The 130,224-nt window shown below is 44.8% G+C and overlaps 3 protein-coding genes across 6 annotated transcripts; 2 read left to right on the forward strand and 1 right to left on the reverse strand.

Annotated features, from left to right (window-relative positions):
* Positions 1 to 52,492: 52,492 nt before the first annotated feature.
* SLC6A8 (solute carrier family 6 member 8) lies at positions 52,493 to 62,188 on the forward strand. 2 transcript variants are annotated; one of them, XM_074278649.1, is made up of 13 exons: positions 52,569 to 52,971; positions 56,490 to 56,621; positions 56,834 to 57,083; positions 57,209 to 57,341; positions 58,337 to 58,471; positions 58,928 to 59,031; positions 59,107 to 59,231; positions 60,202 to 60,314; positions 60,404 to 60,541; positions 60,629 to 60,731; positions 60,876 to 60,976; positions 61,090 to 61,260; positions 61,751 to 62,188. In XM_074278649.1, the coding sequence occupies exons 1-13, from the start codon at positions 52,698 to 52,700 to the stop codon at positions 61,889 to 61,891; spliced, it is 1,920 nt and encodes a 639-aa protein (XP_074134750.1). In that variant the 5' UTR covers positions 52,569 to 52,697; the 3' UTR covers positions 61,892 to 62,188. The 2 variants fall into 2 exon arrangements, with proteins under 2 accessions (XP_074134751.1, XP_074134750.1); XM_074278650.1 differs by having other exon boundaries at positions 52,493 to 52,971; positions 60,404 to 60,731; positions 61,751 to 62,024.
* A 3,586-nt stretch (positions 62,189 to 65,774) lies between these two features.
* On the reverse strand, positions 65,775 to 95,555 carry BCAP31 (B cell receptor associated protein 31). Of its 3 annotated transcripts, XM_074277923.1 has the most exons (9): positions 95,309 to 95,555; positions 94,622 to 94,796; positions 93,482 to 93,597; positions 92,779 to 92,879; positions 89,935 to 90,082; positions 70,528 to 70,663; positions 68,305 to 68,407; positions 67,206 to 67,306; positions 65,775 to 66,038 (listed from the first exon to the last, which is right to left on the reverse strand). In XM_074277923.1, the coding sequence occupies exons 3-9, from the start codon at positions 93,571 to 93,573 to the stop codon at positions 66,000 to 66,002; spliced, it is 720 nt and encodes a 239-aa protein (XP_074134024.1). In that variant the 5' UTR covers positions 93,574 to 93,597; positions 94,622 to 94,796; positions 95,309 to 95,555; the 3' UTR covers positions 65,775 to 65,999. The 3 variants fall into 3 exon arrangements, with proteins under 3 accessions (XP_074134024.1, XP_074134025.1, XP_074134026.1); XM_074277924.1 differs by lacking the exon at positions 95,309 to 95,555 and having other exon boundaries at positions 93,482 to 93,657; positions 94,622 to 94,709; XM_074277925.1 differs by lacking the exon at positions 95,309 to 95,555 and having other exon boundaries at positions 93,482 to 93,629; positions 94,622 to 94,699.
* Positions 95,516 to 113,515, forward strand: ABCD1 (ATP binding cassette subfamily D member 1). Its single transcript, XM_074277922.1, has 10 exons — positions 95,516 to 96,615; positions 101,017 to 101,197; positions 104,744 to 104,886; positions 104,973 to 105,147; positions 107,176 to 107,270; positions 108,654 to 108,799; positions 108,927 to 109,072; positions 110,727 to 110,811; positions 112,132 to 112,257; positions 112,620 to 113,515. The coding sequence occupies exons 1-10, from the start codon at positions 95,680 to 95,682 to the stop codon at positions 112,846 to 112,848; spliced, it is 2,262 nt and encodes a 753-aa protein (XP_074134023.1). The 5' UTR covers positions 95,516 to 95,679; the 3' UTR covers positions 112,849 to 113,515.
* Positions 113,516 to 130,224: the final 16,709 nt, after the last annotated feature.

The raw sequence follows: 130,224 nt of genomic DNA on the forward strand, positions 1-130,224 counted from the left end.
AGAGAGAGACAGAGACAGAGAGACAGAGAGAGAGAGAGAGAGAAGAGAGAGAGACAGAGAGAGAGAAAGAGAGAGAGAAAGAGAAAGAGAGAGAGAGAGAAAGAGAGAGAGAGAGAGAGAGAGAGATAGGGAGACAGAGACAGAGACAGAGAGACAGAGAGAGAGAGAGAGAGAGAGAGAGAGAGGGAGAGAGAGAGAGAGAGAGAGAGAGAGAGAGAGAGAGAGAGAGAGAGAGAGAGAGAGAGAGAGAGAGAGAAGAGAAGAGAGAGAAAGAGAGAGAGAGGGAGACAGAAAGAGAGAGGCAGAAAAAGAGAGAGAGACAGAGAAACAGAGAGAGAGAGAATTTGGAGCTTGAAACTAACTAAATATTTTTTAAAGTTCTAGTACATGGATGTGACAAAATACTGCTGTGGTGTTTAAAAAAAAAAAGTGGAAGGAAAAGTTTCAGAGAAACCTGGGAAGACTTGTAGGAACTGATGCAGAGTAAGTTGAACAGAATCAGAACAATTTGTACAGTAACAAGAACAACATTATAAAGACAAATTTTAAAAAATTAAGAAGATCAGCATCATGATCAACCACTCATGATTCCAGAGGATCATGATGAAATGAGCTACCTAACTCTTGATTTTTGACATGGACACAGTGGGGGGGATTTGTTTTGCTTGACTATACATAAAATTGTTTTACAAGATCATAATATATTATCATTCCATCTTTTCCTCTGCCTTACAGACTTATTCTTTGTCCTCTGTCCTTTAATCTCTTGGTTCTTTCCCAAGCCATCACCCTCTGCACTGTCTACACTCCCCTTTTTTCCCTTCCCTATCTCAATTCTTCTAATGAACCAATTCAATCTATATTATGCTCCACAGTCGAATTTTTTGCCTCCCTATCCTTGCCTTGCTAAATATCACCTCCTAATCACTCCCACTATCCTCTGCCTTCCTGTCTATTCACCTGCTATTGAATGGGGATGGAGAAAAACCACAAAACGGGGCTTACTGGATCCCCTGGAAGTCAGTTTACATGTGAACCGTTCATCCGCTGCGGCAAGACAGTCCTTTTTATACCTGCCTAATTGAGTCACCGTTCCACACACAACAGTAGCTGTTGCAAACTCTCATTTCCAACCTCTCATGGCTTTGCCACCCCCATCCTCCCAGCTGAAAACCTTGCCACCTACTTCACTGAAAAAAAATTCAAGCCATTCCCAGAGAGCTCCCTGTTCTCTCCTCCTTCAATTTTACATCACTAAGATGCCTTCTTCCCCTTCACCAAGTGACCCTTTTCCTTGACAAGGCAAAGCCCTCCACACGTACAAGTGATCCCACTCCCCCCCCCCATCTTCTTCAGAAGATCGCTTCTTCTATCATCCCCACCTCTTCACTAATACTCACTTGCTTCTGTCTACTGACAGGTTCCATGCTGCCCACAAACATGACTATGTCTCTCCAGTCCTTTAAAAAAAAACCCTCACTTAAATAACCTAACAAAATCTCACTTGATCCATTCATCTTGTATCTCTCTTCCCTTTTCTAGTTAAAGGCCTTGAGAGACTTTTTTTCTTCTCGCTCTTAGCTCTCTGCAGTATGGCTTGTGACCTCATCATTCACCTGAAACTTCTCTCCAAAGTTGCCAGTAATCTCTTAAATGCCTAATCCAATGGTTTTTTCCTCAGTCTTCATTCTTTTCGACCTCTGTGCACAGAGAGCACTCCTACTTTCTTCTCTCTACATTTTAGTGACGCTGCTTTCTCCAGATTCGCCTCCTACCTGTCTCACTGCTCCTTCTCAGTCCTTTGCTGGATTTCTTACTGAGTCACTACCACTAATTATGGGGTACACACCAAGGGTCTGCTCTGGGCGCTCTTCTCCCTCTACTCGCTCACTTGGTCATCTTATCAGCTCCCAATGGATTCAATGAACACCTCTGCAGAGAATTCTCAGACCTATTTATCCAGCCCTTTTACAGGCCAGAACTTGAAACAAGGTGCTAAGTCGGTGGAATTGATAGAGACAATAGTTAGCTAATTTAGCAGGGTGCTTAACAGTTCTCTAGTTCAGTACATGTACTTACTACACTTCCACAAAATTCACACCTTTAAGGGAGCATATATAAGCTAGGAGCCTCAGCCAGGATCCAGTCCTGAGATTCAGAAGCCAGAGAAGGCCCTTAAGCAGGAGCTTAAACTCTCAGAACCAAGGAGAGAGATAGGCCTCTAAGAAAGCTAACCAGGCCCAGGAAAGGAGACAAGACTTGGAAAGAGACAATAAAGGATTTGGGCTTTAACCCCTGGCTGTACTTGGGGTGATTACTGAACTGAAAGGAAGGCTGCCTCCAGAGACCCCAAGAAAAGCCCATCAAGAGAACATTACAGATGGACAGAATCAGCTACACCCAGAGAAGGAACACTGGAATTGAGTGTAAATTATTAACACAACTGTCTTTCTAGCCAGGTGACTTTTACCTTCTGAATCCAATTCTTAGCGTGCAACAAGAAACTCGGTTTTACACACATATATTGTATCTAGGATATACTGTAACACATGTAACATGTATGGGATTGTCTGTCATCTAGAAGAGGGGGTAGAGGGAGGGAGGGGAAAATTCGGAAAAGAAGTGAGTACAAGGGATAATGCTGTAAAAAAATTACCCATGCATATGTACTGTCAAAAAATGATAATTATAAATATAAAATTAATTTTAAAAAAGAGAACATTACATTTTAGAGAGAATATTACACAGCCCTAATCTCCAGTCTTGTATTGCAACTCAACATTTATAATAACACTAAACTCACTAACCTTTCCCTGGCCCAACGTCCATATAACCATCTTGACCTTCCCTATTGTACCTTTTTATGGTCAGTTTCTTTTTTTTTTTTTTTTTGACTGCTCATTTTTCCAGCTTATTTCTTGATTTTGAACTTTATACTAAAGTTGGGCTCTATTTCCAAAGTTTGGGGTGGGAAGAGGCACTGTCCCTAAGCTTCAGGCTTTTTTGTATTACTATTTTTAGAGATAGTTCTGGGTACTTCCAAGATAGTATAATCTGGGAAAGTATGTTCCCTGCTTTGTTGCTCTGTGCTCCGTTCCTTACTCAGGAAAGGTCCCTGATCCTTTGGGACAGCAATTGATACTGCTCCTCAGGGTCCCTGCTCCCTCACGACCTAAAGCGCTCCTCTCCACCCTTGAATTGTAACCTGGAAGTTGGGAGAGGCAATGGAGCTGCCAAACAGCATCCTGTGACCAGTGCTGGAACAGAGGTCCCTTGTAATCTCTTCATAACCAGTTGTCAGATTCTCTTACCATCCCTGGCTTGAGAACTCCAGAGCATGCTGCTGTTTCTGTTTCTACCCCCTAGTCCTGCCATGTTGTTTCATCCATATGCACTCTAAATTAGCCTTCACTTTTTAAGTCACAGATTTTTTTCTTCCAACTTCCTAAGTTGTCTTGGGCTGAAGGAATGTGTCAGGCTGACCTTTTGTTGGCTCGGCCACTGAAAAATTCAATTTGAGAAATTATCTGGATTAATTTTTTAAAAAATAAGTGAAGTTCATGCTAATGGTACACTGTTTCAAAGTCCGATTCTTTTTGTAGAGCAAAATAACTGTTTGGACATGTGTACATATATTGCATTTAATTTATACTTTAACATATTGAACATGTTTTGGTCAATCGACCATCTGGGGGAGGGGGAGTGGGGGGAAAGAGGGGAAAAATTGGAACAAAAGGCTTGGCAATTGTCAATGCTATAAAATTACCCAGGCATATATCTGGTAAATAAACAGCTATAATAATTTAAAAAAAAAATAAGTGAAGTTGTCAGATGACCATAGTGATTTGCCTTCTGATTCCAACCTTCTGGAAGCATGTTCTAAGATGTCAAGCAAGTACCAAGTTTTATGTAAGTTTTTCCAATAAGGGAGGTCAAAATATAAATAAACAAAGAAATAAACAAAGTTATTTGGGGGGGGAAGCATTTTCATTCCATTCTTTTAATATAGCTCAGCAAAGTGGAAATTTTGAAGGGAACACTGAGCAAAGAATTTCATGTAGAGACATGAACCTTAAGGAGTTTTAGGGAGGAGAAAGACGAATACAAACATATATAAATATGTTTTTAATATGGAAAGCAAATCTGTTCATCTAAAGGCAGGGGATATATGTGAACAGGAATAACAGCACGTGAATATATCTACATGTGTACATATCGATACTATATCAAAACATACATAAATCTATGCATATGTGTGTGATTATGCAATGTATATACACGTCAAACCTATTTGAAATAAATCACCCAGAAACGCATAAACAGATACGATCATTTCTACTATTTCTATCTAATCCAAGGAGATTTTGGAACTTTCATTTATTTACTTCTTTTGAATTCACAAGAGTGTTTTATTTTTCCAAATAATGTAAAAGAGTTTCCAGCATTCATTCTTGTAAGACTGTGTGTTCCACATTTTTCTCCCTCCCTCCTTCCCTCACTGGAGCATGTTGAGGGAGTTTGAGCACTTCCCCTACCCCGCCATCTACTTCTCGGTTACAATCAAGGGCATCCTGCTCTCCCTGTTACCTAAGCTTACAATCTGGACCATCCTTGACTCCTCACTCACTTTCAGCCCACATATCCAGTCTGAGCTAAACTCTGCTCTTTCTACCTTGCCAGCACCTTCCCGACCTCCCCCCCCCGCCTCCCCCCTGACACTGCCACCACCCCGGTGCAGGCCTCCTTCCCTGCAACCCTGAATGATTGCAATGGCTGATGCCTGCTTGCCTCCAGTTTCTCCCCTGTCCAGTGGACCTTTCGTTCAGCATGCGACCTGCTCTCCCTAAAGCCCAGCTGGGACCTATCACCTCCCTCCCCGTTCACTGAGCTCCAGTGGCCCCCCAAGAAAGAATCGCAAATCGTGTTGGGCTTTTCCAGAGCTCTCTTTCTAAGCCAGCTGCTTGCTACCTTTTCAGTGTTCTTACACCTCCCCCAAGCAATTACTCTGTAATCCAGCAACACTGGTCTCCATGGTGTTCCAGGAACCTGATACTCCATCTCTCAGCTCTATTTTTCACTGGCTATCCGCCCCCCCCACCAGCTCTCCCTCCTCACCTGTACCTCCTGGTTCCCCGGCTGCCTTCAGGACTCAACGCAAAGCCCAATTTCTACAGAAGGGCTTTCCTAGTCCCCTCACCTTCCCCCTCTCTCCCTCCCCTCTGACATTCTCTACCATTTACACAATATGGTTTTTATACATACAGAGTGGTTTGCCCGTTTGGCTCCCCAGTTAGAAGGTGAGATCTTTTAGGGAAGAAACAGATGATCTTTCCCCCTTTTTCTGTATCACACACACACACACATACACACACATACACACACATGCACACACATACACACATGCACACACATACACACACGCACACACATACACACACATGCACACACATACACACACGCACACACATACACACACACATACACACATACACACACATACACACACATGCACACACATACACACACGCACACACATACACACACATACACACACGCACACACATACATACACACAGACACACACATACACGCACACACATACATACACACAGACACACACATACATACACACACATACACACACGCACACACATACACACACATACACACACATACACACAGACACACACATACACACACGCACACACATACATACACACAGACACACACATACACACATACATACACACACATACACACACGCACACACATACATACACACAGACACACACATACACACATACATACACACACATACACACACACATACATACACATACATACACACATACACACATACATACACACACACATACACACACACACTCACAAATGACCAAACACACAACACAGTGCTCAAAACAAAATAAGTTCTTAATAAACGCTCATAGGCTAGGTGGTACAATGGATAGAACTCAGACTTAAAAGTCAGAAGAGCCTGAATTCAAATCTTGCCTTAAAATTTTACTTAACTGTGTCATCCTAGGCAAGTCACTTAAACTCTCTCAAACCTCAGTTTCCTCAATTGTAAAATGGAGATAATAATAGTACCACAGGATGGTTAGGAGAATCAAGTGAGATAACATATGTAAAGTACTCTGTCAGTCTTAAAGCACCATGCAAACGCATGTCCTGGACAAGTTACTTAAACCTCTGTCTGCCTCAGTTTCCACATTTGTAAAGTGAGAGTGATAAAAGCATCTACCTCCAAGGTGGCTGTGAGGATCAAATGAGATATTTGTAAAGTAATTCACACACCTTTAAGTACTATGTAAATGGTAACTATTATTAAAAAGAGAAGTGTTTAACTGGCCTAGCTACTCCATGCCTGTCAAATATCTTTCTCTGTCCCAAGATATCTCAAATGAATTAACATTTATAGTAATCTTTTTTTTTTAAGTGACTTGCCCAGGATCACATAGCCAGGAAGTGCTAAATGTCTGAGGTGAGATTTGAACTCAGGTCCCTGACTTAAGGGCTGGTGCTCTATCCACTCACTGTGCCACCTAGCTGCCCCCATTTATAGTAATCTTAAAGAAGTCAAAAATCACAATGTTATGTAGATTGGGCTTACCATTCCAGGACAATTTTTAAAAAGCTAGCATTTATGTAACCTTTTGAGACTTACAAAGTGCTTTACAAATATTATCTCATTTGGTCCTCACAGCAACCCTGGAATATAGGTGTTTTTATCATCCCCATTTTACAGATGAGGAAACTGAGGCAGGCAGAGGTTGAAATAACTTATCTAAGGTCACACAGCTGGAAAGAACTACTCAATCCCTTCCTTGACCACACTCCTCCTTTCTGAATGGAGAAGGGTAGGTCAGAGCACTATCCCTCCAGGGATAGGGAAGAGCTAGTTCTCCTTTTGTCTTTGAATTCTTACACATTTTCCTAAAGGGAAAAGCCTAAAATGAATTTTAGACTGGGAAAAAATTGTTTCTTAATGCCTTCCGTTAAATTAAGGAGATTTGTAATATGCTTCCACAGAGTGTAAAATGGGAAAAAGAAAAAAAGAAAGAAATGCTTGCCATCATATCTCACCGATGGCCAATCTCAATGGGTCTGCAATCCACCCAAACTATGGCGGCTTTTTCAGCCAGCTGTTGCCTAGTCATGGCTCTTCCCTGGCTTCTCATGGTCATGAGTACTCCAGCTCCAAAGCTAGTCCAGCCCAGATGATGGAAACTCTACAGCGTATTCACTTCAATACCTCCGACCATCTTCATTCTCTGTAACCACATAATCAACTTCCTCCCTGCCTCCCCACCTTCTACCCACCACCAGCTCTGGGAACAGTCATCAGCTCCACATTACTTTCCTGGAAAGGATGTGACAATCAATTGTTCTACGGCTCCACTCACTGTCCTCGGGATTTCCCACACCAAAATACCCTTCCACGGCTGCCACATGCCTATATGTATTATTTCCATCTATTAATAATAATATTTAGTATTTACATAGCACATTAAGGTTTACCAAGTACTGGATTTTCTTTTTTTTTTTATCATTTGATCCTCATGACATGGGTGGGGGAGAGACTAGGTGCCATTGTTATTTCCATTTTATAGATGAGGAAACTGAGGCAGCGTCACATAAATATCTAAGACACAACTTGAACTCATATCTTCTTGACTCCAAGTGGAGTGCTCCGTGCAATACTACTATATACTAGCTGCATTCCTGGTTCTTAGCACTAAGATTGGCACTTAATAAGTACTTAAAGAGTCTTACATTCATTCCCCTAGTACCTGTTCAGTTTGGTTTTGAACAAAAAACATTTGATTTCCTATATCTAATCTAACGCTCCTAGCACAGCAGTCTGTCAACTAATGTTTGTTACACACCTACAATGTGTCTGGCATTTTGCTAAGCACTAGAAAGACAAAGGAAGACAAAATACAATTCCTGGATAAATTGATTGTAGGCTCAAAGAGAAGGCCATTGTTTGTCCTTCCTCTGTCAGAGACCTGTGGCTTCTGGGAGGTGACGCCGTGACTCACAAGTGATTTGGATTCAAGTGAGGGAAGGCCGCAAAGTCACCAGTCTCACTTTCCCCTCTGGGTCCAGGGGCCAGCTATCGATGCGGATGAGTGGAGATGGCTCTGGATGCAGGGGGAGACCTGGGCACTAAGATTAAGAAGGACTAATGGGAAAAGACAAGTTGCAAGAAGGTGAGATTTTACCTAAGACATAAAGAAGCCAGGAAAGCCCAGAGCCAGAGAGCATTTCACGCATGGGAGATAGACAGTCAGGGAAAATACTTGGAATCCAGAGATGTAGTGACTTGCTAGGAACACCGGCAGATAATTGGTACTGGGTCACAGAGCATGTGTGGGAGTAAAAGGTACAAGAAGACTAGAAAGATGGCGCTGGTTAGGAGGGGCTTTGAATACCAAATAAGACTTTATATTTGAGGGGTGTGATCAGACTTGTGCTTTGGGGAGTTCAATTTAACAGTTGAGTGGACTAGAATGGGTACAGACTTGTGGCAGGCCAATCTACCATCGGGCTACTGAGAGACTCCAGCATGAGGTGATGAGGGCCTGCATCAGGGTGGGGGCAGCGTCAGAGAAGGGGGCAATCTTATAAAGGTAAAATTAACAAACTTGACCACTGATTGGGCGTAGGGGGTTAGAGGGAGTGAGGAAGCAAGGTGACACCCAGATTGCCACCTGTGCTACTGGCAGGATGGAGGTACTTTTGGACAGATAATGAGTTTAGTCTATTAGATATCAATTCAAGATATCTAAGAAGATGTGGAGATCTGAGACCGGAAATCAGGTTAAGGCTGGACAAGTGGATTTGAAAGTCATCTGTGTAGAGAGATGTGATCATTGAAACCAAGAGAGCTGATGAGGTAAGCAAGCGAAAGAGTGTAAAGGGAAAAAACCCAGGGCAGAGCCTTAGGGAACCTTCTGGGTTAGCAGATGTGATGTAGATCAGGGCTTCTTAAACCTTTTCACTGGAGAAATTTTACATGACCCTGGCTTAAATCTGAGTAAAGAGATTTTTGACAGCATTTGTGCATGTGCACACAGCGCAAGTGCACATGTTATGTATCCAGAACCAAGATTGCAGTGAAATTGGGTAATGCAACACAAGCAAGTACTGCCAGAAACACCTCGGATTCGTTTGATTTAGAATTAATTTTTGGTTATTGTGTTCAGAAACCTTTTACTGCTGCCAAATTTTCTGCAACCCCTACATTCAATTATGCAACCCTATATGGGGTTGTGACCCACAGTTTAAGAAGCTTTAATATAGATGAAGATCTAACAATTGAGATGAAAAAGAAACAGTCAGGTAGGTAAGTGGAACCAAGAGAAAGTAGTCTCCTGAAAACCTATGGAGAAGGTTTGATGCAAAAGGTCAAGAGTTACAAAAAGGTCAAGGAGGATGAACATTGAGAACAGGACATTAGATCTGGCAATTAAGATGAGCAGTTTCTGTTGAATGATAAAATTAGAGATCTGACCCCAAAAAGGTTAAGAAGAGAGTGAGAGGAGAAGAAGAGAAGGCATCAACTGTAGATGATCTTCTCAAGAAGTTCAGCCCCAAAAGGCAAGAGAGATATAGGACAATAGCTGGAAGAAATGGATGGAAAAAGTACAGTTTATTGAGGATGGAAGACATGGCTACATCTAGATACAGTGGGCAAACAAGCCAGGAAACAGGAGTGACTGAAAATTAAGGAGGGAGGAGGGAGGACAGTGAGGCAATATTCTGGAGAAATTAGGATGGAATGGAATCATTTATGCACATGGAGGGATTTGTCTTGGCAAGAAGAGCCACCTCTTCATTTGAGACAAGGGTGAATAAGAAATTAGTGGCAGAAGGCGCTAGCAAGCAGGCAGAACCAGGAATACCTCATGCACAATAATAGCAAGAGAGTGCAATATCAACTATGAAAGACTTGGTTCTTCTTACTGCTTCACTGCACCAAGGAAATCCCAAGAAACTTTGGAGAGAAAATGCCATCTACATCAAAAAAAAAAAAGAACTATGGAGATTGAATGTGTGCTTGCATGTATAAAGTAGCTATTTACTAATAGACAACAGACAAATTGTTAAAGAATATGAACAAACAGTTCTCCAAGAACTGCAAAGTTTTCATAGCCATATGAAAACATGTTTTAAATCACTAATAATAAGAGAAATTCAAAATCAGAATAACTCGAAGGTTTTATCTCACATCCTGCACATTGGAAAAACTGACCACAATGTTGAAGAGGTTGTGAGAAAATAGCCACACTATAAAGATATTTTTTCCAATTTCTTTTTATTTTCAAAACATGTTTTTTCTTTTTTTTTTTTTTTTTTTTTTTTTTTTTTTCTCCTTCTTTTTTTTTTTTTATTTTATAATTATAACATTTTTGACAGTACATATGCATGGGTAATTTTTTACAACATTATCCCTTGCACTTACTTCTATTCAGATTTTTTCCCTTCCTCTCCCAACCCCCTCCCCCAGATGGCAAGCAGTCTTATATATGTTAAATATATTACAGTATATTCTAGATACAATATATGTGTGTAGAACCGAATTTTTTGTTGCACAGGAAGAATTGGATTCAGAAGGTAAAAATAACAGTTTACATTCATTTCCCAGTGTTCCTTTTCTGGATGTAGCTGGTTCTGTCCATCATTAATCAATTGGAATTGGATTAGCTCTTCTCTATGTTGAAGATATCCCCTTCCATCAGCATACATCCTCGTACAGTATCATTGTTGAAGTGTATAATGATCTTCTGGTTCTGCTCGTTTCACTGAGCATCAGTTGATGTAAATCTCTCCATGCCTCTCTGTATTTCTCCTGTTGGTCATTTCTTATAGAACAATAATATTCCATAACATTCATATACCATAGTTTACCCAACCATTCTCCAATTGATGGACATCCATTCATCTTCCAGCTTCTAGCCACTATGAAAAGGGCTGCCACGAACATTTTGGCACATACAGGTCCCTTTCCCTTCTTTAGTATTTCCTTGGGATATAAGCCCAGTAGTAGTATGGCTGGGTCAAAGGGTATGCACATTTTGATAACTTTTTGGGCATAATTCCAGATTGCTGTCCAGAATGGTTGGATTCTTTCACAACTCCACCAACAATGCAACAGTGTCCCAGTTTTCCCACAGCCCCTCCAACATTCATCGTTATTTGTTCCTGTCATCTTAGCCAATCTGACAGGTGTGTAATGATACCTCAGAGTTGTCTTAATTTGCATTTCTCTGATCAATAGTGATTTGGAACACTCTTTCATATGAGTGGAAATAGTTTTAATTTCATCATCTGAAAATTGTCTGTTCATATCCTTTGACCATTTATCAATTGGAGAATGGCTTGATTTCTTATAAATTAAAGTCAATTCTCTGTATATTTTGGAGATGAGGCCTTTATCAGAACCTTTAACTGTAAAAATTTTTTCCCAATTTGTTACTTCCCTTCTAATCTTGTTTGCATTAGTTTTGTTTGTGCAGAAACTTTTTAATTTGGTGTAATCAAAATGTTCTATTTTGTGATCAATAATGGTCTCTAGTTCTCCCTTGGACACAAACTCCTTCCTTCTCCACAAGTCTGAGAGGTAAACCATCCCATGTTCCTCCAATTTATTTATGATTTCGTTCTTTATGCCTAAATCTTGGACCCATTTTGATCTAATCTTAGTATGTGGTGTTAAATGTGGGTCCATACCTAGTTTCTGCCATACTAATTTCCAGTTTTCCCAGCAGTTTTTGTCAAATAATGAATTCTTATCCCAAAATTTGGGATCTTTGGGTTTGTCAAAGATTAGATTGCTATTTTTATTCACTATCTTGCCCTGTGAACCTAACCTATGCCACTGATCAACTAGTCTATTTCTTAGCCAATACCAAATGGTTTTGGTGACTGTTGCTTTATAATATAGCTTTAAATCAGGTACACTTAGACCACCTTCCTCTGACTTTTTTTCATTAGTTCCCTTGCAATTCTCGACCTTTTATTCTTCCATATGAATTTTGTTGTTATTTTTTCTAGGTCATTAAAATAGTTTCTTGGGAGTCTGATTGGTATAGCACTAAATAAATAGATTAGTTTGGGGAGTATTGTCATCTTTATTATATTCGCTCGGCCTATCCAAGAACATTGAATGTCTTTCCAATTATTTAAATCTGACTTTATTTTTGTGGCAAGTGTTTTGTAATTTTGCTCATATAATTCCTGACTCTCCTTTGGTAGATATATTCCCAAATATTTGATACTATCGACTGTTATTTTGAATGGAATTTCTCTTTGTATCTCTTGCTGTTGGATTGTGTTGGTAATGTATAAAAATCCTGAGGATTTATGTGGATTTATTTTGTATCCTGCGACTTTGCTAAAATTCTGGATTATTTCTAATAGCTTTTTAGCAGAGTCTTTGGGGTTCTCTAAGTATACCATCATGTCATCTGGGAAAAGTGACAATTTGATTTCTTCATTTCCTACTCTAATTCCTTGGATCTCTTTCTCGGCTCTTATTGCCAAGGCTAGAGTTTCTAGTACTATATTGAATAGTAATGGTGATAGTGGGCAACCTTGTTTCACTCCTGATCTTACTGGGAAAGGTTCTAGTTTATCACCATTACATATGATGTTTACTGAAGGTTTTAAATATATGCTCCTTATTATTTTAAGGAATAGTCCATTTATTCCTATACTCTCAAGCGTTTTTAGTAGGAATGGATGTTGGATTTTATCAAATGCCTTTTCTGCATCTATTGAGATGATCATATGGTTTTTATTAATTTGATTATTAATATGGTCAATTATACTAATAGTTTTCCTAATATTAAACCAGCCCTGCATTCCTGGTATAAATCCCACTTGGTCATAGTGTATTATCCTGGGGATGATTTTCTGAAGTCTATTTGCTAATATCTTATTTAAGATTTTTGCATCAATATTCATTAAGGAAATTGGTCTGTAGTTTTCTTTCTCAGTTTTCGATCTACCTGGTTTAGGTATCAGTACCATGTCTATGTCATAGAAGGAATTTGGTAGGACTCCTTCAATCCCTATTTTTTCAAATAGTTTACATAGCATTGGAGTTAGTTGTTCTTTAAATGTTTGGTAGAATTCACCTGTAAATCCATCTGGTCCTGGGGACTTTTTCTTAGGAAGTTGGTTAATAGCTTGGTCTATTTCTTTTTCTGAGATGGGACTATTTAGACTACTTACTTCTTCCTCTGTTAATCTGGGCAAGCTATATTTTTGAAGGTATTCTTCCATTTCATTTAAGTTATCGAATTTATCGGCATAAAGTTGAGCAAAGTAGCTCCTAACTATTGTTCTAATTTCCTCTTCATTAGTGGTGAGTTCACCCTTTTCATTTTCAAGACTATCAATTTGCTTTTTCTCTTTCCTTTTTTTAATCAGGTTTACTAAGGGTTTGTCTATTTTGTTGGTTTTTTCATAAAACCAACTCTTAGTTTTATTAATTAATTCAATAGTTTTTTTACTTTCAATTTTATTAATCTCACCTTTTATTTTTTGAATTTCAAGTTTTGTGTTTGTCTGGGGGTTTTTAATTTGTTCCTTTTCTAGCAATTTTAGTTGTAAACCCAATTCGTTGGCCCTCTCTTTCTCTATTTTATGCAAGTAGGCCTGTAGAGAGAGATATAAAACTTCCCCTAATTACTGCTTTGGCTGTATCCCACACATTTTGGTATGATGTCTCATTATTGTCATTTTCTTGGGTGAAGTTATTAATTATGTCTATGATTTGCTGTTTTACCCAATCATTCTTTAGTATAAGATTATTTAGTTTCCAATTATTTTTTGGTCTATTTTCCCCTGGCTTTTTATTAAATGTTATTTTGATTGCATTATGGTCTGAAAAGGATGCATTTACTATTTCTGCCTTACTGCATTTGATTTTGAGGTTTTTATGCCCTAGTATATGATCAATTTTTGTATAGGTTCCATGAACTGCTGAGAAGAAAGTATATTCCTTTCTGTCTCCATTTAGCTTTCGCCAAAGATCTATCATATCAAACTTTTCTAGTATTCTATTTACCTCTTTGACTTCTTTCTTATTTATTTTGTGGTTTGATTTATCTAATTCTGATAGTGCAAGGTTGAGATCTCCCGCTATTATAGTTTTGCTATCTATTTCCTCTTGCAGCTCTCTTAATTTCTCTTTTAAGAATTTAGATGCTGCACCACTTGGTGCATACATGTTTAATATTGATACTGCTTCACTATTGATGCTTCCCTTTAGCAGGATATAATGCCCTTCCTTATCTCTTTTAATTAGATCAATTTTTGTTTTTGCTTGATCTGAGATGAGGATGGCTACTCCTGCTTTTTTGGTTTTGCCTGAAGCATAATAGATTCTGCTCCACCCTTTTACTTTTAGTTTGAATGTCTCATCCTGTTTTAGGTGTGTTTCCTGTAAACAACTTATAGTAGGATTCTGACTTTTAATCCAGTCTGCTAACTGCTTCCTCTTTATGAGGCAGTTTGCCCCTTTCACATTTGTGGTTAGAAGGACTAATTCTATATTGCTTGCCATCCTATTAACCCCTGCTTAAGCTTTTCCCCTTTCCTTCCCTTTTACCCTCCTATCCAGTAAAAAACTTGCTTTTCACAGCCCTCCCTTTTTAGGATCCCTCCCCCACCTTAAAGATCCTCCCCTTATTTTACCCCTTTTCCTCGAAATTACTGTATTCCCTTCCCCTTAGCTTACACCTTCCCTTTCACTTTTCAATGAAGTGGAAGAAGTTTCACCATAAATCGAATATGTCTATTGATACACGCTATGTTCATCTCCCTCCTTTCTTTCTCTCAGATATAATAGGTTACCTTTGCCTCTTCATGAGATGTAGTACCACCACTTTATACTTTTTTATGATATAATCTCCTTTCCACCTCTAGTTTCTAAGACTAATTGTACATATGTTCTTTACATATTTTTTTGACAGAAGTATAGTTCTCAAGATTTCTTTTTACCTTTTTTAGAAGTCTCTTGAGTTCTGTATTTGAAGATCAAACCTTTTATGTAGGTCTGGTTTTTTCATCAAAAATAGATGGAATTCATTTATTTCGTTAAATGTCCATCTTCTTCCCTGGAAAACGATGCTCATTCTTGCTGGGTAAGTTATTCTTGGCTGCATACCAAGTTCCTTAGCCTTTCGGAATATCATGTTCCAGGCCCTGCGTTCTTTTAATGTGGACGCTGCTAGATCCTGTGTTATCCTTATTGTGGATCCTCCATATCTGAATTGTTTTTTTCTAGCAGCTTCCAATATCTTTTCCTTTGTCTGATGGTTCTTGAACTTGGCCACTATATTTCTTGGCGTTTTGATTTTAGGGTCCCTTTCAGTAGGTGATCGATGAATTTTCTCAATGTCTATTTTACCCTCTGTTTCCAAAACGTCTGGGCAGTTCTCTTTGATAATTTCCTCGAAAATGGTGTCCAAGCTCTTTTTTTCCTCCCATTTTTCAGGGAGTCCGATTATTCTCAAATTGTCTCTCCTGGATCTGTTTTCCAGGTCTGTTGTCTTTCTGGTAAGGTACTTGACAGTCTTTTCAATTGTTTCATTTCTCTGGTTTTGCTTGACTCCCTCTTGGTTTCTCCTTGAGTCATTCATTTCTACTTGTTCCAGTCTAATTTTCAATGATGTATTTTCTTCACTCACTTTTTTTATATCTCTTTGTAATTGTCCAATTGAGTTTTTATCTTCTATGGAATTTTTTTCCATTTTATCCATTTTATTTTTTAGAGAGCTGATTTCTTTTTCCAGCTCTCTAATCCTGTTTTCCTTGGAGTTGTTTACCTTTTCCAGCTCACTAATCCTGTTTTCCTTGGAGTTGTTTACCTTTTCCAGCTCACTAATCCTGTTTTCCTTGGAGTTGTTTACCTTTTCCAGCTCACTAATCTTGTTTCTCAATGATTTGGTTTCTTTATCCATTCTGTCTTTGAATGCATGGGATGACTTCTCCAGGCTCTCTTGCCAAGCTTCCCTTTCCTTTTCCCATTTCTCTTCCAGGTCTCTTGTGAGAGCCTTTTTGATTTCCTCTATGAGGTTCTTTTGTATTGAGGAGCAGCTTATATCCCTCCCAGGGTATACATCTGGGGACAGTCTGTTCCTAATCTCCTCAGCATTTGAAGTCTGCTCCCTCTCCACACAGAAGCTGTCAATGGTTAGAGCCCTTTTGAATTTTTTGTTCATTTTGTCAGAGTAGGAATCAAAGAAAACAAACTGACAAGAGAAACAATTGGTCTGTTTTGCGGGGGATAGGGCTGGATGGTATTAATGGGCTTCCTCTACAGACTGGGGGTAGGGCAGCAGAGAGCCACTAACAGAACAGCAATGACTGTACTGAGTCTGCGCTCTGAGGCTCTGAGAACGCACCGAGTCAGTCCAGGTGGGGGTTGGGGGTGGCCGGGTTCTGAGAGACGCTGGCTTTCTGGGGTTTTAATCTTCACCTCCGGTGTTTACACCCTCTCCGCTGCTCCTGGCTTGCTGCCAAGACGGAGCATCCACACTGGGGCAAAAGCCCTTTCACAGAAACGGCAGAGATCACACCCCTCCCCCTCCGGTCTGAGCTGTGCGAGCTGCCTGTCTTGCTCTGGCTGTCTGCCCTCAGTCTGCGCCCAGTCTGATTGACCCTCCCCCGAACAAACACAGACCTTTTCTGGCGACTTTCAAGGATGTCTTCTCTTGGTGATAATTTGTGGATTTCTTTCTGGGTCAAGCATTAAGTCAGAGGCTTGTCATGAAGTAAGTTCTGAGAGAAAACGAGGAGCTCAAGCAGCTGTCTGCCTCCACGCCGCCATCTTGGCCGGAAGTCTCCTAAAGTATAAATTAAATACAATATATGTATACTTGTCCATACAGTTATTTTGCTGTACAAAAAGAATCCGACTTTAAAATAGTGTACAATTAGCCTGTGAAGGAAATCAAAAATTCAGGCAGACAAGAATAAAGGGATTGGGAATTCTATGTAGGGGTTCATACTCATTTCCCAGAGTTTTTTCACTGGGTGTAGCTGCTTCAATTCATTACTGCTCTATTGGAACTGATTTGGTTCATCTCATTGTTGAAAATGGCCACATCCATCAGAATTGATCATCATGTAGTATTGTTGTTGAAGTGTATAATGATCTCCTGGTCCTGCTCATTTCACTCAGCATCAGTTCATGTAAGTCTCTCCAGGCCTTTCTGAAATCATCCTGTTGGTCATTTCTTACAGAACAATAATATTCCATAATTATATACCATAATTTATTCAGCCATTCTCCAATTGAGGGGTATCCACTCAGTTTCCAGTTTCTGGCCACTACAAAGGGGGTTGTCACAAACATTGTTGCACATCCAGGTCCCTTTCCCTTCTTTAAAATCTCTTTGGGATTTAAGCCCAGTAGTAACACTGCTGGATCAAAGGGTATACACAGTTTGATAACTTTTTGAGTAAAGCATACTCTTTTAACCTTTTGTTTGTTTGCTTTTTCTTTCTTGTAGTCTTTCCCTTTTGTTCTAATGTTCCTTTTACAACTTGACTAATATGGAAATACATTTAAAATGATTGTACATGTGTAGCCTATATCACACTGCTTGCTGTTTAGGGAGGGAGGGAGGGAAAAAATTGAAACTCAATCTTACAAAAATGAATGTTGGAAACTATCTTTACAAATCATTGGAAAATAAAATACTGAGGGAAAAAAACTCAGGAACATCAATTTAATTTTTTTTACAGAATTGCCTTGTCCTAGTGAGAGTCCAGTTGAGATTAGATAATGTAAACATGGAGTGGACCTCGACAGCACCAATTTCTTGATTTTTCTCTATTTCTGTTGAACAGCCTCTAAGTAGAAGCAGAGGCAATGTTTGTTGGGAGTAATCCAAGGCCAGGATTTAGAGGCAGGGAGCTTTAATAAGGATAAAGGGGGAAGGGACTAAAAAAAATTAGTACCAAAAAGGAGAAAATAAATTAAAAATAATAACCTTTCTATTGGACCCTCTGAGTATGATTTATCTGTGTCCTTAGTTTTTCATTCCCCAACCCCAATAGAATATAAGGCCTTTGAAGGCAAGGACAGCATTCTCCTGGATTCCCTCCTCCCTTCCCCTCCTTTCCCTCTCCCTCTCCCTCCCCCCTTCCCCTCTGGAGCCGATTTATTTCAGGGACTAGGTTACAGATAAAACCAAGGGATACCAGGAAATATGAAATCGAGTTGGGGGAGCATATCGCCAGGTCAACTGCAGTTAAACAAAACCAAGAAAAAGATGCTGGAGAAAGAGAGAGAGAGAAGGAGAGGGAGATAGAGGGAGGGAGAGGGAGGGACAGAGAGGGAGAGGGAGGGAGAGGGAGGGAGGGAGAGGGAGGGAGAGGGAGGGAGAGGGAGGGAGAGGGAGGGAGAGGGAGGGAGAGGGAGGGAGGGAGAGGGAGGCAGGGAGGGAGGGAGGCAGGGGAGGGAGGGGAGGGGAGGGAGGGAGAGGGAGAGGGAGAGGGAGGGAGAGGGAGGGAGAGGGAGGGAGAGGGAGAGGGAGAGGGAGGGAGAGGGAGGGAGAGGGAGGGAGAGGGAGAGGGAGAGGGAGGGAGAGGGAGGGAGAGGGAGGGAGAGGGAGGGAGAGGGAGAGGGAGAGGGAGGGAGAGGGAGAGGGAGAGGGAGGGAGAGGGAGAGGGAGGGAGGGAGAGGGAGAGGGAGAGGGAGGGAGAGGGAGGGAGAGGGAGGGAGAGGGAGGGAGGGAGAGGGAGGGAGAGGGAGAGGGAGAGGGAAGGAGAATAACCTCCTGATGGGCTTGGTCCCGGGAAGGATTTGGCCAAGATTTTCATCCCCACCAGCTCTTTTCCAGGGGAAGTGGGGGCTTCCTGGGCCCCAGAGGGAGGGTCGGAGAGCCACAGGGGACGCACCTGGCCGAGGGGGCCCAGACTGAGCTAAAGAAATGCTAATGGCCACTCCCAGCAGGCTTTCAGGGAGGCAGACGGGTTGCAGGGAAACACAAAAGGCTCCCAGCCCCACAATCACTCTTCAGACGGGAGAAGTGCTTCTATCTGATTTAGCCTTTTAGGCTTCTTCCTGACCCGGAAGAGACTAGGTCCAATCATTCCCCGCTCTTTGATTTGCAAAAGTCACCTTTCAGAAGTGGGGGGCTCTTTTCTTTTTTCATCTTTGGCCCGTCTGTCCCAGCCCTGTGTCTGGGGGGCCTTAAAAACCCTGTGCGATTAATAAGGGCACCCAGTGCTTCTCCTCACAACTCCGCAGCTCCCCGAGGCCTGCCGCTGTGGGAGCAGCCAAGTCTCCCCCAAGCTCCTGGTGAAAACTGGCCCCCCACTAGGAGGTTCTCAGCCCCAAGTTGCTGAGGAGACGCTAAGGGCTCGGTTACAGCTCAGGGAAAGGAAAGGATCCGCAGTGGATGCTCTCCCTGGGCCATCGTTGGCGACATCTTTTAAAAAGCACCAAGGTTAGGAGAGGGAGCTGAGGCCTGGAAGGCAGCTGAACGCGGATCTGGTTTTTAAAGGAGACACAGAGAAGCAGCAGGTGGCACAGAGGACCAAAAACCCGGCAAATCTGGTCTCAGGCTTTACTAGATTGTGACCTTGGCCAAGGCGTTTGACCCTGATTGCCTAAAAGAAAAAGGAAAAAACAAAAAAGAGAGACTGGCAGGCAGCTCTTTGACCTCAGGATCACATGCAGGAAGCAGGTAACTGTCCATTTTCAGGATTTAATGAATACTTCCTGATCTGGGTTCAGAAAAAGAAATAGAACAGAGGGAGGCTGAAACTACAGAATTCTGGGGGAAAAAGGCCCTTCTTAGGGCCCTGACTAGATATGACACTGTAAGTAAGGAAGAATTTAGGAAAATATGGAAAGACTTGTATGAGGCCGGGCTGAACAAAGCTGAGCCAGAGCAGTGACTGCAGCTTTAGCTGAAGATGTCTTGAAAATCCAAGCAGGCTCAGCTGAGAAGCACGGGGCCACTCGTCCGGACTGACTCATGCCCACCCTTGGCTCTTCTCGGAGCTGCAGAGACGCCTCGTGTGACGGGCACTGGCTTCTCTTCTCTGCTTTGGGGGAATTCATCTGGGATTGGGTTGGAGCTCTGTAGGATGTGTGAAGACAACATTAATCAATGGAAGGCAAAGAAAAATGAGAGCCCTTCCAAAAAGTCTAAGGCATCTGGTCATGGATGCGGCCTGGTACAGGGAGAGGATGCTGGGATTCCTCCGCTTCTTGCCAATTACCTCTCAGGCCCCGGGTATCTATGAGCCAGGTACTTTATCACTTTGAGTCTTTAAATTGGACTAGTTGACCTCTAAATTCCCTTCCACCTCGGAAGCGGGGATCTCACAGCTGAGCTGACCGAGACATTGATAAATTAGCCTATCTACTTCATAGGGCAAGGAAATCCCCTTACACCAGCCTAATTAATTGTTACCTGAATCCCAGCTTCTGCCATCTTTCTCCAGCGGAATGCTTCCTCTTGTCATCTCCTCTCTCTAATCTTTCTTTCCTTTTTGGGGGGAGAGATATAGGGGTTAAATGACTTGCCCAGAGTCATACAGCAAGTATCTGACGGCACATTTGAACTCAGGTCCTTCTGATTCCAGGGCCAGTGTTTTAGCCATAATATCACCTAGTGAATCTTAAAACTCTTCATCTAATTCTTTCCCTTCAGACAACTAATTAAACTTTTTAAGAGAAACCCCTCTGAACCCTCCCAAGATGTCTTGGGGTTTATGCTATAAAAACCAAAATCAATCTGATTCTCATTGACCACCAATTGGTCCCAGGCCAAGCCCCATTTGGTCATTGTTTGGCTTCAGATTAACTCAGTCATTTCTGCTTTGACCAGAAACCCAGAGCGTCATCCCTTCCCAGATTCATTCATTCATTCATTCATTCATTCATTTATCCAGATTTTTTTTCACTAAATGAAAGAGATTCTTTTCCCCAATTGCTCCCGAGCCTTACTCACTGAATGAGTGCAGCCTCAGTCAAACTGGGGCCTATTGAAGACCTTAGCTAGAACTAAGGACAAACCGTTAACAACTAACTAAACCCAAATCTCCTCCTTCCTTAAAAGTCCTTCACTAATCCCTACCCTCTCCTCAGACTATTGTCCTCACTCTCCTCTTTTTCTCTGCCAAATAGGTTAAGAAAGATATCTGCGCTCCCAGCCTCCACTTTCTCTCCTCTAAGCCACTCCTTAACCCTTTGGAATCTGGCTTTTGACCTCTTCACTGAAACTGCTGTCTCTAAAATAATCAATGATTTCTTCATTTCCAAATCTTATAATCTTTTCTCAATCCTAATGGCTATTTCTGATCATGTGATTAGCCTTTCGTCCTGGACACTTCTCTAAATTTTGTGATGTTGTCCTCTCCCGAGTTTCCTTTCATCTGCCTCATCACTTCTCACTCTCCTTCACTGATTCATCATTCAGGTCATACCTCCTAACTGTGAGGGGACTTTAAAGCTCTGTTCTAGTCCCTTTTCTCTTCTCTCTCCACCCTTTTCCTTTTAGTGACCTCACTACCTCCCTCCATCAAATGAGTTCTACATCTATATATCCAGCCCCCATTTCATACCACCTACCTATTGGATATTTCAAATTAGGTGTCCTAAAAGGTGATATCATAAGCAAATTAGTGGAACATGGAAGAAATTACCTGTCATCTATAGGTAGGAGAGGAGTTCATGGCCAAAAGAGAGATGGAGAAGTTCACAGGAGGTAGGAGCCAAGAGTTTGATTGCATAAAATTAAGAAGTTTTTGCTCAGACAAAAACAATGCAGCTACAATTAGAAGGGAAAAAAAAAGCAAGAAACTGGAGGAGAGAGGGAATCTTTTTGCAGCAAATTTTTCTGATCAATGTTCCATCCCTAAAATATAAACGGAACTGTGTCAAATTTTAGAGAGTAATAGCCATTCCTCCACTGATAAATGGTTGAGATATGAGTATGAAGTTTTCAGAGGAAGAAATCCAAGTGGCCAATACTCGTGGGATAAAATGCTCTAATTCACTAAAAATTATAGAACTGCACATTAAAACAATTCTGAGGTATCTCTCATACCCATCAGATTGATCAACATGGCAAGAAAAGAAAAGAAAAAAAAAATACTCATGGGAAAACAGGTATACTAATGCACTCTGGGTGGAGCTATAAATTAGTCCAACAATTCTGGAAAGCAATTTAGAACTGCGCTTCAAAGGCTATTAAACTGAGTATACCACAATGTTACTACTAGGGCTATATATATTTACATATACATACATATATAGTATTTGCAATATTGTAAAGATAATCAATTTTGAAAGACTTAGGAACTCATGATGAAACAAGCTATCCACTATCAGATAAGACAATTAGTGGAGTCAGAGTGAAGAGTGAAGTATATATATTTTCTCGTCTTTATTTTTTTGCTGCTGAGGCAATTGGGTTAAGTGACTTGCCCACGGTCACACCGCTAGAAAGTGTTAAGTGTCTGAGGTCAGATTTGAACTCAGGTCCTCCTGACTTCAGGGCTGGTACTCTATCCACTTCACCACCTAGTGCACCAACCCTCTCTTTTTTTCTTTTCTTTTTTTTTTTTTTTTTTGATATGGCTAATGCAGTAATTTATTTAACAAGGCTGCATATATTTGTAAGAGCATTGGTTTTTCTTGTCTTTGCAATGGGTGGCAGATAGGAGAAAGGGAGAGAATTTGGAACCGAAAGTAAATAAAACTGAATTTTAAAAAAATACCTGGATGTCTCACAAATTCCTCAAATTTAACATATCCAAAACTGAACTCATTATTTCTCCCTACCTCCTCAAACTCTCCCCTCTTCCAAGCTTCCCTATGTCTGCCAAAGTACCACTATTCTTCCCGATCTCATAATTTTGGCATCATCCCGATACTGTCACTCTCCTTTATCCCACATGTCCAAAAGTTATTGCCAACATTTGCCCTTTTGACCTTGCAACATCTCTCCCATCTGACTCCTCTCCACTCACATAGATAGCCACCACCTTAGTTCAGGTACCCATTACCTTTTCCTACCTTACTGCACCAGTCTCTTTGTGAATCTCTCTGCTTCATTTCTTCCCTCCACTCTTGAAGCCAAAGAGATTTTTCTTAGGCATAGATGCAATCATGTTATTCCCCTAGACAATCAATTCCAAATGGCTCTTTATTACTTCTAGGCCAGAGGTTCTTAACCTGGGGCCCACAAATTTACTTAAAATTTTTTTGACACTGTATTTCAATATAATTGATTTTCTTTGTAATCCTATGTATTTTATACATTTAAATTACCCTGCCAGGGGATTGTTATACAAAAAAAGTTAAAAATCCATGCTCTAGGGTAAAATATAAGCTCCCTACTTGAGCTTTTAAATCCCCATACCTATGTTTTTTTTTAATTATCAGTAGACATATTGCCCATTCCTTTCTCTGGGATCCAGCCCAAATGGCTTTCTCTCTGTTCTCAGGATGTGCCATCTCCTCAATGTCTCAGCTTTGGTCTTCCCAAGAGCTCTTTGGCTCTCTCCCCACCCCTTCATAAAGCACCTTCTTTGTTTCAAGAATTAATCGTTTAGGGGCAGTTAGGTGGCACAGTGGATAGAGCACCAGCCCTGAATTCAGGAGGACTCAAGTTCAAATCTGGTCTCAGACATTTAACACTTCCTAGCTGTGTGACCCTGGGCAAGTCACTTAATCCCAGTCTCAGAAAAAGGGGAAAAAAAAGAATCAACCCTTTCAAAGAAAAAGGACCCACACATGCAAAAATGTTTGTAGCAGCCCTTTCTGTGGTGGCAAGGAACTGGAAATTGGGTAGGTGCCCATTGGTTGAGGAATGGCTGAATAAGTTATGGTAAATGAATGTAATGGAATATTATTGTTATATAAAAAATGATAAACAGGCAGATTTCACAAAAGGCTGGAAAAACTTACATGAACTGATGCTAAGTGAAGTGAGCAGAACCAAGAGAATATTGTCTACAACGAGATCATATGATGATCAACTGTGAGAGACTTGGCTCTTTTCAACAATGAGAGGATTCAAGGCAAATCCAATAGACTTGTGATGGAAAGTGTCAGAGAGGAGAATTATGGAGACTGAATGTGAATCAACACAGTATTTTCATCTTTTTGTTGTTGCTTGTTTACTTGATTTTTTTTTCTCTTTCTTGTGTTTTTTTTTCCCTTTTGAACTGATTTTTCTTGCACAGCATGACAAATATGGAAATTTGTTTAGAAGAATTGCCCATGTTTAACTTATATATGGTTGCTTGCTGTCTAGTGAGGTGAGGAAAAGGGGAGAAAAAATTGGAACATAAGGTTTTGCAAAGGTGAATATTGAAAACTATCTTTGCATGCATTTGGAAAAGTAAAATACTATTAAGACTGTTAAAAAAAAAAAAAAAAAAAAAAAAAGAACCACCCATTCCCAGGACTTGAGAAAGAATGAAACAATGAATAAAGCAATGAGTCAGTCAACAAAGATTTATTAAGCACTGATTGTGTAGAAAGCACTGGAGAAATAAACAGAAAAGTAACGTTTTTCTAGGAGTTCACATTCTAAGGGTTTAGACAACACATGGAATAAAATGACTAGAGAACTCCTTCTCAAACAGCCTTGTACTTAAGGACTCTGTATATGTTGTATATATTAACTACCAATTGATTCAGTGAATGTCAACACCTCTAGAGTAGAGATTGTTCCCGTTCCTTGCCCAACTAGGCAGCTTTGTGGATAGAGTAAGTACTAGGCCTCCCAGAATCAGGAAGATGAGTTCAAATTGAGCTTCAAACATTCATTAACTGGGATCTTGGTCAAGTCATTTAACTGCTCTGTGTTTCAGTTTCCTGCACTGTAAAATGGAGATAATCATAGCACCTACCCTATAGGATTCTTGGGAGGATCCAATAACATCAAATTAGTAAAAAGCACTTAGTACAATGCTGGGCACATCATAGGTGCTAGATAAGTGATTCTTCCCTCCACTTCCTTTTTCTTTTCCTTTTTTAGACAATTAAGGTTAAATGACTTGCCTAGGGTCACAAAGTAAGCATCTGAGATTAGATTTGACCTCAAGTCCTCCTGACTCCAGGGCCAATGTTCCATCTAGTTCCCTTCTCTTTCTCCCTTTCCTCTGTAGGGCTCTGCTGCTTTCTCTATAAACGAATTGCTACCAGATTGTGTCCCAAGTTTCTAGGGATCCCCGGAGACTTTTCCATGGTTTCAGGCACTCCAGGTCCTTCATAAGGATTGGCAGATCCCAATAAAATTGTAAAAAGGTGTAATTTGCATACAGGATCTTGATCCCATTAGAGCCCAACAAACAGCCAGCTCCCTTACGGCAGAATAATTCCTGCTGTCACTAGGTTAGGTCTGGAAGGTTTATGACTTCTGACAGGGGATGGATAGTGGACTGGAAACTCTTTTGTTTCCTAAAATTCCCCAATTCTCCTACTGATACTGCAGTATCTTCTAGCCTGACCTCTAGGGGCTTGAAGTGTTACTGCAAGGGATCTAGACCATCTGCAAACCAGGCCCTGAGTATTCTGGTTTCCTTTTACTCAAGACTTCAAACGATTCAGTCATGGCTCAAATTAGAAAATGCATCCTCTGCAATTTGGATGAGGGTGCTGCATCATATACAAATGATAGATTTTGGTCATCTCTCCTGCCTTTTTCCAACCAAGAAAATTGTTGATGATGGTAGTGGTGGTTAGTGGTTTCAGTCATGTCCCATCCTCCATAACCCCATTTGGGGGTTTTTTTTGGCAGAGATACTATAAGGATTTTACCATTTCCTTCTCTCACTCATTTTACAGATGAGGAAACCGAGGCAGAGTAAAGTGATTTGCCCAAGGTCACACAGCTAGGAAGTATCTGAGGTCATATTGGAACTCAAGGACTCCAGTCCTGGTACCTGTCACCTAGATGCCCAGAATCAACAAATAGTTCAAATCCTGCCTAAAATACTTAGTGGTTATGAGACCTTGCACCTCTGGGTCTCAGTTTCCTCCCCTGTAAAATGAGGTAGAACTAAATGGCCTCTCATGTCCCTCCCAGTTCTAGATCTAGAGTTCTATGTCAGTCCTTTGGCAAGTCACTTCCATTCCCTGAGCCTCAATTTCCTCCTCTGGAAAATAAAAGGAGTTGGACATTTCTTCCTGTGATCCCATTTGGGAGACAGCCAAACAAAAGGGTCATTCAACTAAAAAGGGAAAGGCCCTCCTCAAAGGCACTGTACAGAGTTTCCGAATGAAAATAAAAATCTTTCTTCCTTGAAGCTAAATCAAGCAAGCCACCTCACAGCTTAAGGAGACATAAGGAAGATTAGGATATTATGGATTCTGTTTTCTTCTGGAAACCTAAGATTTCAAGGGAGACAAAATGCCTGGTAGATAGGCTGGGAAAGGGACTGGGGATAACTACTCCCTGGACTTCTGCTTTCCCACCTGTAAAACGAGTGAGTCAGATTCTGTTAGGATTACTAAGTGAGAACTCAGGTTGTCTGGACAGTAACAAGGTGAGAACTCAGGTTGACTTGATAGAGGGGGCAAGCTCATTGGCTGGGGTGGTTCTTCCCAGAAGCCCTTGCATTATCCCACGCCCATTCTCTGGGAGAATAAAAGAGGACTCTTAGAGATAGAAGAAGACTCTCTGCATTACATCAGGCTTGACGGGGCTCTCTGCAGGAAGGGAAGTCACTTCTTTGGACAAGAGTTAACAGCAACTGCCTGGAGACAACGGTTCGTTACAGGAAGAAGAATCTGTCTGAGAGATTTGAGTAGACACAGCAGATCTCTTCCCAGAGAGCGATCCAGCAGCTTCTGGAGACGATAGCTCGTTACAATTGGCGTCCACACGTGGGGCAAGGACTTTTGCTTATCCTGACAAGAGGAGCTAGACCAGACCTTCGCAATTTGGCGCCCGAACAGGGACAGACACAGTCCTGATTCCAGTGGAAAAGCTTCCAATCTAGATCTCAGTCTCTCTGACCCAGAACCGTGAGTAACGAGGAAACTTTGTTAAAGATTAAGTGAGCGTGCTAATAGATAAATAAGGAACTTAACTTGTTAAGGGCTAAACCAGGAATCTCTTATAGCTGAAATGGGGCAGATGTTAGCTATATTCAATCCCTGGACCTCAGCCGACTCAACCTCAGCCCCAGACGCAACCTCAGCTCCATTCAGGAGTGGTACTATAGAGAGTATAATCAACATAATTGAGGAGCAGAGTTTACTTGTAACCTGGGTACAGATTGCTAAACTCTTGGCTGCATTAAGACGCACATCCCCTTGGTTCTTAGAGGAAGAAAAGATAGATGTAGATAAATGGAAGCTAGTGGGATATGAAATGAAAGAATTTCAAGCAAAAAATGGGCCTCGTTCAATTTCTGCAGAAGTATTTTATATCTACAACATAGTTCAATTAGCCTTAAACTATCAAGCAAGTTGTAGGAGAAGGAAAAGTTCTAAAAATGAACAGAGGAGGAAGTGTGAGGAAAAAAGGAAAGATCAAGATCTTTCCCTAGAGCAAGAGGATTTAAATGAGGAATTATGGTATGATTCTCTTGAAGAAGCTTCAACCCTGCCTAGAGAACAGATTATTGACAGGCCCACATCAACCCCACCTTCAGAGATGGAGGAAGAAAGAGGGGAAGAGGCAGAAACACAAACAGAATTGCCTGTGAAGCAGCCTAAGCCTATGACAAGATTAGAAAAAGCATTGGTTAAAGCTAAGAGAGAAGGACAGGATATAAGTGATTTTATACATGCATATCCTGTGATTGAAGAGATTGATTCTGTAGGTAAAAAAAGGAGAAGATATGCACCTTTAGATTTGAATAAAATTAAGGATTTGAAAAAAGGTTGTACCCTTTATGGGGCTACATCAGCTTATGTCAAAATGTTACTAGATGGTTTGTCTTATGAAGTCCTAACCCCAAATGATTGGAAATCCATAGCAAGGATATGCCTGGAACCTGGAGAAAATTTATTATGGCTTTCGGAATTTCATGAATTATGTAAAATTCAAGTCAGATGCAATTTGGAAATAGGAGTTAACACACAATTCACTTTTGAGCACTTGGCTGGTGAAGGTCGGTATGGAGAGAATTCAGAACAGACTGATTATACCATGACAATATATGAACAAATTGCTAAGGCTGCAATAAAAGCTTGGGGTGTCCTTCCTGGACAGAAAGATCGTGGAGATGCTCTCACTGGTACTATAGAGAGTATAATCAAGATAATTGAGGAGCAGAGTTTACTTGTAACCTGGGTACAGATTGCTAAACTCTTGGCTGCATTAAGACGCACATCCCCTTGGTTCTTAGAGGAAGAAAAGATAGATGTAGATAAATGGAAGCTAGTGGGATATGAAATGAAAGAATTTCAAGCAAAAAATGGGCCTCGTTCAATTTCTGCAGAAGTATTTTATATCTACAACATAGTTCAATTAGCCTTAAACTATCAAGCAAGTTGTAGGAGAAGGAAAAGTTCTAAAAATGAACAGAGGAGGAAGTGTGAGGAAAAAAGGAAAGATCAAGATCTTTCCCTAGAGCAAGAGGATTTAAATGAGGAATTATGGTATGATTCTCTTGAAGAAGCTTCAACCCTGCCTAGAGAACAGATTATTGACAGGCCCACATCAACCCCACCTTCAGAGATGGAGGAAGAAAGAGGGGAAGAGGCAGAAACACAAACAGAATTGCCTGTGAAGAAGCCTAAGCCTATGACAAGATTAGAAAAAGCATTGGTTAAAGCTAAGAGAGAAGGACAGGATATAAGTGATTTTATACATGCATATCCTGTGATTGAAAATACTGACTCTGTAGGTAAAAAAAGGAGAAGATATGCACCTTTAGATTTGAATAAAATTAAGGATTTGAAAAAAGGTTGTACCCTTTATGGGGCTACATCAGCTTATGTCAAAATGTTACTAGATGGTTTGTCTTATGAAGTCCTAACCCCGAATGATTGGAAATCCATAGCAAGGACATGTCTGGAACCTGGAGAAAATTTATTATGGCTTGCGGAATTTCATGAATTATGTAAAATTCAAGTCAGATGCAATTTGGAAATAGGAGTTAACACACAATTCACTTTTGAGCACTTAGCTGGTGAAGGTCAGTATGGAGAGAATTCGGAACAGATTCATTATACCATGACAATATATGAACAAATTGCTAAGGCTGCAATAAAAGCTTGGGGTGTCCTTCCTGGACAGAAAGATCATGGAGAGGCTTTCACTAAAATACAGCAAGGTCCCAATGAACCTTTTGCAGATTTTGTGGGACGTTTGCAAACTGCTGTCAAAAGAACTATTGGAGAAAATTCAGCTACAGAAATAATGACCAGACATCTGGCTAAGGAAAATGCCAATGAGATTTGCAAAAGAATTATATGGGGATTAGACAAAGATGCTCCTTTAGAGGAGATCATAAGACGTTGTGCTACAGTGGGAACAAATGCTTTTTACACCCGGACAATGATGAATGTGGAAAGACAGGGTCCCTCCTGGCAAGGGCCTTCTAGAGAAACTCGGCGATGTTTTCAATGTGGAAAAATTGGGCATCTAAGAGCTCAGTGTAGATATGGAGATACAGTGAGAAGACAGGGTGAGAGAAGACCTAAAACTCCATGTCCAAAATGTCACAAGGGCCTCCACTGGGCCTCCGAATGTAGATTGACCCAGGGAAATGACAGATGGGGCCCAGCTTCAGCCCCCCAAGTGGGGCATGATGGCAGCCGAGGTTACATCCAGAGAATTTTAAGACATGATCAATCAGCCAAAAGGCAATCAGATGGAAGAAAGGGATTGAAATTAGGAAAAATAGAGTTGTGTGCAGTAGAGACTACCGAGATACTCCCTGGAGAAGTGAAATCTGTTCCTGTTGAGCCTATGGATCCTTTGCCTCCAGGCACAGTAGGCTTGACCATTTCACCTTCTGAGAGTGCCTACAAAACAGTGTCCATCCATACACTGATGTGGGAGACTGGAGAACGTGTATCTAATATCCCAGTCACTAACACAGGCAGACAACGTGTGATTTATCAACCAGGAGAAGTAGTAGCATCAGGCTTATTGTTACGGACCCCTAATAAGCAACCTAGTGATAGTCGCCTAGATTTTGACTCCAATGAACAAAATCCAGGAATATATTGGACAGCAGCTGTGACAGCTGACCGACCTATGCTTACTATTTATATAAACGGAATACCATTTGAAGGATTGGTAGACACGGGTGCAGATCGTACAGTTATTAGAGGTGCCAATTGGCCCGGTCACTGGCCAAAGATTAAAGCAGACACCTATATGTCTGGGGTGGGAGGATCAATAGCAGCAGAAGTTAGTGCTAGGCCTTTGAGATGGGTATTTGAAGGAGAAACAGGAGCTTTTACTCCTTTTGTGGTTGAAAAAATCCCCATCAATCTGTGGGGAAGAGACATTTTACAGCAGATAGGATTACAAATAAGCACTTCGGCTTTTTAGGCAGGGCTGCTGTTGAAGGCCTACCTGCACTTTCACCAGTTCCTATTCAGTGGAAGACTGATTCACCAGTGTGGGTAGAACAGTGGCCCTTAAGAAGTGATAAAATTCAGGCCTTATTAGACATAGTGCAAGAACAACTTGACCAAGGACACTTGCGGCCTTCTCTAAGTCCTTGGAATTCCCCAGTATTTGTGGTGAAAAAGAAATCTGGAAAATGGAGGATGATAACTGATCTAAGAAGAGTAAATGAACAGATGGAAACTATGGGAACTCTTCAGCCTGGACTTCCATCTCCTACTCAGTTGCCAAGAGAATGGCCTCTATGGGTTATAGACATTAAGGATTGTTTCTATTCTATTCCTCTAGATAAGGAGGATATGAAAAGATTTGCTTTTTCAGTGCCTAGTGTTAATTTGGCTGAGCCTTATAAAAGATATGAATGGACAGTTTTGCCACAGGGAATGAAAAACAGCCCTACTATGTGCCAAATGTATGTTGCAGCTGCTCTTGCTCCAGTAAGAAAAGCCTTTCCAAAAGTAATATTGTTACATTATATGGATGATATTTTGGGATGTGCACCTGAGGAACAAATGTTAGAGGCATGTCTACAAAGGACCATGGAAACATTAAAGTACTACAAACTGCATATAGCTACAGAAAAAATTCAAAGACATGCTCCTTTTCAATATTTAGGATATGAAGTATATCCTAAGGTGCTTACAGTACAAAAACTCTCCTTAAGAACAGAGAAGCTAAACACCTTAAATGACTTCCAGAAATTGATAGGAGATATCCAATGGATGCGTCCCGTGCTAGGCTTGACTACCTGTCAATTGCAACCACTATATGATATTTTAAGGGGAGACAGTGCTTTAAATTCACCACGCCAGCTTACAAAAAAAGCACAAAAGGCTTTGAGAGAAGTTGAACTGGCTTTATCCAATGTGGTTGAAAGAGTCACTCAAAAACCCTTGGAAATATCAGTTTTTGCTACAAAAGAGGCACCCACAGCAGTCCTTCATCAAGGAGACAGAGTGATTGAGTGGGTGAACCTCCCAGCACAACCAGAACAAAGCCTTACACCTTACCCAGTGCTTGTGGCTAGGATTTTATTAAAGGCTATTAAGAGAGTAACACAATTATCTGGGATAAGTCCTGAAAAAATATACACATTCTATACTAACGCACAGATTAATGTATGCTGTGAGAACATCCCAGAATGGCAAATTTTATTGGCCACCGCTCCAAATTTTGCACATGGATCTCCATTAAAGATTACCCGGCTACTACATAATTGGCAATGGATTTTTGAAGAAAAGGTTTCTAAGGTTCCTCTTAAAGGACCAACAATCTTTACAGATGCCTCCAAAGAAAATATTTGTGCCATATACTCTCATGATTTAACCATAAAGAGAGTAATCAGGACTCCTTTTCAATCCACTCAACAGAATGAATTATTTGCTATCATGCTAGCTCTCACTTATTACCCAGGAGACGTAAATATAATTACTGATTCAGCCTATTCAGTAGGTGTAGTACAAAGAATTGCCACAGCCCAAATAAAATTTGCAGCCTCCAATATTTATCAGCTCTTTAAGGAACTTCAAGAGCAAGTGAGAAAACATCCAGGCAAGATTTATATCTTGCATGTCCACTCACATAGTGGACTTCCAGGTCCCATTTTTGATGGAAATTCAAAGGCAGATAGCCTTCTAACCATGTTAGCCAGTAGTCCTTTGTTTCAGGAAGCACAAGAATCTCATTCTAAATATCATCAGGCTGCTCGAGCTTTACGTTTACAATTTGGAATCACAAGAGAGGAAGCTAGGAGCATAGTAAAAAGCTGTACAGCTTGTCTTCCTTTCCATGCTCCTACACTCCCTCCAGGGAAGAATCCTCGTGGTTTGAGACCCAATGAAATCTGGCAAATGGATGTGACCCATTATAAATCTTTTGGTCGTCTATCTTTTATCCATGTAGTGGTAGACACCTTTTCAGGATTCACATTTGCAATGCCAGCAGCAAAAGAGACAGCCCGAGTGGTCACTGAATTCCTTATACAAGCTTTTGCAATTATGGGTGTGCCACAAGCAATAAAAACAGACAATGGACCTGCATATACGTCCAAACATTTTACACACTTTTGTGCACAGTATAAGATTTTACATACCACGGGCATACCCTTTAATCCTCAAGGGCAGGCAATAGTAGAGAGAAGAAACAGAGATATTAAGACACTCCTCCAAAAACAAAAGAAAGGGGGAGCCACAGGTAGCCCTAGGGAACTTCTAAATTTAGTTCTCTATACCATTAATTTTCTAATTTTTGACAAAGATGCGCTGGCTCCAGCAGACAGGTTTTATAACCCACCAGAAGGGCAGTGTCCAGTGAGAGCATCTCCACTGTCCTTAGATAATCGCCAGGTGATGTGGAGAAATCCAGAAAGTGGTGAATGGAAGGGACCAGATAGGTTAACTGCCTGGGGGAGAGGGTTTGCTTGTATTTCTTCAGCAGGAGAAGGAATCAGATGGGTGCCAACGAGTCATATTCGCCTTGTCCACCAGAGAGAGACAGAAAAAGAGAAAGACCTCAAAATAAAGGAGAAGATCTAAGAAACATCTGACACCGAAAGAGCATGGATAATAAAAAGACTGTTAAAGAACTTTAAAATCAGCAGGAATCATTGGACTTCCTCACACAAGATGAGACTAATGGACAATGGACTTATGGACATTTATAAATTTTCAATTTATGATTATGATTATGTTATATACTTCTAGCATGTGTTGTTTATGTAATTATCTGTAATACTTCCCATATTGATGGATTTATGTTTCAAGGTCATGACTGTCCTATGTTCTAAATCAAAAGAAAGGGGGAGATGTTAGGATTACTAAGTGAGAACTCAGGTTGTCTGGACAGTAACAAGGTGAGAACTCAGGTTGACTTGATAGAGGGGGCAAGCTCATTGGCTGGGGTGGTTCTTCCCAGAAGCCCTTGCATTATCCCACGCCCATTCTCTGGGAGAATAAAAGAGGACTCTTAGAGATAGAAGAAGACTCTCTGCATTACATCAGGCTTGACGGGGCTCTCTGCAGGAAGGGAAGTCACTTCTTTGGACAAGAGTTAACAGCAACTGCCTGGAGACAACGGTTCGTTACAGGAAGAAGAATCTGTCTGAGAGATTTGAGTAGACACAGCAGATCTCTTCCCAGAGAGCGATCCAGCAGCTTCTAGAGACGACAGCTCGCTACAAGATTCCATGAGCTCCCAGCTGCCTTTCAGCCCCCAATTCTCTGATCTGCTGCTGCAGATGACAACATCTAGCATTTATGTAGCTCCTTGAGGTTTGTGAAGTGCTTTCTGTATATGTCATTTCTATAATGGAGGGCCTTCTTCCTCTAGGGAAAAGGACAGAAGAGTGTGTATTTTTCCACCATAAGTCCCTCTCATTCAAAAGAGGTCTCCTTTTTGTCTGACTCAGAAATAGAAGGCTTAACCACTAGGGATGGAGAAGCCCTCTCCATTCTATGATTCAGTTCAAGAAGATGGAGAGGCTCCATTCCCAACCTCCACTTCTCAGATCCCCAGATCACATATGCTACTTCTCCTCTCATGGTACTAGGGACATGATTTTATTAACACTATAGAGGTCCTAAGCCCCCACCGGTGTGGCTCCTGGCCAATTAGCCAGACAATCTTACTTACATTTCAGTTTTTAGTACTTACTGAGATGTCATGATAAGAACAAATTGATATGAATTATCTTCCTCCCAAAATGGTGACACTGTCCCACCTGTACCAGATAGAATCCAGAGGAAAATAGCCTCAAGCTTCTAGAGCACAGGTGGCAACTTGTGCCATAAGCTCATGGGTCACAGAACTTTCCTCTCCCAGGTGGACATTAGAATTTGAGAATTAAAATTAATTTAAAAGCCCCTTAGGGCATGACTAAGTGTACTCAACTAATCCAGAATATTTCTTATATAACGTTATGTCATTTCATCCAATAACCAGATGCATTCTATTCCTTCTCTGATTCCTTAAATCAGCAATTCTCCAAAGAGCGATTCTTGGGCTCCAGAGGGATCCCAAGATCTTTTCATGGAACTGGAAAGGTCAAAATGAGTTTCACATAACACTAAAACATTATTTGCCTATTAAAATGCTCCTTCAAGGGTGGAACCAAGATGGCAGAAAAAAGTGAGGGACTTGACTGAGCTCTTCCAAATTCCCATCCAAACAACTTTAAAATAAGGCCTCAAAATGAATTCTGTAGTGGCAGAACCCACAAAAGATGGGGCAAAATAATTTTCTAGCCCAAGACAACTCAAAAAATCAGCAGGAAAAGTCCATTGCAAGAGGGTGAGAGTGGATCTCTTGGCAAGCCAACAACAGTAGGCTTTGGGAAAACTGAATCAGCAGCAGCAATTTCCAAAGCTCTCAGCCCACAGATGGTAAAGAGATCAGACAACTGGTCAGAAGGAGATTATAGGGGTTCCTTTTCTGGTAGGACTCTGTTACATTGCCCATATGAGGAGCTGGTTCAGTCCTAGGGCAAGAAGGAACACTAGTGCATCAGAACCTGGGACCCTGTTCACAATTTCAAGGTGGAAAAGAATGCTTGTGATTGTCCTCAGACCAGAGAACAGGCCAGAAGAATAGTAAATACAATTGTCCACATTGGAAAAACTGAAAGCTTACAGACACCCCCCCCCCTGCCCCCGCCCTGAACTAGCTCTAAAAACAGCTGCACAAAAAAACCTTGAAACTTAGGACAGTGTTTCCTCCACCCTGTGAGCAGAGCCCAACTTTCACATAGAGTTAAAAGTCAAGAAATAGGCTGGAAAAATGAGCAAATAAACAAAGAAAACCTGAATATAGAAAGTTTCTATGGTGACAGGGAAGATCAAAACACAGTCTTCTACAACAAAGTCAAAACTACTACATTGAAAGCCTTAATGAAAAATGTGAGTTCGTATCAAGCCCCAAAAAAATTCTTGGAAGAGCTCAAACAGGATTTTAAAAGGCAAATAAGGCACGAAGCAGGAAAAAAATAGGGAAAGAAATGAAAGTGATACAAGAAAACCATGAACCATGAAACCATGAAAGTCAACAGCTTGGTAAAGGAAGCACAAAAAAACACTGAAGAAAAAGAAGCACAAAAATCTACTGCAGAGAACTCTTTAAAAAGTAGAAATAGTCAAATGGAAAAGAAGGTACAAAAGCTCAGTGAAGAAAATAATTCCTTAAAAATTAGAATTGGCCATATGGGGAAAGATATACAAATATTCGCTGAAGAAAAGAACTCTTTAAAAAGTAGACTATACCAGATGGAAAGGGAGGTGACAAAAGCCCAATAAAGAAAAGAATTCTTTAAAAATTAGGAAATTTGCTCTTCTTACTTCATTCATCATTAATTCAGAAAAATCTTCCCAGGTTTTTCTGAAATCTGCCTGCTCATCATTTCTTATAACACAATAGTATTCCATTACATTCATAAACCTCAACTTGTTCTGCCATTCCCTAATTGATGGGCATCCTCTCAATTTCTAATTTTTGCCATCACAAAAAGAGTTGCTATAAATATTTTTGTACAAGTGGGTTCTTTTCCCTTTTTTATGATCTCTTTGGATACGGATTTAATAGTGGTGTTTCTGGATCAAAGGATAAGCATAGCTCCAAATAGTTCTCCAGAATGATTGATTGGATCAGTTTACAACTCCATCAATAATGCATTAGTGTTTTAATTTTCTCATATCCTCTCCAAAATTTATCATTTTCCTTCTCTGTCATATTAACCAATCTGACAGGTTTGAGGTGGTACCACAGAGTTGTTTTAATTTGCATTGCTCTGATGAGCAGGCAGATTTCAGAAAAATATGGAAAAATTTATATGAATTGATATTAAGTAAAGTAAGCAGAATCAGGAGAACATTGTGAACAGTAACAGCAACATTGTATGATGATTAACTTTTGATAGATTTAGCTCTATCTTTTCAGCAATACAAAGATTTAAAACAATTTCAAAAGACTCATGATTGAAAATGCTATCCATACCCAGAGAAAAAACTATGAAGTATGAATGTAGATTGAAGCAAACTAGTTTCACTTTTTTTTTCTTCCTTGTGGTTTTTTCCCTTTTGTTCTGATTCTTCTTTCACAACATGACTAATGTGGAAATGTGTTTAACATGATTGTACATGTATAACCTATATCAGATTGCTTGCCATCTTGGGAAGGGGAAAAGGAGAGAGGGAGAAAAAAAATGGAACTCAAAATCTTATAAAAGTGAATGTTGAAAACTATCTTTAAGATTAAAGGAATTAGAGTAGGTAATGAGAAAACCAAACTATCACTCTTTGCAGATGATATGATGGTATACTTAGAGAACCCCAGAGAATCCACTAAAAAACTCCTACAAATAATTCACAACTTTAGCAAAGTTGCAGGATACAAAATAAATCCACAAAAATCCTCAGCATTTCCATACATCACCAACAAAGTCCAACAGCAAGAGATACAAAGAGAAATTCCATTCAAAACAACTGTCAATAGCATAAAATATTTGGGAATATATCTACCAAAGGAAAGTCAGAAACTATGTGAACACAATTACAAAACATTTTCCACACAAATAAAGTCAGATCTAATCATAAAAATATCAAATGCTCATAGGTAGGCCAAGCGAATATAATAAAAATGACAATACTAACTAAATTAGTCTACTTATTTAATGGCATACCACTCAAACTCCCAAGAAATTATTTTGCATATCTAGAAAAAATAGTAACAAAGTTCATCCGGAAGAACAAAACATCAAGAATTTCAAAGGAATTAGTTTTTAAAAATGCAAATGAAGGTGGCCTAGCTGTGCCAGACCTAAAACTATATTATAAAGCAATGGTCACAAAAACCATTTGGCACTGGCTAAGAAATAGAGGAATTGATCAATAGAATAGGTTAGGATCACAGGACTAAATAGTCAATAACTATAGCAATCTAGTGCTTTTAGAAATCCAAGACCCCAGCTTTTGGGATGAGAACTCACTATTTGACAAAAACTGCTGGGAAAATTAGAAACTCATATGGCAGAAAGTAGGCATTGACCCACACCTAATACCATATACCAAGATAAAGTCAAAATGGGTTCATGATTTAGACATAAAGAGTAACATTATAAGCAAATTAGAAGAACATAGGATAGTTTACCTCTCAGATCTATGGAGAAGGAAGATATCTGTGTCCAAAGAAGAACTGGAACTCATAACTGAACACCAAATAGATAATTTTGATTATATTAAATTAAAAAGTTTTTGTACAAACCAAACTAATGCAGACAAGATCAGAAGAGAAGCAATAAATTGAGAAATCATTTTTACAGTCAAAGGCCTCATTTCTAAAATATATAGAGAATTGACTCAAATTTATAAGAAATCAAGCCATTCTCCAATTGACAAATGGTCAAAGGATATGAACAGACAATTCTCAGATGATGAAATTGAAACTATTTCCACTCATATGAAAGAGTGTTCCAAATCACTATTGATCAGAGAAATGCAAATTAAGACAACTCTGAGGGACCACTACACATCTGTCAGATTGGCTAAGATGACAGGAAAAGATAATGATAAATGTTGGAGGGGATACAGGAAAAGCAGGAAAAGTAGGACACTTATACCTTGTTGGAATTGTAAACAGATTCAGTCATTCTGGAGAGCAATTTGGAACTATGCTCAAAAAAGTATCAAACTGTGTAAACCCTTTGCACAGTTGACCCAGCAGTGTTTCTATTGGGCTTATATCCCAAAGAGATCCTAAAGGAGGGAAAGGGACCTGTATGTGGCAGCTCTTTTTATAGTGGGTAGAAACTGGAAAATGAATGGATGCCCATCAGCTGGAGAATGTCTGAATAAATGGTGGTATATGAATGTTATGGAATATTATTGCTCTGTAAGAAATGACCAGCAGGATGATTTCAGAAAGGCCGGGAGAGACTGACAGGAACTGATGCTGAGTGAAATGAGCAGAACCAGGAGATCATTGTACATGGCAACAGCAAGATTATACAATGATCAATTCTGATGGACATGACTCTTCTCAACATTGAGATGATTCAGGCCACTTCCAATGGTTTTGTGATGAAGAGAGCCATCTACACTCAAAGAGAGGACTATGGGAACTGAGTGTGGATCACAACATAGCATTCTCACTCTTTGTTGTTGTTTGCTTTCATTTAGTTTTCTTCTTCATTTTCTTTCCTTTTTTATCTGATTTTTCTTGTGCAGCAAGATAAGTGTATAAATATGTTTACATATATTGGATTTAACATATATTCTAACATGTATAACATATCAGATTGCTTGCCATCTAGGGGAGGGGGTGGGGAGAAGGAGGGGAAAATTTGGAACACAAGGCTATGCAAGGGTCAAATTATCCATGCATATGTTTTGAAAATAAAAAGCTTTAATAAAAAAACTAACTTTATATGTCATTTTAAAAATAAAATACTATTAAGTGCAAAAAAATTAGAAAATTGGGAAACATTTTGACATTCCAGAGGGCGAAGGAGCTAGGATTACAACCAAGAATCACCTATCCAGGAAAAAATGAGTATGATCTTTCAGGGAGAAAATTGATATTCAATTAAATAGAGGACTTTCAAGCATTTCTGATGAAAAGAGGAGAGCTGAATAAAAAAAAATTCACTTTCAAATACAAGACCCAAGAGAAGCATAAAAAGATAAAAGGAAAGAGAAATCATACGGGATCCAATAAAGTTAAACTGTTTCCATTTCTACAGGGGAACATGATATTTGTTACTCCTAAGAGTTCTTATTATCAGGGCAAATAGAAGGAGTATACATAGTCAGAGGGCACAGGAAGGAGTTGAACATGATGGGAGGATATCTAAAAAATTAAGTTAAGGAGTGAGAAATGCACTGGGAAAAGGGGAAAGAGAGAAGTAGAATGAGGTAAATTATCTGACATAAAAAAGGCATGAAAGGGTCTTTATAATAGAGGGGAAGATGGGGAGGGACTTAACCTTACTCATTAGAATTAGCTCAAATAGGGAATAAAAGTCAGTTGGGTATAGAAATATATCTTATCTTATAGGAAAGTAGGAGGGGAAGGAGATAAAAGAAAGGGGGGGTTCTGATAAAAGGGAGGATTAGGAAGGTGGCAGTCAGAACCATGGAGGATGGACAGAATGAAAGGAGAGAAAGAAGGATAAGCAGAGGGAAATAAGATGGAGAGGAATACACAATAATTATAACTGTGCAAAAGATTTTACAGCAAGTTTCTCTGCTAAAGATCTCATTTCTCAAATATATAGAGAACCTGAGTCAAATTTATAAGAATACGAGTCAATCCCCAATTGACAAATGGTCAATAAATATGAACAGCTTTCAGATGAAACAATCAAAGCCATATTTAGTCATATGAAAAAGTACTCAAATTATGGGATGATCAGCTGTGATGGACTTAGCTCCAAGGCAATTCAAATAGACTTGGGATGGAAAATGACATCCACATGTGAAGAGAGAACTATGGAGACTAAATGTGAATCGAAGCATGGTATTTTTACCTTTTTTGTTTGCTTTGCTTTTTCTTTCTCTCGTTTTTTTTTCCCCCTTTGGTCTGATTTTTCTTGAACAACATGACAAATGTGGAAATATGTTTAAAAGGATTGTACATTTTTAACATATGAGATTGTTTGTTGTCCAGGGAAGGGGAAGGGAAGGGAGGGAAGGAGGGAGGAAAAGTTTGGAACAGAAAATCTTACAAAAATGAATACTAAAACAATCTTCATGTGTATTTGGAAAAATAAAACACTACTGAAGACAAAAGTTTTTCTTCAATGCAAACAGTTTAAATTTCGAATATGGGAAATATCAATAAACATAAAGCTTAGCATGAACTGAAGCCCTTGGATCTCTAATAACTTTTAAGAATGTAAAGGGGTGCTGAGGCAAAAAAGAAAAACAAAATTTGAGAAGCTCTGCTGCAGCTTGTTTGATTGGTTTAATTCAATAGATGGGGCTCAAGTGTGCACACATACACACACACGCACACATACACACACATACACACACACGCACACATACACACGCACACGCACACATACACACACACGCACACATACACATACACACACATACACACACACGCACACATACACACACACACACACATACATATTCCTTCTGCCAGAGTATCTAGTAGAAAGAAGGAAGAGCACCTCCACCCCTCAGGCCCTGGCAGAAGCCAACTCTGAACCATGCCAACCCTATGCCAGCTGTGGAAGAGGGTACTACTCACCTATCCACTATCACTTCACTCCCCCTTCCACCAGCCACCTCAGTACAGACCCAGGGCTGTCTGAGCTCCCTCTACAACACACTGTGGAGATGGTGGGCTTCACTATTCATCTATCAACCGCTGTTAGCCCTGACTTCTCCTTTTTCTTTCTTTATCTCAATTATCACCATTTAGGAGAAAATTATTTTCATCCCCTTCCTCTTTTATCTTTTCTATTCTCAATTCTATCCCTGCTTTGTCCTACTGAAACTTTGCCTGCTCTTCTTTTTCTTCCCCCCCAGCAAGGATATCACTTTTTAAAATATAATAATAGCTTTTTATTTTTTAAATACATGTAAAGTTTTCTGTATTCATCCTTGAAAAGCCTTGTGTTCCAAATTTTTCTCCCTTGCTTCCCTCTTCCCCCTCCCCTAGAAAGCAAGTAATCCAATATATATTAAACATGTGCAATTCTTCTATACATATTTCTTCATTTGTCATGCTACACAAGAAAAATCAGATCAAAAGGGGAAAAAATCAGAAAAACAAGCAAGCAAACAACCACAAAAAACGGTAAAAATACTATGTTGTGCTAAAAATGCACTCAATGTTGTCCACATTTAGTCCCCTGTCTCTGGCTGCAGATGGTTCTCACCATCCCAAGTTTACTGGGATTTTCCTGAATCATCCCATTGTTGAAGAGAGCCACGTGCCAGAATGGATCATCATATGGTATTGTTGTTGAAGCATATAATGTTCTCTTGGTTCTGCTTATTTCACTCAGCATCAGTTCACGGAAGTCCCTCCAGGTCTCTTGGAAATCCTCCTGCTGATCCTTTCTTACAGAACAATAATATTCCATAACCTTCATATACCAGAACTTATTCAGCCATTCTCCAACTGATGGCATCCACTTGCCACTAGGGAAAGAGCTGCTCCAAACACGTTTGCCCAGGGTTCTTTGTCCTTATTTATGATCTCTTTGGGGTACAGGCCCAGTAGAGATACTGCTGGATCAAAGAGTATGCACGAGTTGATAGCTTTTTGGTTGTCTACCTTTCTACTCTGCCCTTGGAAATTCTTGTTCCAGAGGAAGCAGATTTCTCTTCATCCTGGACTTCTTTCTCTGACATTCCTTCCATCTATTATCTGAGACTCACTGAGATCTTGCTCCCTTCCGATAACAGCATCCCTGACTGTCCCCTACAGCAGTGCTGGGACAGTCCTGGAGCGGGGTGGCAGAATGCTCTCTGTTTCCCACTATCACTTCTACATGTTTGCTTCTCCTCCTTCACCCATCAATCTTCTAACTTTTGAAGTTCTCTGAATCAAAATTGACCACCCAGTCTCATAACGGTGGTTGCGGTTTGCCAAGCTCCAGAGCATTCTCCATTGTTTCTCAAGGAAGTCACTATCCCAGCTTGCCTTTTGCCTCTCTTCCCCAACTTCTGACTTCATACTAGGGGACTGTAATGTCCATGTGGATGACACCTCAAACCAGTTCCTCAGCCTCTTTGAAATCCATGACTGTCCTTCCGTCCGCTTCAGCCCAGAGATCACCATTTCATCACTCCCTACAAGTATTCCACTTCCCTAAATAGAGATTCTGGCATTCCCCTAGCTGCTCATAACTTCCTATCGTTCTGCCTCTCTCCTAAGTCTTCCTTTTCACTGCCACCAGTTCGTCCAATTTCTCCACCCTCAAACCTTTCTGGGGCCCTAAGCCCTGCTCGCTCTGCTTTCCCCATTCTCATCCCAAGAATTAGCCACTTTACCTCTAAAGTGCCCTCTGTTCCGGAATTCCTTCCTCCTTTACCCTATCCACATTCTTATCTGGGCCAACCTCACCCGGGATTGTTTGGATTATCTACCTCTTCTGTTCCCAAATCTCACAACCAATGCCGAGTGGGCATACATGTCGCCAACCTCCACTGCAGCAGGGCCGTCCTTTTATTTCTTCATTTAATTGATTTCTCCCTCCCCCCCCCTTTTTAGGAGGCAATCAGGATTAAGGGACTTGCACAGAGACATAGAATGTATCTGAGGCTGGAATCGAACTGGGTTCCTCCAGACTCCAAGGCTCTACGTACTGTACCACCTAGCTGCCCCTTCACTGATTCCCTATCTCTCCCCTTAAGCATCCATTTTAAACCTTCTCTTTTCTCAAACCTTCCACACCTCCCCTTCACCCCACTCTCTCAGCTTACCTTTGACTTTCCTGAGGAAACTGAAGGCATTGGACAGGAACTCCCTCTCTTCCATTCTCATCATCTCAAAATCCCTTCTCTCCTCCATTCTCCTTTCCCTCTGTCTTTGACAGTTATGACCCTTCTCTTGGCCAAAGATAATTCTCCAATAGTGCATCTGAACTTATTTACTCCCATCTTCTCCATCGGTTGCATCCCTAATCACTCTGCAGCTTTCTCAAATCTTCAGCCTCTGCCACCTGCCAACAAGCCCAAGTACCCCCTCATCCTCATCCAAGATGGTAGTTTCAGGGACAAGTACTGTCAGCTCCACCCCCACCCCCACTCCCCTCAAAGGAACGAACAAAAAACCTGAAAGAGCAAAAACCCAACCAAACAGAACCCTTCCTCTAAACATATTTAGAAAACACACCAGACCAAATCCTGATCAGAAAATCCAAGAAAAAAATCATAGTGAGTCATTTTTCCAGTCCAGGTCAGCAAAGAGAAACAGACAGACAAGTCTTCGGACATTAAGCACTGGATCTGGCCAGAAACACACCCCACAGAGCGGAGCATTCCAAGGCAGGGAGGGGCTGCATAAGTCCCAGCACAGAGGGGTCTAAACTTGTACATTAAGTGAGAACAGGTGCCAACTGACAGCTCTATCATTCAATTACCCAGTTTGGGGCCATAGATAAGGGCAGACTTAAAAAGAGAACTGCCTCGTGCCTAGGGGTTGTGTTCCACTATGAGGAGAGGTCTTGGGCTTTATGCTGTACACCAAGAGAGGAATGTGTTCAGAAGCCAGCAGCATCTGTGTGGCTCAGAGCCCAGGAGCAGAGCCTCCAGTTCAGTTCTTTTTTCTTGGCATCTAGCTTTTATTATTATTATAACTTTTTTATTTTCAAAACATATGCATGGATAATTTTTTTTAACATTGACCCTTGCAAAACCCTCTGTTCCAAATTTTCCCCTCCTCCCCCACCCCCTCCCCTAGATGGCAAATAATCCAAAATATGTTAAACATGCTAAAATATAAACCCTATACATAAAGGAGCCACGTCCATCAGAATTGATCAGCGTATAGTCTTGGAGTTGCCGTGTATAATGATCTCCTGGTTCTGTCCATTTCACTTAACATCAGTCCAAGCCTCTCTTAAAATCATCCTGCTCATTTCTTATAGGACAATAATATTCCATACCATCCATATACCATGACTCAGTCAGCCATTGTCCACCTGATGGCCATCCACTGAGTTTCCAGTTGCTTGCCTCAGTTTGAATTTTGTAAATCACTAAGGTAGGTTTTTCAGAGCAAGAAGTCTATAGTAAACTTCCCAACTGCCTAATAGTCCAATATCAGTCTACTGAGACTCCAGATGGGGCAAGCTCTAATGTTCTGTTTGGTTTTCTGGAGGTCTTGAGACCAGCCTTCGTTTCGATAGATTAATCACCACGAGAACAGCCAGGTGATGAAGTCCAAAGTCCCAATCCTTTATTCTCTCCTTCCTGGGGCTGGGCAGCTTTCTGGAGAGCCTTTCAGGGTGGCCTTGGTCTCAGTGGGGGGAGCAGGAGGCCAGGCCAGCCATCACGGGGCTGGTGAAGATGGAATGAATCTCTGAGTCCCCGGACTGTGTGCTTCAGCCTCCAGCACCACAGAGGTGGACGATGCGTGGAATGCGTGGACGATGGACTGAATGCGTCTCTGCGGCCCACCCTGGCTGCGTTTGTCCCAGCTTATGTGCTCTATTACAACTAGATCATTTACAGTATACTGAGTATAAACCCATCATGATATCACTAGGGAACCATTATTTGTTGTAAGATTAATTCAGTCCTACTGAACTAGAGAACTATTAATCACCGTGCGGCTAAACTAGATAACCAGTGTCTCACCGATTCCACCGAGTTAGCCCTGTAAGCATCCTTGTTTTAAGTACGGAGTTCTGGCCCATAACAGCAAGCACACAGACCTGTCGCTCAGACCCAAACCCAGGTCAGGAACTTGCAGAACATGCACAAGAAGCAAACTGATTTTTCCCTAGATCAGACCACTTTGGGAGCACTGAAAGCCTGAAGATTCCTAGCCTTTCCACCCTGAAGTAGCACAACACTCAGCACCCCAAGAAAGCCGCATCACACCTTCTAGAAGCACACAGAGTCCAACTTTCACAGTCAAGAAGTCAAGAAGAATGGGCAAACAAACCCCACCATAAACTATTATGGTGACGGGGCGTTCAAGACACAAACTGAGAAAAAGAGAATGACTAAAATATTTACAGGCAAAGCCTCAAAGCAAAACACAGCTTGGGCAGAAGTTCAACTAGTGTCTTTAGAAAAGTTGAAATTTGATTTTTTAAAAAAGCGTTCTAAATGTCTTTACAAAAAGTCTTCCCTAGACTGCTGTTTCTTAAAGCTATCATCTTATAGCTTTCCTTCCTTTCTCAGCCAAACTCCTTTAAAAGTTACTGTCTCTACTTCCTCTCCTCTCATTCTTCAATCCTTTGAAATTTGTATTCTGACTTCTACACTTAACTTTGCAAAGTTACTAATGATTCCTTTTCGTTTTATTTAATTGTTCATTTTTAAAAATTTTACGTTCCAAACTTTCACTCTCCAATCCCTCCCCCACCCACTGAGAAGCAAGCAAAATGATACTCATTATACATGTGAAGTCATGCAAAACATTTCCATATTAGCCATGTTGCAAAGGGAAAAAAGGCAGGAAAAATAAAGTGAAAAAAATTTCTATCCGCACTCATTTTATTAGGTCTTTCTCTGGGTAGAGTCTTTTCATCATGGGCAAATTGTGGAAAATGATGACAAAAAAAGTTCAGAGCAACTTGGGATCTCGATGGATAAGAGCAGCAACCCTGGAGTCAGGAGTCCCAGGCCAAATCCAACCTCAGACAATTGACAGTTACTGTGTTACCCTCTGCAAGTCACAACTCCATTGAGACACACAGAGAGAGACAGAGAGACAGAGGCAGAGAGAGAGAGAGACAGAGAGACAGAGAGAGAGAGAGACAGAGACAGAGAGAGAGAGACAGAGACAGAGACAGAGAGAGAGACAGAGAGACAGAGGCAGAGAGAGAGAGACAGAGAGACAGAAAGAGACAGAGACAGAGAGAGAGACAGAGACAGAGACAGAGACAGAGAGAGACAGAGAGACAGAGAGAGAGAGAGAGAGAGACAGAGACAGAGACAGAGAGAGAGACAGAGAGAGAGAGAGAGACAGAGAGAGAGACAGAGAGACAGAGAGAGAGAGACAGAGACAGAGAGAGACAGAGAGACAGAGAGAGAGAGACAGAGACAGAGACAGAGAGAGAGACAGAGAGAGAGAGACAGAGACAGAGACAGAGACAGAGAGAGAGAGGAGAGGGAGAGACAGAGAGAGAGAGACAGAGAGACAAAGAGACAGAGAGAGAGAGAGACAGAGACAGAGAGAGAGACAGAGACAGAGAGAGACAGAGACAGAGAGAGAGAGAGAGAGAGAGAGAGAGAGAGAATTGAACCAGCTATTTTTGCTTATTTTAAAATACATATTGATATTTTTTTTTGCTTTTATATCACAGAATTTTTTCCCAGCATCCTCCTCCCAGTTATCCATTATAACTCAGAATATTTTTTAAAGAAAGAGGAAGAGAAAAAAGAACCCAGCCACACCAATCCATTTCAAACCATTGAAAAAAATCTGAAAATATGTGCAATGTGCCACACCTGTGGACATCCTGCCTCTGCCAAGGATTGGGGTGGGGAGGTCTTCCCATATCTCTTCTTCCAATCCCAGCATGTTCTTTTGTAATTTGACAACATTCATTTTAGATTATTTTGTGGCTGTTTTTTTTTTTTTCTGTTACATTCATAGTGTAGCTTGCTTCCCTGGCTCTGTTTACTTCCCTCTACATCAGTTCATATACAAATTTTTTATGCTTTTCTATCTTCATCATATTCCTCATTTCTTATAGGCCAGGACCATTCTGTCACCAAACTGCACACAATTTCGGTAGTGGTTCCCCTATCTCTGGCCATCTGCTACAACCAAAAATGCTGCTATACATTTTCGGTGTATCCGGATCCTCTCTTTGAGCTTTGGGGACCTTTTTCAGGTATATTCTAATAGTGAACTCTTTGGTTCAAAAGACCCAATGGCCTCTTAGTTGCTCAGTCTTTTCTCGGTGCTAACCTTTCTCAAGCTCTCTGCTGTACTTGACCCTTTCCTCTAGTCCTCTTTTCCTCTCTTTTTTCTCCTTTAGTGACCCCATCAGTGTCTTGGATTTAACTATTATCTCCATTTGGATGACTCCCAAATCTATACAATTATTTTATCCCTTCCAATCAAGACTTTCCCCATCATGGTTTTAATGTGTCATTAGCCAGCATTAGAAATTAAATAAAAATTTTGAAGGAGTTTTGCAGAAACTGCAGACAACACCAAAAAAAGTCTAGAAACTCAGAAATGTATGAAATATCTGTGTGGCATTGTAGAGTATCAGCACATTTTATCTTTTAATGCCATAATTATTTCGGCTTCTTCACTGGTATGAAGAGAGGGCCAAAATTTTTATGAGAATTTTGCAGATTGAGGGGGTGGTGTCCTTACACCAGGGCTAAGTGTACATCCAGCTGCAGTCCCACATCAGCAATTGCCTATTTCAAACTAGTGTCTCAGGAATGGAATATTATGGAAGGTTCTTTGGTTCGGTTTCCTTGGGGTCTCTGGAGCAGCCTTTGTTCCAGTTCAGTAATCACCACAAATACAGCCAGGGGTTAAAGTGCAAATCCTTTATTGTTTCCTTCCAAGTTTTGTCTCCTTTCCTGGGGCCCGGTTAGTTTTCTTAGAGGCCTGTCTCTCTCCTTGGTTCCGAGAGCTTGAGCTCCCGCCTCCTTCCCTGGCCTCTGAATCTCTCTGAATCCAAAGGTTTGTGCTTCAGCGTCCAGCCACCACAAATGTGGACGATGGAATGAAGGTCTCAGCCTCCGAGAGTGGGCTTGTCCTCCTGGCCCTGAGAGCTTGTTGCTTAGATGCCGCACACTGAGTATACACCAATCATTACAGCACTAGGAAACCTTTATGTGTTGTGGTATTAAACCCATCATACTGAATCGGGCTAAATTAGATCACTATTGTCTCTATCAATTCCTCTGACTTAGCACCTTGTAAGAATCCTTTGTTTCAAGTTCAAAGTTCTGGCCCATAACACAGGAAGGCCTCAAAATTGTATCTGTCCCCCATCTTCCCAAATGCTCCCCTCTTCCAAGCTTCCCTCTATCTGCTAAAGCACCTCCTTTCTTCCCAGTCTCAAGACCATGGCATCACCTCAGTGTCCTCACTCTCCCACATCCCACACTTCCAAAGCCAAATCTTGCTCTTTTGACCTTGCAACATGTCTCCCATCAGACCCCTTCTCTCCACTCAGATAGATAAGTCATCACCTTTATTCAGGCCCCCATCATCTCTTCCTACATCGCTGCACCAACCTCTCTGTGGGTCTCCCTGCCTCCTGCCTCCACTCCCTGCAGCCCATAATCCATTCTGCTGCCAAAGGGATTTTCCTTAAGGACAATTAGTTCCCAGATGACCAACTCCAGTGCTTCCCTATTACCTCTAAGATGAAATAATTTTTTTCTGTTTGGTTTTTAAAGCATTTTGAAATGTGGCCCTCACCTCCCTTTCAAGTCTCATTAGCAGACACTCTGGGAGCCTTAGGAACAGGGTTCAGCTGCTAACCTCTAGATATTTTCCTTTCCCCCCAACCCAAAGCGCTCATGCTCAGTCCCTTCCTCCCTCCCCAGCTACTAAGTCCTTAGCCAGTTTGTGGCTTTCCTTCTTAAGTTTATGCTGCATATATATATATATGATGGTTGTCTCCCACATTGGAAAGTAAACTTCTGGAGGGCAGAGATGGTTTCACGGTAACATTTATGCCCAGAGGAATGGCTGGGAGCAGAGTATTATATTAATGTCACCTGATAAAGGGATTAGTCACTTCACATGGGATGGGTGGGACGACTGATTCAGACACCCCACCCCATCCCCCTTAAAAAGGAAAGATGTGCCAGACTCGATTTTAACTGGGAGACACCTTCCTCCCCACCCCTCGCACACACCCTCAGGGATAATGTCAGAAATGGCTTGGTTCCAGCACATGGGGCTCTCCCAGCAGGCTCTGGCTCCCTCCTGCTCCTTGCAGGCCTCACCAATGAGCCATGCAACCCTCTGGCCTCAGACTCCCGGATCCCCCGGGGCAGCAGTTCTAGGGGACAGCAGTTCAATCTGGTTTAGTCTGGCACTGGATTTGCCAGCTCCAAGCTGTCTAGAGGCTTAGCTCACTGAGCCATGGTTCTGGCCACTGGGGCCCTTGGCTGGGATGAGAAAAGGAAGAAGGAAGGAAAGGAGGGAGGGAGGGAGGGAGGGAGGGAGGGAAGAAAAGAAGAGAAGAGAAAAAGGGAGGGAGGGAAGGTGCTAAGAGGTGAGCTGCCCCTCACGGCAGTGCTCCAGACGACCACCCATTCCGGCCTAGGTCCAAGGCTAGGGGGGCCCCAGCCTTAAGTGCTGCAATTTAGGCCTGGGATGGTGAGGCTAAGGAGTGACATGTACAGCTGGAGGTTCTGGGGAGGGGCCTCTCAGGGCGCAGGGGGAGGTTCCCACAGTGGTCACCAGAGGGCCGCCGAAGCACACTCCTTCCTTCCTGAATCCCGTCCCTTTGGTGGGGTGCTGAGGATGATCGGAGAAGGGAGAGTCTGGAAGGGGGGGGACACTGGAGGCAGGAAAGCTGGGGGGGAGGACCCAGGGGTGCCGGCTGGCTGGGGACAAGCACCTGGAGGCCTACTAGGAGACACTTGGCTGCCCATTCCGCAAGGGGTTAGGATGACTGAAGCAGATGAACGTGGGTGACTGAAAGAAGAGCGGTGTCCCCCCCCCCCCCCAGAAATGGAGAAATTAGGAGGGCGGGATTTAGGGGGAAAGACAGCGCCGCTTTGGCCACACTGGTCCTCTGTGGGCCATGCCAGGAGAGGTCCCTACTGTGCAGAAGCAATCATTGCAAAGGGATCTGGGAGTCCTTCAGGCCTGCGAGGGCACAGTGGTTGCATCTCCTTTGTCCAGATGGGCAAGCTGAGGAAAGTCTCTGAGACCTGCTTTCAACTCTCTCCTAAGGCCACAAACGGAGCCTTGTAGCCAAGCTTCGGTTCCTCCCTTCCAAGGCCCTCCAACGGACATGCGTGCATACCCACAGCCGGGTGGAGTCCAAGGCCTTTCCCGGGCCAGTCTGGCCAAGTCGTTCCCCACTAGCGGGTGGTCCCGGGCAAGGCACCACCCCAGCTGCTCGCTGGCACGGCCGGGCCTAAGCACTGGGGAAATCACTCGGGCAGCTAGCGGGAGAGGCCGGATTAAAGAGGGAGGCTGGGGGCCTGCGCCTCGGGCCAGGTGGGTCCCCAGGGCAGCGGGCTGGCCGCTGGCCTTGATTCCACGAGCGCTTATTTCTCTAGAGCCGCCGCCCCCGGCCGGGGACTCCCATGGGCACATCCCGCACCCCCACGTCCGCACCCGCGATGGGCCCCAGCAGCTGCCTCTTCTCCCGTGTCTTCCACTCCCAGCAAGGCCTTTCCCTTTTTCCCTTAACGACCAATGGGTCCCTCGGGAGCGAGAAGTGCCCAGACTGCTAGGAGTGGGGGGGCCGGGAAGTGCATGCTCGCAATCCGAGAAAGACCGCGGGCTGCCAGGGGATGGACATTCGGGGGTCCTCCTCCACCCCGCCTTATCCTGGCGCGGCCCCCCGCCCTGTCCGACGCGCCTGGGCCGGCCCGAGGGAGGCCGTCCCCGGGCCGGAGTTCCGGTAACTCTTGTCAAGGACGGGGCGAGCTGTGCGGTGGCCTTCTTTGTTTCAATATAATCTGCGAGGCTGCTTCTGCACCAAAATCTAATCTCGCTTTGGACGGTATACAGCCTTTTTGCAAATGTATCTGTCCCTAGTCCGGACACGAGTCCTACTTTGTAGCAAAGAATCAAAGAGAAAACCGGCAGCTCAGCAAAATCGACCCATTCCCGGTGTCCCAGTGTAAGTAACATTCCGTCCCCCTGGTCCTCCACCTTCGCAAAAAGGGAAGTCCGGCTCTCCTGGAAGGGAGCCCCACAAAGGGACGTGCGCTTAGGCCACTTAGCTCCCGCCCCCACCCCCATCCTCAAAGTCGAGCTTCCCCATTTGCCCCTCGGGCCATCCTACGAGCCCCAGCCCGAGTCCGGGAGGGGGTCGGGGAGCACGCCCATCCGGGTTTACGGGAGGGGAGGGAGGTGGGCAGTGATGAAAGGGGCTCAGGTGCGGGGGGGCGAAAGCCCAGAGAGAAGGGGGTCGCGGAGGGAGGAGGGACGAAGCCGGAAGATGGGGGGGGCAGACGTTGTCGAAGAGAGGGAAGTAAAGGTTACGGGGAGGGCAGGGAGGGCAGCGACGGGAGCCGGGGCTCTGCGGCAGCCTAGCGGGCGGGCGGGGGTGCCAGGCCGCGCGCACGGGAGCTGGGGGCGGGGAGAGGAATCCGCTAAGAAGCCTTTGCCAGCGGGGGCCCGGCCCATCCCTAGCGCGAGTGCGGGAGGAGGAAGGCAAGGAGGTGGGCGGGGTGATGGGGAGGGAGGGACGAGGAGCTGGCCGTCGGGGGCGGAGCGACGGTGACATCACCCCGGAGCAGGCTCTTAAGCGGCTCCGAGCCGGGGGGGAGAACCGTTCTGCCCGCCGGGGAGAGAGCCGAGAGGTCGAAGCCCAGGAGCCGCCGGGAGCCGCAGCTGCCGGAAACGGACCGAGGTTGGGGGAGAGCCTTGAGGGCTCGGGGCAGAGGCGCCCCCCCCTGCGCCGCAGGGTCGCCCAGCCGCCGGCCCCCGCCGCGACCTTCGCCGTCACCACCGCCGCCGCCGCCGCCGCCGCCGCCGCCTTCTCGTCGGGTTCGCGGAGCGCGGGGATCCGCTCGCCCTCTCGCCCCTCGGCGTTGTCCGCCCCTCGCAGTGGCCAGGTGAGCCTCGGGCCCCGCTCCCCCCCTCCGGGCGTCCCCCCTCTGTAGCCGCCGCTACCGCCACCGCAGTCGCAGCAGCCGCCGCCGGGCCCGGTCCCCAGCAGCTGTCCGCGCCTTCCCCCTCCGGCCCCGGACACACATGAGATTCTTCAGGCTGACTTTCAAGTGTTTTGTCGACTGCTTCTGAGTACCCCCCTCCCGCCCCCTCGAACCTCGCAGCCCTTTATCCTCCCCCCAACCAGGGGACTCCCCATCCTTTCCCCTTCCCCTTCCCCTCCCCTTCCCTCCGGAAAACAGTTCCCCCTCCCCAAATCCGGGGGGGGCAGCTCCCTCGCTGCTCCCGCATTTCTGCCCCTTCCCCCAATTGCTGGGGGCATCTGCTGTCGACAGTTGGCCGACCCTTTAGAGGGGATTGGGGAGACCACCTTGTGCTTCGGAGCACCCGGGTATCCGCCTCCTTTAAAGGGGACAGGAGTACCCGGACAGTGTCCTTTGTATTCAATCCGTGATTTCCCTCACACACCCCAATCCGAGCCCTCTGTCGTATCACACACACAACACATACACACACACACACACATATACACACACACACACACACACACACACACACACACAAACTCACACATACACATACACACACACACAGCCCTGCCCTAATAGCAGGGCCATGGCGAAGAAGACCTCGGAGAACGGCATCTACAGCGTGTCCAGGGAAAAGAAGGGCTCCCTTCTTGACCCCGCGGACGGGGCGCCCCCCGTCAAGGCAGAGGTGGTGGCGGCCGGGCTGGGGGGCCCGGGCCCCGGCTCGGGCCCGGGCCTGGCCATCCCACCCCGGGAGACATGGACCCGCCAGATGGACTTCATCATGTCTTGTGTGGGCTTCGCCGTGGGCCTTGGCAACGTCTGGCGGTTCCCGTACCTGTGCTACAAGAACGGAGGAGGTGAGTGCCGCCGGCCGGCCCCGGCTCCCGATGCTCCTCTCGGCTCGGCCCCAGCCTGTGCCGCCCCCCCCTCCCCCTCCCCCACCGCTTCACCTCGCTCTCCGGGCCGCTCCATCGCGCACCCCCTCCTCTCCCTCGGCCGCCTCGCTTCCCACCCGCCTGCCCGCTTTCCCGAGACGTTCGGCACGCCGGCCTTCCTCTTCCCTTCGGTCCTCCCCACCTCAGGCCATCCCTACCCAGCCCGAGATGCCAAAGTCCATGGCCAGGGAGGACCCGGAAGGGGAGGGGAAAAGGCCGTGTGTAGATGGGGAGGACAGCGGAGAGAGAGGTGGCCAGAACATCAGCCGCTGGCGGGGGCCGCGCCCCCTCCCCTCCCGCGGTGCTCCTCCGGGATGGGACTAGGGCTTGCGTCTGGGCCTGCCGCTGCCTGGCCTTAAAGACTGGGGAGGTGGACAGGCAAAGGGACTGGAGGCTCTGGGGGGGGGCGTACAAGTGGGGGCTGGAGCCCGAGACGATGTAAATGCATAAAATGAAGGCCTTTTTGCCCCCCCTCCCCAGTCATCTCTTGGGGGCTGACTGCTCCTTTAAGAGCATGGGCTCCTGGGAGAGCTCTAGGAGGTGATTCTGTCTGACCACCCCCCCCATCCTGGGCCCACAGTACCACACCGAGGGGTGCCCCCCCACCCCCAGACTGCCAAGCCATAATGGGGTGCTTCTGCTGTTAGGTGCACAGGCCTGGCTTTGTACACATGCGTACACACGAACACGTGTTCTAAGCATGTGTTTATCATTCATGCTCATTCACATGCTGTTACATGTGAATGCTTATACAGCGCGCATCACGGGGGCACATGGCGGCCGGACATATACATACATGACACGGCGCATGTGTGTTCTGGGCACGCACCCTTCTGGACGGGAGTCTGATTTTATTTGTACTCCAAGGATGGGGGGGGTAGCCGGTGGGGAGCGTGCTAGTTAGATAACGTTTTTTGAAGAGTGGAGAGGGTCCCCACGGTTCAGGGGCATGGCAGCACCGGTGGCCAGGAGCTCGGCTCTGGGGGCCGCCCGGGAGACCCTTGGTCTCGGAACCCCGGCGTCCCAGGAGGTTCTGAGCGCTGCCTCTGCTGCCAGCCGCTGTCCTTGGCTTTGACCCTGCTGCTAGCCCAGTCCTCCGTGGCCAAGGTCCTGAGGCAGGAAGGAGCCCGAGGGAAGGGGCAGGTGGCTCATCCGCCTCCTTTTTCTCCCAGTGGAAAGGAAAGCCGGGGAAAAGTGGCGGCTTAAATCCCCTTGACCAGGGCCGGGACCCCAGCTGCTTCTGGCCGTGTGCTGGCTGCCAGGTTCTCTCACAAAGGCTCCATCACCCCCTCGGCCCACTTGTCGGCCGGGGCTGTCTCCCGCGTCCGCCCCCTCCCGCGCTCCCTTGTCCTTAGCCTTCATGTCTGGCCCCTGCCCCTTCTCCGTTTCCTCCAGAAAGCTCTCCCATCTGCCCTTCTTCCCTGCCCAGGTTGTGGGACCCGGGGCCTCTTCCTTGCTCCCCAGCTGTCTCCACCCCCTGGCCTGGGCTTCTCTCTCACATGCATGCTCTTGGCTGTTGCGTCACATGACGCAGTGTGGCGCAGACACATGAGGCAGGCAGTCTGGGAGCACGGTTCACAATGTCTCCGAGGGATTACGTGACCTGAAGCTCGAGGGGTCTGAGCTCTGTGGCCATCTGCCTCTGGCTCAGTAGCTTTCACACCCACCTGTGTGCCTCGCTAAGGGAGGTCGGCTCCCTGGGGACAGCATCCTGAATAACCAAAATGACTTCTCTTCCCTCCAGCCCACATTACCCCCTCCCCCGCTCTCCCCAGTGCCCCCCCTTCTCTCCTTCAAACTTGTCCAAGCCTGGGGGGGGGAGCGTGAGGCCCCAGCAGGGGGTCTGGGCGATGACCGGGGAGGTCCATCTCCTTGCCACTGTCTTTCCCCCCCCCTTTCTCTGAGCTCCCACTAGGCTGGGACCCAGCCTAATTTTACCTGCAGCTCCAGGGCCACTGCAGGTGGGAGGGAGGGGGCTTCACTTAGCTACTTTGTCCTCCTCCCAGTCTGGCCAGGCAGGCCTAGTCTGGTTGTTCCTGTAGTGATTCTCCTTTTCTCTGGCATCAGTTTCCTCAGTTTCCTCAGAGAATTTCTGCATCCCAGGAACCTCCGAGCTCCTTTGCTTTGGGGGATCTTGTTGCTCGTTCCTTTGTGCAGTCACAATGGAAAGTTCCAATTTCATCCAAACCCTGCCGTCCCACACAGCCTCTAGGTGTAGTGGGAGAGGCGTGTGGGGATGCAGAGGACCCGAGTTAGAGTCGTGCCTCGTGCCCAGCTGTGGGGACCCCGGGCAAACCAAATCTGAGCCTGTTTGCTCCTGCAGAGTGGAGCTGAGAGCACCAACCATAAGAATGATTTCCCACCCCTTCAAGGCCCTTCTTTTCCAGACCCCCTTTAGAGTGCTTTAGTCCGGCCTTTTACAGAAGCCCCCGCTCACGGTGGCCCGGCTGGCCACTGGGCCTCGAGCCTAATGGCCAGGCCCGCTGGGAAGGCCATCTTGCAGGTTTGCAAAGAGAGTGCACACCTGGTCTCATCAGGGCCTCCCTACAACTTGAGGCCCCTTGCACACGAGGCTGATCCTGATTTTTTTTTTTTTTACTATTTTTTATTTAATATTTCTGTTACTTCATCCTGTCTCCACAGCAAGCATTCTTTGGTGAAGTTTTAGAGAAAAGCAGTTTCAGCCAAAAAGATAGCATCAACAGCTTCTGCGGCCTTCTATACCCATCACAGGGCGCAGGAACGGGCGCCGAGCTTTCGCCTTGCCTTAGAGTGGGAGGTCTTGAATTCAGGACAAAGTTGGCTTTGGCCTTCAGTTACACACTATCCCCGTCCAGCTCCGTCCCCATGTTTTCTAGCTCTATCTACCTCGTTTCCCACCTACCTCTTGACCCCGAGACCAGGGTCCAGGCCGTGCTTCTCAAATTGCTCTTGTGACGTTGGCTAGCCTGGAGGCAAGCCTGTCCACTCGACCAAGGGCAGGATGTGGCAGACGGGCATCTCCAATAGCCTGCCCGGGAGAAACTAGAGGAAGGCATGGCATCGCTCGCCCGAGTGGGCCGGGTGGCCTAGCCCTTGCAAAAAAAAAGGCCGACTTCAGACTGGCGGGCGTACGGGAAGTACGAACGGAGTCTGGAGTGGGGAGATGTGGCCCCAAAGTAAGGACTTTCTGGGCAGCCCTCAACCTGGCCAAATCCATCCCTCCCCATTCGACCTCATGGGGTAAGATAAGCCTTCTCTCATGTGATCCTGATGGCAACCCTAGGAGGTATTTTATAAATAGGGAACTTTAGAGCTTAGAGTGGTTTAACTGATTTGCTCAGAGCCACATAGCTAGCTTCAGTGGGGAATTCCAACCCAGATGTCCTCTGGGAAGATAAGTCTTCTGAAATAATTGAATGTGGAATGTGACCTGGATGTAATATTGTTTTCCCTTACAGGAGTATTCCTCATTCCCTATCTTCTGATTGCTCTCCTGGGAGGGATCCCCATCTTCTTCCTCGAGATCTCACTGGGCCAGTTTATGAAAGCTGGCAGCATCAATGTTTGGAACATCTGTCCCCTCTTCAAAGGTTGGCATCTTTGAACAGCTTCCCTCCCTCCCGGAGTCACATTCTGAGCTTTGGCTCCGTGTTGGGGAAGGAGGGGGGGCCGGGTGGGGTGGGGGCGGTGGCTGGAGTGGCCCGGTGGGGTGGGTGGGGTAGGGGCGGTACCAAGGCCTTGCCTTCCCTGGCCTGGGCAGGCTGAGTGGGCCCTGCTCATTTCCTCTGCCTTCTACCTCTAGGCCTAGGCTTTGCCTCCATGGTGATAGTCTTCTACTGCAACACTTACTACATTATGGTGCTGGCCTGGGGTTTCTACTACCTGGTGAAGTCCTTCACGGCCTCACTGCCTTGGGCCTCCTGCGGGCATGACTGGAACACTCCAGAGTGTGTGGAGATCTTCCGCCAGGAGGACTGTGCCAATGCCAGTGTGGCCAACCTCACCTGTGACCAACTCTCAGATCAGCGCTCCCCTGTCATTGACTTCTGGGAGTGAGTCGTCCCCCTTGGCCCCCTCCCCCACTTCTCCAGCTAGTCCCTGGCTGGGAAGCACTGGGTCACCCTTTTCTTCCTGGCCCATGGCCCAGCCTTCACTCTCTCCGCATCTCCCCCTCCAGAAAGAAAGTGCTTCGCCTGTCTCCGGGCCTGGAGACGCCTGGGGAACTCAACTGGGAGGTGACCCTCTGCCTTCTCGCCTGTTGGGTTTTGGTCTACTTCTGTGTGTGGAAGGGAGTTAAGTCAACCGGAAAGGTAACTGCTGGCCACCGCCCCCCCCCCCCCCCCAGCCTGCTTTCCACAGCCCTAGAGCTCCCCAGTACCTCTCCTGTGTCTGCCTGCGGCCCTGCACAGATGGGGGACCCAGCAGAATCTCGGTCTCTCCTTGGGTTCATAGCCAAGCCACTATAGTCCTAGGGCACATCCACACAGGCCCAGACAATCCCCCCCGCTTATCCTTACCGCACTCCTTTGCTCCCAGACTGAGGCTCTCCAGCTGGGATATGGATGCTGTTTCCACGACAACAGCCCAACAATGTTCCATCCTGGCCCCTTTCCCAGCCCCACCCCTGTGCGGGGAGGGGAGGGAAGAGCAAAGCCCTGCTAGTCTGGTCTGGAGTGGGAGGAGGGAAGGAGGGGGGGTCACTGCCATTTCCCTCTGCCCCCACAGCAGGTCCCAACCACAGGACCTGGACTTTCCCTGGATTCTCTAGAATCCAGTAGGGGGTGGGAGAAAGGAAGGAGTACACGTCCACCGCCCCCCTCCTCAGTGCTCTCCTCTCCCTGCTCCTGACCTGACCCCATTGTCGGAGATGGTGGGGGTGGGGGCAAAGGGTGGGGGGGGATTGGAGATGTTAGTCCTGGGCCTCCCAGGCTGCCTCTTCTATTTGAGACAATGAGGGAGAGAGGCGTAGGGGAGAGTGGGGGTGGGGGAAGGAGGGCAACAGGTGAACAACAAAGGCTGCAAGGACTGGGGCCCCACAAGAGGAGTTTGCATGTGCCAGAGAGACTCAAAAGGTCCCTCCCTATTCTGCGGCAGGCTCCACACCCCGGAGCCCGGGCAGCTGCTTCAGCACAGGGGAGGAGGAGGGAGGGTGGGAGAACCAAGGCCTTTCAGCAGAATTCCCAGCATGCCCCTGGAGGGAAGCCGGGACCGAGCTGGGAGGCCTAGCCGGAGCTGGCGGAGCCTGGGCGGCGGGGACTTTGGGGGAGCCCTCGTGGGCTTCTGACGGCCTTTGGTCTGGGCACAGATTGTTTATTTCACTGCTACATTCCCGTACGTCGTCCTCCTCGTCCTGCTGGTGAGGGGAGTCATGTTGCCAGGAGCATTGGACGGCATCGTCTACTATCTCAAGCCCGATTGGTCTAAGCTGGGGTCTCCACAGGTAAACTGGCTCGGCCCGCTCCCCACCTCTGATCTCTGCCCCATCACCCGGAAGTGTAAAGAATTTAGCTAGCGGCCGGGTCTGCCACCAACTATGAGTAAAACTTGTAGTTTTAGTTGCCTGAGAGCAGAGCCAGTGTACGGGAACTTGAACCCCAGGTTCAATGCCGGAACCTCCAAGGTTGGCACTTCTCCACCCCCACGGCCTGCCCTCCCCCCAATTTTACAAAGGAGGAAACTGAGGATAGGAAGTATTTGGGTTTTTGTATTCTCAGCACCTTGAAATTGGCTAAATAGCTGCTGTTTGAGTTATTAAAGAGAGGGCATTTTTGGGCTGCGTTATGCCAAGGTATCCCCGGGCACAGGAGCCTGGCAATGGCAAGGTGGCAGCCCCTGCCCGGCAGGGCTTCCAGACATCTTGCTCTTGGTTTATGCATTCTCTTCCCCTTCCCCCCAGGTGTGGATTGACGCGGGCACCCAGATCTTCTTTTCCTATGCCATCGGCCTGGGGGCACTGACAGCCCTGGGCAGCTACAATCGTTTTAACAACAACTGTTACAAGTAAGGAACCGTGGCCTTCTGGGACTTGGGTCACCATGTCCCAGTGGCGCTGTCTAACTCTGTTCTCTGTCCCAGGGATGCCATCATACTGGCTCTCATCAACAGTGGCACCAGCTTCTTTGCAGGCTTTGTGGTGTTCTCCATCCTGGGCTTCATGGCCACCGAACAGGGTGTGCACATTTCCAAGGTGGCCGAGTCAGGTATGGGAAGGGTCTGGGCATCTCATCCAACCTCCTTTGATAACGGGACACCTACATACAAGTTGAAAGCTATCTCACACACACACACACACACACACACACACACACACACACACACACACACACATACATACACACACACACCCGCTCCCTCAAGTTCCCTCCTGTAAAATGTAGAGGGGGCAGAAGAGTTTGGCTAAAGTGACTTCCAAGGCCACCTCCTGCTCTCAGTCCTGGCTCTGGGAGGTAGCAGGAGCTAGCTAACTAGCACCTAGCTCATCTTCTCGTTGGACCGTGGGCCCAAGGTGGCCCACCGGTAAGAACTTGAACTCCGGATTTTTTTTAGCGCCAAGGCCAGCACATTTTCAAAACAAAGGCAGGCCCACAAGCCTGAGTTAGACAGGCAAGTGCTGAGCTGCTTAGGGTAGTTAATGAGCTCCCTTTGCTCCCTAAACTTTTGGGTCAGAACATTGGCTCTGCAGGGCACTGCAAGGGGCATCTTGGCCTGCTTTGGCAGCCTGTTTCTAGGGGGATGATTTCTGCTGAAGGAAGGAGGGGAGTACCAGTAGGGAGTTCCAGTATGCACTGGCCCCTGCTGTGCTGCCCCAAGGGTTAATGGGTGACCTCTCTGGTTTCAGCAGCTGCTGCAGACCAGCTGCCCCTCCCCTGTTAGGGATCAGATGACAGGCTGGAGGAGGGGAATGGAAGGAACAGTCATCAGATTCTGATTGGGGTTGGGGGGTTGGACATGGGGATGGGGACTCGATGAGCCGAGAACCTCTTGAGAGGTGGACAGGAAGCAGTAGGACCAGTGCCTTAAGGAAGGAAGAGAGCTTTAAACTCGAGAGGAATCCCATCACCAGACACGACAACATGGAGCTCTTTGAGCCAAGGGAGTCCCATGATGGCTGAGGAGTGCACACGTGCCTGCGTGTGGGAGGGCCGGTGACAAGTTGTGTGTCATCCACAGGACCAGGACTGGCCTTCATTGCCTATCCCCGGGCTGTCACCCTAATGCCTATGGCCCCACTCTGGGCTGCTCTCTTCTTCTTCATGTTACTGCTGCTTGGCCTGGATAGCCAGGTGGGTCCTGGGATTGGAGGGGGGGGGGTCCCAGAGGGCAAAGGGAGGAGGTGGCATCCAGCATCCTCACTGTTTTATGTTGGCTGCAGTTTGTAGGGGTAGAAGGCTTCATTACTGGCCTCTTGGATCTCCTCCCGGCCTCCTACTACTTTCGTTTCCATCGAGAGATCTCTGTAGCTCTGTGCTGTGTAGTCTGCTTCATCATTGACCTTTCCATGGTTACTGAAGTGAGTGAGAGGATGTTGGGGGGTAGGGGACGGAGAAGAAAGACCTTGAACTGGACTCCATTTGACCTCGGCTTCTGTTTTGTGAAGGGCGGCATGTACGTCTTCCAGCTGTTTGACTACTATTCAGCCAGCGGTATGACGTTGCTGTGGCAGGCTTTCTGGGAGTGCGCAGTGGTTGCCTGGGTTTATGGTAAATGGAAGGCAGACTTGTCTATATAACGGTGGGAAGGGGAATGGGAAGATGGAAAATGGGCGTGTTTGATTGGGAAGAAGAAGTGGGCTATTGGAGAGATGAGCTCTCCTTTCTCTCCCTCCCCACCCCCAACCCCGCCAGGTGCTGACCGGTTCATGGACGATGTTGCCTGTATGATCGGCTACCGGCCCTCCCCTTGGATGAAATGGTGCTGGTCCTTCTTCACCCCACTGGTCTGCATGGTAACAGCTAGGTGGGGGGGAAGCGATGCGGGGTGTGACTGGAGGTTCAACAAGGTGGGCTGGCGCAGGTGGTTGGCCGCTCAAGTATGACCGCTGGGTTTAATCTCTCTCAGGGCATCTTCACCTTCAACGTGGCATATTACAAGCCACTTGTATACAACAACACCTACGTGTACCCATGGTGGGGTGAAGCAGTGGGCTGGTGCTTTGCCTTCTCCTCCATGCTATGTGTTCCGCTTTACCTACTCTACCACCTCCTCGGGGCCAAGGGGACATTCATAGAGGTCAGCCTCCTTAATTTGCTTTGGGAATTCAGTATGCTTGGCTTGCTTCTGTGGTCAAAAAGGTGCCTTCCAATCTGCCTGAATTTGCATCCCTTTGGTAACCCTTTGCCTATTTGACTTTTGGAGCCGTGGGGCCGCTTCCATTTCTCACCCGAGGAAACGGCCCCAAGACTTCGGTGCCAGGCCACAAATGGGTTCCACCAGGCTAAACTTTACTTGTATCCAAATGTGTTGAGCCCAAGTAGCTAGCCTAGAGGGACTCTAGGGGCAGGGCAGAAAGTCCTAGGGGTGGTGGACTAAGCTAGACTTTTAAAAGGAATTGGCAGAGAAATGCACAGCCAAGTCTGAGAGACTCCAAGGGAGCCATGTGGAATGTGGGGCAAGAGACCTTCTGGGTAATGGGTAATTTTAATGGAAGGGGAAATGGTGAAAGTGCTGTTGGGAGGAACCATCCAACTAACCAACCGACCGTCCTTCTTCCCATACTCAGCGTTGGCGAGACCTGACCCAGCCCGTGTGGGGTCTCCATCACTTGGAGTACAAGGCTCAGGACTCTGATGTCAGGGGTCTGACCACCCTGACCCCAGTGTCTGAGAGCAGCAAGGTCATCGTGGTGGAGAGCGTCATGTGACCTGCTGTGAAGGGGTGGGGACAGGAAGGGGTGCCCAAAGTGCCCAAAGCCAATGGGGAGAGACAGATGAGCTCTCCCTCTCCTTTGCCTACCCACCCCACCAGCCTCCCTTCTTTTAGCCATAGTAAAACCCCCTCACTCCTTTCAACCCCCCCTCACTGAGACCCTGGGGAGGGGAAGCCTTTTCTGTATGATATTGAAAGAGGGGACCCGGGTCAGGCTGGGGCCATGGTGTATGAGTGCTTGAGTTGAACTGGTTTTTTTTTTTTTTTTAAATAAAACACCAAAAAAATAAAATTGTAAACACCCACCAAAATCAAGACCCCACCCCCACCCATGGCATTAGTGGGAGTTCTCACATGAGTGGGAATGTTGCCCCACCCCCCAAGCTGGAGGAGCTTTTTGATGGATGGGACTTTTCTCCTCACCTGGCTTGTTCCAGCCTCTGTGTGCCAGCTGCAGCTTTGTTTTTGTACTCGGCTAAAGTAAAAACAATTTGAGTTTCTCCCCCACCTCCCACATCATCGAGCTTGTTAGGTGTCTTCTGGCCCCTGACCCTCAAGACCAAATTGCTGACAACCCCGTGTGAGTGTGTGAGAGTGTGTCTGTCTCGTGTGCGCGTGGCGTGTGTACATATATACAGTGGCTATATAGATATATATATACAGTATATAGATATATACAATACATATATATATACACACATATATATATATACGGTATATAGATATATATGGAATCAAGAATACCAGGTGTAAATTATGCCTGAGGGCAAAGAAGACTTGTATTTTGCACATTTTGTAAAAACTCTAAGAAGAGTGATTTCTGCCTGTATATTTCTAAAAACAGAAACAACCCTCCTCCACCCCCAAGAGTCTGATAGAGATCTAATTTTGTTAGAAAAAAAAAAAAAAAGCTGGAAAAAAAGCCTCCAATTCTAGTCCCTCTTTAGTCACTCCTAACCAACATGAGTGGTCAGGTCAGAATCCGCCCGGCAATGTTGCCTGGGTGGCCAGTATTCTATTGACACCAGCCTGGTTCACACTCATTTGACCCCCATCCCAGGAAGGGGCACTGCCCATATCTCCCTCTCTTTTCTGTCTGCACTTAAGCGTATTTCAGGCTTCCACATAGAAGCTTTAATCCGCTTTGTGCCCAAAAAAAAAATAAATAAAAACCCAACCAAAAAAAAAAAAAAAACAAAACAAAACAAAAAACCCTGACAGCCAAAATGGGTCCCACAGACACCCACAGGTCTTGGGGGAGGGGGGAGGTTGCGCCCTGGGACATTGTGACTGCTAAAAAGCCACCTGCAAACATAGCAATAAAGACATGTCATTTTTCAAATTGTTGGTTCTGCCTTTCCTTTGGAGTTCCCATCCAAATAAGCCACTTGGAAATCCCCCCCCCCCCAAAAAAAAATCTGCCTCATATTTGTCCTGTCCATCCAAAATAATTTTTGGATAATATCAGCGTGGTCTTGATGACAAAGCCTGATATATAACAATATATTATCTATAAATATATATATGTATTATCTATAAATATAACATTTATAACAATATACCAGCAATAATCATGCATAATCATATAATAAATCACATAATCATATCATATATATGTATATATCATCTAATATCAATATTTTATATTTCATTTTTATTTATATATTTATTTTTATATAGATTAATACAAATTTTTATACTTATAATTTATAACAATATAAGTACAAGTATATAATTTAGATATCATATAATAAATATATAATATAAATATTTAATATAAGATGTTACATGTTATCCAGTTTTGGACAACATATAAGGATATATATATATGAGGAGGATATTTAGAATATATAATGTATTTATAATATGCAGCATATAAGCAGTCTGGACTTCCCAGGAGAACTTCAGGGAAGCTCGAGGAGATTCAGAGCCAGGATTCAGAAACCTGCTCACAGAGAAAAGGATTTACAGAAAAGAAACCTCCTCCCAGAGAAGGATTATAAGTGAGAGACATTACAATTTGGCGCCCAACATGGGGCAAGGACCTTCACAGGAGCTAGCCCGGACATAACATTTTTGACAAAAGCAATATAAACATAAAAATATAAATATAAATATAAAAGCAATATAAACATAAAAATATAGATATAATATCTATAATCTAAAATCTATATAATAAACAAAAATAATTGTGATTTATAACAATGTTATTACTATCATATATTAACAATGTAATTCTGTAATTCCCTTCCCCAGGGAAGGTACAATGGCTGCATTGTACTTGGACTCTCTTTGTCCACATTGTGCTCAGGACTCTCCATAATGTAACATATTAAAAATTAATTAATTAAATAATTACATATTACAATATATTATTATAAAATTATTATATATATAATATATAAAATTATATTATTAATATAATATAAAATATTTATATGACAATATATTATATATTATTATGGTTATTATATATTATTATAATTATTATATTATATATATTATATTATATATTATTATATATTATTATTAATAATATTATATTATTATATTAATAATAATATATATATTTATTAATTATATATATATTAAATATTATATTAATTATTATATTAATAAATATATAATTATAATAATATTAATAATATTATATTATTATATATATATATTATATATTATATATTATATTATATAATATATATATTATATATATATATATTATATATTATATATATATATTATATATTATTGTAATATATATAATAACACAATATATAATAATATAATATATATATTATATATAATATACCTTTTCTCCTTCAAGGGTCTCCACTGAGATTATTACATGTTATTATAATATATATCATATATAATAAATATTCATAAATAAAATATTATCATAAACATACATACAAAACATCTCTTGTTTTAAACTATACCTTTTATATGGTATAAATGTCATGTCAAATAAATAAAATTCCATTTCTACAATTATTTCTGCTAATGCCAAGATTTTTAACATTCTCTAGCACTTTAAAAAAGTGCACATATGATACAAAAAAGTTGGAATGAAAGAATATTAAAAGTTCTTCTACCATGGCATATGTGACTCCTTCAATAAGAGGTCTTGTAACAGATTTTGGTTATTTCTTTTCTCTTCTTGGACAATTCAAGAATACTCTCCCTCTTCGAGGTCCATGAAGTTTAAAGCAAGAGATGTTTATACCATATGGATATTTATACCATATGGATGTTTATACCATATGGATATTTATACCATATAAACATGTTACACAATTAAGTCATATCAATAATATATGATAATTAATATATATAACAATTAATAATAATGACAATTAAGTCATATCAATAATATATATATGGTTAAGTCATATCAATAATATATATATGATGAATAATGGTTCATCATATATTTAAAAAAATATATAATGTATATAATTTACATATATATTTACATATATAATACAGATAAATACAATATATAACAGTAATATATAATATAAATTATATATTATATAATATACATTAATTAATATTATATATTAAGTAATATAAATATATATTATATATTAATTATAATATTAATAATATTATAATAATAATATAATATTAATAATATATACTACATATTATATATAGTAATATATAATATATAATGTAATATTAATATAATGTATTGGTTATATTAATAACACAATTATATACACATTATTAATAACATAGTAACAATAATGATTTTGCATCAGTTTTGCAAAATTTTTTTTATTTCTTCTAAAATTATTTTCAAATTCAAGTTCAAAATTCCCTTTTAAAAAAAGCACAAGAACCCCAAAACAAAACAAACAAAAAACAACTTCTTGTAACAAGGTAGACTTTATTGATTAACAAAGGAAAGCCCAGACAACAAAACAGGTTTCAAAAACCTCAGGAAAACCAGTTCTTTTTCTTTCTTTCTTTTTTTTTTTTTGGGGGGGGGGGAGAGGAGGGAGGGAGAAGGGGCCAAGCTCTGCCTAGAAGACCTCTTAGAAGGGGTCAAAGTCGGTGAAATCAATGTCAGCAGTGGGGCCCCTGGGAGGAGCCCCTCACTCCTCTTTCTTGTCTGTTGAGCCATCCACTGCAACCTGGAGAGGGAAAGAAACCAGAGAGCAGAGTGACCCAAAACCAGAAAGTCTCATGTGGTGACTGAGATTGAGCGAAGCTCATTGGGAGGAGTTGGGAGGCTGGGCTCCCACCAGGGTGGGACACCTTGAAAGAACCAACTCTACCACCTGGGACAAGCAGCACCTTCAAGGCACCAACCCAAGCCCAGAAAACTGCTCTCATGCCTCCAGGAAAAGCTTGCACTTCCATACTTTAAAAGATGGCTCCTCAAAGAGACAGTGCTGAAAAGACCTCCTCAGCTACTTTGGCTATGCCCTACTAGGACCCAGTATGGACACTAGACATGGCAGCTGCCAGGACCAGTACCTAAGGACCTCCATGGCCAACCGTGGCTCCCAACCAAGGGCAGGACTGGTTGTGATTGCCCAGAATAGCTGGCGGGAGCCTATAAATAACTCCCCACCCCAACTTGAGACAAGATCACTTGGGCTCCAGAGTGCTTTTCGACAATCTGGTTTCAGAGCTATTTTGGGGGAAGTATGGGGCTATGTGGGAAAGGTGGTCCTTTTATTATGTCCATTTCTGCCTCAAGAAAGGCAATGAACTTCCATCACTTAAGCAGACTTCCGGGCAAGGGCAAAGGGGGAGCTCTGAGCCCAGATGTGGCCAGGGAAGGGAAGCCCTGCTGGCTTCCCTTCCTCTGCCACGTCTAAGGAGACTGGGGTGGAGGACAGGGAAGGCCCAAGCCATGGCTCAGGGGCCTATGATGAAGAAAGAAGGCACAACAACGTTGGTTTCGGCATCTCCCCATTACTGCCAGGTGGGAACCTCAGACTGGGGAGCCGGAGTCCCTGTACTTGGCAAGGACACTTTGGGAAGAGGAGCTGCCTGAACCCATCCAAAGGCCCTCCCACCTGACAGCCAAGTACATTCTGTTGAGCAGCCTGGGAAGGAGTCCTCAGCATGCCCTCCATCTACCACCTGTACTGGCTCCCATTCTTTTCCTTCAGTGTTGGTGTCACTTTACAGGCAGGGCTGATGCTATCTAGACCCCTCCTGCTCCTCAAATTTTAGAGGCCTACTTTCTTTGTCTTCCATTAAATGTTCTCAATATCCCAGAAGCCCCCTCACTATCCCACACCCATATCTGGAGATATACCACCCTGGTGCCAGTCCTGTGCACGTACCTGGAGGCGACTATACTCCTCCAGCAGACGGTCATACTCTTTTGTCAGCCCTTCTGATTGCTTGCGCATGGCCAGAGCTTCATTTTCTGCTTTCTCCAGGTCTTGGAAGAGGAGACAGGACACAAATTAGGTGGGAGGGTCTTGTGCTCTGCACGCCACAGTTAATTTTTCAGGGTCTCAGCCAAGGCCGGGAAAGTTTGGGAAGAGTGACTGCCTCTAAAATGAGCTTATGCATACTCACTCTGTCTGCCCTCTTCCCCACATAAGGTTAAAGGTTAGAGAACTACAGTAAGAAAGGAGGTATGCCCCCAAAAGGCATCCCAATACCACAAAGACATGTTCTGAGAAAGTTGGCCATACCAACTAAGTGCCCATCTCTGGGCGAGGTGTGGATCCACAATGTACAGCCAATACCCAACCATGTTCACCAAGTTTGGGGGGGGGGGGAGGGCGCAAAAGCAAAACAAACCAACCCCAAGGCCATTTCTGGACACCTGGTCCTGACCTTTCCCCCCAGGTCACCTCGACCACCACTTCTCAGGACCTTCTTCCAGTTACTAAGTGAGCTAAGCTGCTCAGTCTCTACAGGTCTCTGGAGAAACAGGGACTCCAAAGCCTGGGGGGAAGGGAGGGGGGGAGAGAAAACAGAAGGAATGACTTGGCGAGGCTCACAGTTGATCTGGATTTCTGAGAAACTCAAGTGTCCGGTCCCTTCCTAAACTTTGCTCTTTGTCGCCTTGGAGCCTTCTTTCCCTTCACCACTCCCCCCCCCCCCAGTGCCCCTTTCTGTTCTCAGCTCAAAGGTATCTCTGGGCTCCCCACACCTCCCCCTTGGCTCAGCTAGGCCACATTGTGTGCTGCTACAAAACACTATCCGGCTTTCTGTATCCACTGGCACTGCCAGCTCCTGACCTCTGCTTGGCATTGCTGGGCCCCATGATAGCTTGGCATACACATAAGTGTGTGAGTGGGGGGCAGGGGGAGGGGTGGAGTAGCCTGGCAGAGAAAAGCAGAAGGGGAGAAACTCCAGGTTTTTCTTCCCTAGCTTCCCAGAAAAGGGCCAACCCAGGGGTCATCTCGCCAAGGGCCCGGCCCTTACTTCGCTTGTTGACGGCCAGCTCCTCCGTCAGTTTCTCGAATTCAGCCTTCAGGTTTTTGTTCTCCACGAGCACCTCGTCATCCAGGTCCACTATACCAGCTTCCTGGGAAGAGGACCAGAGAGGCCTGGGTTACCCAGCTTCGAGGGCACTCCCAGGGAATCCACACCCACCTTCACCTGCCCATTGAATTGCCATGTTAAGGAATATGGAAGGAAAGCCTCACTGTCAGTCTAGGCCTAAGCCCCTCCCCCTCTCAGTGGGCTAAAAGGAAGTCTTGCCCACTGTTTGGGCTAAAATCTTTTATCAAAAACCAGCCTTCTGGGGGTAGGGAAGACACAGGCAGGCCATTATCCCCCCATATCCAATCTGTTGCCACGGAGTGCCTCTCTCTCTCTCTTTTTTTTTTTTAGGCAATTGGGGTTAAGTGACTTGCCCAGGGTCACACAGCTAGGAAGTGTTAAGTGACTGAGACCAGATTTGCACCGAGGGTTGGTGCTCTATCCACTATGCCACCTAGCTGCCCCAACTTTGTCTCTTAACATATATACCCTCCGACACCATCCCAGGTCTTCATCTCCTTGCGCTTCAATACTTCAATAGCTGCTGGTGGCTTTGTTTTCATCAGGTCTCTCCCTACTTCAATCCAACCTCCATTGAACTGCCCGAGTGACCATGCCATACACTGCCCTCCCTACTCCATCAGTTCCACTGATTTCCTATCTGCTCCAGAATCCAACCAAAATTCCTGTTTGACATTCCAAGCCTTTCCAGTTTCCTTAGGATATTCCCTCCCAGGCTCTGGCCTCCTTGCTGCAGGTGAGGACCCGAGCCTCTCCATCTCCTAGATCATTCCAAACACAGGGATGTTTGGAATGATCTCCCTCCTCATCAAGAGGACTTAAACTCTACCTTTCCTGGTCCCCTTTAATGCTACCACCGTCCCATCAGTCGGGCAACAAACATTTATTAAATACGTGCTAAGGGGCAGGCAAAGTGTTAAGGATGCAAAAGGAGGCAAAAAATAATCTCTGTCCTCAAAGATCGCCTCCAATTATTCAAGCTGGCTGTCCCCGAATAAGGACCAGATGTGAACTACCCCACCCCCTCCTCACCAGAAGCAGCTTTCTGGGTTGCCCATTTCTAGCTGATCTTGCTGGTGTGGTCAGAGGGCCCACTTGCCACTTGATTCCTCCCTGCTTCTGAGACTGTCCACTTTGGCCAAGATGACAGCATGGGCAACATCCAACAAAGTTTTCAAAGGCATCTCTATCCTCTCAGCACTTAGAGATTTAAACTTGCCCTGCCTTAGCAGTGAGGGGGATGTGACAGTCTCGGAATGCAAGACTCTAGAAGTAGCCTCTCCTGAAGTCAAAGATGATCCTTGTTTCCACCTGTCCGCCTTGAAGGGTTTCCTCTACACGACAGCCCTTTAGCTCCAGTTGCTCCAACTGCTCGTCTAAGTACCTTATAATTCCCAGTAAAAGGCTTTACCCAGAGGTATCACATTATCCAGGTTGCTGGCTCACTGGTTCACCTCAGAAAAAACCCACGGGGTGCCGGAGACAGCTTGGACTGGCAATCAAAAGCCAATTTACAAACAAGGCCTCGATTTACTGTTCTGTTGTCTAAAGTTGGATAAACTACAGTCCCGCTGACCACAGATTTTGTACTGTTCTTGCTTGAGCTAAAAATGGTTTTTACATTTTAAAAATAAAACGTAAGCTCGTGGACCTTCGGGCTGTAGTTTGCCAATGGCCTGGTCTAGACTTAAGCAAGTGATGGAGAAAAAGTAAATAATGCCAATTTAAAGTATTTCCTGTACATATTCCTCCCCAAGACACAGCTGTTAACTATTTATCATCATACCGCTGGGGGGGAAAACCCTAGGGAAAGAGCGTGACAAAGAAAGCCAGAGGAGGGAGTGAGGGGCTTATACTTTTTAAGAAGGAAAACCTTAGAACTGATCCACTGAGGCAGCTGGGATGGAAGCAACACCGTGGAGTACGGCCCACCCAGTCGGACTTTTCGGGTCTTGCCAAAGGCCAGCAGTTTTACAAGATGTTGTCGGCAGGGACATTTCCAGGCAGTATGGGGCGAGGCCGCTCAGGGCCCTGGCAGCTGAAGCCAGTGCAAGAGCCCTTGTGCTTGGCCAATCACTCGAGGCTGCCCACCTGGCACAGCCCCAGGGCTATCACATGGGAAAGGGAGGGACCAGAACTCACCTTCCTCAGCTTGTCATTTTCTTCTATGTATTTCTTGGCGGCTTCACTGGCACCCTCAGCCTGTTTTTTGAAGGCCTCATTGGAGGCCAACAGTGTGGCCTGCTGGGAGATAAGGGTCACTAGGCGTCTGATCAGGCTGTGATTGTTTAAAAAAGAAGAGGACAGTATTTTTAAAAAGCCAGAAAAGGGAGAAGGGTGGCAGAACCTCTAACTACTACACAGCCCCGAGTGACACTTCTGGGTCAAGGGGAAGGCTGCTGCCACATCCCCGACAAGGCGCACACTAGTCTCTGAGTTAGTCTGCTCCCTACTGACCTCCCAGAGATGTTCTCCGCCCTCAAAGGACCGGGAAACAGAGCTACCTGAAGATCTGTGTCTAAGAGCACACTAGGGTTGCTAGGTTTTATGAAAACTCCCCCCCTGATGTGTTGGGCTTTTCTTGGTTTTTGCTTTTTGAAGGGGAGGGAGAAGACACTCACCAGCGTCCCTGGAGACAAAGTGAGAAGTGATGAATAGACTTATAGGCCAAACCTGCTGATTATCTCTCATCTAGGGCTGGGCCTGGCCCAGCGGGAGCCACAGCGGTGTAGGGCATTCCCAGGGGGGATGGAAAGGATGCTGCTTGAACTCCCATAGGAGCAGCCACCTTGTGGCCCCAGGCCTGCCTTGGGTAGTAGATGGTGGGATTTGGGGGCAGGGCCTTTAGGCCCTACTTTCATTTCTCTGTCCAAATTTCCAAGTAATATATCAGACCCCCAAATCCCGACAGCCACCACACAAGGCAGAGCCCCCAGCAAGGAAGAAAAAAGCAAACCAGGACGTGTGAGCAGCATGGGCTTCTGAGCAGCCTAAAGAAGCGAATGCAGAGCAGCTGATCCGGTCCCCTGAACCAGCAAGCCCAGGGGCCTCAAGGAGAAGTCGAAAGAGAATTAAAAGCAGCACACAACCTTCCCAGACAGCAGGCACAGGTGCCCAAGCTTGGACAGCAGTGACAAGTTTAAGGACATCCCCATTTCCCTAAAATCTGGGGAGATACGACCATGTTTGTTATGTAATATGATATGTATTATTTAGGGAGATATTGTTCCCTGGGGGAGAGGGAGTTGCTGGAGTACAAGAACTTCTTTCCCTTTTTCCCACGTGGCACAAGGACACAAAGGTCATGTAACCAGGGAGTAAGCAAGAAATCTTCATCTCCCAACTCCATTCTCAGAAAGGGATAGAGAACAGACAGGAAGAACACAGCAAAGGGCAAAAAAAACCGGGCCCAAGCTACGGCCCTGGGGCAGACAGTGATCACTGAGAGCCTCTGCTGCTCCTTTCTTCCTCTTCCTCCTCTTCCCCTCCTCTACCTCTCCCTGCCCTAAACAAACGTTCACATTTTCCTCATGGTTTTAATGGAAAAAACCAAACCAAAACCAAACAAAAAAAAAAAAAAACCTCTCTAAAATAAAGGGCCAGGAGATTTTCCCCAATGCCATTTCCACCCCTCGTGGGGCTCTGCCTTGCCCAGTGTTTGGACAAGCACTGAAAAGAGAGAAGTGGGGGTGGGTCATGGAAGGGCCTCCTCTTGCCTTTTTTTCATTTAATGAGCAGCTAGTCAGGCACATCCCGGTCAGGGGTACAAGAACCAGGGGGGCTCCCCCAGGAACAGGCCTAGGGCTGGCCTGGCTGCTGCCACCTGGCAAGCACAGTGAGTTTCCAGTGACATGTACCCTCTAAAATTAGCGGTCTCAGGGATCTCGTGGTCCAAGGCTCAGATTTCCCTAACTCAGGCCGTAGGACCCCTCCTCAGCCAGGCCCTCTCCAGCAAAGGCCTTTCACCAAGGCCAGGTTGTGGCACCCAGGAGCCCGAGCCGATCTCTCAGCTGCACACAAAGAGGCATCGGAACCCAAGCGCTGGGGGGGGAGGGGACGAGGGAAAAGAAGGGCAGAAGGCCCAGCGGAGACAAGAGATAGATGGGGACCGCGGGGATTAGGAAAGCAGGCATGTCTGAGTCAGATCATCCCCACCCCCCCACCCCCCCAGCACAAAGCCCTCTGGGGCTCCAGCGCAGGAGGAGGATGACGCTAGGTCTGGAGGACCACCCCTTCTGTGGAGAAGCAAGGGACTTCAGAGTGCCACCTGGTGGCAGAGAGCCGCAGAGCCTGCGCTTCCCTCCCCTTCCTAGCCAAGTGGCTGGCAGGAACGCTGGTAAGTAGCCAAAGCTTCGCTGTTAAGAGCCCGATGGAACCCAGCGTAGGGGTGGCCAACCAGCAGGTCAGCAGGGAGGAGGAGCCTAGCTCTCCCCCGCCGCGGCCTTCCTCCTGTGGGCACTGGAGCGGGGAAAGAGCAGGTCTGCCGGGCACTGGGGGACAGCATCCAGTCTGAGGCCCTGGAGCTGCCCGCCGTCGCTTCCTGGGCCCAGGCAGCTAGCACACGTAAGAAGGGGCAGGCTCTCAGGGGCCTTTCCCCCTAGCCCTCCACTTCCATCTCCACTTCCTCTTTTTGGTCCGAGGAAGACCTGGCCCTATATCTTGCCAAGGCCAACCTTTCTACTTGGGGTCCCTGCTTCCTTATTCCTCTGCAAACTTTAAGCCCTCTCTAAATGCTGGCTGCCCGCCCTTCTCCTGTCCCCAACCTTGCCTTGCAGCCTCCGCTCTTCCCACCGCCTTCAAGTACATTTTGGTGTCCCCTTGACTCAACTCTTCCACGCCACCTCCCTCTGCTCTATCACCACCAAAATGGTGGGGAAAGCTGCTAGGGGCTGCCAAGTGGAAGGGAAGAAGTTGTTCTCTCCAAGGTGACTGCCCTTTCTCTTTCTCTTTGATTTTACCATCCCTTCTGACACTGTCACTCCCTTCCCAACTTCAACAAGATTCATCTGGTTCTCCCATTACCCAGCATCACTCATCCCCAAACCTGGGGGGGGGTTCCCCCTCTCTCCTGGGCTCTTCATTCCCTCCCTTGGCGAAACCCATGGAGCTCTATGGGAGCTGACTTCCCAACCCACAAGCCAGTCCTAATCCTCCTCAAACTTGGGTCCTACCTCATCAGTGACCTGCTATCACCGCTGGGATTCTCATATGCATCTCAACTGAACTTAGCCCTAAAACCTGGCCCTCCCCCAAGCTTCTCTATTTCTGTTAAGCAGGTTTCCAATCTAGGAGTCTTCCTTGGCTCTTCATTCTTTGTCACCCCTCCCAACCACCATCCAATCAGTTGCCAAGCTTTATCACGTCTCAATAGATGCTCCCTTTCCTCCACTCACCAGGCTCCCACTTTATCCCAGGCTTCCATCATCTCCCAGCTTCCTCTTTGGGTTCCCTGCCTCCAGTTCCTCCCCTCTCCAATCCATCCCCCATACAGCTGCCAAAGCACAGATCAGATCCCATCATCCCCTACTCAATGGTCCCTCCGGGCTCCCTGATGCCCACTCTTACACTTCATCATCTTTCTAATTTATCCAAAAGGTCCAATACAGCACGAGCCTATAGGTCTTGAGCCAGGAAAAAAAAAATTGGGCCGGATGTCCACTATGAAAAGCCGGAGACGAGCCCTAAAACTTCAAGTTATTGCTTTTATTGTTTTACTTCTACTCTAGGTGGCACTAAAAATGAAGGCTGAGAAAAGAGGTCCCCGGGTACTCTACAAAGAACATGGGGCTGAAGTGAAACCAGAGGGAGGGGAAGGAGGAGTGAATTTTCACAATCCACTGGATTTTAGCCTCATCCAAAGAAGAAAAGGGGAGAAAAAAGCTTTAGGAAACAGGAGGAATGATGAGTAAAGCTTTTCTCTTCTCCCCTGGGAACACTCACATGCCTGCCATTTTTGGGTGTAGTTCTTTCTGTCTCAGTCACCCCCTGCTTTAAAGCTCAGTCACCTCTGAGGGAGCTCTCCTTTCCTCTTCCAAGTCCAAGCCAGCCAGATGGCCATTTCTGCTGACAGTCAACCGTCCCAAATTTATCCTCTTCATTCCTGTGAACCACGACCCAGCTCAACTCCCCCTAACCCCCTTCCCATTTCCTGTCTAAACTACTGCGACAGCCCATTTCAAATCTACACTCACACTTCTGAATGTTCCTTATGCTCAGGCATGCCCTCCTCCACCCATAATTCTGCCCTCCCAACCAAAGCTCTACCTACTGCTTGAGACTCAAGCCCTTCTTTGCAGGCTCAGTTCAACTTGGATATCTCCAGAAAAACCTAACACTTGTAGCTCTCTCTCCTTCATACATTTAAATTCATACTGCTAGTCCTACTAATTACATATCAGGAACATAATTTATACTAAGACTACATAGAGATCACTTAAATTTTAAATTCCTTCAGGGCTAAGGACAGCATCTTATATACTTTCTATCTCCCTATCTAGTCCTTGCATATCAAATTACACATTGAAAAGTTTACAGTAGATCAGTGGTCTGCAAACTTAAAATTCAATCTATTTAGTTTCCCTTTTAATCCTATGTATTTTATTTTAATGCCTTTAAAAACATTCTAAGAAGCGGTCCTGCCCAAGGGGTCCATGACCCAAGAAAGGCTGGGAAGCCCTGGACCAGATGATCTTTGAGGTCCTAACTCTATTGTGATTCTGAGACCTTAGCTATAACTCAGGGGCAGAGGAGTAGCAACTTCCTGTCTCAAGGAAGAAGTCCAAAGTGCTGGTTATCTAGCTCAGCCTGTCTCTGGAAAAAGATCTCTTTTCAAATCCCTACTCCAAGCTGCCTTTTGGCCTTTGTGAGGGAAGGGAGGGCCCACCATTCTCCAGAAGCAGCATTGGGGGAGGGGGGAGCAGGAGAGAAGCTCAAATGAACCAGAATTTGACTCTTTGAAGCTTTCACCCCTGGCTCCAAGTTCTGCCCTCTAAAGTCAAGCAGTAGAAGGCCAATCCCCTTTCCAGGATAGTTAGCAAAATGTAATTAAAGAGTTCTCACAGCCCTCCTTAAATCGATCCTTCATTCTCAGTGGCTTCAACCAGTTCTTATCTGGCACGAACTCAAGGCCCTTACCATCCTGCTTTTGCTGCTTTACACAGGTTCCAGTTTCATCAAGTTCCTTTAATCCTGCAGATCCCCAACTGAACACAATACTCCTGGGAATGGTGTGATTGGGGGGGAGGGGGCGCGCATCATGCCCCTGCCTTTGGGTTGGATCTAAACCACCAGAATCCAAGCAAGAGCTAGAAGGATCTTAAAGATCATCTGGTCCAGGGCTTCCCAACCTTTCTTGGGTCATGGACCCTTTGGGGGCAGGTTGGTGAAGCCTCTGTGACATTACAAAATCCATAGGATGACAATATAAAGGAAAACAAATAAATTGAAATATAGTTTTGAAAGCATGTGAAAAAAAATCCAGAGCCCCCCCGGTTAAGAGGCCCTGATCCTAATATAAGCCTAATATAATTGAGTGAGAAATTTTACATTTCACCCCAGTACTTTTGGGCTTGAGCTGGCTCTCAACTTGAGTTTACACTCCCAGCTCTATTCTCTTAAGACCATTCCCCAGGTGAGATTCCTCCTCAGGGCCTACACGTGCCGCCATCTTCTGTGGCCACCAATCTTCTGACACCTTGGAAATCTTCTCTCTCCAAAGCTAGGATCCATGCCTACCTTTCTTCTCTATACCTACTGCAAAAAGTGAAGCTTTTTTCTCACTAAAGCTCCCACGTTTTCACTCAAGCACTCCTTTTCTCCTTGTGGGAAGAGAAAGCACTTGGCCTTCTAACCACCAATAACTTCTTCAGCATCCAGAGAAAACTTGTTGCCAGTCTGCCACCTACTGGACAGTTTTTTGTTGTTTTTTGTTTTTTGGTTTTTTTTTTTTTTGCTGAGGCAAGGAAGGTTAAGTAACTTGCCCAGGGTCACACAGCTAGGAAGTATCTAAATGTCTGAGGCCGAATTTAAACTCAGGTTCCTCCTGATTTCAGGGTCAGTGCTCTATCCACTGTGCCATTTAGCTGTCCCCGGAGAGTCATTTTCAAAGAAATGAAAAATTTTAGTATAAGTATCCAGGAAAGTAAAGCCTCCCAATTTGACAAAAACTGCTGGGGGAAATTGCAAATCGGTCTAATAGATATTTAGTTTAAACTACCATTTTATAAAATATATCACCATAAACTACAAATGGATACATGAGCTAATTTGTTTAAACCCATAAAAATTAGAAGAGAAGCAGATGATATATACTCTTCAGAGTTATGAGAAGCTGAAGTATTCTTCATTAAACAAGGGAATAGAGGAAATTATAAAAGATAAAATAGATCATTTTGATTACATGAAACTTGAAAAGCTTCCAAACAAATAAAATTAATTTATCTAGGCTAAGAAGGAAGTGAAAAAATGGTAAATAAATCTTTGTGTAAAATTTATCAGATAACATGAATGGTAATCCATATTATGGTATCCATAATATCAAAGTATCCAGAAGATCAAAAACCTTGCCCTAATAGATAAGTGGATTAATGAATTTAATTTTAAGAATTAAAGAATTCTTAGCTGTGTGACCCTGGGCAAGTCACTTAATTCCAGCCTCAGGAAAAAAAAAAAAAAAAAAAAAGAATTAAAGAATTCTTAAAAGAAATGCAAACTATTAATAGTCATGCAAAAGAATGCTCCAAATCACCAACAGAAGAAATTCACCTCAACATAACCTTGAGGTTTCACCTCACACTCAGCAAATTGGTAAAGATGACAAAAGATGGCAAGAGTCAATGTTGCAGAGGAAATGGAACGATAGGTACGTTTTTGGGGGTATAGCAAAGGGATGATAAAGTTGATAATCATCAATTGGGGAATGGATAAACAAACTGATACAGAAATGGTGAAATAATAATAATGATGAATATGATTCAGAAGTATGAAAAGACTTATAAGAATTAATGCAAAGTGCAGCAAAACAAGGCAAACAACATTAACTATTACGTCAAATAGAACCACAAAAGAACTGAAGATGAATGTTGCAAAAAGATCTTGGCCCCAAAGAAGAGATAAGATACCTCTGCCTGCTCCTTGTGCTGAGAGCAAGGTGGTGTGGGGCGCTAGTTTGGCACACTGCACATGCCAGATTTTTTTCAATGTCCCGATCAGTCTTTTCTCTCCTTTAAATGTTGTTGTTCTATTTCCCAGTTCTACCATCAATTTATTAGTGTGTCTGTCTTTCCATATCCTGACCAACAATGATTATTCTCATCTTGTATTGCCTTTGTCAATTTGTAGAGCGTAAGGGTTTGATGTGCATTTCTCCAATTCTTATTGATTTGGTAAATTCTTTCATATGATTTGTTAATAGTCTGCAGTTCTTTTGAGAACTGTTTGTTCATCTTTGACCACTTACCTATTTGTTATATATCTGTATATATCTTGAACACCAAACCCTTATCAGAGGTACCTGATGGGTATGGCTAAGGGGGAAGAGAATCAAGAGGAAATCTAGGTGACATAAAAACAAAAGATAGCAATAAAAATAAAAACTTTTTTTAAGATAATAAAAGGATATACCATGCACAACCATGACTTCATTTAAGCAAAGGAGAGAGGTATTTATAGACAATAAAATAGCTATAGTATCCATTACATAAAAATGAAAGCCTTTTTACACAAACAAAAACAATAAATGTAGAAGACAAACTGCTAACAGGGGAAAATCTTTGCAGATAATCTCTCTGACAAAGGTTTGATGCCCAAGATAGAGGGAATTACAATGTTAAGAGCAACAGTCATTCCCAATGGATTAATGGTCAAAGGTCACAAATAGATAATTATCAAAGGAAGAGATCCAAAGTGTCAACAGCCATAAGATTAAAAAAACAAACACACACCAAGAAGAGAAATACAGGATGTCGCAACATCTTATTGTGGTTTTAAGTGAAGAAAGCTTTAAGTTTTTCATCTTTTGCCTTCTTTGGCACTCTTGGATATCAAGTAAAGAGCTGTTTTAATTTACATAGGATATTAGAAAAGTCAGTGCAGTTTCTTAGCTTAAAACTGCACTGACTTTTGTAATACTCTGCATAAATTAAAACAATTCTTTACCTCACATCAATTGCCAAAGAAGATAAAAGATGAAAATGGCAAAATGGTGGGGCTATGGGAAGATAGAGGCACTAATATGCTGCTGGTAAAACTGTGAATTGGTCTAAGAACTCTGGAAAATAAATGGAAATTATCTCCAAAGTGATCACATTTCCTTTGACAGAGCAATGAGGGATATTCCTTTGACCCTAGGAGGTCAAAGGTCCTATAAACACAAAAGTATTTAGAATAGCACTCTGGGCAGCAAAGAATTGGTATATAGCTAAACAAATTGTACAAATGTAAGAAAATATTATGCCTTAAGAAAGGAATACAAACCATTCAGAGAAATTTGGGGAGACTCTAATGAATTCAGGCAGGAAGAGATCAAATTATTTGAAGGGAAAAAAAATGTAAAGAATTCTCAACTCTGCTCAATGCAATGGCCAATGATGACTTCCAAAAACTGATGTTGTCCCTCTCCACAGAGAGGAGGAATGAGGCCAGATGTTTAGGCCTAGCCAAAGTATTAATTTATTTTGTCTGATTATAGAACATTTTTTTTTAAAGAAAAATCTATTATGTGGCTTATATGGTTGGTATAAAAACATAAATGCAAAAAAAGTCTCCAGTAGAACCTGCCTTCCCCACCCCTCATACCCCAACCTCCCAAGAGAAGAAATGACAGACTGGGTTAATCCATGGAACCCAGGAAATTCATTCTTCAAGAGATTATGTTGCTAACCCAGAAAAGGTTACTGCCACTAAGAAGTAAAACAGGAGAGGCCACGGGGAAACCCACAAAATGCTCAGCCACTGTAAGCAAAGAAAAGGAGACACCAAAAAATCATCATCATGAGTTTCCTGTACATCTAGAGGCTATAGTGCCCTGTGCCTTAAAACAAAAACAAAAAAATCAATTTTACTGTTGTCTTTTTTATAAGAATAAAATTTCCCCAAGCATCCCTTCCTCTCCCAGAGAACCATTCCATATAACAATTGCTTTTAAAGAAAGAGGAAAATAACCTTATTTCTTATGGGGCATACTAAGTCTTTGTAATTTTCCTGCATTTACTTTTGATCTTTTTGTGGTAGTTATTTACTTTGTTGTAATCATTGTGTATGCTGTTTTCTTGGCTCTGAGTATTTCACTCTGCATCAGTTTTTCATGTGAGTCTTTTCATCCTTCTCTGTATACATCATAGTCATAATTTCTTATAGCACAGCAATATTCCATTACATTCATAAATCATAGTTTGTTTAGCTATTTCCCCAATAATGGGTCTCCACTTTTCCCCAATTCTTTGCTATCACAAAGAATGGTGCTGTATTTGGGTGTATATAGAACCTTTCTTCTTAGCATTCTTTCAAGCATAAGCCTAGCAGTGTAGTCTCTAGATCAAAGAACACGGACATATGCCATCACTTTATTTGCATAGTTCCAAATTGCTTTCCAAAATCACTGTACTGAATCACTGTTCCACCGATGATGTATTGATATACCTATCTTTTTATTTCCCTTTCAACATTAATTACTGCCATCTTTTGTCATCTTTACCAATTTGCTGAATGTGAAGTGAAAGCTCAGGGTTGTGTTGGTGTGCATTTCTTATTAGTGACTTGACGCATTCTTTCATATCATTGTTAATAGTCTGAAGTTCTTTTGAGAATACTTTGCTCATATTCTTTGACCCCTCTTATCTATGGGGAAATGGGTTTTGGCCCCATGTCTTATATTCATATGAGTAGATAATATTTAACAAAAATTTCAAGGGAAGAAGAATCCATAAAGTTTTTGAAAACAAGCAATTAAAGAGCTGGCCAAAAATTTAAGACCACGTTCCAGAAAATAGCCAAACCTCAGACTAGACCTTTAAAAGTTTATACTAGTGAATAGTGAAAAAACTGATAAAGTGAAGTAAGCAGAACCAGGAAAGAAATACATACATTGACTACAATATAAATGGGAGGAATTATCATAACAAAACGTTTAATGCTGGGAAATTAAACTCACAAAGTATGGCCCCAAAGAAAAAAGGTACTAATACCTGGGGGTCCTTTGCATAGGTAGAGGAAGGAGTATAGAACACTACACACAATAATAACAGATTTTTCCTATGTTGGTTAGTTTTGCTGGGTTTTCCCCTTTCTTTTTTATTCTTTTTATAAAGAATGATTCTTTGAAAGAAGAAACACGTGATCTAGAACTATATTATAAAGCAACAGTCACCAAAACCATTTGGTATTGGCTAAGAAATAGACTAGTTGATCAGTGGCATAGGTTAGGTTCACAGGGCAAAATTGTCAATAACTACAGCAATCTAGCATTTGATAAACCCAAACCCCCCAACTTTTGGGATAAGAACGCACTATTTGACAAAAACTGCTGGGAAAATTGGAAATTAGTATGGCAGAAATTAGGCATGGACCCACACTTAACACCATATACCAAGATAAGAGCAAAATGGGTTCATGATCTAGACATAACGAATGAGATTATAAATAAATTAGAAGATAGTTTACCTCTCAGACCTGTGGAGGAGGAAGGAATTTGTGACCAAAGAAGAACTGGAATTCATTATTGATCACAAAATAGAAAATTTTGATTATATAAAGTTAAAAAGGTGTTCTAAATCATTATCGATCAGAGAAATGCAAATTAAGACAACTCTGAGATACCACTACACACCTGTCAGATTGGCTAAGATGACAGGAACAAATAATGATGAATGTTGGAGGGCATGTGGGAAAACTGGGATACTGATGCATTGTTGGTGGAATTGTGAAAGAATCCAGCCATTCTGGAGAGCAACTATGCCCAAAAAGTTATCAAACTGTGCATACCCTTTTACCCAGCAGTGTTACTACTGGGCTTATATCCCAAAGAGATCTTAAAGGAGGGAAAGGGGCCTGTATGTGCAAGAATGTTTGTGGCAGCCCTTTTTGCAGTGGCCAGAAACTGGAAATTGAATGAATGTCCATCCATTGGAGAATGGTTGGGTAAATTATGATATATAAATCCTATGGAATATTATTGTTCTGTAAGAAATGACCAACAGGATGAATACAGAGAGGCCTGGAGAGACTTACATCAACTGATGCTGAGTGAAATAAGTAGGAGCAGGAGATCATTACATACTTCAACAACAATACTACATGATGATCAATTCTGATGGAAGTGGCCCTCTTCAACAATGAGAGGATCCAAATCAATTTCAATTGATCAGTGATGAATAGCATCAGCTACATGCAGCATAAGAACATTGGGAAATGAGTGTGAACCACAACATAGCATTTCCACTCTTTCTGTTATTGTTTGCTTGCATTTTTGTTTTTCTTCCCAGATTATTTTTACCTTCTTTCTAAATCCAATTTTTCTTGTGCAACAAGAGAACTGTATAAATATGTACACATATATTGTACTTAACATATACTTTAATATGTTTAACATGTATGGGACTGCCTGCCATCTAGGGGAGAGATGGGGAAAGGAGGGGAAAAGTTGGAACAGAAGTTTTTGCAAGGGTCAATGTTGAAAAATTACCCCTGCATCTGTTTTGTCAATAAAAAGCTATAATTTAAAAAAAATAGGTTCAGATATTCCAATATAAGTCTAGTAAGCAAGAATTTTATAAGCTCTTTTCTAAACCAATAATTTAACATTGGAGAAAAAAAAAACATACCTTATACATTAAAAAAAAAAAGACACATGGAGAAATGTGGATGATGTGGGAGAAAAAAAGATAACAAAAATCCATTTTAAAAAAAGTATGACATTTGGATTTAGCCAGAAACAGTTCCAGAGAAAATTTCATAAAATAAGAAGGGTCAGTCATTCACCATTGTCAATAAAGACAGAAGTCTTGGCAATGACATGATTCTAGGTAGATAGCATAAGCATCTTTTTTTTTTTTTTTAATAGTATTTTTTCTCCCTCCCCCTGTTGTGCCACAGCTCTCTTTTATTGTGCTGACTCAGTTTCCCAAATTGTCCTGCCTTGGTTTCCTTGAATTTTTCTGCCTCAGTTCCTAACTGTTCTGCAACACCAGCCCTCCCACATAAGGAGAAAGACCTTCTATCTTAAGCATCATCAGAATGTTGGGTGCCTCTCCCCATTCTGTAATCCCAAATTATCAGACGTCCCCCATGCCTGTCAGAACTGGATTGTGAGTCCCTGTTCCTGCTCTCAGCACTGTGACTCCGCCCCTGCCTCGGTCTACTATCTGAGCCACGTGCCCATATATGTCATTGAGAACTCACACTGGCTGGTGGATTCTCGGAGACAATAGTCGCATTCAGCCCTGGGACCAAAGCATGGATCCATTTGGTCCCAGTAAATCTCTCTCTTTCAAGTAAATATTAAAAACTCTCTAATCTCTATCTTGCCTCAGTTTTTCCGGCATTACACCCCCTTCTCTTCCTCCCCAAGACAGCAAGCAATCTGATGCAGGTTAAACATGTGCAATCCTTCTAAACATATTTCCATATTTATCACAGCATAGACATCTTTAACAAAAAAACCTGGACTTAATAGTCACTGATATACTCTACCCTCTTCTCTTCCTGAAAATCAGCAATTAGTGATTGTCAAGAATCCTCTAGCAGATCAATGTGCACAGCACTGGGGAATATCAAATGAGCCGTTAGATTTCAAAAGCTGGGGAAAAGTTTGTAAAGATCTAGCCAGTATTTATTGTGCTTGGAGGCTGGAGTGGGGTCAAGGGAAGCTAAGGGAGACAAAAGGTGGCTCAATGGATAGAGTGCTGGGCCTGGAATCAGGAAGACATGAACTGAAATCTGGCCTCAGACACTTAACAGTTGTGTGATCCTGGGCAAATCATTTAACCTCTCTTTTCCGTAATCCACTGGAAAAGGAAAAGACAGACTACTCCACTGTCTTTGCCAAGAAAATCCCATGGACAATACTGGTGTGCTATGGTCCATGTATCCAACAAAGAGTTGGACACAAATGAACGACTGAACAACAACAATGGAGGTAAATATTCTGAGAACAAAACTAAGAGTTCCACTGGTGAAACTGTAGCACTGAAACCTTGAGAAAAAAAATGAAAAGATAGATGATCCGACCAGATTCCAAGGAGATTCCAAGGAGAACCTTGAATCCAAGGCACAGTGATAATTTTGAGAAAGGGTGGAGAAAATGTGGGGGAGCCAGAAGTGAATTAGCAGGTTTTCTTATAATGCAAGACCTTTTAAATTGAGCATCTGAAGCGCCAAGTCAAGGAGAGGGAGGAAGGATAAAGAAAGCATCAACTACTACTGACTGGCCAAGCTAACCCAGAGTATAAATGAGCCTCAGAATTTGGGAAATATGGATGGAGAAGACTGAGCCCCACCTCAGGATCCAGATATATTGGCAGCACTTTGGAGAGGTGAAGGAAGGGGAATCTACAGTAGAAAAGAAAGCAAAATGAGAAGGAAGAAGACTGGAAATCTAAACCTGGATGGAGACTTGATGGCAATCAAGATAAATCTGTAAAAAATGAAAAAGTCTCAGGAATAGAAAATCAGTTCAAGTTATGTAAAAGCCATCTTTATCACCAAAGGGAAGACAGTGAGCACCAGGTCTAACTAAATTTGGAAAGGCTTTGATCAACTCAAGAAAACGATTTACTACGGCACAAAAGGATTGAAATTCCCATTCCAATGTAATTGGGGAAAACCAGGACTTGGTTACCCCTGTGAGATAAACATGGAAGGCCATATCCCTAATGAGGATGCCTCCATTTTGAGTGCATGTTGACACATACTTTAGGTTAAGGCCCTAGAATTGAGAATAACTTCTCCAAGTGCTTGACTTTCAGTAGTTCTGTTAACCAAGCTGAATATAAATTAAGATTCTATGTGTATTAAAGGAAAGAAAAATAAACAAATAAAACTATCCCATAGCTGCTAAGAGTCCTTGGCAGTTTTACCAAGAGATGATGTCACTATTTTTAGCCCAGTTACAGAAACACATTTGGACTACTTATAGGTTGGTCAGAAAGCAGGCACGGACTATGAAAGCTGGTTTGCAGGGAGTGAAGGCCCATAGAAGAAGTGAAAAAAAATCACCTATTTGGGCGACAAAGGTGAAGTAATTCAAAAGCAGGCAATCCCAAAGATGAAAAGATTGCTGGGCTCTGTGAATCTGGCATTACCCTCTTTAGTTTATCACCCATGGCACACTGCCATCTGCCCTGTCTGATTTTTTTCTCGGTCGTGATAAGCCTAACCTAAATCCAAGTGCGTATAAAGTGTGCCAATGTAAAAGCCAGTTTCCTAGAAGCTGAAAAGCCTCACTTACTCCAAGAGGTTCTCAGCAAATATTCCACTTCAACCATATTAGCTTCTTAGCAAAAAAAAAAAAAATATATATATGATACTAGAGATGCACAAGCTGGAAACTAGACAATAGTAATACCTTGCAATATACTGTCAGACCTCAATAAATTGAAACCATTCATGGGATCTCTGTTACCTACTCTTTACAAACCTCACAGATTTTAGCCAAGGGATAATGGAAAACCTTAACCAAAGTGGGGTCTATGAACTTGTTTTTTTAAATATTGTAATAATTGTATTTCAATATAGTTGATTTCATTTGTTTAAAAAAAAAAAAAAAGACAAAAAGAAAAGTGTGGGTTAAATGACCATATAGTTAGGTGGTTTCCTAGCAGGTTTCTGTGTCCTCATGGCCATTGTCTCATGGCATCCCCAAGGGTCCTGGGCTGTAAAGCTCAACATCAACACAGCTGAGACGCTATAATATGCTGATTCAATTTAAGTCCAACAAACTTGGAAAGCTACTTTCACGCTGACATCGCTGTAAGCTCACTGTCATTAGAAGTGTTAATGCAGAGGCAAAATGACCACCTGTCAGGATGCTGCCGAGGATTCCCCTGTGGAGTAGGTCACACTTGAGGATCTCTAAGGCCTCTTTTGACTCCTGAATTTTACACATAGTGCCAAATGAGTGGCAAATAGTGCTAACTGAGTGGCATGATGAGTGTAACAGAAGCCAGAGTGGCTGGGCAAGGGGTGGAGAAAGAAATAACTGCAGGCTTGGCAATCTGTATTCATGCCAAAGAAGTCTTAGTTCTGACTTGCCCCCTCTTCTCCCCACCCCCAGCCAGAGCCAGAGCCTCATATTTCTTCTATCGCCCATAAATGTGATCAAAAAGAACAATGAATATGAGCAAAAAGCCTGAGTTGGAGGCAAAATGAAGCTTGTAAATAGCAAAACTAAGATTTGAAGAAATCACTTACCCTTCTTAACCAGTTTCTTCATCTGTAAAATGGGGACCATCTGCACTGCTTATCCCACTCTAAGGATAGCATTATATAAGTGTAATCTATTGTTTTAAACTAACTGGGAGCAAAGACTATATATGGGACATCAGGACACCCATAGGATCCAGAGACAACTACTTACCTAAGTGGCTGAAAGCATAAGCCTCCTCACTTCCAGCTAGTTTATCTAAGGCCTCCTTAAAAAAAACAATGACCAACCTGGCTCCTCCTTTGAAGATTAAGATTATGGGATTATTAAAGGCAAGATTTATTACTCCTTGGTTCTCTAGCTCTACCCTAGGAGTAACTAAGTTATTGGACATCTCTGAGCCTTATTGCTTCAAGACACGAGAAAGAAGATATACAGAAAAGGAAGAAAAATCCTTTTTGGTACCTGGAATTCTGGGGATGACAAGTATCAGACTAGGAATTACCATTAACTTCCCCCCTCAACACACACACACACATACATACATACACACACACACACACACACACACACACACACACACACGACTTTTGCTAAGCCAGGCTCTGACTATACCTTTTGCTCTTATCTCAGTAGATCCAAATATTGTGTAAGAAGAGCCCACTACCAGAGAGTTCCTATTTTCAGAACTGCAGGGCTGGAAAGACTCTGAGTTCACCTCAAAAAAGTTCACTCTTTGAATAACTCAATGGTTACCAAAGAGCTGCTACTCCAACTTCTGGAATCATGGTAAACTTGCTATTCCACAGCTCATTTCAATTTTGGTTTTTTAACTGATGGTTACGAAATTCTAAACTGAAATCCATCTCTCCCCATTGACTTCTACTTACTCCATCCTAGCTTTGACTTCTGAAAAATAACCTTTCTACAGCACTTCATTTAGACTCCACAAGCCTATGAAACAGGTACTTCTGGTATCATTAGTTCCATTTTACAGATTAAGATCTTGAGGTAGTAGCTTGGCCATGCTTACAGAGTTGCCAAGTTATCAGAGAGAGATTTGTACCTAGGTCTTTAAGTCCAGAGTTCTAACAGGACAGCCCTTCAGGTGTTTGCAAACAGTTATATCCCATTAGATTATAAACTCCCTAAGGGCAGGGAGTAGCTTTTGCCTACTTTTATATCCCTAGCACTCAGCAGAGTATCTGGCACATGGTAGACACTTAAAAATGTTCACTGACTTGAATATCCTGACAGTAATTTCTCTCTCCCTTTTTCCTTTGCCAGATGCTGCTCTATGTAGCGTCCTGTTCTCCTTAACTCTTTCACATTTGCCAAGTTCTCCCAGTTAGGTTCTTCTGTGAATTGCTACTGGGCATTTTTCACGGTTCTATTGTAGTCAATGTCTTTATGACATCTAAGTTTATCATTTATATTAAAAAAAAAAAAAAAAAAGAGGGGGGGGGAGGGAAAAAAAGAACCCAGATGTAAATATTCTTGATCAAATCAGCCATCGTCCAATCAAAGAAGTCTGCCTGGTCCATGTGAAAACATTCTGTCCCTAGACAAATGCCTAGCATTCCATTACCTTAAACCATGGCTCTCAATAATAAATGCTATTGACAGGATCTAAATATCTAGTCATTTCTTTTCCTTATTCTCTCATTTACAAAGCCACCACTTTCAAAAGAAATGAGATGAAAGCATCACTTATGTCTCCCCCTTCCCCAATCCTTAAAGTCCTTTGGCCTCCTGCCCAGACATTCTTCATTCTTGGGAGATCCTTTCAGGGTTCTTTTGGTTGTATTATTTATTCCCACATCAAATCACTGGAAATGGGAGTAGGCCAGCAAGCAGGGTAAATCCCTGCAGGCTCTCTGTCACATCCTAGGTACATTTACCGAGATGAGAGTCTGATTTCCTGCTGGGCGTATCAGGCCCACACAGTCACCTGAGTACTGCCGCCTTGCCAGGGACGGCTCTTCTTGCTAGTGTCAGTTTTGGGATTTCTCCAACTTGGTAGTGCCTGTGGCGCCTCTCCATTATTCTATGAAGCATGCATTGTGTGTTTCTTTTTCCTCAGAGGGTCCAGATCCAAGTTCTATGGGAACAGCCTCCCTAGTTTCAGGAGCTGATTTCTTCATCTCCCCTGTATTACCTTCTTTTACTCTACCACTCTTGGCTTTATTTTCAGTTCATCCCTTTCTCCTCCTCACATCATCTTAGATGATTTCTTCATCCTATTTACTCAGCCAAATGGCATTTTAAGTGCCTACCACATGACAAAAGATTCAAAGACAAAACTTCAAGTATCTTACATTCTATTGGGGAGGGAGAACAGAAAATCATTAAAAATATATGTAAGAAAAAAACCACTAATTTCTGAAGAGAATGTGGAACATAAATGAAGAAGTGAGGAATCTGATGAATCAGAGGTGAAGCAGAAGTATATTTCAAGCAATCACGTCAGCCTAAGCAAAGGTAAGACAATGGGAGACGAGTAGCACACAGAGGAAAAAGCAAATTTAGGCTAATCTGGCCACACCCTAGAGTACAGGAAGGAACAGTTTAAGAGAAGCCTGGCAAGACAGGCCAGAGTCCCAATAGTACAGGCTTTTAAAAACATGCCCAAACAAGGAGTCTGCATGTTGCCCAAAAGCAATGGGCACTAGAGCTGCTTCAGAAATAACCTTTTGGCAGCTGTGTGGAGAATACTTTAATAAGGGAAAAGAGGCTCAGCAATCTCACAATCTTTGCTATCACTGAAGAAGTTCCCTTGATTTCCATACTTCTTATATTTTTACATTAGAGTTAGTATTTTCTAGTGCATCTAAAATCCTTAGGAGATCACTGCAAAAAATTCTCAAATTATCGGCAATGACAGGATCCAATTCAGTTCCAATTGATCAGTGATGAATTGAACCTGTTACACCCAGCAAAACGACACTGGGAAATGAACATGGGACCATGACATAGCATTTGCATTCTTTGTGTTGTTATTTGCTTGCATTTTTGTTTTTCTTCCCAGGTTATTTTTTACCTTCTTTCTAAATCCGATTTTTCTTATGCAACAAGGGAACTGTATAAATATGTACATATATATTGTATTTAACCTATACTTTAACATATTTAACATGTATTGGTCCTGCCATCTAGAGGAGGGAGTGGAGGGAAGGAGGGGAAAAGTTGGAACAGAAGTGTTTGCAAGGAACAATGTAGAAAAATTACCCATGCATGTTTAATCAATAAGAAGCTACCAAAATAAAAAACAAAACTGATAGCAAACAACTTGCCTCCACATTGACTGCTTGCTACAGACACTGAGGTGAAGCCTCTGCTACTTAAGCTAGACTGAACCAGTCTCTTTAGTACTTTTCTGCCAATCTGCCCAGGCATGGCCCACCCAGGAAGCCAATACCAGATCTGAATCCCCCCCCCCCCAAATAATTACTGGTCAGACTTAAGAATCAGTCACCTCTTATTTGCTGTTCCCAGTGACCAAACATTTTAGTGGCAGAGCCAATTGGTTAGCATGCCATAGGCACGGACACCATGTGGTGTTTGTTCTAAGCCTCAGCACTCTTCCCATAGGATGGGGATAACAGTATTGAACTTGGGAAAATGTCGCTTCTACAGCCTTTCTTCTTCCCACTTCCCCAAAACTAATCCCACACAGCTCCAGTTACTCCACTCTACCATCCCAACACAGATGTTTACATAGCTGCTTACAATTGTTGTGGACACCTATATGTATGCTTCTACTCATATTCTAGTCAATTTAGGGGGCTCCTTCTATTCCTTCCTGCAGTCAATACATTTGGAGCAGTACTAGGGCCTTACAGATGGTTCCAGAGAACTCCCTCTCCTTGAGAAAAACAGGAAATCACACCCTCAGAACAGAAGAGACTTTTAACATCATCTAATCCAAGTCTTTCATTTTGGGGGAGACACAGAGACAACCCATTAATGTCTAAGCAACAGGACCTGATCTGGCCTCTTAGAGGAAGAGGAGACTGAGGGATTGGCCTGCTACCCCAGAAACAGCCTCACTTTAAGGACGGAGAAAGTCTCTGAACAGGAGACCAAGTCTCCTGGCTTCTTTTCTCCATTTCCCCATCATCAGTGGATTTTGGTCCCATAAACTGCTCCAAATCTCCCTCCGTGCCCCCACCCTCCTAAGTAGTGGGACTCACAAGGACAGCAGCAGAGAGAAGCCAGCGATGTGGAGGTTTCTCTGGGCTCGGAACAACTTCATGTGGAAGTGTTCCATGGCCCCAGGGTTATTCTGCAGGTTCACCTTCTCTGTCACGTCATCGTACTTCCTGATCTCCCGCACAGCATCTGTTGGGGAGCATGAGAGGAAACACAGGAAGGGGCTCAACCACATCCCAGAAAGTTGAGGTTGCAGTGTTAGGCCATGACGTTTGTTGCTGCTCCCAGTTCACTCAAGTTTCACTGAGTTCTCATCAAGACTCAACTTAGTGACTTTGAACAGATCTTCTAGAAAGCCAGCCCCAAAACATACCTTCCCCATCCCTCTACTAAAGATTCTGGAAATCTGCAATCACCAGAGTGTATAACCCCCTCTCTCTCACCTCTATCCCCACCCAAGGACAGTAAGCCTATTCCATCAGAAAAAAGTTTTAACTGTGGATGAGGACTAGGATAATTATAATAGTAGGGGTTCCTCTTCCCATGTCTGACCTGGAAAAACTCAGCTTTTAACTGGAGGACCTCACTACAGGACCACTTTCAAAATAAGAATCATCCAGTTCCAAAAGACCTGTGATGAAAAATGTTCTCTATCTTCTGAGAGAGAATCAATGAACTCTAGGTGCAGACTGAAGTAGACTTTTTTCACTTTATTTTTCTTGCCTTTTTCTTTTTTGGCAATATGGAAATATGTTTTGAATGACTTCATATATAATTGATATACTATTTTCCTTTTCAATGGATGAGAGGTGAGAAGGATTGAAAATTTCGAACTCAAATTTTAAAAATGAATGTTAAAAATAATGGAGGTCATCTCTCAAAAATGTGTTATTTAAAAAAAAAAAGTAATCCTGTTCACCACATGAAAAAAATTCTCCTGTAGTATTTTTGCCAATCAACTCCAATTCATGTACTTTTCACTTGTGCAGTTTTTCTTGCAGGTGGCAGAATGTATACAATTCTCATTTTTTCCTTTGGTGTATAGACGGTTCTTAGAGAATTGCCTGGAGGCATCAAGAGCTGAATGATGTGCTAAAACTCAGCCCATGCCTAAAGCAGGCCTTAAACCCAGGTCTTCTCAATCCCCAAACCAGCCCTTTCCCCACAAAGCTGCCAAATCTCACCATAGTAAGTTGTAAGCTGATAGCAGAGCCATACTTAACAAGCCCTGCAGTGCTTGGCACACTACCAGCCATCTGGGAGCACCAATTTAAGAAGGCAGAGAGAGAACCAGCTCCGAGCAATCAAACCTTCCGTATTGCATCGAGAGTGCTTAACGGCCCCTTATCAAACATTTCCTATACTTGCATATCCCCGTCTCAGTCTCCATAGAGAAACTTTGTAGAAATGCATGCAATGTCCAAATTATAGGATGAAAGCACCAAAATGAAGTCTAACAGTCCTAGGATTTCAAAAGTCACCCTCTACTAGATGGCCTTCTCTGATCTTTCCTGCCCTAACACTTCCCCTTGCCTAAGGGCGAGGGGCCCAAATTAAATTTACTGAGAACTATCTATAGGGCAGAATGAGAACCCAAAGCAATCTGTTAATAAATGGTTCCCCCAACCCCACGGCTCTCTTCACACCTAGCTTTTGGTCAAATTCAGAAGCAAAGGGAAAGGCTGTTGAAACAGGTAGCAGTCTCAGAGTAGACCTGTCTTTTATTCATTGTTAGATATACGTCAATAGTTGTATTTTGTTGTTGTTCAATCATTTCAGTCATGCCTTACTGTCTGAGACCCAATCTGGGGTTTTCCTGGCAAAGATACTGAAATGATTTGCCATTTCCTTCTTCAGCTCGTTTTACAGATGAATTTTCAAGGTGACAAGTCTCCTCTCACCCTTTTGCTCCCTCTCTTTCTGGAGGGGGACATGGGGAAGATGAGAAAGACACAAGTCTGAGTCAACGTAGCTATCCAATCAAAATGGGATTACGGAAGCAGGGCTGGGAATCAATATCCCTCCAACAACCCCTAGAAGGAAAATTGTGTCCTATGCCCGGTGGTTTTAAATTTCAGTTTACTGCACTGACCAAAATCCACGGAGCTTAAAAAAATCAGGAACACATGTGGCATCTAGATTGAGATGAAGCCCAGAAATGAGTTAAACAACCTGGAGACCATCCATCGTTCCCTCCAAAATATTCCAGGTCTCAAAATGGACCAAGGACAACTCACTCTTTTGTTAGCTCTCTGACTCAAAGCCTTGGTAGTGAGGGCACTCTGATGAAAAGAGCTCCCTTCCAGCATTTTTCTAGGTGAAACGTGTTTTATATATAGCTATAGGTATGGCACACAAGCAACTGGCATTGCATGTGCTTGAAAACTGATGTGTCACGCCCATCTTGCTAAGAAGCAACCTTGCCTGGACACATTCCCTTTACTCTTGTAAATTAAGCCGTAGGAAAAGAAGTAGGATGGGGACATAATACTGGTACAGGATGGGGTTCTTCCCTACTTGGGCTAATGGAAAACCATGAAGCCATCAAAGCTCTTTTGGACGTGTGGCATTTTCTTCCCTCCAGGGAGGGATGGGATTTGTCTCAAACCCCAAAGAGGTTAAGAAATCTATGTTCTGGACCCAGTTGTAACACCAGTTCCCAAATCCAACGTGTCTTCTACTCTCATCTGTCACTTTCTTAATTCTTCGTTATGAAGTTCACCTCCACATGGCTCACCCCTGTTTAGGAAGGGCATCAGGGGACAAATAACCAGACTACGTGCAGAATCTGGTAGAGGGGGGTTCTGAAGACTAGACAAATGAAAAGAAATGGCACGGTGAGATTGCTATTTGGGGCACTGCTCACAAGCCCATGTTTCACTCACCAATAAGGAGGAGCACCAGGATGACAATGAGAACCACAAAGAAGGTGTTGCCGTAGCTCACTAGCAGTCGCACCAGGCCTGACTTAAAGATCTTCTGCCATCTGAGGAGAAAGAAAGAAAAGTTGAACATACTCAAAGTACCCTGGGGTCCCTCTGAGGCCCAGACCAGGAGAGGGCCAGCTTTACCTCATTATCCCACCCTTCACAAAGCTACTTTCTCAACTTTCCAGTTTGGGGAGTCTGTGCACTTGGCCAGACAATTGCCTAATTCCATTAGACGGGCAATTCTGGAAAGAAGGGTTAGGTAAGAGATATATGGAAGAAGAGTCAGCTTAAGAGACCTGGTTGCATAAGGACCCCCAACCTCCCACATTCACCTCCATCCCAGACAAGTTACACTAAGAACTTGGCTCCACAGCAAACGCCCAAAGGTGAAAGGGGAATGGGGGAGGGGGGAGAAACTGGTAGGATTTGCTTCATAAGTAGGAAACGCTTCATAGAAAACGTTATTACCAGTTTCCTGGATGCCCAGAAAAACTCGGAACCATTCAGGAGCCAGCTACCCCATTCCCAACAAGTTCTACTTGCTTCAGCCCAGCCGGGCTCTTAACACCCTATCAATTAACATTAAAGCTGCACACAGGTCACGGGGCTCGGCATTGCACAACTCACTATCTAAAGTTGATCACTTAACAGGCCGTACCTTTTGGGAGAAATGAAAGGAATGCAGAGCATCAGCACAGCCACGACTTCTGCATAGAGGAAGGTGGCCACCGCACTCCATTGGAGACTCATCCTGAGTCACGAGCCGGCTGGGACCTGGAGGCAGAATAAAGCAACCTTGGCGATGTCTGGAGAGAGTTGAGGAAAGCCAGGCCCCTTGAGAGGGGAGAGGGGAGGTGATCAATCAGCAACAAAGTCTGGAAGGATAGCTCATCCATCCTCCTCAGCTGTCACAACCGTACTGCCTTTCTTCAAACAGGAATTAAATAAGTGAACTGAGCCCCAGGCTGCCAAAGGACAAGGAGACCTCTTGCTTCCTATAAATAAATGTCCTCCCCAATCTAATCTGGAGAGGATGGATTCAAAGAGCCCCAAACACACGAACTGCTAGGGTGATTCACGGGACCATTACGCCCCGTAGGCAGGAACCCAAATGGAATCTTGACATGCTAAGAGAAGTCAAAACTAAGGGACTTCCGGTGGGAAAAGTACTGAAGAGGATCTGTGTGAGTCCCAGAACAGGCGCCGAGATGACTCTGACTAAGCCATTTAAGCTGTCTGGGTTTCATGCTTTTAAAAAACAATCCATGTAGCACAATCAGAAATTAATCCTGCCAACAGCAGACTGCGTTTACATAGTGATTCGGGACTTTGTAATTCACTGCAAACATCTGGTAAAATGAATGAATTGCACCTGCGAAGAAGAATCTGGAAGAGGCTGGGTGTTTCAGACAGCAGAATTAAGGTTCCCTCCTTTCCTACCGAGTAACCCTACTCCACCCCTCGGCTGGAATCCGATAGGGCTTCTGGGACCATGCAGCAGAAAGCCTTCGCTCGCGCCCTTCCCAAACGCACCTCCGGACTACTCTTCCCTGACACTCTGAGGCAGACCTGGTCAGCCGATAATACCAGGGCCCGCTCCCAGACCCCTCCGCCCAGGAAGCGGGGAAGCCCCGTGCGTCCCTCCACTCCGTGGCCACGGGGCTCGGGCCGCGGCGAGGCGGAAGGGCCCCCGTGGGCGGCGGCTCCCTGCCCTCGAGCGAACAGCTCGCGGGGGATCCTTTCCTTGGGCTCCCGGCCGCCCCCCGCCCCGGACGAGCCGCACCCGTTCGCGCCTCACCTGCTGGCCTCCGCACACCACAGCCGCAAAATTTTACTGCTCGAACTAAAGGATCTCACATCCAAATCCCGCCCCTCAGCATAGTGTCCACCGATCGGAAACAGGAAGTCGGATGGTCAGGTCCCGCCTTCTCTGTTCTCCCAACCAATCGCCGCACTGCTTCACCTCCCGTGACCTGAGGGCAAACCGGAAAGCGTGAGCGGGAATGCGCATGCCCAAGAAAGGGACCGGAGAGCGTTCTCTACCGGTGACGACACTGCTTGAAGGCGGGGCCAGCAGGAGGAAGGGAGAGGAAATGGCGTCTCTAGCCCGCTGAGTCCTCCAAGTGCTCTATGATTTCAGGAGCTGGGCGGAGTGTAGCTAGAGGCGTGAGATGGGCGGGGTCGTTGTAGCTCGAGGCTGCTGAAGCAGCTGCGGCTCCTCCTCCTCCTCCTCCTCCTCTCCACCCCCCCATCTCGCTCGCCCCGGGGGAGTGATGGGTGGGGATTATGGGCCGGTGGCGGAGTCACTGTCGCTCCAGTCTGCCTGAAGAGCGGTAGAGTTTGCTGCCCTGGGGAGGGGCCGCGCCTTGAGAAGAGGAAGAAGAGGAGGAGGAGGAGGAGGAAGAAGAAGAAGAAGAAGAGGAGGAGGTGAAGGAAGAGAAGCTAGCACTCCCTTCTCCGGACTCTGTCCACCCCACATTCTGACCTTATATGGTCCACGAAGCTGGCCGGGTCGAAGGGATCACTGACTGAAGAGGGTGAATAGGGAAAGAGACTGAGAGGGGAGACAGTGGAGACAAACTGGAGAGAGAAAAAGTGCAGTTAGGAAGGAGACAGCCTGAAGAAAGACAGAGACCTAGAGGAGTGACACTCCTAGGGGAGAGACTAGAGATCTAGAACGGAGACAGAGAGCCCTGGCCGGTTGCTGGAGCAACCACCACAGTGGATGCCCTGTTGCACCCCCGGTTTCCTAGGAAACGGCCTAAGGGGCCTGTCCACAGGGTTCCAGTTGCCTGGACAACCTTCCCAATAGCCCCTGTGTAAAGCCTGTGTGCCCACTCTTCCCTAGTGGGCACCATGCAGGTGCTCTCGAAGGCCCGGCCTTCCCGCTCGGTCTCCCTGAGGCGCCTGGCCGTGGTGCTGGCCCTGACCGCTTACGGGGTGCACAAGATTTACCCCCTGGTGCGCCAATGCCTGGCGACCTCGTCGCCCCCGAGGGGATCCTCCGCCCAGCCCCTGTCCTCGGCCGAGGCGGAGTTCCGCAGCACCTCAGCCTCTTCCGCCGCCGGGATGGCGGGTAGCAGCGCCAGTGCCAACCGGGTCTTCTTGCGCCGGCTGCTCTGGCTGCTGCGCCTCCTCTTCCCCAACGTCCTGTGCCAGGAGACGGCCCTGCTGGGCCTGCACACGGCGGCATTGGTCAGCCGCACCTTCCTGTCAGTTTACGTGGCCCGCCTAGATGGGCGCCTGGCCCGCTGCATTGTCCGCAAGCAGCCGCGGGCCTTCAGCTGGCAACTGCTGCAGTGGCTGCTCATCGCGCTGCCCGCCACCTTCGTGAACAGCGCCATCCGCTACCTGGAGGGCCGCCTGGCGCTGGCCTTCCGCAGCCGCCTCGTGGGGCACGCTTACCGCCTCTACTTCAACCAGCAAACTTACTACCGAGTCAGCAACATGGACGGCCGCCTGCGCAACCCCGACCAGTCCCTCACTGAAGACGTGGTGGCCTTTGCGGCCTCGGTGGCCCACCTTTATTCCAACCTGACCAAGCCCCTGCTCGATGTGGCAGTGACCTCGTACACCCTGCTGCGCACAGCTCGCTCTCGGGGAGCCAGCACGGCCTGGCCCTCGGCCATCGCGGGCCTGGTGGTCTTCCTCACCGCCAAGGTGCTCCGGGCCTGCTCCCCCAAGTTTGGGGAGCTGGTGGCCGAGGAGGCCCGCCGCAAAGGGGAACTGCGCTACATGCACTCCAGAGTGGTGGCCAACTCGGAGGAGATCGCCTTCTACGGAGGCCACGAGGTAAGCCAGCGGGCTGAGGGGAAGGAGGGGGACCGTGGAAGGTGACAGGGGAGGCTAGCCCCCCACCGGGGAAAGGCTTGGGCAGTTCTTGGAGTTGGTGGTAGCAATGAGGAAGGAAAGCCGGGAGGGGTGTCGGGGTTAGTGGTGGAAGAGGAACCCCTTGGGGGGGGGGTACTGTTCAGACTGCTCCTGGCTGGTTGAAGAAAAGATTGGAGATTGACATAAACGGATGTCTGGGGCTAGGGGAAAGTGCCCCTCTGGGTGGCACAAGGAAACATGCTGGTGAGGGGTCCTTTGCCAGTGCGAGCCATGTTCCAAACTCCTGCTTTCTTTTACACTTCTGTTTATTTTGTTTTTGACACTGGCTGCCAGAAAATCTTAGCGGTTTCAGACTGGAGCATCCCATTCAAGTCTCTGCTTGTCTCTCTCCATCCCCAAAACCTGCCTGGCCCCCTCCAGCCTTGTTCCTTGAAGTTTTTCCCAGTCTTCCATGCACTAGGGCAAGTTCCCTTTTGCCCAGAGCCCCCAGAGGTCTCGGGGCTGGCTCTGTCTAACCTGATGACTGAACTGGGAAGATGCCAAGGGCCGGGGAGGTGATCTCTGAGGACCAGGCTGTTGGCGGGCGGGGAAGGAGAAACGCAGAGTCAGAGGGACGGGCACAGAGAAAACGGAGGCTTCCAGCGTTTGGGAAATCTGGACTATTGTGGGTCCCCAGCTGGGAGGGGGGGGAAGGAGAGCTGCTGCCTTTGGCCATGTGACTTGAATAGAGCCTCAGCTCCTTGATCGTCTGGCCCCTCCCTGTTCTCAGCTGTTGAAATCCAGGTAGCCCTCAGAGGGGCCTCTGGGAGGCAGGGGCGTTCAAAGAATGACTCAGACCCAAGCGGGGTTAACAAGCGGCACCAGCGGAGACTGGCTATTTGGGGTTAGAGGTCAGGCCTTTTCTGACCTCCTTCCTCCTCTCGGGGCTTCCTTAGCTCCCCAGCCCCTGCCTGCCAGCCAGACTGGGGCCCCGGGACCTTCCCCCTTCCTCATTTCCTTGAAAGGGAGGGAATGGGAGGATGCTGAGATAACAGGCCTGGTGGGCAGAGGTCACGAGGAAGTTGTGTAACGCCTGTTTGGCTTGGCCCCCGCTGCCAGCTATCTCCGTGCCCTTTCCCCCTCCCCCCCCCCAGCACCACCTCTTTCCCAGTAGGGAACTGGACACTTGCGAGTGGCTGGAGCTCATCCCCCTCCCCCCCTCACCGGAGCCCCTCGGGAGACGGAATTGGTGCGAGCCACTTCCGCCCGTGCTTCCCTCTCCCAGGAGGCGACCCACCCTTCCGCCGCCTTGGCCACATCCCACTGCCCCCTCCTGGCTCCCGGAGCAGCCCGGTCCCCGCCTGCCCCGAGCCCAGAACTCGGACGGGTTTGCGTTTTCAGCACCGGGGGCTGGGCCTGGGAATGTTCTACCCGAGAGGCCCCGGCCCGGCCCCAGCTGCTGACCCCGGGCTCCGGGAAAGGTTACTCCAGGCCAGCGCTCGCGGTCTCCTCCCGCTTCCTCGGCTCCAGCGCGCAGGCGCGGCCTCTTTGTTTCACTTTCGCCCTGAGCTTGGAACGGGATCTCGCGGCTCCGCGGCCTCCGCGCACCTGCGGCCTTGCCCCCCAGCTCTTTGGGGGGGGGGGCTCCTGGGGCCCCCTGCCGTGCGCTTGCGGAAACCTCTCTCCCTCCGCTAGGCCGGGACCCGTGGCTTGTGGGGGAAGCGTGTATGGGAGGGGGAGGGAGCGGCACCAAATACACACTCCTAAGAATATGCACATATAGATGCGTATTCACACCCCAAGATCCGCTCCCGAGGACCCCCGGGCGGGATCGGCCCTCCCGGAAGATCTGGAGTTACCGGGTCTAGGATCTCCAACCCCCCTCCCCCCCCTCGGAAGACAGTTTTGAACGTGAGCCACTTGGCAAAGTCCCCAAAGCCAAATTGTCGGTCAGGCCCCAATCTCCTTATGCCCAGAAGCCTCGGGCTCCCGGGGTGCGCACTCCTGTCTGCCGGTGAAACTTGCTCTAAGCAAACGTGATTCCATCTGACAATGTGGATTTACGGGAGAGATAATTCGAAGAGGAGCGCTCCTTTGCTTTATCAAAGCCGCAGGCCAGCAGCGCAGCCGGGGAGCTAGCGGGGCCCCAGCTTCTTGCCCTCAGTCATTTTCACCGTCATTTCCAAGTCCCCACTGTAGGTCCTGTGGGGGTACCGAGCAGAAAAGCACCCCTGGCCTTGCCCTCCCCGTCCAGCGCACAGACAGCTGGGGTGTAAATCAGAGTACATTAAAGCAGCCGCATCTAAGGCAGGGGTTCTTGAATATACTTTTTTTTTTTTTTTTTTTTTTTTTTTTTTTTGCTGAGGTAACTGGAGTTAAGTGACTTGCCCAGGGTCACACAGCTAGGAAATGTTCATTGAATTTACTTTTGAAAATATTACAACCGTATTTCAATATAATGGATTTCCTTTATAATCCTATGTAGCTTATTTTATGCATTTAAAACCATGATTCTCAGAAAGGGTCCTTAAGTTCCACCAGACTGTCAGAGAAGCCTGGCCTAACCCTGCAATAGTGGCTGGAGTAGAGGGCCGGACCAGAGACCTGAATCCTACCTGTAACTATTTGATCCAGAACAGGGAAGCAACATGATACAAAGTAAAAACCAAACAAGCAATGTATTTGCAGTCACAGCAACTGGATTTGAATCCCAGCTCTAACCCTCACTAACCTCTCTGGGCCTTAGTTTCCTCCAGGTGCTTTCCAGCCCCACATCTATAAACCTGTGACCCTAAATTAATCTCAGTGGCCCGGGCGATTCTGAGGCAATAAATTGGAGGAAGCAGCCTCAGAAAGAGGACGATTTGCCCGAGGACGCAGCTGGAGCCAGGGCTCCTGACTCCAATTTTACTGTTTCTGAGATCAAAGTTGTAAATGAGAGAGACTTGCCCAGCCTGTGGCAAATGAGTTGCAGCAGAAAGAGACTAGAATTAGGAGGCCAGCCAGACCTAGAGGAAACACTTGTCAAAGGAGGAGAGCAGTGGAGGGATCTCAGGGTGGATCGCCACCATCTTCTCCGTGAGGGTGCAGTCATGCTGAGATCCCAAGATTGCTGATGGAGGTAGATCGGAGATGAAAGAAAAAGGAGAGAGTGCCGACACTGAATCAGAGATGAATCCCAAAAGCCGGCAAGCAGGGCTGCCTGGGCTGTAGCACCAGGCGTCTGGAGACATTCAGGCAGCCAAGCAGGACCGTTTCAAGTTCAGCACGAGAGAACGTGTGCTCAGCTTGGGAGGGTGAAACCCAGGCGGGTCACCAGAATAGGTCCTGATGTCAAGGAGACTCAGGTGCTTTCCCACCGGATGGTCAGGAGACTGACATGGAGCAGCTACATGTCCACAGTCTCAGTCCTTCCTAGCTCCACCTGGGGAAACCAGCTCAGGAGAAGCCAGAAGCCCCAGGCTTCCTCAGCTTCTTCCCACTCTGATTCTCGGACAAGGCCTTTGGAAAAGAGCGTTGACTCCCAATCCTGGCTGACACTTGGCAGCTGTGTGAGCTTGGGCAAGCCACTTTACCTCCTGAGCTTCCACATCTGTAAATCAAAGGGGTTGGGTGAGTGATACATTTATTGGAAGGGCCTTAAAGGATCTTTGAAATAAAAGTTGTCTGGGCTTTACCTGGGATAAGAGACCCGAAGGGAAGGGAATGAGCCTTTGTTACTTCGAGGGCCACATCCATGTCGGTAGATGTGCCTTTGGTTTCCCAAGCAGCACTTCGGAATGAGCTTCCTCACAGAAACAGTGTTCTATATGGTACATAGTGTGGTTGGCCTATGTGGCCCATGTTCATTTGACATTATTTGTTGACTTGAACCACCACTTGGAAACTTTGGGACCTTGTTCCAAACTAGCTACTTGTAAAGAACTATTGGCAACAAAATCTATTCGTCAACTGGGGACCGCAGGCGCGCGTGTGTGTGAACATAGAGAGTATGCATGCATATTTTCCCCCAACTCTGATCACAATATCACAGGGTCTGGCTTACGAACGCCCCTCACACCTGAGTAGCCACCATGGCCAAGGATTTCTTTGTCTTCTCCTTTCCATTGTTTGACAATGAGAAGATTGATTTGGACCAGAGGTTATTCATCTGAATTCCATTAAAAACGATTTTGAAAAGGGTTCTATCACTTTGTACAAATAATCCAGGATGCCGGGAAAGTTAAGGGTCCCTGGTCTTGATTCTTTCTAGTCATGTGATTATGAGAACACCTCACCACCAGCATCTCGTGCTCCTTGCCCAGGCTGCTCACCTAGGACGAGGTTTAGTCCCCAAAGGCAGGGGGAGTGGGCAGGCGCTCATGGAGCCTCTTTGTCCCCTAGGTGGAACTGGCCCTGCTGCAGCACTCATACCAAGACCTGGCCTCCCAGATTAACCTCATTCTTCTGGAAAGGCTCTGGTACGTCATGCTGGAACAGTTCCTCATGAAGTACGTGTGGAGTGCCTCCGGCCTTGTGATGGTTGCTGTACCTATCATCACTGCTGTTGGCTATTCAGAGACAGGTAAGAGGACCCTGTGGGGAGAAGAGTCTGGGAGCACATTCCCCAACAAGGTCTAGCTCCAGGTGTAGCCCCGCACTGAGACTGAGAAGAACTGGGGAGAGGGGTGCAGGTCCTGGGCACAGCTGTCAATCGCCCCCACCTCTCCACTCCCCACATTATCTGAGCCAAGTCACTTGACCTCTTAGTTGCTCACTTGTCAGAACTAGATGAACTCTAAGCACCATGGCAGTTCCACATGTGTGATCTGGCTTAGGGCCCTGTGTCTAGTGAATAGTTGAGTCAGGCCCAGAGCCCAGTTCTTCTGACTCCTTCCTGGTCCAAGCCTCACTTCTTATACTGCCTGCCAGTCAGAAAAATCCCACTCTACTTTAAGCTAAGTCTTCTCCTTGTCCAGAGCAAGCTGTTTCAGAGCAGGAAGAAATATAGTTTTATTAATGCTATGCATCCTTCACTCAAACTTTTTCTCATTATTTCCCTTGACGTGCTAAGCCTTTTGTTTTTCTCTTATTTTGTTTAATTTAAAAAAAACTACCTCTGAAATAATTTGGTATAGCACTGAATATGTACATGAATTTACCTTGTATTGTCATTTATTGACATGACTTAACCATGAGCAGTGAATGTTTCTCCAATTATTTGTCTCCCTTTATTTCTGCCAACAGTTTTTTGTAGTTTTAGTTATATAAATCCTGGGTATGTCTCGGTAGGTTAACTCAGATATTTTATAGTTATTTTAATAGAATTTTTCTTATTTCTTTGACAGCTTTTGATAATATTATATAGAAGCGCCGGTAGTTTGGGGATTTATTCTATATTTTGCTATCCTGCTGAGGGCACTAATTGTCTCAGTTTCTAAACTGATTCTCTGGGGTTTTCTAAGTATAATATCATCTGCAATTAGGGATAGTTTTATCTTTGTTAATATATATGCCTTTGGTTTTGTTCTCTTGTTATTACTGTAGGTAGAACTATGTCAAATACTGTTGGGGAGAAGAGTCACACACACACACACAAGCCTTCAATAACTTGGCCATAAAGAAATTCCATTATCCAAACATTACTTGGCTTGTTTTTCAGCCCCCATCATCTATAATAGAGTTTCTTAAAGTTTTCTACTTGTAACTCCTTTTCACTTGAGACATTTTTATGTGGTCCTGGATCTCTAGGTATATAAAATATTTACTGATAATAAAATCGTCATTTTGTGACCCCCCCATTCAGTTAAAGACCCTATGTGGGGGGTCGTGAACCACGGTTTAAGAAGGGATCTACAAGGTATGTATGGGGCTGGTACATGTTAGGGGAAAAGGATGGAATAGTAACTGCTGTATTAAAATCTTTACCTTTCTCTAGCCTCAGTTTCCCCGTTTGTAAAATGAAAAAGTCAGAATAGATGATTTTTAAGTTCTCTTTCAGTTCTGACATTTTATGACTATGAAACATTTATTCAGTACCATCTACTCATTCAGCAAACATTAAGCTATCATTTCTATGCGAGGCTCTATGAGAGATATACAAATAAAACTCCTTAATGGAGAAGACAAGACACAAAGTCATGAACAAAGGTAATTAATGCTCAATATCTAATGAGAGCTGCAGACAGCATGGTGACAACTGGAGACTGGATGTGAGCTAGGACTTAAATAAGCAGAGTCAAAGCCTCTTAGCTCAAGAGGCAGAGTCCCTCATCCTGATAAAATGGCTTATTGCCCAGAGTCTTTGGGAGTAACTTCCTGATCATACACAGATAACTTCTGGAGGGCTCACCTGGAAGGAGATAAGCAGAACCTAATTATGCATAATGGGCAGCCACTGCCTCTGCCTTCCCGTATCGTCTTCTCAGGCCTGCCTGAGCCAGGAGTGTTCTGTTCCCACATGTTTATGATCTTTCTGGGCCTGTACCTGTTTATCCCTTTTGACTAATGCCTCAGAATGCACTCCATCTTCCTGTGGGCCATTCTTCCCCCTATTATTCTATTAGTCTGTGCATTCCAAGGAAAACCATAGAATCATAGCATGTTAGACCTACAGGTGATCTTGGAGATTAGCCAGCATATAACCCCTCACTTTACAGATGAGGCTTGAAAGGATCTTGCTAAAGATTGTGTGGCTGGCTAAGTGGCAAAGATGGAACCCCAACTTAGGTTTTCTGACTCCCAAGTCCAGGGTTGTTTTCATGGGCATCAGCTGCTTTTTTTTTTTTTTTTTTTTTTTTTTTTTTTTTTTGAGGCTGGGGTTAAGTGACTTGCCCAAGGTCACACAGCTAGGAAGTGTTAAGTGTCTGAGACCAGATTTGAACTCAGGTCCTCCTGAATTCAGGGCTGGTGTTCTATCTGCTGCACCCCCTAGCTGCCCTTATCAGTTGCTTTTTAACATCAGACCCTGCACACTTGGAGTATGACTTCTTGTAATTAATTTCCCCCCTTTCCTTCTCCATCCCTCTTTTCTCTCCACCATAGTATATGTTTTCTAGGCTTTCATTTTCTTATCCGGAAAACACAATAATCTCAGAGGTCCCCTCCAGTGTCCAGAATCCATGATTCCAAACTGAGCTTCTCAATACAGTGCCTGTCATAGAGGTAGCGAGGCAGTGACTGCTGATTCCCATTGCCCCTACGTGGCCCTTTATGTGATGAGATGGGCAGACTCCCTGTGCCCCTGGGACTCTTCTCGGGCCATAATGCTGCCTTTTTGCCTCCCTCATCCAAAGAAGGATTGGGGGTTATGATTCAGAGATGGCACATAGCCAAGAGGCCATGGCTCTTGGCACATATTGGGCTGGTCATTGAGCTTTTCCTTTAACATGGTCCTGGGATTATCCAGGCAGTTTCACTCCCATTGCCTCAGTTGATTCTCATGACAACCAAGTAAGAAAGGTGGGTCAGAGATTATTACCCCCATTTTACAGATGGGGAAACTAAGTAGCAGAGCCAGTCTCCTAAAAGTCCTGATGAGTTCCATATTCTTTCCATTAGTCTTCACTGTGTGTCCATTGCTATGCACTTTGGAACTCTAAGAGAAGTAAGTAATGTGGGCCCCGTTGTTGAGGAGCGCACTGTCAGACCCACCATAGCCGGGAAATGAATATGTTTCAAATACCCGGCTGTCTTGGGGTTCTCTGAGAGCCACTATGTTGTAGTCACTGCCCATGTTTAGCCCCAGAGCCAGCTGGAGGAGGAGTGGGGCTGCCACTGCTGCCTTTTTTCCATTTCTGAGGACCAAGATGAAGCCCTGCCATGGAGGCCAGACTGACTAGAAAGAGGCATCCAGCACAAGCGTGCCCTGCTCCCCCCCCCCCAAAGGCTTCTAAGTGAACTAGAGAGACAAGCTTCTCACATCTCCAGGGGGTGCTTGTAGGGAGCAGCTATAAGGTAGGCCAGACCCTGGTTAGCAAGGGCTTTGGATACAGCCACCCAAGGAGTTTGCACGCGATCCATGAGGCAGGCAGGAACTGGTGGAAGATCCATCTATGGAGGTCAAATTGGCTGGGCCAGTGGAAATATAAGTCCTGTAGCTAACTCTCCATTCTTCTCCCATCCTGTGTAGACTCAGAGGCAGTAAAAAAAGCGGCCTTGGAGATGAAGGAAGAAGACCTGGTGAGTGAGCGCACTGAAGCCTTCACAATCGCCCGGAACCTGCTCACGGCTGCTGCGGATGCTATTGAGCGAGTTATGTCTTCCTATAAAGAGGTATTCTTACCCCCAGCTTGCTCCAGGCTTCCTGCCAGAGTGCCGGGCCAAGACTGATTTCTCCCCCTTCCCTCCTGCCCCCCCAGGTGACAGAACTGGCTGGCTACACTGCCCGGGTGTACGAAATGTTCCAGGTGTTTGAGGATGTCCAGCGAGGTAGTTTCAAGAGGCCTGGGGAACAAGAGGACTCTCCAGTGAAGGCCAGACCTGGAGCTCTTGTGAGGCATGGGGTGCGTATGGAAGGACCCCTGAAAATCAAAGGTAAGCACTTGCTTTCTTTCCTTTCGTTCATTCATTGAATCAGCATATCAAGCACCTGTTGCCTTTTGAATGGTCTCTGTCTCGTGTTGCCTCCATGGTTGCCTGTTACTTGGCACCCAGTCTTAACTCTATTATGAAGTCCCTCCCACTCAGTTTTATCCCATGTCTCCAGCCTCCTGTCTCTTTGCCCTTGCTCTGGATAGACCTGGTTCCTGCCTATCTTCTCAGTTCCTTGTTGTCCCCCTGGATCCCCCGCATCCTTCAGGGCCCAGCTCAAGGTCCCTCCCCTTGAGGAAGCCTTCCCCGAGATGACCTGTTGGATGCAGAGCTGCTCCCAGAGGGCCGTGCTTTAGCTGTCATCCTTAATTGGCCCTTCATGGCTGCTCCTGCTACCTGTCATGGGCTCACTGGGTAGCTAGGATTACAGGGATAAGAAGAGGGGAAATGGATGCTGTTGCTCATCCAGTCTAATGCCCTCATTTTTCAGATGAGAAAACTGAACTGCCCAGAAAGGTAACTCGTCCAGAGTCCCATGAAGAGGCTAATTACTGAGCCAGGCCTCTGACTAAGTCCAGGGCTATGGAGAGTCAGGCAAAGTCTGGATGATCTCTTGTCAGGGAATTCCTACTCACTGGTCGGTTGTCCAGTGCCCTCTGGGATCCCTGTCAACTTCTTTTTGTAGATGCCCGTTGCCAGCTGCTGTGCAAGCTCATGGATGTCTACACAGGCCCTCACTCATCCTGCCCCCTGCCTCTAGCCTTTGCTGACCTGTAGATGAGGAGCTTTTAAGTGCTGATTTGCATGTGCTTTGTCTGGGAGAAGCCTACACTACTTTGTGTCCCTCAGGAGGCTCCAAGCTCATGTTCTTAGTAGAGCAAAGTAGCCCTCAGTGTGCCTACCCTAGTACCCTCCCACATCTGAGAGAGCCCAGGAATTGTCTCTCTTGCCTTTCCCTCCGTTTTCCTCTAGTCCCTGCTTGGCACGGCGGGGCCAAATTCAAGTCCTGTGCTGGCCTCCAGAGTCAGCAGAGTTAGGAGAACTCCAGGCAGTGCACCGGTCTGTCCTCCAGTGCAGGCATTCATCCTGTAGCACACTAGGCATTGCATGGGCGTACAGAAAAGAGCCATGGCTCCAGCCCTAGCCGTCCTCCTTCCGCTATGAGAACAATTGCAAATGATCCGAGGTAGCATAGACGTGATGGGTGAACGGTGCTGCTTGGATAGGCGGCAGGAGAGAAGTGTATAAGCGCGAGTGTTTAGGGGAAGAATGCTTCCTGGAGGGATGGGAGGAGAGTTAAGGGAAAGATGGAAGGGAGACAGGTTGGGATAGTCCAGGGAAGGGGAAAGAGATAGAGCGCACATAGACACAGAGAGGGCTGAGCACGAGCATCTTGTGTTATGAGGGCAGTGGATAAACTGCTGTGCTGATGAGGCGGGCTGGAGCCGCTGGTGCTCGTGGGAGTGCACGTGGCTGTGACTGTGTGCCGGTATGGCCGGATGTGTGCATGCACGTGTGAGGTGTGTGTGAGGGCGTGTGGGAGTGGATGTGTGTGTGTGCCTATGGCTAAATATGTGTGAGTTGCATATGAGTGCACATATAGGCGTGTTCAAGTGCTGTGTGAGTGTGAGAATGTGTGTGAGTATATGTGTCAGAGTATGTGTATTAGAGGCTCATGGGTAAAGGTTGGAGAGCACACGGGGAGCTGAGATGTGACTTGGAAGCAGGCAAGGGAGAGACCGTTTCCTGCAGATTAGATGTGATGGCTCTGCCCTTGGAGACCCCCGGTAGCCACCACGAAAGGATCTGTAAGAGCCTCCCAGTCCTGCCTCATCCCAGCTCGTGGGCACTCAGTCCTCAGTGTTCCATCCTCTAACGACTCAGTGGGGTTCTCTGGCTTTCCAGGGAGCGGTGGCCTGCAGGCTCTCCAGTACCTTTCCAGGCCTCGCAGCAGCCCCTCCCTCCCGCCCGCTTGCCGGCCTTGGGGTAACCAGCCTTCCTTGCTCTTTCTCCCTTTCCTTCTCCCCTCAGGCAAGGTAGTGGATGTGGAGCAAGGGATCATCTGTGAGAACATCCCCATCATCACCCCAACAGGAGACGTGGTGGTGGCCAACCTCAACATCAGGGTAGGCCAGAGGCTCCATGTGCTGTCAGGCTCTGCCCTGGCACCAGGGAAAGACTGCTTCTCCAGGGCAGCTAGAAGGGAGAATTCCAAGGCAGACACCCATCAGCTGTATGTCTTAGGCTTCTTTTACTGCCCATCTAGTCTAGATAGTTCCAGAGGTTCCTCCTAGCTCCAAGGTTCAAAAGATGGCTCTGTGATCTGAGGGTAAGAGGAATGCCCCAGAGAAAAACCTCAGGCCTGGGCAATCGTGATCTGCATTGTTGGCATCAGGACAGTGCCCTCGGATCCAAGGTTAATGTGAGCAACCTCCAGGTCACATGTGCTGCCAGCAGGGCAGAATTGATCGAGGAGGCTAATGATCGTTGAGAGCTGGCCTATGGTCCCTGAGCTTGACTGCTACTAGTTCTCCTCCTGCCTATCTCTCAGTGAGCTCTGGGTCTACTCCTCCTACCTTCCAGGCAGATTGGGAAAGGGATCTTTCCCTGTGCTCCGGGGGCATAAGGGCTGGCACCCATTGCCCTTTGAACTTCCTGCTCTCGGGACCTTCACGCATTGACCTATGAGCAGAAAGGCTCTGCTGCTCAAAGGCTGGATTCTGCTTTCAAGGGAAGCAGTCAGCTGGGAATGAAATTCTCTTTTACATGCACTAGGGAGGCTCAGCATTGAAAGAAAGGCCCAGGTGGACTAGTCATTCCATGTTCACGGAGCCCAACTTGGGGTGTCGAGGAGGAAGGTGGGGGCAGGGAAATAAGAGAGAAAACTCCTTTCCGTGCCTGTTCTCAGGGAGCTTCCAGTCTCCTGAAAGCGACTAGATTCCCAAATAGGAGTCAGAGAATGTTTGAGTGTTAAGCACACTGATGCCAACACAAAGTATACTGGTTAAGAAAAGGAAGGGAGAAATCAATGTATATGGAGATCAAAGGATGGGGAGGGGTGGAAAGACAGCAGATGCTGACCTAGCACACACTATATGCAAGCCTTGCCCAGCAGCACCATGGGTAGCACTCTTAAAAGGGGAAAAGAACAAGCTAAGTGGGAGCCAGCTGGTACTGGGGAAGACTTCCTGGGAGAGGTGGAACCTGAGCCAAGCTTTGAAAGATGTGGAGGATTGAGCCAAGAAGGAAGGCCTAGGGCCTTCCAGACAAAGGAAATGGCCCATGCAGAGATTGGGAGATAGAAGCGAGCCAAGCCAGGAGAGCGGCCCGTCTGTGGTGGAGGGATGGGACTAGGATCCTCAAAGGCTTGGATCAAAGACTAGGATCACTTGGCTTCAAGATTTGGACTTGCTGTCATGGGTAACAGGGAGGTTCTCCAAAGGAAAAGAAGGGAGGGAATATAAGCCTCCTAAATACACAAGGCCTGCCTCTCCCGTGGCTCTCCATAGGTGGAAGAAGGCATGCACCTGCTCATCACCGGCCCCAACGGCTGTGGCAAAAGTTCCCTGTTCCGGATTTTAGGCGGCCTTTGGCCAGCCTATGCTGGAGTCCTCTACAAACCTCCACCACAACGCATGTTTTACATCCCCCAGAGGTGAGTGAGAGTAGGCCTCCGCGGCCTCTGCATCATGCAGTCCCAAATCTGGGGTCATCAAGCTGGGATGGCGTGGCAGGGAACCAAGCCATCGGTGAGCACCCCCACTCCTGTATGTCTCTCACAGGCCCTACATGTCAGTGGGCTCTCTGAGAGACCAAGTGATCTACCCTGACACAATAGAGGACATGAAAAGGAAGGGCTACTCTGACCACTACCTGGAGGCCATATTGGACATCGTGAACCTCAACCACATCGTCCAGAGGGAAGGAGGTGAGTGCTCAGAGATTGGGGAGGGCCCCCCCTTCCCCAGCATCCCCATATCCAGGCACATAGGAGTTGTCTTTCCACAGTGGAGATAGAATATATCATCTCACACTTCTCCAAGGCTCTCTGGCCAAAGCATGGTAACAGATGACCGTGTTGGCCTCCCGGGTGACCCTGGCTTTTGGCCAGCTCCTCCCTGGACAGGCTCTTCTCTCTCTTTGGAGAAGCTTTGGCCCTAATCTCTATTTTCATTTTTAGGTTAGTCAAGGTGCTCCTCTACACCTGGGACCTAGAAGAGACAGTCTGGCGTAGGGGCAGAGGACGACTCTGCTCGTACCCCATCACAGGGAAACGCTGAAGCCTATGAGCTCTTGGGCATAGGGGGGATTCCTTTTTCACAAGGGAATATCAGGACTCTGTAGTCTTTGGATGGCACAGGGAGAGCAGCCCCCACATTGGCTCTGCTGGCCCAAAGGGACCGGTCGTTGGTGGCACGTCCATCCCTTTTCCCTCACGTTGCTCCACCACTCTCGGCATTTAGTCAATGCCTGCTATATGCCAGGCACTGCGCTAAGAATTTGTCCCAGGTCCCTCTCACAAAGCAGGCTCATTCTCCCTTTGCTCACTGGCGGCTCTGTCCCTGCTCCTCTTGTCCTTTAGGCCTGGCACAAGGCCTGCTCATTCCAGGAGGGAATCCCAGGTAATCACACTGGTCCTCCACCATCGGATAGCAGGGAGTGAGCGACTGAAGAGAGGAAAAGATTCAATTCTGGAGCCAGAGGGCCAGAATCTGAAAGCCAGCTCTGGTCCAGAAGCGTTTATTGTCCAAGCCGGCCTTTTGACTTAACATCCTTTTCAGTTTAGTCCCTTGTTTTTCTACTAAATTGCTTCAAACTCCTCCCAACCCCACCCCCCGCATGCTTGTTCTGGACTCGCATGACTGGGACTCAGAGTCATTCCCTAGCTGTGGGCCCCAGTTCCAACAGAGTGCTTGGCACAGTGGGTGACAGGACATTTTATTAATTGGTTGATCACGGACTAGTCAATAATGTTGTAGAGCATCGTTTGGAACATGTAATGAGTCACAGTACCCTCCCCCCTTGGGGTTGTTGTAAGTAAAACATTTTATAAAACTGCTGGTACTGCCCAGTGGCCAGGGCCCCAAGTTCAAAGGTCAATTCATCTTTCAGCCTCAATTTTTTTGTATGTAAAATGGGGCTAATAATAGCACTACCTGGCAGGGTCAAATGCAATCACCTAAAGGCATTTTGCAAATCTTAAGTCTAGAAATACCGAGTATTATTAAACCCTAACATTCTAGAGAAATGATGTGATTGTTAGGCCAAGCCCCAGGACAAGGAGCGTTGTTGTCTTTTTTTTCCTGTTCCTCTCAGAGTACTCATTAGCGCAAGGCCAGGCATAATACAGGTGTCAAACAACTTTTTTTTTTAAATGATTTTTTTTATTATAGCTTTTTATTGACAAAACAGATGCATGGGTAATTTTTCAACATTGACCCTTGCAAAAGCTTCTGTTCCAACTTTTCCCCTCCTTCCCTCCTTTCCCCTTCCCTGGATGGCAGGCTATCACATATGTGTTAAACATCAAACAACTGTTTAAAACTGCATTTAAGCCTCCTCTTCTTTTCCTTCCTGTGCAGGTTGGGAGGCTTCCTGTGACTGGAAGGATGTCCTCTCAGGTGGAGAGAAGCAAAGAATCGGCATGGCCCGGATGTTCTACCACAGGCCAGTTGGGCTTGGGTTGGGGAGAGGGGCCAGGCCTGGCCGACACTGACTGGGAACTTGGAAGGCAGTATGGGGGGAGGGGTCCCTTGGTATATCCTTCTGGGGCATCCACCCATGAAGAAAAACCAAGACAAAAGGCCTCAGTGCTGACCAAAGGTAGAAGAAGGTGATGGGAGCATCATCCCCTTGGAAGAGAGTACAAGTGGGAAAGGACAACTCTGCTTCAGAGTGGTTTTTCTGTTTTCTTGGATAAGGGACCTGGGGACCCCCACCCCATCCCGACACGGTAGACCTCAGAGGCCCTGGGCCGGGGATAGGAAGGCTGTGAGTTGGCCCTTGTGTCCCTTTACCCATAAGCTTGGTCTCGGTGGTTGGGAGTTGGATGCATTTCCTCTTCTCGGATGTTTGAGATCAGAGATGTGACACTGGAAGAGTTCTCAGAGACATCTTCCTCATTAAAATGCAGGCCCCAAAGGGAGCCGGTAACACTGTGCTAACCTGTGTCGGGGGCTGACCCGGGCCTCTGACCAGGGGAGCTCAGCAGCCCAAATTTAGGCTGGTGAGTGAAGAGGACCTGAACGGCAAGCACCAAGCCCTAGAATGGAGGGCAGCCATAGCGGTGTATCTGGCTGCAGGTGTTCAGGATGCTGGGACATTAGTGGGAGAAACCATCTCCTTTGGAATTCCTTCTCTTTCAAAATATTCCAAGGGTCTTTAATCTGAGAGTGGCAGGTGCCATGAAGCCAGAAAGCATTGCTCATACCCGGGAACTCAGGCCCAGAGCCAAACCTGGGCCCTCGTACCCGGGAACTCAGGCCCAGAGCCGAGCCCGGGCCCTCTGCAAGCTTCCCTTCTGCCTTCTCTCTCCCCTGCCTGGCAGGAGATGCACTGGGGCCAGGCTGAGCTAGAGCCTTTGCAGAGCTGGGCAGATGTTCTCTCTCAGGAAGGTCCTAGACTTTTCCCATTAGCAATGGAAGGACCTTTGAAATCAAACAACTGAGGCCCAAAGAAGTTGGCACTGGCCTGAGACAGCATAGTGAATTGTAGAACCAGGTCCTGGGTCACAGTGCTTCAACCCCTTCCTTTTCCAGGGGCTGGAACTGAAGCCCCGAGCGCTTCACTTGCATAAGATCTTTCCCCTAGCACAGCTGGGCTACAACTGAGCCTTGGAGGTTGGGTGGGATTTCTGACAGGCCTTCCAGGCAAGGGGAAGCAACTCAAGCGAAGGAGTTGAGCACCAGTGAAGATGAGAAGGGTTTGTTGGTCTGTCTGTCTGTTTTAAGGGAAAGGACTTATATTCCCTGTTGTCTCCCCCTCCAGGCCCAAGTACGCACTTCTGGATGAATGCACCAGTGCCGTGAGCATTGACGTGGAGGGCAAGATTTTCCAGGCTGCTAAGGATGCAGGCATCGCCCTGCTCTCCATCACCCACCGGCCTTCCCTGTGGTAGGTGCCTCCTCCCCCAGAAGGAGCACTGTGCTCCAGGCAGGCATGAGTCCCGAGTGGTCTTGGTCTGGCTTGCCCACGTTTCTGGTCAGGGCTCACAGCGCCCTTCCAAAGACCCAGTCCACACAGGAGTCAGCCGCACGGGGGATTGCCCTTTGGGGCTCACAGCGCCCTTCCAAAGACCCAGTCCACATGGGAGCCAGCCGCACGGGGGATTGCCCTTTGGGTAGAGGGTTGCTGCTTACTTAAGGAGATGCCATGAAGTGGTAACAGTGCGGAGCAGAGGTGCTGGCTTAGGGATACCAAGGCCAGGGCCTAGGGCCTGAGCATGGGACACATGCCCACTGGCTTCCTCCCTACAGGAAGTACCACACACACCTGCTGCAGTTTGACGGTGAAGGGGGCTGGAAATTTGAGAAGCTCGACACAGTCACCCGCTTAACCCTGAGAGAAGAAAAGCAGCGTTTGGAGCAGCAGCTGGCAGGCATCCCCAAAATGCAACAGCGCCTCAGCGAACTTTGTGAAATCCTGGGTGAAGATGCAGATCTCCACCATGTTGACCCATCTCAGACCTCCCACCCCAGTCCCTGAGGCCCTGGCCTCAGCCTGGGCCTTCTTCTGGTCCAGGAGACCATCCTATAGCCAAATATCCCTGGACACTTTTGTCCTGTGTTCCTTAATCCACAGCCCTCCCTAACCTTGTGTTGTGCCCCCAAATCTCCCCAGATCTCACAAAGGAAGCAGTGGGGTCTCCTTTTGTCATTCCCCTCCCAAGGAGATAGATGGAATCCTGTGTGGTTCTGCCCCCCTCCCTGTCTAGGGATTCGTTTGCTGGGGGAGGGGGGGTGAAGAGATGGGGGGAAATACCTACCTTAGTAACTGCCATCTGCCCAGCCAACACCTGGCTCGCCCCAGGTCTGTATTAGCTGAGGGAGGAGGGGTGAGGGGGGCTGGTTGGTAATTAGTAACTGTGAAGTAGATAGCATGTATGTAGCCAGAGTCCTTTCCTTTTCCCCGAGGGGGTGGGATAGGGTGAGTTGGTTGTTGCCCTACTTGTACCACCAAGCATCCTCATCAGTTATGTTCTTGATGAAGGCGGAGGTGTTAGTTCTGTGCCATGACAGGAATGGGGGGTGAGGAGCCTGGGACCACTACCACACACTGCCAGCCAAAAGTCCACGGGGAAGGCTGCATATTGGTCATGATTCTCTCTCACCGCTTCTCTTGTCCCTTCCTCCTCCTCCTCCTCCTCCTCCTCCTCCTCCTCCTCCTCCTCCTCTTCTTTCTCTTCCTCCTCCTCCTCCTCTTCCTCCTCCTCCTCTTTCTCCTCCCCCTCCTCCTCTTTCTCTTTCTCCTCCTCCTCCTCCTCCTTCTCCTCCTCCTCCTCCTCTTCCTCTTCTTCCTCCTCCTCCTCCTCCTCCTCCTCCTCCTCCTCCTCCTCCTCCTCCTTTCTTCTCTTCCCACCTCGCCGAGACATCTTCTAGTCTGCCTGATCTCCCGACACCTCTCGGCTTCTCTGCCAAACTGGAGTGGTCTCCTGGCTGGATGGGGGCGGCACTTCCTCGACCTTCTCTGACACCGGTTGTTCCAAAGAGCCCTCGCCCACCCGCCTGCCCACAAGAGGGAGAGTTGCACAATATTTCCTACTCTGAAGAATGTAGTCTTTTCTGTCTCTCAGTAGTACTATCTTGGTCTTTCTCTCTCTCTTTTTTAAGTAATTTATTTGATCCAGTTTTATATTTGTAATGATTGCCAATGTGAGTATTCCACCAGAGAGATGGGGAGGTAGGAATAGAGGGTGAGGGAATGGTTCCCTCACCCAGGTTTGTTGGCATGAAGGGTTTGATCCGCCCACGCGTTTGCCCTGGTGTGTCACTATGGAAGGGTGGAGTGGAATGGAGAAGGGGAGCAGGGGACGTTTCTCACGTAGACCGGTCCCCCCAACATCTGTGGGCCTGCCCTGACTCCCATTGACACCAGCTAACACTGCCAACTACCTACCAGCCAACTCCCCGCGCCACCTCGCTGAAGTGAGGGACCTAGGGAAGGGGGAAGTGTCTCCCTCTGCTTGCCAAAACCACCTTGCCCCTCCCCACCTCTGCCCCCCCATGGAGGAAACATGCTATGAGGGGTCCCTTCATCTCTTTCCCTGCCCCTTCCCCAATGCCAAAGTGTACTCAGGAGGAGAGGGAGATCAACTATGCAAACCCCCACACTCACTTGTGGATGGAAACACCAGAAGCCGCGTGTGCCTTAGCCCTCTTCCTTGGGGCTGGGGGTGAGCTGGGTCCTCCTTGTCCTCTCCCACCCTCTCTCCCAGTCATTAAAGAAAATGTGTTGGAAATGCAATCCCCGCCTCTTTATTCTGGGGGGGGGGATGAGTTCCAGTTGAAACTAGAAGATGAGAGTTGCTCATTGCATGCATGGGGGACAGCCAGAGAAAGTGCCCAGAGTCAGGAGCCGACATGTGGGAGAAAAACCAAGGAGGCCAGTGAAATGTAAGGTGTAAAAGGGCTGGGAGGGGGCAGATTACAAGGTGTCTTGAATACCAAGTAGGATGTCGTATTTGATCCCGAAGCCACTGGCCCCACGACACTTCAGGCCCAAGTACGCACTTTTGGATGGGAGTGAGGCAGAATACATTCAGAGCTGTGTTTCAGGACGATCAACTTGACAAGCAAGTGGGGAGAAATTTGAAGCAGGGAGACCCACCAGCAGCTCATGCAATAGTGTGAGGGGCACTGCCAGGAGGGTGGCAATATCAGAAGAGAGAAGGGGGCATTTGACAGTAAAATCAACAGATGAAGAAAAGGGAGAGTGAGCAATCAAGGATGACATTTCAATGATGGAGGATGATGGTGGTCTTAAAATTTTTTTTTCTTTCTTTATTTTTTCAAAACATATGCGTGGACAATTCTTCAACATTAGCCCTTGCAAAACCTTGTGTGCCGATTTCCCCTCCCTCCTCCCATGCCCTCCCCTAGATGGCAGGTAGTCCATGCCATTCATTCCATGCATGGGGGACAGCCAGAGAAAGTGCCCAGAGTCAGGAGCCGACGTGTTAAACATGCTAGAAATATATCTTAGATCCAATATGTGCATACAGATTTATACATTTATCGTTCTGCACAAGAAAAATCAAACCAAACCAGTAGAGACAGAGAGAGAGAGACAGAGACAGAGACAGACAGACAGACAGAGACAGAGAGAGAGACAGGGACAGAGAGAGAGAGAGACAGGGACAGAGACAGAGAGAGACAGGGACAGAGACAGAGAGAGACAGAGAGACAGAGAGAGAGAGACAGACAGAGAGACAGAGACAGAGACAGATAGAGAAGCAAAATAAAATGCAAGCAAATAACAAAAAGAGTGAGAATGCTATGTTGTGGTCCACACTCAGATGGCTCTCTTCATCACAAGATCATTGGAACTGGTCTGAATCATCTCATTGTTGAAGAGCCACATTCGGATGAAAGAGAATTCCCTTTTGGACATGTTGAGTGTAAGATGTCTGCAGGACATCCACTTTGAGATGTCCACTGAGAAGTTGGAGATGCAAGATGAAATAAATTTTTTTCAAAAGCTTAGGGCCTTGGAAAGGGGTGAGGGAGGGAGAGAAAATTTTGGAACTCAAGGTTTTGCAGAGGTGAATGTTGGGAACTATCTTTACATGTATTTAGGAAAATAAAATACTACTGGAAAAAAAAGGTTAGGGCTAGATACATATGAAAACCAGCTGCATAAAAATCAACACTGAATCCATAGGAGCTGATGATTATATAGAGGAAGAAGAGAAAGTCTATGAGACTTTTATTGGGCATGATTTGGATGAAGGACCAACAAAGGACACAAGAGAGGGGAATGCCATAAAAACCCAAGTCAGAGAAGGAGGGGATTAAAAGTGTCAAGGACAGCATAAAGGTCAAGAAGAAAGAGGATTGAGAAAGGGCCATTTAGATTTGGTAAATAGATATTTGACTTTGGAGAGAACAGTCTCAGTTGATTGATGAGATCTCGAGGTCAGATGCCAGACTGTTATAAGAAGTGAGTGAGTGCAAAGGAAGTAGAGCCATGTATTGCAGACAGCCTTCTCAAGGAGTCTAGCCACTAAAAGGGGAATTATGGGAGGATAGCAGCATGAATGTATCAAGGGAGGGCTTTTTGAAGATGGGGGAAACATAAGTATGTTTGTAGATAGCAGGGACACAGCTAGTAGACAAGAGGAGAATGAAGATGAAATAAGAAATGAGATGATACAAGGGGCAGTTTGCAGGAGAGGATGAGAATGGAAGGGGGCAATCTGTACAATTAGAGCAGTCTGCCTTGTCAAGAAGGGTCATCTCAGATACTTGCAGGAACTGATGCTGAGTGAAATGAGCAGAACCAGGAGATCATCGTACACGGCAACAACAAGATTATACAATGATCAATTCTGATGGACGTGGCTCTTTTCAACAGCCAGGTGATTCAGGCGAGTTCCAATGGTCTTGTGAGGAAGAGAGCCACCTGCACCCAGAGAGAGGACTATGGGAACTGAGGGTGGATCACAACATAGCATTTTCACTCTTTTTGTTGTTGTTTGCTTGCATTTTATTTTGCTTCTCTCTTTTTTTTTTTTTTTTTACTAGTTTGATTTGATTTTTGTTGTGGTTTGCTTGAATTTTGTTTTCTTTCTCATTTTTTTCTGGTTTGATCTGCTTTTTCTTGTGCAGCAAGATAATTTTATTTATTTATTTTATTTATTATTTATTATTATTTTTTTATTCATTTTTCCAAATTATCCCCTCCCTCCCTCCACTCCCTCCCCCCGATGGCAGGTAATCCCATACATTTTACATGTGTTACAATATAACGCAGATACAATATAGGTGTGTAAATCCAATTTTCTTGTTCCACGTTGAGTATTAGCTTCCAAAGGTGTAAGTAACCTGGGTAGATAGACAGTAGTGCTAACAATTTACATTCGCTTCCCAGTGTTCCTTCTCTGGGTGTAGTTGTTTCTGTCCATCATTGATCAACTGGAAGTGAGTTGGATCTTCTTTATGTTGAAGATTTCCACTTCCATCAGAATATATCTTCATACAGTATTGTTGTTGAAGTGTACAGTGATCCTCTGGTTCTGTTCATTTCACTCAGCATCAGTTGATGTAAGTCTCTCCAAGCCTCTCTGTATTCCTCCTGCTGGTCATTTCTTACAGAGCAATAATATTCCATAACCTTCATATACCATAATTTACCCAACCATTCTCCAACTGATGGACATCCATTCATCTTCCAGTTTCTAGCTACAACAAAAAGAGGGTATGCACAGTTTGACAACTTTTTGGGCATAGTTCCAGATTGCTCTCCAGAATGGCTGGATTCTTTCACAACTCCACCATCAGTGTCCCAGTTTTCCCACATCCCCTCCAACATTCATCATTATTTGTTCCTGTCATCTTAGACAATCTGACAGGTGTGTAGTGGTATCTCAGAGTTGTCTTAATTTGCATTTCTCTGATCAGTAGTGATTTGGAAGACTCTTTCATATGAGTGGAAATAGTTTCAATTTCATCATCTGAGAACTGTCCGTTCATATCCCTTGACCATTTATCAATTGGAGAATGGTTTGGTGTAGCAAGATAATTGTATAAATATGTATGCACATATTGGATTTAACACATTTTTTTACCATTTTTAACATATATTGGATTACTTGTCATCTAAGGGAGGGGATGGAGGAGGGGGAGAAATTGAAACACAAGGTTTTTCAAGGGTCAATGTTGAAAATTTATCCTTGTATATGTTTTGAAAATAAAAAAAACTAATACAAAAGAAAGATCATTTCTTTTTGTAAGATGGATGAAGGCATCTGGGTGATATAAAAGAGGAAGGAACTGTTGTTAAATGGCTTCAATTTTTTTCAGAACAATATGAGTCAAGATTCTTAGATGAGAAGGTGGGAAAAAGAGAAGCCATGGGTGGTTTGAGAAGGGATGCAAAAGTTTGGACGTTTAACAGCAGAGAATGAAATAGTTAATTTGGGAGGCATAAAAATATTGCTTAGCAGCAGTGAGCCTCCAGTTGAGGTTACATAACAAATTTGGAGGGGATCCAGTCAGCCAACTTTTATCATTTCATCACCACTGTTCAGCAGCAAAATCGGTATCTATCTCCTAGGGCAAGACTCCTGTGAAAATGGATATGGAGGGGCCCGCTAGATGGCGTTGTAGTGGATAGAGCACCGGCCCTAGAGTCCCGAGGACCTGAGTTCAAATTTGACCTCAAATGCTAAACACTTCCCAGCTGTGTGACCCTGGGCAAATCCTAACCCCAATTACCCCCTAAGGAGAGGAGTGGAGGGAGGGGGGGGGGGGAAGGTAGTCAAGAAAATGGATATGAAGCACTTTGTCAGTTCTATACTGGAGACCTGAAATGCAAAACATGCTGCAGGGAGGAAGTCCCTAGTGGCCCAAACCAGATTAAAATGTAATTGGGCAATACTTAACAAAATAAATAAAACTCAATAATATATAAATAATAGCACATTAAAAGTTTTAAGTTATTTAATTAAATCACTATGCTTCTGGCAGTTATCCTTCCATCTGGATTTTTTGGGCCCCCTTTATACTGGAGTTTAGGGGCGCCACTGTATACATGCTAGCAACTCTTACTGTTCCAGGATGGATTGGATGTTGATTTGTTTGGCTTTGGGGAAAAGGGGAAGAGGAAGAGGAAAGCCAAGCTCTCTCATTTGTATACTGGAGGTGGGAAAGGAGTAGGGAGAGGGAATGGGTGAGCCTGGAGGGAGTGAGAGGGAGAGCAGTGGGGGGTGGAATGGGCAGAGTTGCTACAAGAGCTTCACTTTTTTTTATTTGCTTTGTAGGTCCAGTCCCCTTTAAAGCTGCAGTTAATTGCTGGTGGAACTGTGAATACATCCAACCATTCTGGAGAGCAATCTGGAATTATGCCCCAAAAGTTATCAAACTGTGCATGCCCTTTGACCCAGCAGCGCTACTACTGGGCTTATATCCCAAAGAAATACTAAAGAGGGGAAAGGGACCTGTATGTGCCAAAATGTTTGTGGCAGCTCTTTTTGTTGTAGCTAGAAACTGGAAGATGAATGGATGTCCATCCATTGGAGAATGGTTGGGTAAATTATGGCATATGAATGTTATGCTCTGTAAGAAATGACCAGCAGGAGGAATACAGAGAGGCCTGGAGAGACTTAAATCAACTGATGCTGAGTGAAATGAGCAGAACCAGGAGATCACTGAACACTTCAGCAACAATACTGTATGAGGATGTATTCTGATGGAAGTGGATATCCGACAAAGGGAAGATCTAATTCAGTTCCAATAGAGCAGTAAGAACTGAACCAGCTACACCCAGCGAAAGGGATATGACTTTGAACCACTACATAGAATTCCCAATCCCTCTATTTTTGTCTGCCTACATTTTGGATTTCCTTCACAGGTTACACTATTGTACACTATTTCAAAATCCAATTCTTTTTTTTTTTTCTTTTCTTTAACATGGGCATTTCTTTTTTTAATTAATTTTATACTTATAATTTTTGACAATATATATACATGAGTAATTTTTTTAGAACATTATCCCTTGTATTCATTTTTCCAAATTTTCCCCTCCCTCCCTCTTCTCTATGTTGAAGATATCCACTTCCTATATAAAGAAGATCCAACTCACTTCCAGTTGATCAATGATGGACAGAAATAACTACACCCAGAGAAGGAACACTGGGAAGCGAATGTAAGTTGTTAGCACTACTGTCTATCTACCCAGGTTACTTACACCTTTGGAAGCTAATACTCAACGTGGAACAAGAAAATTGGATTTACACACATATATTGTATCTAGGTTATACTGTAACACATGTAACATGTATGGGATTACCTGCCATCTGGGGGAGGGAGGGGAAAATTTGGAAAAATGAATACAAGGGATAATGTTGTAAAAAAATTATTCATACATATGTACTGTCAAAAATTTTATAATTATAAAATAAAAAACATTTTAAAAAATAAAAAAATAAGATATCCACTTCCATCCGCATACATCCTTGTACAGTATTGTTGTTGAAGTGTACAGTGATCTCCTGGTCCTGCTCATTTCACTCTGCATCAGTTGATGTAAGTCTCTCCAGGCCTCTCTGTATTCCTCCTGCTGGTCATTTCTTACAGAGCAATAATATTCCATAACCTTCATATACCACAATTTATTCAGTCAATCTCCAACTGATGGACATCCATTCATCTTCCAGTTTCTAGCCATCAAAGTCCAATTATTTTTGTTCAGCAAAACAACTGTTTGGTCATGTATGCATATATTGTATTTAATTTACACTCTAACATATTGAACATGTATCGGTCCACCTGCCATCTGGGGGGAGGGGAAAAATTGGAACAAAAGGTTTGACAATTGTCAGTGTTGTGAAATTACCCATGCATTTATCTGGTAAATAAAAACTATTTAAAAAAAAAAAAAAAAAAAAGCTGCAGTTAAGTCTGCTGCCACCAGGGGGTGGGTGTGGAATGGGGGTTTTGTTGTGGTTTCGCCCCACCCCGCGCCCATCTGCTCGCTCAGCGGAAAGGCAATGACTACGCTCATTTGTTCGCCGGTTCGTTGTTTTGTCTTGCTGTTTAATGGAGGGAGAAGAAAGTGTGCCAAGTGAAAGGGGTTCTGGGGGGGGAGAGGAGCTCGGAGGGCGCTTGGGACCCGGATGCTGACCCGAGCCCGAGGTCCGCCGGGGCGCCCGCGCACCAACTTTGGCTTGCTTTGCGTCTATTGGCCGCGAGCACCAGGCGTTCGCCCGGCGCCTTGGGGCGGGGGTGGGGGAGGGGGTGATGAGACTCTAGCAGATGAAAGGGATCCCCTTCAGTTCTGGGGCCCCGGGAATCCCAAAACACAAGCAAACAGTCCGTGTCCTCCAGGAACCAACAACGTCCCCGAAGGGTGCGCGGAGGCCACAGGTCATTCAATCCGGGCTTGTTTGGGGCGGACAGCGCGACGAGCGGCACCGGAGCTGCCTCCAAAAGGAAGTGAGATGCTCGCAGGCGAACGTCAAGGGCGCTGTCGTAGCTCGTCTTTATGGTTTAAGGCTTGCCAAGGACTTTGCAAATCCGATCTCCCCCGACCTCCCCCAAAGTCCGGCAGGGGCTATTGTAGCCTCACTTTTCCTGATGAGGAAATTGAGGCTGGGAGTCGCCCAGCTAGTCCTTTAAGGGCCTGAGGAGGAGTTCGACCTCCCGGGCGGGAACTCCGTCCCTGCGTCCCTTGGCTGTCGCCTCCATTTTTTGGTGATGATCACGGAGGGTTTTTGACCAGTTCCCAAAGGGGAAATGGAGAAGAAATGCAAAGCACTCCACTCTCGGCCAAGAAAGGGCGGGAAGGAGCCACTAGAGCAGGGCACAAATGAAAAGCCTGAACAACAAGTTCTGAAGTCCTCCCCAAGCTCCTGTTTTTAGGCCCCCCGGCCACCAGCTTGCTTGTGAGGGACTCGGCTTCCGTGGGAAGCCAGGGGCGCACACTTCCCACTCAGCTCCCCAGCAGGGTTGGTAAAAAATCTCTGTGTCCCTGGAAGGCGCTGCCTCCTTACCCCTGCCCAAGGTGGGATCCTGGCTCTTCGGTGGTGCAGGGACCGGTTTGCTCAGTGAGAGCAGGAGTTACGTAGGGTTACGCAGTTAAATATCTTAAGGTGTCATCCCTACCCAGAGAACTGCAGAGACTGAATGCGGATGGAGATAGAGCATTTTCGCCTTCTTTTGGTTGTTGCTGGCATGCTCTTTTTTCTTTCTCATGTTTTCCCCCTTTGATCTGACTTTTCTTGCACAATATGACAAATATGAAAATATGTTTGTTTATTTTTCCCCCGGGAGGCTGGGGTTAAGTGACTTGCCCAGGGTCACACAGCTAGAAAGTGTCAAGTGTCTGAGATCAGATTTGAACCCGGGTCCTCCTGAATTCAAGGCTGGTGCTCTATCCACTGCGCCCCCTAGCTGCCCCAATGGAAATATGTTTGGAAGAATTACACACATGTAACCCATCTATCAGATTACTTGCAGTCTTGGGGAGAAGAGAGGAAGAAAAATTTGGAAGACAGGGTTTTGCAAAGGTGAATGGTAAAAACTATTTTTGCATGTATTTGGAAAGATAAAATACTATTTTAAAATGAATGTTGAAAACTATCTTTACAAATAATTGGAAAAAGCAAAATACTACTTACAAAAACTAATAAAACCCATGGGGAATGGAAAAAAAATTAAAAGTTGGATGTGGTTAAACAAGAAATGGAAAGTTTACACACCAATAGATAGGGGATCAGTGAACTGAAATGGACAGGAAAGGGTAGATTAAAAAATGTATTGGTTAAATACAAAATAAGAAAAGAAAAACAAATCTTTCTTTGTACACAGCAGAACATAAGAAAAGATCCAATATCGAATGTTACGAACTATTAATGTTCTATAACAAACAAGCAGCAGCATGATTTCAGGGAGGCCGGGAGAGACCTACAGGAGCTGATGCTGAGTAAAGTGAGTAGAGCCAAGAGAACATTGTATAGAGCAAAAACAAGATTATGTGATGATCAACTGTGATGGACATGGCTCTCTTCAACAATGAGGTGATTCAGGCCAATTCCAGTGTACTTGTGATGGAGACAGCCATTTGCATCTAGAGATAGGACTGTGGGGACTGAATATAGATCACAACATAGTATTTTCACTTTTTCGTTGTTGCTTGCTTGCTTTTTGTTGTCTTTCTAATTTTTTTTTCCTTTTTTGATCTCATTTTTCTTATGCAGCATAATTGTGGAAATATGTATAGAAGAAACGCATATGTTTTTAACATATATTGGATTACTTGCTGTCTGGGGAAGGGAGGAAGAAAAAATTTGGACTACAAGCTTTTGCAAAAGTAAATGTTGAAAGGGGCAGGCTAGTTGGCACAGTGGATAGAGAGCCAGCCCTGAAGTCAGGAGGACCTGAGTTCAAATTTGATCTGACACAAGTCCTAGCTGTGTGATCCCGGGCAAGTCACTTAACCCCAGTTGCCTCAGGGAAAAGAAAATTTTAAAAAGTGAATGTTGATATAGATTGTATCTAGGATATACTATAACATATTTAACATGTATAAGACTGCCTGCCATCTAGGGGAGGGGGTGGAGGGAGGGAAGGGAAAAGTCACAACAGAAGTGAGTACAAGGGATTATGTTGTAAAAAATTACCCATGCATGTGTTCTGTCAAAAAAAGTTATCATTAAGATTTGATTGCCACCCTCAGAAACATCCACTCTACCAAGGGCTTATTGGTATTGCATGAGTTCCATGAAGGGTCAAAAATGTCACTGACCTCTGTTTTTAATTATTTACTAGCAATAATAAATGATTAATTACCTAGAAAAAAATAAAGTGAATGTTGAACCAATATTATAAGAGGATCAGAATAGTTACTCTTTCCAACAATAAGATGATTAATGGTAGTTCCAATGATCTTGTGAAGAAGAGAGCCATCTACACTCAGAGAGAGGACTGTGGGAACTGAGTGTGGTTCACAACATAACTGTCACTTTTTGTTGTTGTTCGCTTGCATCTTGTTTACTTATTTATTTTCTTTTTTTAATCTGATTTTTCTTGTGCAGCAAGAGAATTGTATAAATGTTTACACATATTAGATCTAACATATATTTTAACATGTTTAACATATATTGGATTGCTTGCCATCTAGGGGAAGGAGTGAGGGTAAGGAGGAAACACAAGGCTATGCAAGGTCAGTGTTGTCAAATTATCCATGCATATGTTTTGAAAATAAAAAGCTTTAAAATCAAAAATTGTAGAAAATTTTAAAGTGAATGTTGAACATAATCTTTGCATATATTTGAAAATAAAAAGCCATTATTAAAAAAAGAAAAGATTCAATATAAAACAATAAATTTCCATTTCAAGAAAATCTATATAATCAATATTATACATTATTTTCAAAGCTACCCAGCTTTTCTGTGCTTCCTTCCAAGTTTTGTTTTGTTCTCTGATATGTACTTTTTATTCCCCACCCCCCACTCTCGAAAAGGCTACAATTAACTACAAATATATATGTGTGTATGCATACATATACACATATAAATATACATGCAGATCTATAAACATGCATATACACGTATAAATATACATGCAGATCTATAAACATGCATATACACATATAAACATACATATACACATATAAATATACATGCAGATCTATAAACATACATATAACATACTACACATATTTCTATTTGTCCGTTCTTTATCTGGAAATGGATAGCATGTTCATAAGTCTAAGTCTTTCCATGTTTCTCTAAACCAACCAACTCATCATTTCTCTTATCATAGTAGTGTTCCATGACAATCATGCACACAGGTTTTTTTAGCCATTTCCTATTACTGTAATCCCATCATTTTAACCAATTTGAAAGGTGTAAGATATCTCAAAGTTGTTTTAATTTGCAGTTTTCTAGTCAATAATGATTTAGAGCATTTTTTCATATATTTATAGTTTTAATTTCTTCATCAAAAACTGTTCATATTATTTATCATTTGGGGTATGATTCATCTTCTTATAAATTTGACAAAGTTCTTTATATATTTGAGAAATGAGTCCTAAACAATATTGAATAATACTGGTGACATATAGTATGAAGTAGTGATTACTACCCTGCTTTTTTACATAATAAATTCTACTCTAGCCCTTTAACTGTGTGTATCTCTCATTTTTTTTGTTTCCTGAAAGTGACATGTTGTTGAATTCAAATTTTAATTCATTTAATTCATTCTGCTATCTACTTCCATTTTATGAGTAAATTCATTCAGGAGTACTCATACTATGTGTAAGTGGTCATAGTCAAAGTTTTTACTTATTTCCCTGCATCCTGTTTTTCCTCACTATCTTTCTCTCCTTATTTATTCTAAGCCTCATTATTCTTCTACTTTACTTCTATAGGCTATCTTGCCCTCTGATTCCTTAATCTACCCACCCATCTATAAACAATTTGCCTATTCTCAGCAATACAATGATCCGAGACAATTCTGTTGGGCTTATGATAAAAGTACAATAGTACATCTACAGAGAAAGAACTGGTAGAGCTGGAAAGTAGATCAGACACTTTTCCTTTACTCTTCTTTTTCATTTGTGTTTTCTTTCACAGAATGACTAACATAACGTGTTTTGCATGACTGCACATGTAGAACTTATGCTAAATTGCTTGTCTTCTCAATAGAGAGGAGAGAATTTGGAACTCAAAATTTGAAGAAAAAAAAAGGATGTTAAACTTGTTTTTACATGTAATTGGGGAAAATAAAATATTACATTTTTTTAAAAAGAAGTAAACAGTTTGACTTTATCGAGTCCCTTATAATAAATAGGTCTTTAGTGTTTATATGCCTCCTGAATCTTATATATCGAACTTTCCATTAAATTCTGCTCTTTTTGTCATAAATACCTGACAATCTTTCAATCTATTCAATGTCTTTTTTCCCCCTTCATTCAGAATAATACTTAAATTTGCAGGGCAATTTACCCTGGCCATAAACCAGCTATTTTGCTCTACAAAATATAGTGTTCTCAGACTTATGATCCTTTAATGTAGAAGCTGCAAGGTATTGTTTAATTTTGATTGTAGTTCCGCAATATTTATTTTGGGTGTGTCTTGTTGCCTGAAAGATTTTCTCCTTTACTTGGGAGCTTTGAAACTTGGCTATGATATTCCTGTAAGTTTTTCTCCTTTCAGGTGGTGATTGGGGGAGGGGAGTCTATTTTTGCTTTACTTTTTCTAGAACTTCAAAGCAATTTCTTGTATTTCTTAATTTCTTGTATTATTGTATCAAGATTCTTTTTTTTAAAATCGCAACTTTCAAGTAATCCAACTATTCTTATATTGTTTCTCCTCGATCTCCATTTGTTTGTACAGATCAACTACTTCACATTCTCTTCTCTTTCTTCGTTTTTTAAAATTTTGTTTTTATTATTTCTCAGTGTCCCCTTACCCAATTCTACAAATGCTCTTGCTCCCTGCCATCCCTCCAGCGGCTGCAGACTTCAATTGTCCCGTCCACCCTGGAACCAAAGCCAGATTCTGTTCTCCTGCAAGTGTCCGCAGCCAGCAGATTGCCACATCTGATTAACACGTGCTCGACCTTCCTGGGCAGCACAAGGTCCTTCAATGTTGTCCTGCTCAGCCTCCCAGCCCTCACCCTTTCTTAGTGGTGAAAGTTCCTGAGGCTGAGGCTGAGGCTGAGGCTGGGGCTGCTTCCAAACCCAAGGAGCTCCAGGGCTTATTGTTTGTTCATTCCAAAGAGTCAATCTGGAGGTATTTGTACTTGGGCCAAACCTCCACCCCAGAAGTCAATTTTTTCCTGGAGTCCTCTCAGGTTGTCGTAGGAAGACAACTGCTTTACTACACTGACGTGTTTATTTCTGTTCCTCTAAAATCTCTGAGGCAATGTTCCATCTGTGTAGGGTATGTGTGTGTGTGTGTGTGTGTGTGTAAAATTTGGAGAGCCAAAATCTTTTGACTTACTCTGTCTTCCTCCCAGAATCAGAAATGAGTAGATTTAATTCAAGTTACATACATCACTTAGAAGAAATGGAGTAGCCCTCATAGTCAATAAGAGGGTGAGAAAAAGCAGGACTCGGATATAATCTCAAAAATGGCAGAATGATATCTGTCTGAATCCAAGGCAAACCATTCAACGTCACATTACAACAAATCTATGCTCCAACCACTGATCCCCAAGAGGCCGAAGTTGATCAGTCCTATGACAACTGACGACGTCTAGAAATAACCCTAAAAAAGGATGTCACATTGATGAAAGGGGATTGCATTGCTAAAGTAGGAAATCAAAAGATCGTTGAAATCATGGGCAATTTGGTCTTGAAATACAAAATGAGTCAGGGCAGAGACTAATTGAGTTTTGTCAAGATGGCTTGCTGGTGATAGCAATCACTACATATGCACGTTACCAAATGGTCATATTCAAATCAGATTGATAGATATTTTGTAGTCAAAGGTGGAGAAGTTCTACACAGTCACGTAAAACGAGACCTAAAGCTCACTGTGGCTCAGATCATGAGCATTGCAAAATTTGGACTTCAAGTGATGAAAGTAGGGAAAGCCATCAGTCCATATATCTATGACCTAGATAACATCGTAATGAATATGAAGGAGAAGTAAAAAATTTTAAGGGATTATGTAATTTTCTGTTGTCTCCAGAAACTGCCCAACACTCTCTGGGAGGAGATCTGCTGTCTCAACTCAATCCCCGACTAGACTCTTCTTCCTCCAGAGAGCCGTCCCAACTCTATCCCAGAGTAGACTCACTCCTTGCTCAATGCTGTCTTCTTTTATCCTCCCGGAGAATGGGCTTGTGGGAAACTTACTTCAACCAATGAATTTGCTCCTTTTAAAGGTTGTATAAACTTCTTTTCATACATAAACTTCTTTTCATACGTAAACTCCTCCTCAGAAGTTCAAAGGGGTAAACTCCCCTTAAAGGCCGGAACCAAAAGTGTGAACTAGAGAATTGTTAAGTACCGACTTAGCACTTAGTAAGAACCTAACAGGATTAGATCTGTATTTTTATATTATTATATACTATATTATTACATTATTATAGAATACTGTAAGGTCAGAAGAGAAAGGTCACATTCAGTGCAAACAGGAAGTAAACAGGCTTTGCCTGAGACCCCTGGAAATGATTTGCTGTGAGCAAAACAGGGACCACCTCGTGAACCAGAACTCTGGCCATATTGAGATTGCCTCGCTAATGGGAAGTGTCTCCTTCATTGATTGGCTGTGTGTGTGTCCTCATAGACCCTATATAAGCTACAAGGAGGGGGAAATAGCTCTCTTTAACCTGGTGTTCACCTGGGAGTCAACAGAAGGTCAGGGGCAGGATGTGAACACCTGAATAAAAGACTTTGAGCTTGCACATGGCTGTTCTTTCTTTTTTAATTATAGTTTTTATTTACCAGATAGATGCATGGGTAATTTTACAGCATTGACAATTGCCAAACCTTTTGTTTCAACTTTTCCTCTCCTTCCCCCCTCCCCGATGGCAGGTTGACTGATACATGTTAAATATGTTAGAGTATAAATTAAATACAACATATCTATACATGTCCAAACAGTTATTTTGTTGCACACAAAGAATCAGAATTTGAAACAGTGTACATTTAGCCTGTGAAGGAAATCAGAAATGCAGGCGGACAAAATTAGAGGGATTGGGAATTCTATGTAGTGGTTCATAGTCATCTCCCAGAGTTCTTTCGCTGGGTGTAGCTGCTTCAGTTCATTACTGCTCTATTGCTACTGATTTGGATGCTCTAATTGTTGAAGAGGGCCACGTCCATCAGAATACAGTATTGTTGTTGAAGTATATAATGATCTCCTGGTCCTACTCATTTCACTCAGCATCAGTTCAGCACATGGCTGTTCTTGAGCACGCTACCGGCATTTAAACTACTGTTCCCATAAAACAGTGGCCAGAGATCTCTGAAGACCTCAGACAGAGGTAGCTTGGTAAATTTGGTTTAAGCACTGCAAAAGACAGTGACGGGAGATTTCTCTGAGGGCCTAGGAATTAGGAGAGACTGGCAGTAGTGAATGCAGAGTGGTACAAGGGGGTTCACAAATGAAGTGAATGCCCAGAGTCAAGCATTTATAGAATACCATACAGGAGGCAGCAGTAACAACAACAAAATGACCCTCTCCTCCCAAAAAGAAGTGCAAGAGAACAAAATGGCTCTCTGATGAGATCCCACAGATAACTGAGGAAAGAAGGAAAAGAGAAAGATATATACTCAATTGCATGCAGAATTCTAAAGAGAGAAACTTTTCTTAAAATGAGTAATGCAAATAAATAAAAGAAAATAATAGAATGGGAAAGACAAATTTTTTTTCAAGAAAATGAGAGCTATCATGGGAATGGTTCATACAGAAATGAGTGTGATAAAAGATAAAAATGGTAGGGACTTAATAGAAGTAGAAAAGATTAAGAAGGGTGACAAGAATATACGGAAGAACTATATGAGACAGATCTTAACATCACTGGTAACCGAGATGTCGTGGTTACTTATCTAGAGCCAGATGGTGGTTGTTGTTTGTCCCTCGCTTAAATCCAATTGTCTTGGCACAACTGATGCCTGATGCTATGATCCTCTTTGAGAATAAAGTGTCCAACAGCAATAAGGGACAGATCCTGGAGAATGAAGTCCAGCGGGCTTTTGCTAACAATAAGGCTGGTGAAGGTGATGGAATTCCAGCTTAGCTATTGAAAATCTTAAAAGATATACTTTTTTTCTTTTAATTGTACTTTATTTTTCTAAATACATGCAAAGTTAGCTTTCAACATTCACTTTTTTCTTTCTTTTTTTTTCAAATTTATTTATTATAACTTTTTATATACAAACCATATGCCTGGGTAATTTTTCAGCATTGATCCTTGCAAAAACTTCTGTTCCAACTTTCCCCCCCTCCTTCTCTCCACCCCCTCCCCTAGATGGCAGGGAGTCCCATCCGTGTTAAATATGTTAAAGTAGATGTTAAATACAATATATTCAACATTCACCTTTGCACAACTTTGTGTTCCAAATTTTTCTCCCTCTCTCTCATCCCTCTTCCCCAAGATTATAAGCAAACTGATAAAGGTTAAAGAGTTTAAAAATAGGTTAAAATATTTCTGTCTTCATCATGCTGTGCAAGAAAAATCAGAAGATACTACATTAAAATCCTTCACTCAATATGTCAGCAAATTTGGAAAACTCAGCAGTGGCTGTTGGGTTGGAAGCGATCAGTTTATATTTCAGTCCTAAAGAAAGGTAATGCTAAAGGAATGTTCAAATTACCGAAAGCTTGTGCTCATTTAACATGCCAGGAAGGTTGTCCTTAGGACAAGCCACCCTTCAGCAAAATGTGAACCGAGACTTACCAGGAGA

This window comes from Sminthopsis crassicaudata, chromosome X (assembly GCF_048593235.1).
Source record: "Sminthopsis crassicaudata isolate SCR6 chromosome X, ASM4859323v1, whole genome shotgun sequence".
NCBI classification, from domain to species: domain Eukaryota; kingdom Metazoa; phylum Chordata; class Mammalia; order Dasyuromorphia; family Dasyuridae; genus Sminthopsis; species Sminthopsis crassicaudata.

Bases quoted from the DNA above. Each gene is read 5' to 3' on its own strand.
- BCAP31 (XM_074277923.1), bottom strand. From the start codon at position 93,573: ATGAGTCTCCAATGGAGTGCGGTGGCCACCTTCCTCTATGCAGAAGTC. The intron at 92,880-93,481 runs GTACGGCCTGTT...CTTTCTCCTCAG, and splicing joins CCTTTCATTTCTCCCAAAAG to ATGGCAGAAGATCTTTAAGT. The intron at 70,664-89,934 runs GTGAGTCCCACT...AAACAATCACAG, and splicing joins TTCTCTCTGCTGCTGTCCTT to CCTGATCAGACGCCTAGTGA.
- SLC6A8 (XM_074278650.1), top strand. From the start codon at position 52,698: ATGGCGAAGAAGACCTCGGAGAACGGCATCTACAGCGTGTCCAGGGAA. The intron at 59,232-60,201 runs GTATGGGAAGGG...TGTCATCCACAG, and splicing joins TTCCAAGGTGGCCGAGTCAG to GACCAGGACTGGCCTTCATT. The intron at 60,732-60,875 runs GTAAATGGAAGG...CAACCCCGCCAG, and splicing joins AGTGGTTGCCTGGGTTTATG to GTGCTGACCGGTTCATGGAC.
- ABCD1 (XM_074277922.1), top strand. From the start codon at position 95,680: ATGCAGGTGCTCTCGAAGGCCCGGCCTTCCCGCTCGGTCTCCCTGAGG. The intron at 107,271-108,653 runs GTAGGCCAGAGG...GGCTCTCCATAG, and splicing joins TGGCCAACCTCAACATCAGG to GTGGAAGAAGGCATGCACCT. The intron at 109,073-110,726 runs GTGAGTGCTCAG...CTTCCTGTGCAG, and splicing joins CATCGTCCAGAGGGAAGGAG to GTTGGGAGGCTTCCTGTGAC.